The following is a 141,137-nucleotide window of genomic DNA, read 5'->3' on the forward strand; positions in this document are numbered from 1 at the left end:
GGGGAATTTCTGGAAGCAGCTGGGCCCACCCTGGTCTGTAAATACTCCTGTATTGTGCCCAGGCTGTAGAGGTTGCTGCTGATATCATGTTCGTGGTTCAACGTGAAACCCTCTTGTGAATCGCGGCACAAGACTGTCATTAAATCGCGATGTTGGTTAGCGAACCCACAGTCGTTACAGCATAGCAGGCCATTTGGCCCATCGTGCTGATGCCAGAGAAACTACCTGTGTATTTATGATGTTTTGTGCGTACTCAATAAAATTAAACATTGGTTCAGTAAGTGATATATTGTGTGTGTGTGTGTGTGTGTGTGTGTGTGTGTATACATGCCTCTGCAAACGTGAATGGAAGGTGGCATTTCAGCCCCTTGAGCCTATTGCCCAGGAATAGGAGGCTCATTCAGGCCCTTGAGCCTCGAAGGGCTGAATGGCCTCCTCCTGTTGATGGCCCAATATGAATTTGTGGCAAACGTTGCCCCCTGCTGGTCAACAAAACTTCAACGTCCTGACAGAGGCTCAACAGCAGATTCGCAGATTCAGTTTCAAAAGCTCATGTTTGGGGGTGGGCAGGTTGAATGGGGGTGGGGGTGGGGGTGGGTTTGGAGACTTTGAAGGCGGAGGCGTTCGTACAATCACAGAATGACACAGCTCAAGAGGAGGCCAGTCAGCCCATCATGCATGTGCTGGCACTTTGAAAGAGCTGTCCAATTAGCCCCACACTCTTCCCCCCGACCCGACCAGCTCTTTCCCCCCCATAACCCTGACCATTTTTCCCCTTCCAGTATTTATCCAATTCCCCCTTATCGTAGAGAGAGAGAGAGAGAGAAAAGGAAGGACTGATGAAACAAAAGAAAGACTTGCGTTTATATAGCGCCTTTCACCACTAGCAGAAACCTCCAAGTGCCTCGCAGCCAATGAAGCACCTTTGCAAGTGGGGTCACTCTTGTAGGGAAAGGGATCACCATTTTGCTGCAGAGGAAGATCCCACAAGCAGCCGATGTCACACGATGACCCAGGTCATCTGTTCCTTTTCGTGGTGTTGGCTGAGGGATACGTTTCGGACGCAGGACACCGGGGAGAACTCTTCCCCCCAACCCCCACCCACCGCCACCAGCCCACTTTCCTTCCAATAGGGGCTGGGGGATCTTTTATTACCACCTGAGGCGGTGGACGCAGGCATCAGGTTTAATGTCTCATCCTGTAGGATGGAGAGAGAGAGAGAGAGAGAGAGGGATGTGATGAGAGAGTTGAGGCGAAGGTTGGTGTTGGGTTGAGAGAGGGCGATGGAGAGGCAAGTGATGTATCATAGAGTCATAGAGGTCTACAGCACAGAAAAAGGCCCTTCGGCCCATCCAGTCTGTGTCGGTCAAACACGTACCGAACGATTCCAATTCCATTTTCCAGCACTAGGCCCATACCCTTGTATGTCTTGGCATCGCAAATACTTATAGAGTGGGGTGTATAATGGAGGCCAGAGGAAAGTGGAAGAGAGACAGAGAGACAGAGAGACAGAGACAGAGAGTGAGACAGACAGAGTGAGACAGAGTGAGAGAAAGAGAGCGAGAGAGAGAGTCAGAGTCAGACAGAGCAACAGAATGTGAGATAGAGGGAAAGACAGAGAGATAGAGAGAGACAGAGAGAGAGAGACAGATAGGGAGGGAGAGAGACAGTGACAGAAAGGGATAGAGAGAGACTGGGAAATAGATAGAGCAGGAGAGAGACAGAGCGAGCGACAGATAGAGAGAAAGAGAGAAAGATAGACAGAGTGAGCAAGACAGAGAGAGACAGAGATACAGAGAAGGAGACAGAGACAGAGGGATAGAGAGAGAGATAGAGATAGAAAGAGAGAGAGACAGAGAGAGAGAGACCGAGAAAGAGATAGAGACAGAAAGACAGAGAGAGAGAGAGAGGGAGAGTGAGAGCACTTAAGCAACGCAGTGCAGTATCACCAGAATGACCTGGGACTGAGAGGGTTAAATTCCGATGACAGGTCCCACAGGCCGAGCTTGTAATCCCTCGACTATCGAAGATTAAGGAGTGTTCTGATCAAGGGGTTTAAGATGATGGTTTTGGAGGAGGTGGGAGAGCCCAAAATGAGGGAGCAGAAAATCAAAGTTGGAGCCAGGCGGTCAGGGGTGATGTCAGGAAGCACTTGACACAAAGTGGAGTGGAAATGGGGAACTTCCTCCTCCCGATAAGCCTGTCGAGGCTGAGATGGTGGGGAGGGCAATTGTAAATTTCCAACCTGAAATTGGGAGATTTTTCTGGGTAAGGTGGGGATTGAGGATTACAGAACCGAGGGCAGCAGATGGAGTTAAGATGCAGATCAGCCGTGATCTGGTTGAATCGAGGAATGCTCGAGGGGCAGAAAGGCATCCTCCTGTTCCTGTCTAACAGGCTTGAGAGGGGGTGAATGGCCTCCCAGATTACAAAGGTTCACCCTCAGTACTGACTATACGACAGTGCGGCTCAGTACTGACCCTCCGACAGTGCGGTGCTCCCTCAGTACTGACCCACCGACAGTGCAGCGCTCCCTCAGTACTGACCCTCCGACAGTGCAGCGCTCCCTCAGTACTGACCCTCCGACAGTGCAGCGCTCCCTCAGTACTGACCCTCCGACAGTGCAGCTCTCCCTCAGTACTGACCCTCCGATAGTGATTTCCATGAGCAGCCGCAATCTCTCTCCATTCTCCACTTCAGGCCACTTGCAAGCTTTACAGACATGGCACTTTTCTGGAGGAGGTGTTGGGTGGGGCATGGAGAATTTCCTCCCTCACTCCCACCCCCAACACCACATTTCCACCGCACCCACCCCCACCCCCCCGCCCCCCACATCCTCATGCACACCGATAAGGCAAGAAGCGTGGATTTTTGGCGGAAGCAATGCACAGTCGTTCAATCGCATTGTGATGCACGCTGTGGGCAAATAGCTGACGGGGAGTTGGTTGGGTTGGGTGTGGGGGATGGCATCGGAGAGGCATTGACCATGCCAGTGCCTTCGGGAAAGCACCAGGGGAGGCCCGAGGTTGGCTGAGGTTGTGGGGAAATTCTGGAAGCAGCTGGGCCCACCCTGGTCTCTAAATACTCGTGTATTGTGCAAAGGCTGTAGAGGGGGCCGCTGATATCATGTTCGTGGTTCAACGTGAAACCCTCTTGTGAATTGCGGTACGAGACTGTCTTTAAATCGCGGTGTCGGTTAGCGAACGGACAGTCGTTACAGCATAGAAGGCCATTTGGCCCATCGAGCCGATTCCAGAGAAACTACCTGCGTATTTTTGATGTTTTGTGTTTACTCAACAAAATTAAACATTGTTTCAGTCAGTGGTATATTGTGTGTGTTTGTGTACACATCTCTGCAAACAGGAACAGGAGGAGGCCATTCATCCCCTCTCTCGAGACTGTTACACAGGAACAGGAGGAGGACATTCAGCCCGCTCTCTCGAGACTCTTACACAGGAACAGTAGGAGGCTCATTCAGCCCATCTCGAACTTGTTACACAGGAACAGGAGGATGCCCATTCAGCAACTCTCAAGCCTCTTGCACAGGAACAGGACGAGGCCATTCAGGCCCTCAACCCTGTTACACAGGAACAAGAGGTGCCTCATTCAGTCCCTCTCGAGCCTGTTACAAAGGAACAGGAGGAGGCCATTCAGCCACTCACTAGCCTGTTCCACAGGAACAGGTGGAGGGCCATTCAGCCCCCCTGTCAAGGCTGTTGCACCGGAACAGGAGGAGGCCAGTCAGCCCCTCGAGCCTGTTGCACAGGAACAGGAGGAGTCTCATTCAGGCCCTTGAGCCTCGAAGGGTTGAATGGCCTCCTCTTGTGGATGGCCCAATATGAAATTGTGGCAAACGCTGCCACCTGCTGGTCAACAAAACCTAGATGACCTGGCAGAGTCTCAACAGCAGTCACGCAGGTTAGGTTTCAAATGCTCTTGTTGGGAGGTGGGCAGGTTGAACGTGGGTGCGGGGGTTAGAGCCTTTAAATGCGGAGGCGTTCGTACAATCACAGAATGACACAGCTCAAGAGGAGGCCATTCAGCCCATCATGCATGTGCTGGCTCTCTGAAAGAGCTGTCCAATTAGCCCCACATGCTGTCCCCACTGAACCCACCGGATCTTCCCGACCCATAACCCTGCACATTTTTCCCCTTCCAGTATTTATCCAATTCCCCCCCTTATCGAATGTGAATCTGCTTCCCCCACCCTTTCGGGCAGCGACTTCCAGATCATAACAACTCACCACGTCCAAAACAAAATTATATTCCCCTCGTCTCCCCCACAGGCGATTGGGGGAAGGAGGGGTCAGCATTGGTTGGAAGGTGGCGAGCGGCCAGGGTGGAGGAGGAGGGGGAGGGAGAGAGAGAGAGAGAGAGAGAGAGAGACAGGGCTCAGAGGGGGTGGATGGATGGAGTGTGATTTGGAAACAGAGCGATTGAGAGGTAGAGAGAGAGCCAAGGAAAGACTGACCGTAGCGAAAGAAAGATGTGCGTTTATATAGCGCTTGTCACCATCAGTAGACACCAACAAATGCCTCGCAGCCAATGAAGCACCTCTGCAGGTGGGGTCACTCTTTTAGGGGAAAGAGATCACCATATTGCTGCAGAGGAAGATCCCATGAGCAGCCGATGTCACACGATGACCCACGTCATCTGTTCCTTTTCGTGCAAATGCTGCCACCTGCTGGTCAACAAAACCTCGACGACCTGACAGTGGCTCAACAGCAGTCAGGCAGGTTCAGTGTCATAGACTCATGTTGCCGGGTGAGCAGGTTGAACGGGGGTGGAGGAGGGGGTGCGGAGCCTTTGAAGGCGGAGGCATTCGTACAATCACAGAATGACGCATCTCAAGAGGAGGCCATTCAGCCCATTATACATGTGCTGGCTCTTTGAAAGAGCTGTCCAGTTAGCCCCACACTCTTCACCCACCGACCCCACCAGCACTTCCACTCCCCCATAACCCTGCACGTTTTTGCCCTTCCAGTATTTATCCAATTCCCCCCTTATCGAAGAGAACGAGAGAGAGAGAGAGAGAGAGACAAGGGAATACAGACCGTAGCGAAAGAAAGACGTGCCTTTATATAGCGCTTGTCACCATCAGTAGACACCAACAAATGCCTCGCAGCCAATGAAGCACCTCTGCAGGTGGGGTCACTCTTTTAGGGGAAAGAGATCACCATTTTGCTGCAGAGGAAGATCCCATGAGCAGCCGATGTCACACGATGACCCACGTCATCTGTTCCTTTTCGTGGTGTTGGCTGAGGGATACGTTTCGGGCCCAGGACACCGGGGAGAACTCTTCCCCACAACCCCCACCCACCCCCACCAGCCTGCTTTCATTCCAATAGGGGCTGGGGGATCTTTTATGTCCACCTGAGGGGGTGGACGCAGGCCTCAGGTTTAATGTCTCATCCTGAAGGATGGAGAGAGAGAGAGAGAGAGAGAGAGAGAGGGATGTGATGAGAGAGTTGAGGCAAAGATTGGTGTTGTGTTGAGAGAGGGCGATGGAGAGGCAAGTGATGTATCATAGAGTCATAGAGGTCTAGACCACGGAAAAAGGCCCTTCGGCCCATCCAGTCTGTGTCGGTCAAACAAGTACCGAACTATTCTAATCCCATTTTCCAAAACTAGGCCCATACCCTTGTATGTCATGGCATCGCAAATACTTATAGAGTGGGGTGTATAATGGAGGCCAGAGGAAAGGGAGAGAGAGAGAGATAGAGAGACGGAGAGTGAGACAGACAGAGTGAGAGAAAGAAAGCGAGAGAGAGAGAAAGGGAGAGTTAGGCAAACAGAGAAAGAGAATGGGAGAAAGAGAGAGAGTGAGACAGACAAAGAGACAGAAAGTGAGAGAGAGAGATAGAGAGAGGGACCGAGAAAGACAGAGAGAAAGCGACACAGGAAAAGAGAGACATAAAGAGAGAGATGCAGAGATAGAGAGAGAGATAGAAGGACAGAGAGACATAGAGAGATAGAGAGAGAGAGAGTCAGAGATTCAGAGAGAGCAACAGAAAGAGAGAGAGTGCGATAGAGAGTGAGACAGAGAGAGAGCGAGGGATAGAGAGAGAGAGACAGAGAGAGTGAGAGACACATAGAAACAGAGACAATTACAGAGAGACAGAGGGAGAGAGAGACAGAGAGAGGAAGCCCTTCAGGATTGCAGCGCAGAATCACTAGAACGACCTGGGTCTGAGAGGGTTAAATTCCAATGACGGGTCCGACAGTCCGAGATTGTATTCCCTCGAGTATCAAAGATTAAGGGCTGTTCTGATTGAGGGGCTTAAGATGATGGGTTTGGAGGGGGCGGTAGAGCCCAGAATGAAGGGGCAGAACATCAAAGTTGGAGCCAGGTGGCCAGGGGAGATGTCAGGAAGCACTTGACACAACGTGGAGTGGAAATGGAGAACTCCATCCTCCTGATGAGCCTATCGAGGCTGAGATGGGGGTGGGGGAGTGCAATTGTAAATTTCCAACCGGAGATTGGGAGATTTTTCTGGTTAAGGGCGGGATTGAGGAGTACAGAACCGAGGGCAGCAGATGAAGTTAAGATGCAGATCAGCTGTGATCTAGTTGAATCGAGGAAGGCTCGAGGGGCAGAATGGCCTCCTCCTGTTCCTGTCTAACAGGCATGAGAGGGGCTGAATGGCCTACCAGGTTACAAAGGTACTCCCTCAGAACTGACTATCCGACAGTGCTGCACTCTCTCAGTACTGACCCTCCAACAGTGATTTCCATGAGCAGCCGCAATCTCTCTCCATTCTCCCCTTAAGGCCACTTGCGAGCTTTACATACCAGGAACATTTCTGGTGGGGGTGTTGGGTGGGGCATTGAGAGATTCCTCCCTCACTCCCACCCCCAAGCCCCCACATCCTCATGCACACTGATAAGGGAAGAAGCGTGGATTTAAGGTGAAAGCAACGCACAGTCGTTCGATCGCATTGTGATGCACGCTGTGGGCAAATAGCTGAGCGGGTGTTGGTGGGGTTGGGGTTGGGGGGATGGCACTGGAGAAACTTTGGCCATGCCAGTGCCTTCGGAAAGCACCAGTAGAGGCCCGAGGTGGGGATACGTTCTGGGGAAATTCTGAAAGCAGCTGGGCCCACCCTGGTCTGTAAATACTCGTGAATTGTGTCCAGGCTGTAGAGGGTGCCACTGATATCATGTTCGTGGTTCAACGTGAAACCCTCTTGTGAATCGCAGCACGAAACTGTCTTTAAATCACGGTGTCGGTTAGCGAACCAACAGTCGTTAGAGAATAACAGGCCATTCGGCCCATTGAGCTTATGCCAGAGAAACTACCTGCTTATTTATGATGTTTTGTGTGTACTCAATAAAATTAAACCTTGTTTCAATCAGTGGTATATTGTGTGTGTGTATGTTTACATGTTTCTGCAAACAAGAACAGGAGGAGGCTATTCAGCCCCTCTCTCGAGACTGTTACACAGGAACAGGATGCGGCCCATTCAGCCTCTGTCTCGAGCCTTTTAAACAGGAACAAGAGGAGGCTTATTCAAGCCCTTGTGCCTCGAAGGGCTGAATGGCCTCCTCCTGTGGATGGCCCAATATGAAATTGTGGCAAATGCTGCCACCTGCTGGTCAACTAAACCTCGACGACCTGACAGTGGCTCAACAGCAGTCAGGCAGGTTCAGTGTCATAGACTCATGTTGCCGGGTGAGCAGGTTGAACGGGGGTGGAGGAGGGGGTGCGGAGCCTTTGAAGGCGGAGGCATTCGTACAATCACAGAATGACGCATCTCAAGAGGAGGCCATTCAGCCCATTATACATGTGCTGGCTCTTTGAAAGAGCTGTCCAGTTACCCCCACACTCTTCACCCACCGACCCCACCAGCACTTCCACTCCCCCATAACCCTGCACGTTTTTGCCCTTCCAGTATTTATCCAATTCCCCCCTTATCGAAGAGAACGAGAGAGAGAGAGAGAGAGAGACAAGGGAATACAGACCGTAGCGAAAGAAAGACGTGCCTTTATATAGCGCCTTTCCCGACCAGCAGAAACCTCCAAGAGCCTCGCAGCAAATGAAGCACCTTTGCAGGTGGGGTCACTCTTGTAGGGAAAGGGATCGCTAATTTGCGCAGAGGAAGATCCCATGAGCAGCCGATGTCACACGATGACCCACGTCATCTGTTCCTTTTCGTGGTGTTGGCTGAGGGATATGTTTCGGGCCCAGGACACCAGGGAGAACTCTTCCCCCCAACCCCCACCCACCCCCACCAGCCCACTTTCCTTCCAATATGGGCTGGGGGATCTTTTATGTCCACCTGAGGGGGTGGACGCAGGCCTCAGGTTTAATGCCTCATCCTGGAGGATGGAGAGAGAGAGAGAGAGAGAGAGAGAGGGATGTGATGAGAGAGTTGAGGCAAAGGTTTGTGTTGGGTTGAGAGAGGGTGATGGAGAGGCAAGTGATGTGTCCCAGAGTCATAGAGGTCCACAGCACAGAAAAAGGCCCTTCGGCCCATCCAGTCTGTGTCAGTCAAACAAGTACCGAACTATTCTAATCCCATTTTCCAGCACTAGGCCCATACCCTTGTATGTCATGGCGTCGCAAATACTTATAGAGTGGGGTGTATAATGGAGGCCAGAGGAAAGGGAGAGAGAGAGATAGAGAGACAGAGAGACAGAGACAGAGACAGGCAGAGTGAGAGGAAGCGAGTGATATAGATAGAAAGGTAGAGTGAGGCAAACAGAGAAAGAGAGTGAGTGAAAGAGAGAGAGTGAGACAGACAAAGGGACAGAAAGTGAGAGAGAGAGATAGAGAGAGGGACCGAGAAAGTCAAAGAGCAGAGACACAGGAAAAGAGAGACAAAGAGAGAGAGACGCAGAGATAGAGAGAGGGATAGAAGGACAGAGAGACACAGAAAGAGAGGCAGAGAGAGAGAGAGTCAGAGAGAGCAACAGAAAGAGAGATAGAGGGAGAGACAGATATATGTATATATATATATAGAGAGAGAGAGAGACACAGAAGAGACACAGACAGAGAGAGAGAGAGAGATAGAGAGAGATAGAGAGTGAAAGATAGAGGGAGATAAACAGAGAGAGTTAGAGATACACAGAGAGACCGAGAGGGAGAGACTCAGATAGACAGAGAGAGAGAGAGAGAGAGCGACAGAGAAATAGACAGGGAGAGAGATAGAAAGAGACAGAGAGAGAGAGACAGAGTGAGAGAGAAAGAGAGAGAGAGCACTTCAGGATTGCAGCGCAGAATCACTAGAACGACCTGGGTCTGAGAGGGTTAAATTCCGATGACGGGTCCCATAGTCCGAGCTTGTATTCCCTCGAGTATCGAAGATGAAGGGGTGTTCTGATCGAGGCGTTTAAGATGATGGGTTTGGAGGGGGTGGGAGAGCCCAGAATGAGGGGGCAGAACATCAAAGTTGGAGCCAGGCGGTCAGGGGGGATGTCAGGAAGCACTTGACACAAAGTGCAGTGGAAATAGGGAACTCCATCCTCCCGATAAGCCTGTCGAGGCTGAGATGGGGGGTGGGGAGTGCAATTGTAAATTTCCAAATGGAGATTGGGAGATTTTTCTGGTTAAGGGGGGAATTGAGGATTACAGAACCGAGGGCAGCAGATGGAGTTAAGATGCAGATCAGCTGTGATCTAGTTGAATCGAGGAAGGCTCGAGGGGCAGAATGGCTTCCTCCTGTCCCTGTCTAACATGCATGAGAGGCGCTGAATGGCCTCTCAGTTTACAAAGGTACTCCCTCAGAACTGACTATCCGACAGTGCTGCACTCTCTCAGTACTGACCCTCCAACAGTGAGTTCCATGAGCAGCCCCAATCTCTCTCCATTCTCCCCTTAAGGCCACTTGCGAGCTTTACATACCAGGAACTTTTCTGGCGGGGGTGTTGAGTGGGGCATTGAGAGATTCCTCCCTCACTCCCACCCCCAAGCCCCCACATCCTCATGCACACTGATGAGGGAAGAAGCGTGGATTTAAGGTGAAAGCAACGCACAGTCGTTCGATCGCATTGTGATGCACGCTGTGGGCAAATAGCTGAGCGGGTGTTGGTGGGGTTGGGGGTGCGGGGATGGCACTGGAGAAGCTTTGGCAATGCCAGTGCCTTCGGGAGAGCACCAGGAGAGGCCCGAGGTGGGGATACGTTCTGGGGAAATTCTGAAAGCTGCTGGGCCCACCCTGGTCTGTAAATACTCATGTATTGTGTCCAGGCTGTAGAGGGTGCCGCTGATATCATGTTCGTGGTTCAACGTGAAACCCTCTTGTGAATCGCGGCACGAAACTGTCTTTAAATCGCGGTGTCGGTTAGCGAACCAACAGTCGTTAGAGAATAACAGGCCATTCGGCCCATCGAGCTGATGCCAGAGAAACTACCTGCTTATTTATGATGCTTTGTGTGTACTCAATAAAATTAAACATTGTTTCAGTCAGGGGTATATAGTGTGTGTGTGTGTTTACATGTCTCTGCAAACAAGAACAGGAGGAGGCCATTCAGCCCCTCTCTCGATACTGTTACACAGGAACAGGATGAGGCCCATTCAGCCTCTGTCTCGAGCCTTTTAAACAGGAACAAGAGGAGGCTTATTCAAGCCCTTGAGCCTCGAAGGGCTGAATGGCCTCCTCCTGTGGATGGCCCAATATGAAATTGTGGCAAATGCTGCCACCTGCTGGTCAACAAAACCTCGACGACCTGACAGAGGCTCAACAGCAGTCAGGCAGGTTCAGTTTCATAAACTCATGTTGGGGGTTGGGCAGGTTGAACGGGGGTGGAGGAGGGGGTGCGGGGCCTTTGAAGGCGGAGGCATTCGTACAATCACAGAATGACGCATCTCGAGAGGTGGCCATTCAGCCCATTATACATGTGCTGGCTCTTTGAAAGAGCTGTCCAGTTAGCCCCACACTCTTCATCCACCGACCCCACCAGCACTTCCACTCCCCCATAACCCTGCACGTTTTTGCCCTTCCGGTATTTATCCAATTCCCCCCTTATCGAAGAGAACGAGAGAGAGAGAGAGAGAGAGACAAGGGAATACAGACCGTAGCGAAAGAAAGACGTGCCTTTATATAGCGCCTTCCCGACCAGCAGAAACCTCCAAGAGCCTCGCAGCAAATGAAGCACCTTTGCAGGTGGGGTCACTCTTACAGGGAAAGGGATCGCCATTTTGCGCAGAGGAAGATCCCACGAGCAGCCGATGTCACTCGATGACCCAGGTCATCTGTTCCTTTTCGTGGTGTTGGCTGAGGGATACGTTTCGGGCCCAGGACACCGGGGAGAACTCTTCCCCCCAACCCCCACCCCAACCTCCGCCTGCCCGCTTTCCTTCCAATAGGGGCCAGGAGATCTTTTATTTCCACCTGAGACACTGGAAAAGAGAGATAAAAAGAAAGAGATGCAGAAATAGAGAGAGAGATAGAAGGACAGACAGTCAGAGAGAGAGAGAAAGAGTGAGAGCAACATCAGTTGTATTATTTCTCAACGCAATCTGGAGGAACAGCACCTTATCTACAGACTAGGTATTTTACAGCCTTTCAGGCTGAATACTGAGTTCAACAATTTTAGGTAACGAACTCTCTCCTACATCCCCACCCCCTCTTTTCCAATTATTTATAAATATTTTTCTATTCCCACCTATTCCCATTATTTTTAAATGTGTTTCCATCCATTGGTCTATCTGCTTTCTAAACCTTAATGTCCTCATTAGCACATTTCTTCGCCCATTTCACCACCATCAACACCTCTTTCTCCTTTTGTTTGTGACATCTTTTGTCTCCCCCACCTTTCACTGAGCCTCGATCCAGCTCTAATTGTCCCCTCCCCCCTGCCCCTTAAACCAGTTTATATTTCACCCCTCTTCTGCTTTCCCTTAGTTCTGTTCAAGAGTCACAGGGACTCGAAAGGTGAACTGTGACCCTCCCCGCAGATGCTGCCAGACCTGCTGAGTTTTTCCAGGTATTTTTTGGGAGTTTTGGTTGTGGATTTCCAGCCTTCGCTGGAACACTGATACATTCGAGGTGAAATTGACACACCGCCTTGTAACCAACAGCAACCAGGGAAAGGGGCAAAAGACTCAACTTCTGCTCTGCCTGTGAACCCCTTGAAGGACAAAATTCTTGCTTTAAAAAGAAACATTTTGTAAACGATTACGAGACTATCTTTCTCTGCCCAGAGGAATCTTAAGAGCAGCGTCCCCAGCAGAGCCATGCTGTATACCAAGTCCGGGACTGTGTGCAGTCACACACCGGCCGAGGAATCGCACCCAGGTATGAAGTTTTATTTAACAACGTGAGTTCCCCGAGTGTCCGCGCAGGGTATTTACCCCACATCCCACCCCCCCGCTTCCCAGAAGTTGGTGTTTGGGGAGAAGGGGAGTGAGCAGGAGTTCTCGAGAGCCAGTGGGATGCAGAGACAGAAATTGAGAGAGAGAGAGAGAGAGAGACAGGCACAGAGTTGGACTGGGGCGGAGGGGGCAGAGACGGATTCAGAGGGAGAGGGAGCTTCGGTTCGATGGGTCTTTGGTACTAACATATTCATTTCAACACAAGAGCAAGTTTCAGTGGGAAACAATTCGTCTAACGGAACAGACAGGGAGATGGAAGAGGAATCCAACATATTGGCATCCCCCCTTGAAGAGGGAGCCCCGACCACCTCCCCAACCCAAAAATTCCCTTAAAAAGGGTGCACACAATGCGCCGGTGAACGGACTGGAGGCGACCGATTGCAGATTAAGTCGAAGAGGGAGAGGAAAGGGAGAGAAAGAATGAAAAGAGAGGCTGAGAGAGAGAGAGAGAAAGAGAGAAAGAGAGAGACAGAGAGAGAGACACACAGAGAGAGAGAGACACAGAGAGAAAAAAAGAGAGAGAGACCGAGAGAAAGAGAGAGACTGAGAGACAGAGAGAGAGACAGAGAGAGAAATTGAGAGAGACAGAGAGAAAGAAAGACAGACAGACAGAGAAAGAGAGAGAGCTAGAGAACCAGTACGAGAGAGAGTGCGAGACAGCAGTGAGACACAGAAAGAGAGACACAGACACACACAAAAAAGGTGTTAGAGACGGAGAGAGAATGGGCGACAGAAGCACATATGAGTGAGAGAGAGAGGCAATGGGCAAACTCATTAATTTTCGCTTGAGTTTAGTGGGCTGGGAAGGGTCGGGAGTATTTGTCACTAAGAGCCATTTCAGTCTGATGTGATGTTTGTGTGTCTGTGTCTCTCTTTCTGTGTCTCACTGCTGTCGGGCTCTCTCGTTCTGTTTCTCTAGCTCTCTCTCTGTCTCTCGCTGTCTGTCTTTCTTTCTCTCTGTCTCTCTCTCTATCTTTCTCTCTCTCTTTCTCCCAGTCTCTCTCTCTCTTTGTTTCTCTCTGTCTCTCTCTGTCTCTCTATCTCTCTGTCTCTCTCTCTCTCTTTCTCTCTCTCTCTTTCTGTCTGTCTGTCATAATTTTGTTAAACTAAGGCTGGGATCATTGGATGGAGTGTAATTCTCTCTCTTTCTCTCTCTGCCTCAGGTCCTGCAGTGAAAAAGAGGAAGAGGAGAGAAAGCTTCAAGGATCTGTACAGTGTGGGCAATAAACTGGGCAGCGGCGGCTTCGGAACTGTTTACTCGGCTGTGAGGATCTCCGATGGAGCTCCGGTGAGAGAGGAGGGAAAAGGGAGGGCATTAATGAAATAAGCACATCGATATATAGACACACACACACATTCAGACACAAAAACACACACACACACACACTCAGACACACACAAACACACACTCAGACACACACAAACACACACACACACACACTCAGAGACACACACACAAACACAGACACACACACTCTGACACACACAAACACACACGCAGACACACAAACACATGCACACACACACAAACACACACTCAGACACACACAAACACACACTCAGACACACAAACACATGCACACACACTCAGAGACACACACACACAAAAACATTCACACAGATACTCAATCACACAAACATGCACACAAACAGATACATAGACAGACTCACTCATTCACACAGAGGTCCTCACAGTCATGCACAGCCAAACACGCACACACACAAACACACACTCAGACACACACACACAGGCATACACAGAGACACACTGCCATCTAGAAGCTTCCGTTTTTAGTGCAATAAATTATAAAATGTGAGCACAACATTACAACATTCCGGGGATCAAGGGGGGAGTGAAGATCCAAAATAATTCCCAGGAATCAATGTTTACACCTGCAGGTGTTGCTCATGTTTCTATAGGGGGGAGGGAGACAAGGTGTGTGTTAACTCAGCATGAAACTTTACTTAAAATATATCAATATCGCTGTAGTGTTTAAAGTCAGCTGGTTTGAATGAATTGGGATCCTGTTTCTGTCACAGGTGGCGGTTAAACACGTGCCCAGGAAGAAAGTGGTGAATTGGGGTCATCTGGTGAGTTTAAAATTTATTAAATAAGACTTGTGAACGTGTCTCTGTCTGAGTGTGTGCGAGTGTGCATCTGAGAGTGTGCAAAGTGTGCGGGTGAGTGTGCGAGTGTGTGAAAGTGTGAGAATGTGTGCAAGTGTGTCTGAGTGTGAGAATATGTGAGTGTGTGCAACTGTGTCTGAGTGTGAGAATATGTGAGTGTGTCTGAGTGTGTGTGCGAGTAACTCTAACTGTGACAGTGTGCAAGTGTTTCTGAGTGTGTACAAGTAACTCTGTGTGAGTTTTTCTGAGTGTGTGCAAACAAATCTGAATGTGAGTGTGTGTACGAGTGCTTCTGAGTGTGTGTGAGTAAGTATGAAGGTGAGAGTGTGCAAGTGTGTCTGAATGTGTGCAAGTGACTCTGAATGTGCGAGTCTGTCTGAGTGTGTGTGAATAACTCTGAATGTGAGATTGTGTACCAGTGCGTCTGAGTGTGTGTGTAAGTCTGAATGTGAGAGTGTGCAAGTGTACCTGAGTGTGAGGAAGTAACTCTGAATGTGCAAGTGTGTCTGAGTGTATGTGCGAGTAACTCTGAATGTGAGTGTGTGTACGAGTGCGTCTGAGTGTGTACAAGCAACTCTGAATGTGCGAGTGTGTCAGAGTGTGTTTGCAAGTTACTCTGAATGGGAGAGTGTGTACGAGTGTGTCTGAGTGCAAGTGTGAGTAAGTCAAAATGTGAGAGTGTGCGTGTGTACCTGAGTGTGAGCAAGTAACTCTGAAAGTGCGAGTGGGAGTAATTGTGTGCATGTAACTCTGAATGTGCGAGTGTGTCTGAGTGTGTGTCCGAGAAACTCGGAATGTGTTTGTCAGGGCAAGTGTGTCTGAGTGTGTACAAATAACTCTGAATGTGCGAGTGTGTGTGCGAGTGTGTCTGAGTGCGTGCAAGTGTGTGTCTGAGTGTGTGTATATTGGAGGGCGGGAGTGAGAATGAGTGTGAGTGTGTTTGTGTAGAGGAGCTGGTTCTTGTTTGCAATTCAGTGAAAAATGACGAAGGCTTTCTTTTCAATCTTCATTCTGTGATATATTTATTACAACCCTAGATCTCATTGCCTTTGAGATAATGGTTAATCTGCTGTCCCTCCGTGACTTCAGTTTAGAGGTAAAAATCCAGGAAACTGACACATCGCAACAGAAAATTGTTAAAGGTGAGCTTGCCACCAGTGGTCGCCCCACAAGGGAGTTTGTTTTAGATAGAACATCATTCTCAACTTGTGTTCCCCCCAAACCAGCCTCTTCCCACCCCCTGCCCACCCCCAACTCCATCTCCCCACAAACCAGCCTCTTCCCACCCCCTACCCACCCCCAACTCCATCTCCCCCCCACCCCCAACTCAATCACCCAAAACCAGCCTCTTCCCAGACCGTACACACCCCCAACTCCATCTCCCCCAAACCAGCCTCTTCACACCCCCAACTCCATCTTCCACAAACCAGCCTCTTCCCACCCCCAACTCCATCTCCCCTAAACCAGCCTCTTCCCACACCCAACTCCATCTCCCCCAAACCAGCCTCTTCAGCCCCCCAACTCCATCTCCCCCAAACCAGACTCTTCCCACCCCCTACCCTCCCCCAACTCCATCGCTCCCCAAACCAGCCACTTCCCACCCCCTACCCTCCCCCAACTCCATCTCCCCCAAACCAGCCTCTTTCCACCCCCTACCCACCACCAACTCCATCTCCCCCCAAACCAGCCTCTTCCCACCCCCAACTCCATCTCCCCTAAACCAGCCTCTTCACACCCCCAACTGCATCTCCCCTAAACCAGCCTCTTCACACCCCCAACTCCATCTCCCCCCAAACCAGCGTCTTCCCAAACCCAACTCCATATCCCCCAAACCAGCCTCTTCACCCCCCCAACTCCATCTCCCCCAAACCAGCCTCTTCCCACCCCCTACCCTCCCCCAACTCCATCTCCCCCCAAACCAGCCACTTCCCACCCCCAACTCTATCTCCCCCCAAACCAGCCTCTTCCCACCCCCAACTCTATCTCCCCCCAAACCAGCCTCTTCACACCCCCAACTCCATCTCCCCAAACCAGCCACCTCCCACCCCCAACTCCTTGTCACCCACTCTTTGTGAACTTGTTGCCTGCTGTCCATGTTCTGAATTCTGCCATCCTTGTGCCCTCTGTTTGCAGAATGACCGCCGCGTGCCCCTGGAGATCATCCTGATGTGGAAGGTGTCTTTGCCGGAGCACCGAGGTGTGATTCGCCTGCTGGACTGGTTCTCCAGGCCGGACGACATCCTGCTGGTGATGGAGCGCCCGCCCAGAGCCAAGGACCTCTTCGATCTCATCGGCGAGCAGGGCCCGCTGGGCGAGGAGCGCTCCTGCTCCTTCTTCCGCCAGGCGGTGGAGGCACTGCGGCACTGCCATGCCTGTGGGGTCGCGCACCGGGACGTCAAGAGTGAGAACCTTCTGGTCGACCTGCGCACCGGCGAGCTCAAGCTCATCGACTTCGGCTCGGCAGCCCTGCTGCGTGACACCGCCTACACCGATGTCAGTGGTGAGTGCCCTATCTCAGCCCGGCCACTCCCTGGGGGCATCCCGGAAGCAGCTGGGGGCACAGCTGCTCCCCCTTTCTCTTTCTACCACCAGGGAACCCAGATTGTTGCGCGGGCACCAATTCCCTCCCACAGTGCGGCTCAGAACTGACTCCCCGGCAGTGTGACTCTCCCTCAGCACTGTCCCTCCAAAACAGTGTGGAACTCCCTCAGCATTGACCGATGAAAAGTGCGGCGCTGCCTCAATTATGACCCTCCAAAAGTGCGGCGCTCCCTCAGCACTGACCCTCCGACAGTGTGGCGCTCCCGCAATACTGACCCTCCGACAGTGCGGCGCGCCCTCGGCACTGACCATCCGACAATGCGGAGCTCCCTCAGCACTGACCCTCCGACAGTGCGGCGCTCCCTCAGCACTGACCGTTCGACAGTGCGGCGCTCCCTCAGTACTGACCCTCCAACAGTGCGGCGCTCCCTCAGTACTGACCCTCCGACTGTGCGGTGCTCCCTCAGTAATGACCCACCGACAGTGCGGCACTTCCTCGGCACTGACCCTCCGACAGTGCAGTGCTCCCTCGGTACTAGCACTGGGCTGGGGGTATAAGGCAGGGGGCGAGCATCAGGTGTGGGTAATTTGGGTGCATCGGGGCATTAAACCCCAAAGCAATACTGGGTGGGGTAAATAGTCTCACAGTGAATGTTGTCTCGTTTTAATCTTGTCCCTCTCTCTCTCTCTATTTCCCTCTCTTTCTGATGGAAATTCTCAGGCACCAGAGTGTTCAACCCACCAGAGTACATCAGCGAAGGGCGCTACCATGCCCTCTCCGCTACAGCCTGGTCGCTCGGGGTCTTGCTCTGCGACATGGTCTGTGGTGATATCCCCTTCAAGGAAGATGTGGAAATCCTGGCTGGCGAGATCCAGCTGCCCTGCAGCATCTCCAAGGGTAAGTGGCAGATGGGGTGGAGAGAGGGGATTTATTTTTTAAAAAACATCCTTCACTGTCTCCTTTCCTAAGATCTCAAGATACAGCGTCAGGAGGAGGCCATTCAGCCCCTCGATCCTGCTCCCCCATTCAATACAATGGCATCTGATCTGATTGCTCCACAACTCCACTTCCCTGTCCGTCCCCCTCATAACCCTCGACTCCCCTCGACGATCAGAAATCTGTCTCACTCGGCCTTGAATATATTCACTGACCCGGCCCCCACTGCTCTCAGGGGGAGTTGGGGGAGAGAATTCCACAAACTGACCACCCTCTGAGACAAGAAATTCGTCCTCATCTCCGTCTTCAATGGGAGACCCCTCATTCTGAAACTGTGCCCCCTCCCCTCGTTCTAGATTCCCCCCGTTGAGGGGGGGAAACATCCACTCAGCATCCATCCTGTCAAACCCACTCCCCTCAGAATCTGACATGTTTCAATAAGATCACCTCTCATTCTTCTAAACTCCAATGTGAAGAGGCCCCAACCTGCTCAACCTTTCCCCATCAGACAAACCCCCTTCGTCCCAGGAATCAGCCGAGTGAACTTCTCTGAACGGCTTCCAATTCGAGTCTGTCCCTCCTTAAGTAAGGAGACCAGAACTGTCCACAGTGCCCAGGAGAGGCCTCACCAACGCCCTGTCCAGTTGTAGCAAGACTTCCCCACTTTTATACTCCATCCACCCCTCGCGATAAAGGACAACTTTCCATTTGGCTTCCTAATCACTCGCTGCATCTGCGTACCAACTTTTTGAGATTCATGTACCAGGACACCCAGATCCCTCTGCTCCACCGCCTTCTGCAGTCTCTCTCTCTCTTTCTCACATTCATTTCTTCCCCGCGATGCAATTTTTAAGGGACTATCTTGTGCTTCCCCCTGCAGAGTGCGAGGAGCTGATACGATGGTGCCTCTCCATGCAACCCTCCGAACGGCCCACCCTCGACCAGATACTGTGCCACCCGTGGGTGCAGCGGGACATCACCAGACCGAAAGCCGTGGGCCTCTGGAGCCCGGGGGAAGACTCCGAGTGTAGCACCAGCCAGGAGAGACAATAGGGAGCAAACAGACCGGGCACGAACACACTCTGTTACTCGTCACCGTGAGAATGGAGGAGGAACTTTCAGGACTGATGGGGACCTCGTCCGATCGCTCTGTCAGCAGTGGCTGGCTGGTCAGTGAACATTTTCCCCAGGGCCGGAGAGAACTCGAACTGCACATCCTGTGTTCGTCGCCCTTGTTCATCCTGAAAGACGGTGCCTCCGACAGTACGGTTCTCCCTCTGCACTGACCCTACGACAGTGCGGCCCTCCCTCAGCACTGACCCTCCAACAGTGTGGTTCTCCCTCAGCACTGACCCTTCGACAGTGATTTCCATGAGCAGCCACGATATCTCTCCATTCTCACCTTAAAGACACCTGCGAGCTTTACAGATCTGGCACTTTTCTAGAGGGGGTGTTGGGTGTGGCGTTGAGAGATTCCTCCCTCACTCCCCTCCCAACACCCACCCCACATTCTCGTGCACACTGAGAAGGGAAGAAGCATGGATTTAAGGGGAAAGTAACGCACAGTCGTTCGATTGCTTTGTGATGCATGATGTGGGCGAATAGCTGAGGGGTCGTTGGTGGTGTTGAGAGTGGGGGGTTGGCACCTGAGAGGCGTTGACCATGCCAGTGCCTTTGGGAGAGCGCCAGGGGAGGCCCGAGTTTCGGTGAGGTTCTGGGGAAATTCTGGAAGCAGCTGGGCCCACCCTGCTCTGTAAATACTCGTGTATTGTGTCCAGGCTGTGGAGGATGCCGCTGATATCATGTTCGTGGTTCAACGTGAAACCCTCTTGTAAATCGCGGCACGAGACTGCCTTTAAATCGCGCTGTCGAAACGACCTCCGTATTTATGATGTTTTGTGTGTACTCAATAAAATTAAACATTGTTTCAGTCAGTGGTATATTTTGTGTGTACATGTCTCTGCAAACAGGAACAGGAAGAGGCCATTCAGACCCTCCCTCGAGCCTGTTACACACGAACAGGAGGAGGCCATTCAGTCCCTCTCGAGTATGTTACACAGGAACAAGAGGAGGCAATTCATCCCCTCTCTCAAACTTACACAGGAATAGGAGAAGGCCATTCAGCCCCTCTCGAGTCAGTAACACAGGAAGAAGAGAAGGCTCATTCAGCCCCTCTGAAGCCTGTTACAGAGGAACTGGAGGAGGCCTTTTCAGGCCCTTGACCCTCGAAGGGGCTGAATGGCCTCCTGTGGATGGCCCAGTATGAAATTATGGCAAACGCTGCTCCCTGCTGGTCAACAAAACAGCAACGACCTGACAGGCTCAACAGCAGTCAGGCAGGTTCGTTTTCAAAAGCCCATGTTGGGGAGGTGGGCAGGTTGAACGCGGGATGGGGGAGGGAGAGGTGGAGGCGTTCGTACACAGAACCACACAGCTTAAGAGGAGGCCATTCAGCCGTTCATGCATGTGCTGGCTTTTTGAAAGAGCTGTCCAATGAGCCCCACTCTCTTCCCCCTCGACCACACTGGCTCTTTCTCTCCCCCATAACCCTCCACGTTTTGCCCATTCCAGTATTTATCCAATTCCCCCCTTATCGAAGGGAGAGAGAGAGATAGAGACAAGGAAAGACTGACCGTAGCGAAAGAAAGAAGTGCGTTTATATAGTGCCTTTCACCACCAGCAGACACCTCCAAGTGCCTTGCAGCCAATGAAGCACCTTTGCAGGTGATGTCACTCTTGTAGGGAAAGAGATGGCCATTTTGCGCAGACGAAGATCCCACGAGCAGCCGATGTCACACGATGACCCAGGTCATCTGTTCCTTTTCGTGCTGTTGGCTGAGGGATACGTTTTGGGCCCAGGACACCGGGGAGAACTCTTCACCCCAACCCCACCCACCCCCACCAACCCGCTTTCCTTCCAATAGGGGCTGGGGGATCTTTTATGTCCAACTGAGGGGATGGACGCAGGACTCAGGTTTAATGTCTCATCCTGAAGGATGGAGAGAGAGAGAGAGAGAGGGATGTGATGAGAGAGTTGAGGCAAAGGTTTATGTTGGGATGAGAGAGGGCGATGGAGAGGCAAGTGATGTGTCATAGAGTCATAGAGGTCCACAGCACAGTAAAAGGCCCTTCGGCCCATCCAGTCTGTGTCAGGCAAACAAGTATCGAACTATTCTAATCCCATTTTCCAAAAATAGGCCCATACCCTTGTATGTCATGGCATCGCAAATACTTATAGAGTGGGGTGTATAATGGAGGCCAGAGGAAAGGGAGAGTGAGAGATAGAGAGACACACAGACAGAGACAGAGACAGGCAGAGTGAGAGGAAGAGAGTGAGAGAGATAGAAAGGTAGAGTGAGGCACACAGAGAAAGAGAGTGAGAGAAAGAGAGAGAGTGAGACAGACAAAGGGACAGAAAGTGAGAGAGAGAGATAGAGAGAGGGACCGAGAAAGTCAAAGAGCAGAGACACAGGAAAAGAGAGACAAAGAGATAGAGACGCAGAGATAGAGAGAGGGATAGAAGGACAGAGAGAGAGAAAGAGAGAGAGAGAGACACAGAGAGAGACACAGACAGAGAGAGAGCGAGATAGTGAGAGAGAGAGATAGAGAGAGATACAGAGTGAAAGATAGAGGGAGATAAACAGAGAGAGATAGAGATACACAGAGAGACCGAGAGGGAGAGACTCAGAGAGACAGAGATGGAGAGAGAGCGACAGAGAACTAGACAGGGAGAGAGATAGAAATAGACAGAGAGAGGGAGACAGAGAGAGAGAGCACTTCAGGATTGCAGCGCAGAATCACCAGAACGACCTGGGTCTGAGAGGGTTAAATTCCGATAACGGGTCCCATAGTCCGAGCTTGTATTCCCTCGAGTATCGAAGATTAAGGGGTGTTCTGATCGAGGCATTTAAGATGATGGCTTTGGAGGGGGTGGGAGAGCCCAGAATGAGGGGGCAGAACATCAAAGTTGGAGCCAGGCGGTCAGGGTGGATGTCAGGAAGCACTTGACACAAAGTAGAGTGGAAATGGGGAACTCCATCCTCCCGATAAGGCTGTCGAGGCTGAGATGGGGGGGTGCTGGAGTGCAATTGTAAATTTCCAACCTGAGATTGGGAGATTTTTCTGGTTAAGGGGGGGATTGAGGATTACAGAACCGAGGGCAGCAGATGGAGTTAAGATGCAGATCAGCTGTGATCTAGTTGAATCGAGGAAGGCTCGAGGGGCAGATTGGCCTCCTCCTGTTCCTGTCTAACATGCATGAGAGGGGCTGAATGGCCTCCCAGGTTACAAAGGTACTCCCTCAGAACTGACTATCCGACAGTGCTGCACTCTCTCAGTACTGACCCTCCAACAGTGATTTCCATGAGCAGCCGCAATCTCTCTCCATTCTCCCCTTAAGGCCACTTGCGAGCTTTACATACCAGGAACTTTTCTGGCGGGGGTGTTGGGTGGGGCATTGAGAGATTCCTCCCTCACTCCCACCCCCAAGGTCCCACATCCTGATGCACACTGATATGGGAATAAGCGTGGATTTAAGGTGAAAGCAACGCACAGTCGTTCGATCGCATTGTGATGCACGCTGTGGGCAAATAGCTGAGCGGGTGTTGGTGGGGTTGGATGTGGGGGGATGGCACTGGAGAAGCTTTGGCCATGCCAGTGCCTTCGGGAGAGCACCAGGAGAGGCCCGAGGTGGGGATACGTTCTGGGGAAATTCTGAAAGCAGCTGGGCCCACCCTGGTCTGTAAATACTCATGTATTGTGTCCAGGCTGTAGAGGGTGCCGCTGATATCATGTTCGTGGTTCAACGTGAAACCCTCTTGTGAATCGCGGCATGAAACTGTCTTTAAATCGCGGTGTCGGTTAGCGAACCAACAGTCGTTAGAGAATAACAGGCCATTCGGCCCATCGAGCTTATGCCAGAGACACTACCTGCTTATTTATGATGTTTTGTGTGTACTCAATAAAATTAAACATTGTTTCAGTCAGTGGTATATTGTGTGTGTGTGTGTTTACATGTCTCTGCAAACAGGAACAAGAGGAGGCTATTCAGCCACTCTCCCGAGACTGTTACACAGGAACAGGATGAGGCCCATTCAGCCTCTGTCTCGAGCCTTTTAAACAGGAACAAGAGGAGGCTTATTCAAGCCCTTGTGCCTCGAAGGGCTGAATGGCCTCCTCCTGAGGATGGCCCAATATGAAATTGTGGCAAATGCTGCCACCTGCTGGTCAACAAAACCTCGACGACCTGACAGAGGCTCAACAGCAGTCAGGCAGGTTCATTTTCATAAACTCATGTTGGGGGGTGGGCAAGTTGAACGGGGGTGGAGGAGGGGGTGCGGAGCCTTTGAAGGCGGAGGCATTCGTACAATCACAGAATGACGCATCTCAAGAGGAGGCCATTCAGCCCATTATACATGTGCTGGCTCTTTGAAAGAGCTGTCCAGTTAGCCCCACACTCTTCACTCACCGACCCCACCAGCACTTCCACTCCCCCATAACCCTGCACGTTTTTGCCCTTCCGGTATTTATCCAATTCCCCCCTTATCGAAGAGAACGAGAGAGAGAGAGACAAGGGAATACAGACCGTAGCGAAAGAAAGAAGTGCCTTTATATAGCGCCTTTCCCGACCAGCAGAAACCTCCAAGAGCCTCGCAGCCAATGAAGTACCTTTGCAGGTGGGGTTACTCTTAAAGGGAAAGGGATCGCAATTTTGCGCAGAGGAAGATCCCACGAGCAGCTGATGTCACACAATGACCCAGGTCATCTGTGCCTTTTCGTGGTGTTGGCTGAGGGATAGGTTTCGGGCCCAGGACACCAGGGAGAATTCTTCCCCCCAACCCCCACCCCAACCCCCGCCAGCCCGCTTTACTTCCAATAGGGGCCAGGAGATCTTTTATGTCCACCTGAGACACTGGAAAAGTGAGATAAAAAGAAAGAGATGCAGAAATAGAGAGAGAGATAGAAGGACAGAGAGAGAGAGAAAGAGTGAGAGCAACATCAATTGTTTTATTTCTCAACGCAAACTGGAGGAACAGCACCTTATCTACCGACTAGGTATTTTACAGCCTTTCAGACTGAATATTGAGTTCAACAATTTAAATCACAAACTCTCTCTTCCATCCCCACCCCCTCTTTTCCAATTATTTATAAATATTTTTCTATTCCCGCCTATTCCAATTTTTTTTTAAATGTGTTTCCATCCATTGGTCTATCTGCTTTCTACCCTTAATGTCCCCATTAGCACATTTCTTCGCCAATTTCACCACCATCGACACCTCTTTCTCCTTTTGTCTGTGACATCTTTTGTCTCCCCCCACCTATCACTGACCCTCGATCCAGCTCTAATTGTCCCCTCCCCCTGCCCCTTAAACCAGTTTATATTGCAACCCTCTTCTGCTTTCCCTTAGTTCTGTTCAAGAGTCACAGGGACTCGAAAGGTGAACTGTGACCCTCCCCGCAGATGCTGCCAGACCTGCTGAGTTTTTCCACGTATTTTTGGGGGGTTTTGGTTGTGGATTTCCAGCCTTCGCTGGAACACTGATACATTCGAGGTGAAATTGACACACCGCCTTGTAACCAACAGCAACCAGGGAAAGGGGCAAAAGACTCAACTTCTGCTCTGCCTGTGAACCCCTTGAAGGACAAAATTCTTGCTTTAAAAAGAAACATTTTGTAAACGATTACGAGACTATCTTTCTCTGCCCAGAGGAATCTTAAGAGCAGCGTCCCCCGCAGAGCCATGCTGTATACCAAGTCCGGGACTGTGTGCAGTCAGACACGGGCCGAGGAATCGCACCCAGGTATGAAGTTTTTTTTAACAACGTGAGTTCCCCGAGTGTCCGCGCACGGTATTTACTCCAACTCCCACACACCCCTCTACCGACTCCCGGGTTCCCCAGAAGTTGGTGTTTGGGGAGAAGGGGAGTGAGCAGGAGTTCTCGAGAGCCAGTGGGATGCAGAGACAGAAACTGAGAGAGAGAGAGAGACAGGCACAGAGTTGGACTGTGGCGGAGGGGGCAGAGACGGATGCAGAGGGAGAGGGAGGTTCGGTTCGATGGTTCTTTGGTAATAACATATTCATTTCAACACAAGAGCAAGTTTCAGTGGGAACCAATTCGTCTAAAGGAACAGACAGGAAGATGGAAGAGGAATCCAACATATTGGGAACCCCCCTTGAAGAGGGAGTCCCGACCACCTCCCCAACCCAAAAATTCCCTTAAAAAGGGTGCACATAATGCGCCGGTGAACGGACTGGAGGCGGCCGATTGCAGATTAAGTCGAAGAGGGAGAGGGAAAGGGAGAGCAAGAATGAAGAGAGAGAGAGAGAAAGAGAGAGAGACACACACAGAGAGAGAAAGACACGGAGAGAGAGAGACACAGAGAGAACGAAGGAGAGAGAGAGACTGAGAGAAAGAGAGAGAGACTGAAAGAAAGAGAGAGACAGAGAGAAGGAGAGACAGAGAGAGCAAGAGAAACAGAACGAGAGAGCGAGACAGCAGTGAGACTCAGAAAGAGAGACACAGACACACACAAAAATATGTTAGAGAGAGACGGAGAAAGAATGGGTGACAGAAACACATGTGAGTGAGAGAGAGGCAATGGGCAAACTCATTAATTCTCGCTTGAGTTTAGTGGGCTTGGAAGAGTCGGGAGTATTTGTCACTAAGAACCATTTCAGTCTGATGTGATGTTTGTGTGTCTGTGTCTCTCTTTCTGTGTCTCACTGCTGTCTCGCTCTCTCACTCGTTCTGTTTCTCTAGCTCTCTCTCTGTCTCTCTCTGTCTCTCTTTCTTTCTCTCAGTCTCTCTCTTTCTTTCTCTCTGTCTTTGTCTCAGTCTCTCTCTCTCTTTCTTTCTCTCTGTCTCTGACTCTCTTTCTCTCTGTCTCTCTCTCTCTTTCTCTCTCTCTCTCATTCTCTCTGTCATAATTTTGTTAAACTAAGGCGAGGATCATTGGATGGAGTGTAATTCTCTCTCTTTCTCTCTCTGCCTCAGGTCCTGCAGTGAAAAAGAGGAAGAAGAGAGAAAGCTTCAAGGATCTGTACAGTGTGGGCAATAAACTGGGCAGCGGTGGCTTCTGAACTGTTTACTCGGCTGTGAGGATCTCCGATGGAGCTCCGGTGAGAGAGGAGGGAAAAGGGAGGGCATTAATGAAATAAGCACATCGATATATAGACACACACACACTCAGACACAAACACACTCACACAGAGACACACACACACACAGAGACACACTCAGACACACTCAGACACACACAAACACACTCAGAGACACACAAACACACACACACACTCAGACACAAACAAACACGCACACACACACTCAGAGACACACACACACAAATACATTCACACAGACACTCACAAAAACATGCACACAAACAGACACATAGACACATTCACTCACTCACACAGAGATCCTCACAGTCATGCACAGCCAAACACGCACACACACAAACACACACTCAGACACACACACACAGGCATACACAGAGACACACTGCTATCTAGAAGCTTCCGTTTTTAGTGCAATAAATTATAAAACGCGAGCACAACATTACAACATTCCGGGGGTCGCGGGGGAGTGAAGATCCAAAATAATTCCCAGGAATCAATGTTTACACCTGCAGGTGTTGCTCATGTTTCTATAGGGGGGAGGGAGACAAGGTGTGTGTTAACTCAGTATGAAACTTTACTTAAAATATATCAATATCGTTGTAGTGTTTAAAGTCAGCTGTTTTGAATGAATTGGGATCCTGTTTCTGTCACAGGTGGCGGTTAAACACGTGCCCAGGAAGAAAGTGGCTGATTGGGGTCGTCTGGTGAGTTTAAAATTTATTAAATAAGACTTGTGAACGTGTCTCTGTCTGAGTGTGTGCGAGTGTGCATCTGAGAGTGTGCAAAGTGTGCGTGTGAGTGTGCGAGTGTGTGTAAGTGTGAGAATGTGTGCAAGTGTGACTGAGTCTGAGAATATGTGAGAATATGTGAGAGTGTGTGTGAGTGTGTGTGTGCGAGTAACTCTGAATGTGACAGTGTGCGAGTGTGTCTGGGTGTGTGTGAATAACTCTGAGTGTGTGTGCGAGTGTGTGTGAGTGTGTACAAGAAACTCTGAATTTGCGAGTGAGTCTGAGTGTGTGTGAATAACTCTGAGTGTGTGTGCGAGTGTGTCTGAGTGTGTACAAGAAACTCTGAATGTGTGAGTTTTTCTGAGTGTGTGCAAACATCTCTGAATGTGAGAGTGTGTACGAGTGCTTCTGATTGTGTGTGAGTAAGTATGAATGTGAGAGTATGCAAGTGTGGCTGAGTGTGTGCAAGTGACTCTGAATGTGCGAGTGTGTCTGAGTGTGTGTATGAGTAACTCCTGTGAATGTGAATGTGTGTGCGAGTGTGTCTAAGTGTGTGTGTAAGTCTGAATGTGAGAGTGTGCAAGTGTACCTGAGTGTGAGCAAGTTTCTCTGAATGTGCGAATGTGTCTGAGTGTGTGCGAGTAACTCTGAATGTGAGTGTGTGCGAGTGTGTCTGAGTGTGTACAAGTAACTCTGAAAGTGCGAGTGTGTCAGAGTGTGTTTGCGAATAACTCTGAATGTGAGTGTGTGTGCGAGTGTGTCTGAGTGTGTACAAGTATCTCTGAATGTGCAAGTGTGTCAGAATGTGTTTGCGAGTTACACTGAATGGGAGAGTGTGTAAGAGTCTGTCTGAGTGTGTGTGTGAATAAGTCTGAAAGTGAGAGTGTGCGTGTGTACCTGAGTGTGAGCAAGTAACTCTGAATGTGCGAGTGTGTCTGAGTGTGTGTAAGTGTGTGTCTGAGCATGAGAGAGTGTGTCTGAGTGTGTGTATATTGGAGGGTGGGTGTGAGAGTGAGTGTGAGTGTGTTTGTGTAGAGGAGCTGGTTCTTGTTTGCAATTCAATGAAAAATGACGAAGGCTTTCATTTCAATCTTCATTCTGTGATATATTTATTACAACCCTAGATCTCATTGCCTTTGAGATAATGGTTATTTTGCTGTCCCTCCGTGACATCAGTTTAGAGGGAAAAACCCAGGAAACTGACACATCGCAACAGAAAATTGTTAAGGTGAGCTCGCCACCAGGTGTCGCCCCACAAGGGAATTTTTTTTTAGATAGAACTTCATTCTCAACTTGTGTTCCCCCCAAACCAGCCTCTTCCCAACACCTACCCTCCCCCAACACCATCTCCCGCAAACCAGCCTCTTCCCAGACCCTATACACCCCCAATTATATCTCCCCCAAACCAGCCTCTTCCCATCTCCTACCCATCCCCAACTCCATCTCCCCCAAACCAGCCTCTTCACACCCCCAACTCCATCTCACCCAAACGAGCCTCTTCCCACCCCCAACTCCATCTCCCCTAAACCAGCCTCTTCCAACCCCCAACTCCATCACCCCCAAACCAGCCTCTTCACACCCCCAACTCCATCTCCCCTAAACCAGCCTCTTCCCACGCCCTACCCACCCCCAACTCCATCACCCCCAAACCAGCCTCTTCCCACCCCCTACTCAACCCCAAGTCCATCGCCCCCAAACCAGCCTCTTCCCAACCCCTACCCATCCCCAAGTCCACCACCCCCCAAACCAGCCTCTTCCCATGCCCAACTCCATCTCCCCTCAAACCAGCGTCTTCACACCCCCAACTACATCTCCCCAAACCAGCCACCTCCCACCCCCAACTCCTTGTCACCCACTCTTTGTGAACTTGTTGCCTGCTGTCCATGTTCTGAATTCTGCCATCCTTGTACCCTCTGTTTGCAGAATGACCGCCGCGTGCCCCTGGAGATCATCCTGATGAGGAAGGTGTCTTTGCCGGAGCACCGAGGTGTGATTCGCCTGCTGGACTGGTTCTCCAGGCCGGACGACATCCTGCTGGTGATGGTGCGCCCGCCCAGAGCCAAGGACCTCTTCGACCTTATCACTGAGCAGGGCCCGCTGGGCGAGGAGCGCTCCTGCTCCTTCTTCCGCCAGGCGGTGGAGGTACTGCGGCACTGCCATGCCTGTGGGGTCACGCACCGGGACGTCAAGAGCGAGAACCTTCTGGTCGACGTGCGTACCGGCGAGCTCAAGCTCATCGACTTCGGCTCGGCAGCCCTGCTGCGTGACACCGCCTACACCGATGTCAGTGGTGAGTGCCCTATCTCAGCCCGGCCACTCCCTGGGGGCATCCCGGAAGCAGCTGGGGGCACAGCTGCTCCCCCTTTCTCTTTCTGCCACCAGGGATCCCAGATTGTTGCGCGGGCGCCAATTCCCTCCCCCAGTGCGGCTCAGAACTGACCCTCCGACAGTGTGACTATCCCTCAGCACTGACCCTCCGACAGTGCGGAGCTCCCTCGGTACTGACCCTCCGACAGTGCGACTCTCCCTCAGCACTGACCCTCCAACATTGCGGAGCTCCCTCAGCACTGTCCCTCCAACAGTGTGGAACACCCTCAGCATTGACCGATGAAAAGTGCGGCGATCCCTCAATTCTGACCCTCCAACAGAGCGGTGCTCCCTCAATACTGATCCTCCGACAGTGCGGAGCTCCCTCGGCACTGACCATCCGACAGTGGGGAGCTCCCTCCGCACTGACCGTTCAACAGTGCGGCACTCCCTCAGTACTGACCCTCCGACTGTGCGGCGCACCCTCAGTAGTGATCCACCGACAGTGCGGCGCTCCCTCGGCACTGACCCTCCGACAATGCAGTGCTCCCTCGGTACTAGCACTGGGCTGGGGTTATAAGGCATGGGGCGGGCATCAGGCGTGGGTAATTTGGGGGCATTGGGGCATTAAACCCCAAAGCAATGCTGGGTGGGGTAAATAGTCTCACAGTGAATGTTGTCTGGTTTTAATCTTGTCCCTCTCTCTCTCTCTATTTCCCTCTCTTTCTGATGGAAATGCTCAGGCACCAGAGTGTTCAACCCACCAGAGTACATCAGCGAAGGGCGCTACCATGCCCTCTCCACTACCACCTGGTCCCTCGGGGTCTTGCTCTGCGACATGGTCTGTGGTGATATCCCCTTCAAGGAAGATGTGGAAATCCTGGCTGGCGAGATCCAGCTGCCCTGCAGCATCTCCAAGGGTAAGTGGCAGACGGGGTGGAGAGAGGGGATTTATTTTTTAAAAAACATCCTTCACTGTCTCCTTTCCTAAGATCTCAAGAAACAGCGGCAGGTGGAGGCCATTCAGCCCCTCGATCCTGCTCCCCCATTCAATACAATGGCATCTGATCCGATTGCTCCACAACTCCACTTCCCTTTCCGTCCCCCTCATAATCCTCGACTCCCCTCGTCGATCAGAAATCTGTCTCACTCGGCCTTGAATATATTCAGTGACCCGGCCCTCACTGCTCTCAGGGGGAGGGGGGGAGAGAATTCCACACACTGACCACCCTCTGACCACCCTCTGAGACAAGAAATTCCTCCTCATCTCCGTCTTCAATGGGAGACCCCTCATTCTGAAACTGTGCCCCCCTCCCCTCATTCTACATTCCCCCCCTTGAGGGGGGGGAAACATCCACTCAGCATCCACCCTGTCAAACCCCCTCCCCTCAGAATCTGACATGTTTCAATAAAATCACCGCTCATTCTTCTAAACTCCAATGGGTAGAGGCCCCAACCTGCTCAACCTTTCCCCATCAGACAAACCCCCTTCGTCCCAGGAATCAGCCGAGTGAACCTTCTCTGAACGGCTTCCAATGCGAGTCTGTCCCTCCTTAAGTAAGGAGACCAGAACTGTCCACAGAGACCCAGGAGCGGCCTCACCATTTGTAGCAAGACTTCCCCACTTTTATACTCCATCCCCCCCCTCGCGATAAAGGACAACTTTCCATTTGGCTTCCTAATCACTCGCTGCATCTGCGTACCAACTTTTTGAGATTCATGTACCAGGACACCCAGATCCCTCTGCTCCACCGCCTTCTGCAGTCTCTCTCTCTCTTTCTCACATTCATTTCTTCCCTGCAATGCAATTTTTAAGGGACTATCTTGTGCTTCCCCCTGCAGAGTGCGAGGAGCTGATACGATGGTGCCTCTCCATGCAACCCTCCGAACGGCCCACCCTCGACCAGATACTGTGCCACCCGTGGGTGCAGCGGGACATCACCAGACTGAAAGCCGTGGGCCTCTGGAGCCCGGGGGAAGACTCCGAGTGTAGCACCAGCCAGGAGAGACAGTAGGGAGCAGACAGACCGGACATGAACACACTCTGTCACTCGTCACCGTGTGGATGGAGGAGGAACTTTCAGGACTGATGGGGACCTCGTCTCATTGCTCTGTCAGCAGTGGCTGGCTGGTCAGTGAACATTGTCCCCAGGGCCGGAGAGAACTCGAACTGCACACCCTGAGTTCGTCGCCCTTGTTCATCCTGATTGACGGCGCCTCCGACAGAACGGCTCTCCCTCAGCACTGACCCACCGACCGTGCGGCTCTCCCTCAGCACTGACCGTCCTACAGTGTGGCGCTCCCTCAGCACTGACCCTCCGACAGTGCGGCGCTCCCTCAGCACTGACCCTCCAACAGTGTGGTTCTCCCTCAGCACAGACCCTCCGACAGCGCGGCTCTCCCTCAGCACTGACCCTTCAACAGTGATTTCCATGAGCAGCCACGATATCTCTCCATTCTTGCCTTAAAGACACCTGCGAGCTTTACAGATCTGGCACGTTTCTAGAGGGGGTGTTGGGTGTGGCATTGAGAGATTCCTCCCTCACTCCCCTCCCAACCCCCACCCCACATTCTAATGCACACTGAGAAGGGAAGAAGCATGGATTTAAGGGGAAAGTAACGCACAGTCGTTCGATTGTTTTGTGATGCATGATGTGGGCCAATAGCTGAGGGGTAGTTGGTAGGGTTGAGTGTGGGGGATGGCACCTGAGAGGCGTTGGCCATGCCAGTGCCTTTGGGAGAGTGCCAGGGGAGGCCCAAGGTTGGGTGAGGTTCTGGGGAAATTCTGGAAGCAGCTGGGCCCACCCTGGTCTGTAAATACTCGTGTATTGTGTCCAGGCTGTAGAGGGTGCCGCTGATATCGTGTTCGTGGTTCAACGTGAAACTCTCTTGTGAATCGCGGCATGAGACTGTCTTTAAATTGCGGTGTCGAAAGGACCTGCGTATTTATGATGTTTTGTGTGTACTCAATAAAATTAAACATTGTTTCAGTCAGTGGTATATTGTGTGTGTACATGTCTCTGCAAACAGGAACAGTAGGAGGCCAGTCAGACCCTCCCTCGAGCCTGATACACAGGAACAGGAGGAGGCCATTCAGTCCCTCTCGAGTATGTTACACAGGAACAAGAGGAGGCAATTCATCCCCTATCTCGAAATTACACAGGAACAGGAGAAGGTAATTCTGCCCCTCTCGAGTCAGTAACACCGGAAGAAGAGGAAGCTCATTCAGCCACTCTGAAGCCTGTTACAGAGGAACAGGAGGAGGCCTCTTCAGGCCCTTGACCCTCGAAGGGGCTGAATGGCCTCCTGTGGATGACCCAGTATGAAATTATGGCAAACGCTGCTCCCTGCTGGTCAACAAAACAGCGACGACCTGACAGAAGCTCAACAGCAGTCAGGCAGGTTCGGTTTCAAAAGCTCATGTTGGGGATGTGGGCAGGTTGAACGGGGTTGGGGGAGGGAGAGGTGGAGGCGTTCGTACAGAGAACCACACAGCTTAAGAGGAGGCCATTCAGCCGTTCATGCATGGTGCTGGCTTTTTGAAAGAGCTGTCCAATTAGTCCCACACTCTTCATCCCCGACGCCAACGGCTCTTTCACTCCCCCATAACCCTGCACGTTTTTCCCTTTCCAGTATTTATCCAATTCCCCCCTTATCGAAGGCAGAGAGAGAGACAAGTAAAGACTGACCGCAGCGAAAGAAAGACGTGCGTTTATATAGCGCCTTTCAACACCAGCAGACACCTCCAAGTGCCTCGCAGCCAATGAAGCACCTTTGCAGGTGGGGTCACTCTTATAGGGAAAGAGATCGGCATTTTGCTGCAGAGGAAGATCCCACGAGCAGCCGATGTCACACGATGACCCAGGTCATCTGTTCCTTTTCGTGGTGTTGGCTGAGGGATACGTTTCGGGCCCAGGACACCGGGGAGAACTCTTCCCCCCAACCCCCACCCACCCCCAACAGCCCACTTTCCTTCCAATAGGGGCTGGGGGATCTTTTATTACCACCTGAGGGGGTGGACGCAGGACTCAGGTTTAATGTCTCATCCTGAAGGATGGAGAGAGAGAGAGAGAGAGAGAGGGATGTGATGAAAGAGTTGAGGCAAAGGTTTGTGTTGGGTTGAGAGAGGGCAATGGAGAGGCAAATGATGTGTCACAGAGACATAGAGGTCTACAGCACAGAAAAAGGCCCTTCGGCCCATCCAGTCTGTGTCGGTCAAACAAGTACCGAACTATTCTAATCCCATTTTCCAGCACTAGGCCCATACAATTGTATGTCATGGCATCGCTAATACTTATAGAGTGGGGTGTATAATGGAGGCCAGAGGAAAGGGAGAGAGAGAGATAGAGAGACAGAGACAGAGAGTGAGACAGACAGTGTGAGACAGGGCGAGTGAAATAGAGCAGGAGAGAGAGAAATGTAAAGTGACCCAAACAGAGAAAGAGAGATGAGAGAGACAGAGAGAGAAAGAACGAGACTGAGACAGACAGAGAGAGACAGAAAGGGAGAGAGAGATAGAGAGAGGAACCGAGAAAGAGACAGAGAGAAAGAGACACAGGAAAAGAAAGACAAAAAGAAACAGATGCAGAGATAGAGAGAGAGAGATAGATGGAAAGAGAGACAGAGAGAGAGAGAGTCAGAGACAGCAACAGAATGAGTGATAGAGGGAAAGACAGAGAGATAGAGAGAGAGAGAGATAGGGAGGGAGAGAGACAGAGACAGAGAGAAAGGCACTGAGAGAGAGCAAAAGATAGAGAGAGAGATAGACAGAGAGAGACAGAGATACAGAGAGAGACAGACACAGAGAGATAGAGAGAGACCAAGATACAGAGAGAGAGAGAGAGAAAGCGAGAGAGAGAGAGCACTTCAGAATTGCAGTGCAGAATCACCAGAACGACCTGGGTCTGAGAGGGTTAAATTCCGATGACGGGTCACACAGTCCAAGATAGTATTTCCTTGAGTATCGAAGAATGAGGGGTTTAAAATTATGTGTTTGGAGAGGGCGGGAGAGCCCAGAATGAGGGGGCAGAACATTAAAGTTGGAGCCAGGCGGCCAGGGGTGATGTCAGGAAGCACTTGACACAAAGTGGAGTGGAAATGGGGAACTCCTTCCCCACGATAAGCCTGTCGAGGCTGAGATGGGGGGAGGTCAATTTTAAATTTCCAACCTGAGATTGGGAGATTTTTCTGGGTAAGGGGGGGATTGAGGATTACAGAACCGAGGGCAGCAGATGGAGTTAAGATGCGGATCAGCCGTGATCTGGTTGAATCGAGGAAGGCTCGAGGGGCAGAATAGCCTCCTCCTGTTCCTGTCTAACAGGCTTGAGACAGGCTGAATGGCCTCCCAGATTACAAAGGTTCACCCTCAGCAGTGACCCTCTGACAGTGCGGCGCTCCCTCAGTACTGACCCTCCAACAGAGATTTCCATGAGCAGCCGTAATCTCTCTCCATTCTCCCCTTAAGGCCACTTGTGAGCTTTACAAACCTGGCACTTTTCTGGAGGGTGTGTTGGGTGGGGCATTGAGAGATTCCTCCCTCACTCCCACCGCCACACCCCCACTCCCCCCACATCCTCATGCACACTGGTAGGGCAAGATGCGTGCATTTATAGTGAAAGCAACGCACAGTCGTTCAATGGCACTGTGATGCACGCTGTGGGCAAATAGCTGAGGGGTAGTTGCTGGGGTTGGGGTTTGGGGGGATGGCACCGGAGAGGCGTTGACCATGCTAGTGCCTTCCGAAGCGCGACAGGGGAGTACCGAGGTTGGCTGAGGTTCTGGGGAAATTCTGGAAGCAGCTGGGCCCACCCTGGTCTGTAAATACTCGTGTATTGTGTCCAGGCTGTAGAGGGTGCCGCTGATATCATGTTCGTGGTTCAACGTGAAACCCGCTTGTTAATCGTGGCGCGAGACTGTCTTTAAATCGCGTTGTTGGTTAGCGAACCGACAGTCGTTACAGCATAGCTGGCCATTCGGCCCATCGAGCTGATGCCAGAGAAACTACCTGCATATTTATGATATTTTGTGTGTACTCAATAAAATTAACCATTGGTTCAGTCAGTGGTATATTGTGTGTGTGTGTGTGTGTTCACGTCTCTGCAAACATGAACAGGAGGAGGCATTTCAGGCCCTTGAGCCTATTGCACAGGAATAGGAGGCTCAATCACGCCCTTATCCCCCCTTATTGAAGCGCGAGAGAGAGAGAGAGACAAGGAAAGACTGACTGTAGTGAAAGAAAGATGTGCATTTATATAGCGCCTTTCACCACCAGCAGACACCTACAAATACCTTGCAGCCAAAGAAGCACCTGTGCAGGTGCGGTCACTCTTATAGGGAAAGGAATCACTATTTTGCGCAGAGGAAGATCCCACAAGCAGACGATGTCACAAGATGACCCAGGTCATCTGTTCCTTTTCGTGGTGAGAGAGATAGAGAGACAGAGACAGAGAGTGAGACAAGCAGAGTGAGAGGAAGAGAGCGAGACAGAGAGAGAGAGAACGGGAGAGTTCGGCAAACAGAGAAAGAGAGTGAAAGAGAGAGAGTGAGACAGAGAAAGAGACAGAAAGTGAGAGAGAGAGATAGAGGGACGGAGAAAGACAGAGAGAAAGAGACACAGGAAAAGAGAGACATAAAGAGAGAGACGCAGAGATTGAGAGAGAGAGATAGAAGGACAGAGAGACACAGAGAGAGATAGAGACGCAGAGAGAGAGAGAGAGAGTCAGAGAGTCAGAGAGAGCAACAGAGAAATAGACAGAGAGAAAGCGACAGAGAAATAGACAGAGAGAGACAGAGAGAGGGACAGAGAGTGAGAGAGTTATAGAGATCGACGGACAGAGAGACAGAGAGAGAAACAGAGAGACAGAGACAGAGAGTGAGAGAGAGAGATAGGGAGAGAGAGATGGAGGGAAAGAGAGAGATAGAGAGAGAGAGAGAAAGAGAGAGACAGAGAGAGAGAGACAGAGAGAGAGAGAACATTTCAGGATTGCAGCGCAGAATCACCAAAACGACCTGGGTCTCAGAGGGTTAAATTCCGATGATGGGCTCGAGGGGCAGAATGGCCTCCTCCTGTTCCTGTCTAACAGGCATGAGAGGGGTTGAATGCCCTCCCAGACAACAAAGGTTCTCCCTCAGAACTGACCCTCCGACAGTGCAGCGCTCCCTCAGTACTGACCCTCCAACAGTGATTTCCATGAGCAGCTGCAATCTCTCTCCATTCTCCCCTTAAGGCCACTTACGATGCTTTACAAAGCAGGCAATTTTCTGAAGGGGGTGTTGGGTGGGGCATTGAGAGATTCCTACAAAACTCCCAACCTGCACGCCCCCACACCCCCCACCCCCCCCCCCCCCCCACATCCTCATGCACACTGATAATGGAAGAAGCGTGGATTTAAGGTGAAAGCAACACAAAATCGCTCGATCACATTGTGATGCACGCTGTGGGCAAATAGCGGAGGGGGAGTTGGTGAGGTTGGGGGTGGGGGGATGGCACCGGAGAGGCGTTGGCCATGCCAGTGCCTTCGGGAGAGCGCCAGGGGAAGCCCGAGGTTGGGTGAGGTTCTGGGGAAATTCTGGAAGCAGCTGGGCGCACCCTGGTCTGTAAATACTCGTGTATTGTGTCCAGGCTGTAGAGGGTGCCGTTGATATCATGTTCGTGGTTCAACGTAAAACTCTGTTGTGAATCGCGGCACGATACTGTCTTTAAATCGCGGTGTCGGTTAGCGAACCGACAGTCGTAACAGCATAGCTGGCCATTCGGCCCATCGAGCTGATGCCAGAGAATCTGCCTGCGTATTTATGATGTTTTGTGTGTACTCAATAAAATTAAACATTGTTTCAGTCAGTGGTATATTGTGTGTGTGTGTGTGTGTGTGTGTGTTTGTGTACACCTCTCTGCAAACAGTAACAGGAGGAGGCAATACAGCCCCTCTCTCAAGACTGTTACACAGGAACAGGAGGAGGCTCATTCAGGCCCTTGAGCCTCGATGGGCTGAATGGCCTCCTCCTGTACATGGCCCAATCAGAAATTGTGGGAAACGCTGCCACCTGCTGGTCAACAAAACATCAACGACCTGACAGAGGCTTAACAGCAGTCAGGCAGGTTTAGTTTCAAAAGCTCATGTTGGGGAGTGGGCAGGTTGAACGGGGTTGGGGAGAGCGAGATAGAGAGAAAGAGAGAGTGAGGTGAAACAGAGAAAGAGTGAGAGAAAGAGAGAGAGTAAGACAGACAAACAGACAGAAAGTGAGAGTTAGATAGAGAAAGGGACCGAGAAAGAGAGAGAGATAGAGACACAGGAAAAGAGAAACAAAAAGAGAGAGACACAGAGATAGAGACAGAGAGAGAAGGACAGAGAGACTCAGAGAGAGAGACACAGAGAGAGAGAGGGTCAGAGAATCAGAGACAGTAACAGAAAGAGAGATAGGGGGAGAGAAAGAGAGATTGCTATAGAGAGAGACAAAGAGAGAGAGAGAGAGAAGGACCGAGAGAGACACAGGGAGGGAAGGATAAAGAGAGAGAGATAGTGAAAGAGAGACAGAGAGAGATATAGAGAGTGAAAGATAGAGAGATAGACAGAGAGAGAGAGACAGAGAGAGAGAGCCCTTCAGGATTGCAGTGCAGAATCACCAGAACGACCTGGGTCTGAGAGGATGAAATTCCGATGACAGGTCCCACAGGCCGAGCTTGTATTCCCTCGAGTATCGAAGTTTAAGGGGTGTCTGATCGAGAGGTTTAAGATGATGGGTTTGGAGGGTTGCGGTAGAGTCCAGAATGAGGGAGCAGAACATCAAAGTTGGAGCCAGGCAGTCAGGGGTGATGTCAGGAAGCACTTGACAAAAAGTGGAGTGGAAATGGGGAACTCCCTCCCCCCGATAAGCCTGTCGAGGCTGAGATGGGGGGGAGCGCAATTGTAAATTTCCAACCTGAGATTGGGAGATTTTGCTGGTTAAGGGGGAGATTGAGGATTACAGAACCAAGGGCAGCAGATGGAGTTAAGATGCAAATCAGCTGTGATCGAGTTGAATCGAAGAAGGCTCGAGGGGCAGAATGGCATCCTCCTGTTCCTGTCTAACAGGCTTGAGAGGGGCTGAATGGCATCCCAGACTACAAAGGTTCTCCCTCAGTACTGACCCTCCGTCAGTGCGGCTCAGTACTGACCCTCTGACAGTGATTTCCATGAGCAGCCACAAATTCTCTCCATTCTCACCTTAAGGCCACTTGCGAGGTTTACAGATCTGGAACTTTTCTGGAGAGGGTGTTGGGTGGGGCATTGAGAGATTCCACACTCACTCCCACCCCCACGCCCCCCACATCCACATGCACACTGATAAGGGAAAAAGTGTGGATTTAAGGTGAAAGCAAAGCACAGTCGTTTGATCGCATTGTGATGCACGCTGTGGGCAAATAGCTGAGGGGGAGTTGGTGGTGTTGGGGGTGGGGGATGGCAGCGGAGAGGCGTTGGCCAGGCCAGTGCCTTTGGGAGAGCGCCAGGGGAGTCCCGAGGTTGGGTGAGGTTCTGGGGAAATTCTGGAAGCAGCTGGGCCCACCCTGGTCTGTAAATACTTGTGTATTGTGTCCAGGCTGTAGAGGGTGCCGCTGATATCATGTTCGTGGTTCAACGTGAAACCCTCTTGTGAATCGCAGCATGAGACTGACTTTAAATCACGCTGTTGGTTAGCGAACCGACAGTCGTTACAGCATAGCTGGCCATTCGGCCCATCGAGCTGATGCCAGAGAAACTACCTTCGTATTTATCATGTTTTGTGTGTACTCAATAAAATTAAACATTGTTTCAGTCAGTGGTATATTGTGTGTTTGTATGTGTACACGTCTCTGCAAACAGGAACAGGAAGAGGCCATTCAGCCCCTCTCTCAAGACTGTTACACAGGAACAAGAGGAGGCTCATTCAGGCCCTTGAGCCTCGAAGGGCTGAATGGCCTCCTCCTGTGGATGGCCAATCTGAAATTGTGGCAAACGCTGCCACCTTGCTGGTCAACAAAACCTCGACGACCTAACAGAAGCTCAACAGCAGTCGGGCAGGTTCAGTTTCAAAAGCTCATGTTGGGGATGGGGAGGTTGAACGGGGTTCGGGAGAGTGAGATAGAGAGAAAGAGAGAGTGAGGCAAACAGAGAAAGAGAGTGAGAGACAGAGAGAGAGAGTAAGACAGACAGACAGAAAGTGAGAGAGAGATAGAGAGAGGGACCGAGAAAGAGAGAGAGATAGAGACACAGGAAAAGAGTGACAAAAAGAGAGAGACACAGAGATAGAGAGAGAGATAGAAGAGAGACACACAGAGAGAGAGAGAGTCAGAGAGTCAGAGAGAGCAACAGAATGCGAGATGTGGGAGAGACAGAGAGATTGCTATAGAGAGAGACAGACAGAGAGAGGGACCGAGAGAGACACAGAGAGGGAGAGATAAAGAGAGAAAGATAGTGAGAGAGAGATAGAGAGATAAAGACAGTGAAAGATAGAGAGATAGACAGAGAGAGAGAGACAGAGAGAGAGAGCCCTTCAGGATTGGAAGCGGAAACACCAGAACGACCTGGGTCTGAGGGGGTTAAATTCCGATGACGGGTCCCACAGGCCGGGCTTGTATTCCCTCGAGTATCGAAGATTAAGGGGTGTTCTGATCGAGGGGTTTAAGATGACGGGTTTGGAGGGGGCGGGAGAGCCCAGAATGAAAGGGCAGAACATCAAAGTTGGAGCCAGGCGGTCAGAGGTGATGTCAGGGAGCACTTGGCACAAAGTGGAGTGGAAATGGAGAACTCCCTCCCCTCGATAAGCCTGTCGAGTCTGAGATGGGGGATGGGCAATTGTAAATTTCCAACCTGAGATTGGGAGATTTTTCTTGGTAAGGCGGGGATTGAGGATTACAGAACCGAGGGCAACAGATGGAGTTAAGATGCAGATCAGCTGTGATCTAGTTGAATCGAGGAAGGCTCGAGGGGCAGAATGGCCTCCTCCTGTTCCCGTCTAACAGGCTTGAGATGGGCTGAATGGCCTCCTAGGCTACAAAACTTCTCTCTCAGCACTGACCCTCCGACAGTGCAGCGCTCCCTCAGTACTGACCCTCCAACAGTGATTTCCATGAGCAGCCGCAATCTCTCTTCATTCTCCCCTTAAGGCCACTTGCGAGCTTTACAGACCAGGCACTTTTCTGGAGGGGCTGTTGCCTGGGGCATTGAGAGATTCCTCTCTCACTCCCACACCCACCCCCACACCCCAGCGTGCCGCTGATATCATGTTCGTGGTTCAACGTGAAACTCTCTTGTGAATCACGGCACGAGACTGTCTTTAAATCGCGGTGTCGAAACTAGCTGCGTATTTGTGATGTTTTGTGTGTACTCAATAAAATTAAACATTGTTTCAGTCAGTGGTATATTGTGTGTGTACATGTCTCTGCAAGCAGGTACAGCAAGAGGCCATTCAGAACCTCCCTCGAGACTGTTACACAGGAACAGGAGGAGGCCATTCAGTCCCTCTCGAAAATATTACACAGAAACAAGAGGAGGCCATTCATCCCCTCTCTCAAACTTACACAGGAACAGGAGAAGGCCATTCAGCCCCTCTCGAGTCAGTAACACAGGAAGAAGAGGAAGCTCATTCAGCCACTCTGAAGCCTGTTACAGAGGAACAGGAGGAGGCCTTTTCAGGCCCTTGACCCTTGAAGGGGCTGAATGGCCTCCTGTGGATGGCCCAGTATGAAATTATGGCAAACGCTGCTCCCTGCTGGTCAACAAAACAGCGACGACCTGACAGAGTCTCAACAGCAGTCGGGCAGGTTCGGTTTCAAAAGCTCATGTTGTGGAGGTGGGCAGGTTGAACGGGGATGGGGGAGGGAGAGGTGGAGGCGTTCGTACACAGAACCACACAGCTTAAGAGGAGGCCATTCAGCCGTTCATGCATGTGCTGGCTTTTAGAAAGAGCAGTCAAATTAACCCCACACTCTTCCCCGCGAGCCCACCGGCTCTTTCTCTCCCCCATAACCCTACACGTTTTTCCCCTACCAGTATTTATCCCATTCCCCCCTTATCGAAGGGAGTGATAGAGACAAGGAAAGACTGACCGTAGCGAAAGAAAGACGTGCGTTTATATAGCGCCTTTCACCACCAGCAGACACCTCCAAGTGCCTCGCAGCCAATGAAGCACCTTTGCAGGTGGGGTCACTCTTGTAGGGAAAGAGATGGCCATTTTGCGCAGAGGAAGATCCCATGAGCAGCCGATGTCACACGATGACCCAGGTCATCTGTTCCTTTTCGTGGTGTTGGCTGAGGGATACGTTTCGGGCCCAGGACACCGGGGAGAACTCTTCCCCCCAACACCCACCCACCCCCACCAGCCCGCTTTCCTTCCAATAGGGGCTGGGGGATATTTTATGTCCAACTGAGGGGATGGACGCAGGTTTAATGTCTCATCCTGAAGGATGGAGAGAGAGAGAGAGAGAGAGGGATGTGATGAGAGAGTTGAGGCAAAGGTTTGTGTTGGGTTGAGAGAGGGTTTATGCAGAGGCAAGTGATGTGTCACAGAGTCATAGAGTTCTACAGCAAAGAAAAAGGCCCTTCGGCCCATCCAGTCTGTGTCGGTCAAACAATTACCGAACTATTCTAATCCCATTTTCCAGCACTAGGCCCATACCCTTGTATGTCATGGCATCGCAAATACTTATAGAGTGGGGAGTATAATGGAAGACAGAGGAAAGGGAGAGTGAGAGATAGAGAGACAGAGACAGAGAGTGAGACAGGTTGTGTGAGACAGGGTGAGGGAAATAGAGCAAGAGAGAGAGAAATGTAAAGTGAGCCAAACAGAGAAAGCGAGATAAGAGAGACAGAGAGAGAAAGAAAGAGAATGAGACAGACAGATAGAGACAGAAAGGGAGAGAGAGATAGAGAGAGGAATCGAGAAAGAGACAGTGAGAAAGAGACACAGGAAAAGAAAGTCAAAAAGAAAGAGACGCAGAGATAGAGAGAGAGATAGAAGGACAGAGAGACAGAGAGAGAGAGTGCGAGAGAGAGAGGGAGAGTCAGAGTCAGAGAGAGCAACAGAATGAGAGATAGAGGGAAAGACAGAGAGATAGAGAGAGACAGAGAGAGAGAGAGAAAGGGACAGAGAGAGAGCGACAGATAGAGAGAGAAAGAGATAGACAGAGAGAGACAGAGATACAGAGAGAGAGACAGAGAGACACAGAGAGTGAGAGAGAGATAGAGCGAGAGAGACAGAGAGAGAGAGCCCTTCAGGATTGCAGCGCAGAATCACCAGAATGACCTGGGTCTGAGAGGGTTAAATTCCGATGACAGGTCCCACAGGTTTAGCTTGTATTCCCTCGAGTATCGAAGATTAAGTGGTCTTCTGATTGAGGGGTTTAAAATGATGGGTTTGGAAAGGGTGGGAGAGCCCAGAATGAGGGGGCAGAAAATCAAAGTTGGAGCCAAGCGGTCAGGGGTGATGTCAGGAAGCACTTGACACAAAGTGGAGTGGAAATGGCGAACTCCCTCCCCCGGATAAGCATGTCGAGGCTGAGATGGGGGTGAGGGCGATTTTAAATTTCCAACCTGAGATTGGGAGATTTTTCTGGGAAAGAGGGGATTGAGGATTACAGAACCGAGGGCAGCAGATGGAGTTAAGATGCAGATCAGCCGTGATCTGGTTGAATCGAGGAAGGCTCGAGGGGCAGAATGGCCTCCTCCTGTTCCTGTCTAACAGGCTTGAGATGGGCTGAATGGCCTCCCAGATTACAAATGTTCACCCTCAGTACTGACTATACGACAGTGCAGCTCAGTACTGACCCTCCGAGAGTGCAGCGCTCCCTCAGTACTGACCCACCGACAGTGCAGCGCTCCCTCAGTACTGACCCTCCGACAGTGCAGCGCTCCCTCAGTACTGACCCTCCGACAGTGCAGCGCTCCCTCAGTACTGACCCTCCGACAGTGCAGCGCTCCCTCAGTACTGACCCTCCGATAGTGATTTCCATGAGCAGCCGCAATCTCTCTCCATTCTCCACTTGAGGCCACTTGCGAGCTTTACAGACCTGGCACTTTTCTGGAGGAGGTGTTGGGTGGGGCATGGAGAATTTCCTCCCTCACTCCCACCCCCAACACCCCATCCCCACCACCACCACCTCCCCCCCCCCCACCACCCCCCCCCCCCCCCCCCCCCCCCCACCACATCCTCATGCACACCGATAAGGCAAGAAGTGTGGATTTTTGGTGAAAGCAATGCACAGTCGTTCAATCGCATTGTGGTGCATGCTGTGGGCAAATAGCTGAGGGGGAGTTGTTGGGGTTGGGGGTGGGGGATGGCACCGGAGAGGCGTTGGCCATGACAGTGCCTTCGGGAGAGCGCTAGGGGAGGCCCGAGGTTTGGTCAGATTCTGGGGAAATTCTGGAAGCAGCTGGGCCCACCCTGGTCTGTAAATACTCGTGTATTGTGTCCAGGCTGTAGAGGGTGCCGCTGATATCATGTTCGTGGTTCAACGTGAAACCCTTTTGTGAATCGCGGTACGAGACTGTCTTTAAATCGCAGTGTCGGTTAGCGAACGGACAGTCGTTACAGCATAGCAGGCCATTTGGCCCATCGAGCTGATTCCAGAGAAACTACCTGCGTATTTTTGATGTTTTGTGTTTACTCAACAAAATTAAACATTGTTTCAGTCAGTGGTATATTGTGTGTGTTTGTGTACACATCTCTGCAAACAGGAACAGGAGGAGGCCATTCATCCCCTCTCTCGAGACTGTTACACAGGAACAGGAGGAGGACATTCAGCCCGCTCTCTCGAGACTCTTACTCAGGATCAGTAGGAGGCTCATTCAGCCCATCTCGAACTTGTTACACAGGAACAGGAGGATGCCCATTCAGCAACTCTCAAGCCTCTTGCACAGGAACAGGACGAGGCCATTCAGGCCCTCAACCCTGTTACACAGGAACAAGAGGTGCCTCATTCAGTCCCTCTCGAGCCTGTTACAAAGGAACAGGAGGAGGCCATTCAGCCACTCACTAGCCTGTTACACAGGAACAGGTGGAGGGCCATTCAGCCCCCCTGTCAAGACTGTTGCACCAGAACAGGAGGAGGCCAGTCAGCCCCTCGAGCCTGTTGCACAGGAACAGGAGGAGTCTCATTCAGGCCCTTGAGCCTCGAAGGGTTGAATGGCCTCCTCCTGTGGATGGCCCAATATGAAATTGTGGCAAACGCTGCCACCTGCTGGTCAACAAAACCTAGATGACTTGGCAGAGTCTCAACAGCAGTCAGGCAGGTTAGGTTTCAAATGCTCTTGTTGGGAGGTGGGCAGGTTGAACGTGGGTGCGGGGGTTAGAGCCTTTAAATGCGGAGGCGTTCGTACAATCACAGAATGAAACAGCTCAAGAGGAGGCCATTCAGCCCATCATGCATGTGCTGGCTCTCTGAAAGAGCTGTCCAATTAGCCCCACATTCTTTCCCCACTGAACCCACCGGCTCTTCCTGACCCATAACCCTGCACTTTTTTCCCCTTCCAGTATTTATCCAATTCCCCCCCTTATCGAATGTGAATCTGCTTCCCCCGCCCTTTCGGGCAGCGACTTCCAGATCATAACCACGTCCAAAACAAAATTATATTCCCCTCGTCTCCCCCACAGCCGATTGGGGGAAGGAGGGGGTCAGCATTGGTTGGAAGGTGGCGAGGGGCCAGGTTGGAGGAGGAGGGGGAGGGAGAGAGAGAGAGAGAGAGAGAGACGGGGCTCAGAGGGGGTGGATGGATGGAGTGTGATTTGGAAACAGAGCGATTGAGAGGTAGAGAGAGAGCCAAGGAAAGACTGACCGTAGCGAAAGAAAGATGTGCGTTTATATAGCGCCTGTCACCATCAGTAGACACCAACAAGTGCCTCGCAGCCAATGAAGCACCTTTGCAGGTGGGGTCACTCTTTTAGGGGAGAGGGATCGTCATTTTGCTGCAGAGGAAGATCCCATGAGCAGCCGATGTCACACGATGACCCAGGTCATCTGTTCCTTTTCGTGGCGTTGGCTGAGGGATACGTTTCGGGCCCAGGACACCGGGGAGAACTCTTCCCCACAACCCCCACCCACCCCCACCAGCCTGCTTTCATTCCAATAGGGGCTGGTGGATCTTTTATGTCCACCTGAGGGGGTGGACGCAGGCCTCAGGTTTAATGTCTCATCCTTGTGTTGAGAGAGGGCTTTGGAGAGGCAAGTGATGTATCATAGAGTCATAGAGGTCTAGACTACGGAAAAAGGCCCTTCGGCCCATCCAGTCTGTGTCGGTCAAACAAGTACCGAACTATTCTAATCCCATTTTCCAGCACTAGGCCCATACCCTTGTATGTCATGGCATCGCAAATACTTATAGAGTGGGGTGTATAATGGAGGCCAGAGGAAAGGGAGAGAGAGATAGAGAGACAGAGAGTGAGACAGGCAGAGTGAGAGAAAGAAAGCGAGAGAGAGAGAAAGGGAGAGCTAGGCAAACAGAGAAAGACAATGAGAGAAAGAGAGAGAGTGAGACAGACAAAGAGACAGAAAGTGAGAGAGAGAGATAGAGAGAGGGACCGAGAAAGACAGAGAGAAAGCGACACAGGAAAAGAGAGACATAAAGAGAGAGATGCAGAGATAGAGAGAGAGATAGAAGGACAGAGAGACATAGAGAGATAGAGAGAGAGAGAGTCAGAGATTCAGAGAGAGCAACAGAAAGAGAGAGAGTGCGATAGAGAGTGAGACAGAGAGAGAGCGAGGGACAGAGAGAGAGAGACAGAGAGAGTGAGAGACACATAGAAACAGAGACAATTACAGAGAGACAGAGGGAGAGAGAGACAGAGAGAGGAAGCCCTTCAGGATTGCAGCGCAGAATCACCAGAACGACCTGGGTCTGAGAGGGTTAAATTCCAATGACGTGTCCCACAGGCCGAGCTTGTATTCCCACGAGTATCAAAGGTTAAGGGCTGTTCTGATTGAGGGGTTTAAGATGATGGGTTTGGAGGGGGCGGTAGAGCCCAGAATGAAGGGGCAGAACATCAAAGTTGGAGCCAGGCGGCCAGGGGAGATGTCAGGTAGCACTTGACACAAAGTGGAGTGGAAATGGGGAACTCCATCCTCCTGATGAGCCTGTCGAGTCTGAGATGGGGGCGGGGGAGTGCAATTGTAAATTTCCAACCGGAGATTGGGAGATTTTTCTGGTTAAGGGGGGGATTGAGGAGTACAGAACAGAGGGCAGCAGATGGAGTTAAGATGCAGATCAGCTGTGATCTAGTTGAATCGAGGAAGGCTCAAGGGGCAGAATGGCCTCCTCCTGTTCCTGTCTAACAGGCATGAGAGGGGCTGAATGGCCTCCCAAGTTACAAAGGTACTCCCTCAGAACTGACTATCCGACAGTGCTTCACTCCCTCAGTACTGACCCTCCAAAAGTGATTTCCATGAGCAGCCGCAATTTCTCTCCATTCTCCCCTTAAGGCCACTTGCGAGCTTTACATACCAGGAACATTTCTGGAGGGGGTGTTGGGTGGGGCATTGAGAGATTCCTCCCTCACTCCCACCCCTAAGCCCCCACATCCTCATGCACACGGATAAGGGAAGAAGCGTGGATTTAAGGTGAAAGCAACGCACAGTCGTCCGATCGCATTGTGATGCACGCTGTGGGCAAATAGCTGAGCGGGTGTTGGTGGGGTTGGGGGTGGGGGGATGGCACTGGAGAAACTTTGGCCATGCCAGTGCCTTCGGAAAGCACCAGGAGAGGCCCGAGGTGGGGATACGTTCTGGTGAAATTCTGAAAGCTGCTGGGACCACCCTGGTCTGTAAATACTTGTGTATTGTGTCCAGGCTGTAGAGGGTGCCACTGATATCATGTTCGTGGTTCAACGTGAAACCCTCTTGTGAATCGCGGCACGAAACTGTCTTTAAATCGCGGTGTCGGTTAGCGAACCAACAGTTGTTAGAGAATAACAGGCCATTCGGCCCATTGAGCTGATGCCAGAGAAACTACCTACTTATTTATGATGTTTTGTGTGTACTCAATAAAATTAAACATTGTTTCAATCAGTGGTATATTGTGTGTGTGTGTGTACCTGTCTCTGCAAACAAGAACAGGAGGAGGCTATTCAGCCCCCGTCTCTAGACTGTTACACAGGAACAGGATGAGGCCCATTCAGCCTCTGTCTCGAGCCTTTTAAACAGGAACAAGAGGTGGCTTATTCAAGCCCTTGTGCCTCGAAGGGCTGAATGGCCTCCTCCTGTGGATGGCCCAATATGAAATTGTGGCAAATTCTGCCACCTGCTGGTCAACAAAACCTCGACGACCTGACAGAGGCTCAACAGCAGTCAGGCAGGTTCAGTTTCATAAACTCATGTTGGGGGGTGGGCAGGTTGAACGGGGGTGGAGGAGGGGGTGCGGAGCCTTTGAAGGCGGAGGCATTCGTACAATCACAGAATGACGCATCTCAAGAGGAGGCCATTCAGCCCATTATACATGTGCTGGCTCTTTGAAAGAGCTGTCCAGTTAGCCCCACTCTTCACCCACCGACCCCACCAGCACTTCCACTCCCCCATAACCCTGCACATTTTTGCCCTTCCGGTATTTATCCAATTCCCCCCTTATCGAAGAGAACGAGAGAGAGAGAGACAAGAGAATACAGACCGTAGCGAAAGAAAGACGTGCCTTTATATAGCGCCTTTCCTGACCAGCAGAAACTTCCAAGAGCCTTGCAGCAAATGAAGCACCTTTGCAGGTGGGGTCACTCTTACAGGGAAAGGGATCGCCATTTTGCGCAGAGGAAGATCCCACGAGCAGCTGATGTCACACAATGACCCAGGTCATCTGTTCCTTTTCGTGGTGTTGGCTGAGGGATAAGTTTCGGGCCCAGGACACCGGGGAGAACTCTTTCCCCCAACTCCCACCCCAACCTCCGCCAGCCCGCTTTCCTTCCAATAGGGGCCAGGAGATCTTTTATGTCCACCTGAGACACTGGAAAAGAGAGATAAAAAGAAAGAGATGCAGAAATAGAGAGTGAGATAGAAGGACAGACAGTCAGAGAGAGAGAGAGAGAAAGAGTGAGAGCAACATCAATTGTTTTATTTCTCAACGCAATCTGGAGGAACAGCACCTTATCTACAGACTAGGTATTTTACAGCCTTTCAGGCTGAATACTGAGTTCAACAATTTTAGGTCACAAACTCTCTCCTCCATCCCCACCCCCTCTTTTCCAATAATTTAGAAATATTTTTCTATTCCCACCTATTCCAATTATTTTTAAATGTGTTTCCATCCATTGGTCTATCTGCTTTCTACCCTTAATGTCTCCATTAGCACATTTCTTCGCCAATTTCACCACCATCAGCACCTCTTTATCCTTTTGTCTGTGACATCTTTTGTCTGCCCCCACCTTTCACTGACCCTCGATCCAGCTCTAAATGTCCCCTCCCCCCTGCCCCTTAAACCAGTTTATATTTCACCCCTCTTCTGCTTTCCCTTCGTTCTGGTCAAGAGTCACAGGGACTCGAAAGGTGAACTGTGCCCCTCCCCGCAGATGCTGCCAGACCTGCTGAGTTGTTCCAGGTATTTTTTGGGGGGTTTTGGTTGTGGATTTCCAGCCTTCGCTGGAACACTGATACATTCGAGGTGAAATTGACACACCGCCTTGTAACCAACAGCAACCACGGAAAGGGGCAAAAGACTCAACTTCTGCTCTGCCTGTGAACCCCTTGAAGGACAAAATTCTTCCTTTAAAAAGAAACATTTTGTAAACGATTACGAGACTATCTTTCTCTGCCCAGAGGAATCTTAAGAGCAGCGTCCCCCGCAGAGCCATGCTGTATACCAAGTCAGGGACTGTGCGCAGTCAGACACCGGCCGAGGAATCGCACCCAGGTATAAAGTTTTTTTTAACAACGTGAGTTCCCCGAGTGTCCGCGCAATGTCTTTACCTCACCTCCGACCCCCAACCCCACCCCCGCTTCCCAGAAGTTGGTGTTTGGGGAGAAGGGGAGTGAGCAGGAGTTCTCGAGAGCCAGTGGGATGCAGAGACAGAAACTGAGAGAGAGAGAGAGACAGGCACAGAGTTGGACTGGGGCGGAGGGGGCAGAGACGGATGCAGAGGGAGAGGGAGGTTCGGTTTGATGGGTCTTTGGTAATAACATATTCATTTCAACACAAGAGCAAGTTTCAGTGGGAACCAATTCGTCTAACGGAACAGACAGGGAGATGGAAGAGGAATCCAACATATTGGGATCCCCCCTTGAAGAGGGAGTCCCGACCACCTCCCCAACCCAAAAATTCCCTTAAAAAGGGTGCACACAATGCGCCGGTGAACGGACTGGAGGCGGCCGATTGCAGATTAAGTCGAAGAGGGAGAGGGAAAGGGAGAGAAAGAATGAAAGAGAGACAGAGAGAGAGAGAAAGAGAGAGAGAGAGAGACACACACAAAGAGAGAGAGACGGAGAGAGAGACACAGAGAGAAAGAAAGAGAGAGAGACTGAGAGAGAGACTGAGAGAGAAAGAGAGAGAGACAGAGAGAAGGAAAGAGACAGAGAGAGAGAGCTAGAGAAACAGAACGAGAGAGAGAGCGAGACAGCAGTGAGACACAGAAAGAGAGACACAGACACACACAAAAATATGTTAGAGAGATGCGGAGAGAGAGTGGGTGACAGAAACACATGTGAGTGAGAGAGAGAGGCAATGGGCAAACTCATTAATTCTCGCTTGAGTTTAGTGGGTTGGGAAGGTTCGGGAGTATTTGTCACTAAGAACCATTACGGTCTGATGTGATGTTTGTGTGTCTGTGTCTCTCTTTCTGTGTCTCACTGCTGTCTCGCTCTCTCTCTCTCGTTCTGTTTCTCTAGCTCTCTCTCTCTGTCTCTCTCTGTCTCTCTTTCTTTCTCTCTGTCTCTCTTTCTCTCTGTCTCTCTCTTTCTCTCTGTCTTTCTCTCAGTCTCTCTCTCTCTTTCTTTCTCTCTGTCTCTCTGTCTCTCTCTGTCTCTCTTTCTCTCTGTCTCTCTCTGTCTCTCTTTCTCTCTGTGTCTCTCTCTCTCTTTCTCTCTCTCTCTCATTCTCTCTGTCATAATTTTGTTAAACTAAGGCTGGGATCATTGGATGGAGTGTAATTCTCTCTCTCTCTCTCTCTGCCTCAGGTCCTGCAGTGAAAAAGAGGAAGAAGAGAGAAAGCTTCAAGGATCTGTACAGTGTGGGCAATAAACTGGGCAGCGGCGGCTTCGGAACTGTTTACTCGGCTGTGAGGATCTCCGATGGAGTTCCGGTGAGAGAGGAGGGGAAAGGGAGGGCATTAATGAAATAAGCACATCGATATATAGACACACACACATTCAGACACAAAAACACACACACACAAACACACACACACAGAGACACACTCAGACACACACAAACACACTCAGAGACACACAAACACAGACACACATCCAGACACAAACAAACACGCACACAAACCCAGACACATACAGAGACAAACTCAGACACGCACAAACACACACTCAGACACACACAAACACAAACACTCACTCAGACAAACAAACACACGCACACACACTCAGACACAAACAAACACGCACACACACCCAGACACATACAGAGACACACTCAGACACACACAAACACACAGTCAGATACACACAGAGACAAACTCAGACACACAAACACACGCACACACACTCAGAGACACACACACACAAATACATTCACACAGACACTCACAAAAACATGCACACAAACAGACACATTCAATCACTCACACAGAGATCCTCACAGTCATGCACAGCCAAACACGCACACACACAAACACACACTCAGACACACACACACAGGCATACACAGAGACACACTGCCATCTAGAAGCTTCCGTTTTTAGTGCAATAAATTATAAAACGCGAGCACAACATTACAACATTCCGGGGGTCGCGGGGTCAGTGAAGATCCAAAATAATTCCCAGGAATCAATGTTTACACCTGCAGGTGTTGCTGATGTTTCTATAGGGGGGAGGGAGACAAGGTATGTTAACTCAGTATGAAACTTTTCTTAAAATATATCAATATCGTTGTAGTGTTTAAAGGCAGCTGGTTTGAATGAATTGGGATCCTGTTTCTGTCACAGGTGGCGGTTAAACACGTGCCCAGGAAGAAAGTGGCGGATTGGGGTCGTCTGGTGAGTTTAAAATTTATTAAATAAGACTTGTGAACGTGTCTCTGTCTGAGTGTGTGCGAGTGCGCATCTGAGAGTGTGCAAAGTGTGCGTGTGAGTGTGCGAGTGTGTGGAAGTGTGAGAATGTGTGCAAGTGTGTCTGAGTGTGAGAATATGTGAGAGTGTGTGTGAGTGTGTCTGTGTGTGAGTAACTCTGAATGTGACAGTGTGCGAGTGTGTCTGAGTGTGTGTGAATAACTCTGAGTGTGTGTGCGATTGTGTCTGAGTGTGTCCAAGAAACTCTGAATGTGCGAGTTTTTCTAAGTGTGTGCAAACAACTCTGAATGTGAGAATGTGTACGAGTGCTTCTGAGTGAGTGTGAGTATGTATGAATGTGAGAGTGTGCAAGTGTGTCTGAGTGTGTGCAATTGACTCTGAATGTGCGAGTGTGTCTGAGTGTGTGTACGAGTAACTCCTCTGAATGTGAGTGCGTGTGCGAGTGTGTCTGAGTGTGTGTGTAAGTCTGAATGTGAGAGTGTGCGAGTGTACCTGAGTGTGAGCAAGTTTCTCTGAATGTGCGAATGTGTCTGAGTGTGTGCGAGTAACTCTGAATGTGAGTGTGTGTGCGAGTGTGTCTGAGTGTGTACAAGTAACTCTGAATGTGTGAGTGTGTCAGAGTGTGTTTGCGAATAACTCTGAATGTGAATGTGTGTGCGAGTGTGTCTGAGTGTGTACAAGTATCTCTGAATGTGCGAGTGTGACAGAGAGTGTTTGCGAGTTACTCTGAATGGGAGAGTGTGTAAGAGTCTGTCTGAGTGTGTGTGTGAATAAGTCTGAAAGTGAGAGTGTGCGTGTGTACCTGAGTGTGAGCAAGTAACTCTGAATGTGCGAGTGTGTCTGAGTGTGTGTAAGTGTGCGTCTGAGCGTGAGAGAGTGTGTCTGAGTGTGTGTATATTGGAGGGTGGTTGTGAGAGTGAGTGTGAGTGCGTTTGTGCAGAGGAGCTGGTTCTTGTTTGCAATTCAATGAAAAATGACAAAGGCTTTCATTTCAATCTTCATTCTGTGATATATTTATTACAACCCTAGATCTCATTGCCTTTGAGATAATGGTTATTTTGCTGTCCCTCCGTGACATCGGTTTAGAGGGAAAAACCCAGGAAACTGACACATCGCAACAGACAATTGTTAAGGTGAGCTCGCCACCAGGGGTCGCCCCACAAGTGAGTTTTTTTTTAGATAGAACTTCATTCTCAACTTGTGTTCCCCCCAAACCAGCCTCTTCCAAACCCCTACACTCCCCCAACTCCATCTCCCCCAAACCAGCCTCTTCCCAAACCCTATCCACCGCCAATTCCATCTCCCCCAAACCAGCCTCTTCCAACCGCCCACCCACCCCCAACTCCATCTCCCCCATACCAGCCTCTTCCCAGACCCGATACACCCCCAATTCCATCTCCCCCAAACCAGCCTCTTCCCACCCCCTACCCATCCCCAACTCCATCTCTCCAAACCAGCCTCTTCCCACCCCCAACTCCATCTCCCCCAAACCAGCCTCTTCACACCCCCAACTCCAGCTCCCCCAAACCAGCCTCTTCCCAGCCCCTACCAACCCCCGACTCCATCTCCCCAAACCAGCATCTTCCCACCCCCTAACCACCCCCAACTCCATCTCCCCCCAAACCAGCCTCTTCCCACCCCCAACTCCATCTCCCCAAACCAGCCACCTCCCACCCCCAACTCCTTGTCACCCACTCTTTGTGAACTTGTTGCCTGCTGTCCGTGTTCTGAATTCTGCCATCCTTGTGCCCTCTGTTTGCAGAATGACCGCCGTATGCCCCTGGAGATCATCCTGATGAGGAAGGTGTCTTTGCCGGAGCACCGAGGTGTGATTCGCCTGCTGGACTGGTTCTCCAGGCCGGACGACATCCTGCTGGTGATGGAGCGCCCGCCCAGAGCCAAGGATCTCTTCGACCTCATCGCCGAGCAGGGCTGGCTGTGCGAGGAGTGCTCCTGCTCCATCTTCCGCCAGGCGGTGGAGGCACTGCGGCACTGCTTTGCCTGTGGGGTCGCGCACCAGGATGTCAAGAGTGAGAACCTTCTGGTCGACCTACGCACCGACGAGCTCAAGCTCATCGACTTCGGCTCGGCAGCCCTGCTGCGTGACACCGCCTACACCGATGTCAGTGGTGAGTGCCCTATCTCAGCCCGGCCACTCCCTGGGGGCATCCCGGAAGCAGCTGGGGGCACAGCGGCACCCCATTTCTCTTTCTGCCACCAGGGATCCCAGATTGTTGCGCGGGCGCCAATTCCCTCCGACAGTGCGGCTCAGAACTGACCCTCCGACAATGCGAATCTCCATCAGCACTGACCATCCGACAGTGTGACTCTCCCTCAGCGTGACCGTTCGACTGTGCGGCGCTCCCTCGGCACTGACCCTCCAACAGTGCGACGCTCCCACAGTACTGACCATTCGACTGTGCGGCGCTCCCTCAGTACTGACCGTTCGACTGTGCGGCGCTCCCTCAGTACTGACCGTTCGACTGTGCGGCGCTCCCTCAGTACTGACCCTCCGACAGTGCGACACTCCCTCAGTACTGACCGTTCGACAGTGCAGCACTCCCTCAGCACTGTCCAGCCAACAGTACAGTGCTCCCTCGGCACTGACCCTCCGACAGTGCAGTGCTCTCTCAGTACTAGCACTGGGTTGGGGGTATAAAGCAGGGGGCGATAATCAGGCGTGGGTAATTTGGGGGCATTGGGGCGTTAAACTCCAAAGCAATGCTGGGTTGGTTAAATATTGTTACAGTGAATGTTGTCTGGTTTTAATCTTGTCCCTCTCTCTCTCTCTATTTCCTTCTTTTTCTGATGGAAATGCTCAGGCACCAGATTGTTCAACCCACCAGAGTTCTTCAGACAAGGGCGCTACCATGCCCTCTCCGCTACCGCCTGGTCCCTCGGGGTCTTGCTCTACGTCATGGTCTGTGGTCATATCCCCTTCAAGGAAGATGTGGAAATCCTGGCTGGCGACATCCAGCTGCCCTGCAGCATCTCCAAGGGTAAGTGGCAGACGGGGTGGAGAGAGGGGATTTATTTTTTAAAAAACATCCTTCACTGTCTCCTTTCCTAAGATCTCAAGAAAAGGCGGCAGGAGGAGACCATTCAGCCCCTCGATCCTGCTCCCCCATTCAATAAAATGGCATCTGATCCGATTGCTCCACAATTCCACTTCCCTGGCCGTCCCCCTCATAACCCTCGACTCCCCTCGACGATCAGAAATCTGTCTCACGGGGGCCTTGAATATATTCTGTGACCCCGGCCCCCACTGCTCTCAGGGGGAGGGGGGTGAGAGAATTCCACAGACTGACCACCCTCTGAGACAAGAAATTCCTCCTCATCTCCGTCTTCAATGGCTGACCCCTCATTCTGAAAATGTGCCCCCTCCCCTCATTCTAGACTTCCCCCCTTGAGAGGGTGAAATATCCCCTCAGCATCCACCCTGTCAAACCCCCTCCCCTCAGAATCTGACATGTTTCAATAAGATCACCTCTCATTCTTCTAAACTTCAATGGGTAGAGGCCCCAACCTGCTCAACCTTTCCCCATCAGAGAAACCCCCTTCGTCCCAGGAATCAGTCTAGTGAACCTTCTCTTTACGGCTTCCAATGCGAGTCTGTCCCTCCTTAAGTAAGGAGACCAGAACTGTCCACAGTGTCCCAGGAGCGGCCTCACCAACGCCCTGTCCAGTTGTAGCAAGACTTCCCCACTTTTATTCTCCATTCGCCCCCCCCCCCCCGCAATAAAGGAAAACTTTCCATTTGGCTTCCTAATCACTCGCTGCATCTGCGTACCAATTTGTTGAGATTCATGTACCAGGACACCCAGATCCCTCTGCTCCACCGCCTTCTGCAGTCTCTCTCTCTCTTTCTCACATTCATTTCTTCCCCGCTATGCAATTTTTAACAGACTATCTTGCGCTTCCCCCTGCAGGGAGCGAGGAGCTGATACGATGGTGCCTCTCCATGCAACCCTCCGAACGGCCCACCCTCGACCAGATACTGTGCCACCTGTGGGTGCAGAATGTCATCACCAGACCGAAAACCGTGGGCCCCTGGAGCCCGGAGGAAGACTCCGAGTGAAGCACCAGCCAAGAGAGACAGTAGGGAGCAGACAGACCAGACATGAACACACTCTGTTGCTTGTCACTGTATGGAAGGAGGAGGAACTTTAAGGACTGATGGGGACCTCGCCTGATCGCTCTGTCAGCAGTGGCTGGCTGGTCAGTGAACATTGGCCCCAGGGCCGGAGCGAACTCGAACTGCACAGCCTGTGTTCGTCTCCCTGTTTCATCATTAAAGACTGCGCCTCCGAAAGTTCGGCTCTCCCTCAGCACTGACCCTCCTACAGTGTGGTGCTCCCTCAGCACTGACCCTCCTACAGTGTGGTGCTCCCTCAGCACAGACCCTCATACAGCGCGGCTCAGCCCTGACCCTCCGACAATGCAGAGCTCCTTCAGTATTGACCCTCCAACAGTGATTTCCATGAGCAGGCACATTCTCTCTCCATTCTTGCCTTAAAGCCACCTGCGAGCTTTACAGACCTGGCACTTTTCTAGAGGGGGTGTTGGGATGGGGCATGGAGAGATTCCTCCCTCACTCCCCTCCCAACCCTCACCCCACATCCTCATGCACACTGATAACGGAAGAAGCGTGGATTTAAGGGGAAAGTAAAGCACAGTTTTTCGATTGCTTTGTGATGCACAATGTGGGCGAATAGCTGAGGGGTAGTTGGTGGGGTTGGGTGTGGGGGATGGCACCTGAGAGGCGTTGACCATGCCAGTGCCTTTGGGAGAGCACCAGGGGAGGCCCGAGGTTGGGTGAGGTTCTGGGGAAATTCTGGAAGCAGCTGGGCCCACCCTGGTCTGTAAATAACGTGTATTGTGTCCAGGCTGTAGAGGGTGCCGCTGATATCATGTTCGTGGTTCAACGTGAAACACTCTTGTGAATGGTGCACGAGACTGCCTTTTAATTATGGTGTCGAAACTAGCTGCGTATTTGTGATGTTTTGTGTGTACTCAATAAAATTAAACATTGTTTCAGTCAGTGGTATATTTTGTGTGTACATGTCTCTGCAAACAGGAACAGGAAGAGGCCATTCAGACCCGCCCTCGAGCCTGTTACACAGGAACAGGAGGAGGCCATTCAGTCCTTCTTGAGTTTGTTACACAGGAACAAGAGGAGGCCATTCATCCGCTCTCTCGAACTTACACAGGAACAGGAGAAGTCCATTCAGCCCCTCTCGAGTCAGTAACACAGGAAGAAGAGGAGGCTCATTCAGCCCCTCTGAAGCCTGTTACAGAGGAACAGGAGGAGGCCTCTTCAGGCCCTTGACCCTCGAAGGGGCTGAATGGCCTCCTGTGGATGACCCAGTATGAAATTATGGCAAACGCTGCTCCCTGCTGGTCAACAAAACAGCGACGACCTGACAGAAGCTCAACAGCAGTCGGGCAGGTTCGGTTTCAAAAGCTCATGTTGGGGAGGTGGGCAGATTGAACGCGAGTGGGGGAGGGAGAGGTGGAGGTGTTCATACACAGAACCACACAGCTTAAGAGGAGGCCATTCAGCCGTTCATACATGTGCTGGCTTTTTGAAAGAGCTGTCCAATTAGCCCCACACTCTTCCTCCCCGACGCCAATGGCTCTTTCTCTCCCCCATAACCCTGCACGTTTTTCCCCTTCCAGTATTTATCCAATTCCCCCCTTATCGAAGGCAGAGAGAGAGACAAGTAAAGACTGACCGCAGCGAAAGAAAGACGTGCGTTTATATAGCGCCTTTCAACACCAGCAGACACCTCCAAGTGCCTTGCAGCCAATGAAGCACCTTTGCAGGTGGGGTCACTCTTATAGGGAAAGAGATCGGCATTTTGCTGCAGAGGAAGATCCCACGAGCAGCCGATGTTACACAATGACCCAGGTCATCTGTTCCTTTTCGTGGTGTTGGCTGAGGGATATGTTTCGGGCCCAGGACACCGGGGAGAACTCTTCCCCCCAACCCCCACCCACCCCCACCAGCCCGCTTTCCTTCCAATAGGGGCTGGGGGATCTTTTATGTCCACCTGAGGGGGTGGACGCAGGACTCAGGTTTAATGTCTCATCCTGAAGGATGGAGAGAGAGAGAGAGAGAGAGAGAGAGAGAGGGATGTGATGAAAGAGTTGAGGCAAAGGTTTGTGTTGGGTTGAGAGAGGGCAATGGAGAGGAAAATGATGTGTCACAGAGTCATAGAGGTCTACAGCACAGAAAAAGGCCCTTCGGCCCATACAGTCTGTGTCGGTCAAACAAGTACCGAACTATTGTAATCCCATTTTCCAGCACTAGGACAATACCCTTGTATGTCATGGCGTCGCAAATACTTATAGAGTGGGGTGTATAATGGAGGCCAGAGGAAAGGGAGAGTGAGAGATAGAGAGACAGAGAGACAGAGACAGAGACAGGCAGAGTGAGAGGAAGTGAGTGAGAGAGATAGAAAGGTAGAGTGAGGCAAACAGAGAAAGAGAGTGAGAGAAAGAGAGAGAGTGAGACAGACAAAGGGACAGAAAGTGAGCGGGAGAGATAGAGAGAGGGACCGAGAAAGTCAAAGAGCAGAGACACAGGAAAAGAGAGACAAAGAGAGAGAGACACAGAGAGAGAGGCAGAGAGAGAGAGCGTCAGAGAGAGCAACAGAAAGAGAGATAGAGGGAGAGACAGATGTATGTATATATATATATAGAGAGAGAGAGACACAGACAGAGGGAGAGAGAGAGATAGTGAGAGAGTGATAGAGAGTGAAAGATAGAAGGAGATAAACAGAGAGAGATAGAGATACACAGAGAGACCGAGAGGGAGAGACTCAGATAGACAGAGAGAGAGAGAGAGAGAGCGACAGAGAAATACACAGGGAGAGAGATAGAAGAGACAGAGAGAGAGAGAGACAGAGAGAGAGAGAAAGAGAGAGAGAGCACTTCAGGATTGCAGCGCAGAATCACTAGAACGACCTGGGTCTGAGAGGGTTAAATTCCGATGACGGGTCCCATAGTCCGAGCTTGTATTCCCTAGAGTATCGAAGATGAAGGGGTGTTCTGATCGAGGCGTTTAAGATGATGGGTTTGGAGGGGGTGGGAGAGCCCAGAATGAGGGGGCAGAACATCAAAGTTGGAGCCAGGTGGTCAGGGGGGATGTCAGGAAGCACTTGACACAAAGTGCAGTGGAAATGGGGAACTCCATCCTCCCGATAAGCTTGTCGAGGCTGAGATGGGGGGTGGGGAGTGCAATTGTAAATTTCCATCCGGAGATTGGGAGATTTTTCTGGTTAAGGGGGGGATTGAGGATTACAGAACCGAGGGCAGCAGATGGAGTTAAGATGCAGATCAGCTGTGATCTAGTTGAATCGAGGAAGGCTCGAGGGGCAGAATGGCCTCCTCCTGTTCCTGTCTAACATGCATGAGAGGGGCTGAATGGCCTCCCAGGTTACAAAGGTACTCCCTCAGAACTGACTATCCGACAGTGCTGCACTCCCTCAGTACTGACCCTCCAGCAGTGATTTCCATGAGCAGCCGCAATCTCTCTCCATTCTCCCCTTAAGGCCACTTGCGAGCTTTACATACCAGGAACTTTTCTGGCGGGGGTGTTGGGTGGGGCATTGAGAGATTCCTCCCTCACTCCCACCCCCAAGCCCCCACATCATCATGCACACTGATAAGGGAAGAAGCGTGGATTTAAGGTGAAAGCAACACACAGTCGTTCGATCGCATTGTGATGCACGCTGTGGGCAAATAGCTGAGCGGGTGTTGGTGGGGTTGGGGGTGGGGGGATGGCACTGGAGAGGCGTTGGCTATGCCAGTGCCTTCAGGAGTGCGCCAGGGGAGGCCCGAGATTTGGTGAGGTTCTGGGGAAATTCTGGAAGAAGCTAGGCCTACCCTGGTCTGTAAATACTCGTGTATTGTGCCCAGGCTGTAGAGGGTGCTGCTGATATCATGTTCGTGGTTCAACGTGAAACCCTCTTGTGAATCACGGCATGAGACTGTCTTTAAATCACAGTGTCGGTTAGCGAACCGACAGTCATTAGAGCATAACAGGCCTTTCGGCCCATCGAGCTGATGCCAGAGAAACTACCTGCATATTTATGATGTTTTGTGTGTACTCAATAAAATTAAAATTTGTTTCAATCAGTGGTATATTGTGTGTGTGTGTACATGTCTCTGCAAACAGGAACAGGAGGAGGCCATTCAGCCCACTCTCTGAAGCCTGTTACACAGAAACAGCAGGAGGCCATTCAGCCCCATCTCCCGAGACTTCCACAGGAACAGCAGGAGGCCCATTCAGCCTCTGTCTCGAGCCTTTTAAACAGGAACAAGAGGAGGCCTTTTCAAGCCCTTGAGCCTCGAAGGGCTGAATGGCCTTCTCCTGTGGATGGCCCAATATATAATTGTGGCAACCGCTGCCACCTGCTGGTCAACAAAACCTCGACGACCTGACAGTGGCTCAACAGCAGTAAGGCAGGTTCAGCTACATAAACTCATGTTGGGGGGTGGGCAGGTTGAACGGGGGTGGAGGAGGGGGGTGCGGAGCCTTTGACGGCGGAGGCATTCGCACAATCACAGAATGACGCATCTCAAGAGGAGGCCATTCAGCCCATTATACATGTGCTGGCTCTTTGAAAGAGCTGTCCAGTTAGCCCCACACTCTTCACTCACCGACCCCACCAGCACTTCCACTCCCCCATAACCCTGCACGTTTTTGCCCTTCCGGTATTTATCCAATTCCCCCTTATCGAAGAGAACGAGAGAGAGAGAGACAAGGGAATACAGACCGTAGCGAAAGAAAGACGTGCCTTTATATAGCGCCTTTCCCAACCAGCAGAAACCTCCAAGAGCCTCGCAGCAAATGAAGCACCTTTGCAGGTGGGGTCAATCTTGCAGGGAAAGGGATCGCCATTTTGCGCAGAGGAAGATCCCACGATCAGCTGATGTCACTCGATCACCCAGGTCATCTGTTCCTTTTCGTGGTGTTGGCTGAGGGATACGTTTCGGGCCCAGGACACCGGGGAGAACTCTTCCCCCCAACCCCCACCCCAACCTCCGCCAGCCCGCTTTCCTTCCAATAGGGGCCAGGAGATCTTTTATGTCCACCTGAGACAATGGAAAAGAGAGATAAAAAGAAAGAGACGCAGAGATAGAGAGAGAGATAGAAGGACAGAGAGTCAGAGGGAGAGAAAGAGTGAGAGCAACATCAATTGTTTTATTTCTCAACGCAAACTGGAGGAACAGCACCTTATCTACCGACTAGGTATTTTACAGCCTTTCAGACTGAATATTGAGTTCAACAATTTTAGATCACAAACTCTCTCCTCCATCCCCACCCCCTCTTTTCCAATAATTTATAAATATTTTTCTATTCCCACCTATTCCCAATATTTTTAAATGTGTTTCCATCCATTGGTCTACCTGTCCATTCTACGTGTTGCTTTCTATCCTTAATGTCCCCATTAGCACATTTCTTAGCCAATTTCACCACCATCAGCACCTCTTTCTCATTTTGTCTGTGACATCTTTTGTCTCCCCCCATCTATCACTGACCCTCGATCCAGCTCTAATTGTCCCCTCCCCCTGCCCCTTAAACCAGTTTATGTTGCAACCCTCTTCTGCTTTCCCTTAGTCACAGGGACTCGAAAGGTGAACTGTGCCCCTCCCCGCAGATGCTGCCAGACCTGCTGAGTTTTTCCACGTATTTTTGGGGGGTTTTGGTTGTGGATTTCCAGCCTTCGCTGGAACACTGATACATTCGAGGTGAAATTGACACACCGCCTTGTAACCAACAGCAACCAGGGAAAGGGGCAAAAGACTCAACTTCTGCTCTGCCTGTGAACCCCTTGATGGACAAAATTCTTCCTTTAAAAAGAAACATTTTGTAAACGATTACGAGACTATCTTTCTCTGCCCAGAGGAATCTTAAGAGCAGCGTCCCCCGCAGAGCCATGCTGTATACCAAGTCAGGGACTGTGTGCAGTCAGACACCGGCCGAGGAATCGCACCCAGGTATGAAGTTTTTTTTAACAACGTGAGTTCCCCGAGTGTCCGCGCAATTTCTTTACCCCACCTCCCAACCCCCCGCTCCCCAGAAGTTGGTGTTTGGGGAGAAGGGGAGTGAGCAGGAATTCTTGAGAGCCAGTGGGATGCAGAGACAGAAACTGAGAGAGAGAGAGAGACAGGCACAGAGTTGGACTGGGGCGGAGGGGGCAGAGACGGATGCAGAGGGAGATGGTGGTTCGGTTCGGTGGGTCTTTGGTACTAACATATTCATATCAACACAAGAGCAAGTTTCAGTGGGAACCAATTCGTCTAACGGAACAGACAGGGAGATGGAAGAGGAATCCAACATATTGGGATCCCCCCTTGAAGAGGGAGTCCCGACCACCTCCCCAACCCAAAAATTCCCTTAAAAAGGGTGCACACAATGCGCCGGTGAACGGACTGGAGGCGGCCGATTGCAGAGTAAGTCGAAGAGGGAGAGGGAAAGAAAGAGAAAAAATGAAAAGAGAGACAGAGAGAGAGAGAAAGAGAGAGAGGGAGAAAGAGGGAGAGAGAGACTGAGAGAAAGAGAGAGAGACTGAAAGAAAGAGAGAGAGAAAGAGAGAGACAGAGAGAAGGAAAGAGAGACACAGAGAGAGCTAGAGAAACAGAACGAGAGAGCGAGACAGCAGTGAGACACAGAAAGAGAGACACAGACACACACAAAAATATGTTAGACAGAGACGGAGAGAGAATGGGTGACAGAAACACATGTGAGTGAGAGAGAGAGGCAATGGGCAAACTCATTAATTCTCGCTTGAGTTTAGTGGGCTGGGCAGGGTCAGGAGTATTTGTCACTAAGAACCATTTCAGTCTGATGTGATGTTTGTGTGTCTGTGTCTCTCTTTCTGTGTCTCACTGCTGTCTCGCTCTCTCACTCGTTCTGTTTCTCTAGCTCTCTCTCTGTCTCTCTCTGTCTCTCTTTCTTTCTCTGTCTCTCTTTCTTTCTCTCTGTCTCTCTCTCTCTTTCTCTCTGTCTTTCTGTCAGTCTCTCTCTCTATTTCTTTCTCTCTGTCTCTCTGTCTCTCTCTATCTCTCGTTCTCTCTCTCTCTCATTCTCTCTGTCTGTCATAATTTTGTTAAACTAAGGCTAGGATCATTGGATGGAGTGTAATTCTCTCTCTTTCTTTCTCTGCTTCAGGTCCTGCAGTGAAAAGGAGGAAGAAGAGAGAAAGCTTCAAGGATCTGTACAGTGTGGGCAATAAACTGGGCAGCGGCGGCTTCGGAACTGTTTACTCGGCTGTGAGGATCTCCGATGGAGCTCCGGTGAGAGAGGAGGGAAAAGGGAGGGCATTAATGAAATAAGCACATCGATATATAGACACACACACACTCAGACACAAACACACACACACACACACACTCACAGAGACACACTCAGACACACACAAACACACTCAGAGACACATAAACACACACACACATTCAGACACAAACACGCACACACACCCAGACACATACAGAGACACACACAGACATGCACAAACACACACTCGGACACACACAAACACAAACACACACTCAGACAAACAAACACACGCACACACACTCAGAGTCAAACACACAAATACATTCACACAGACACTCACAAAAACATGCACACAAACAGACACATAGACACATTCACTCACTCACACAGAGATCCTCACAGTCATGCACAGCCAAACACGCACACACACAAACACACACTCAGACACACACACACAGGCGTACGCAGAGACACACTGCCATCTAGAAGCTTCCGTTTTTAGTGCAATAAATTATGAAATGCGAGCACAACATTACAACATTCCGGGGGTCGCGGGGGGAGTGAAGATCCAAAATAATTCCCAGGAATCAATGTTTACACCTGCAGGTGTTGCTGATGTTTCTATAGGGGGGAGGGAGACAAGGTGTGTGTTAACTCAGTAGGTAACTTTACTTAAAATATATCAATATCGTTGTAGTGTTTAAAGTCAGCTGGTTTGAATGAATTGGGATCCTGTTTCTATCACAGGTGGCAGTAAAACACGTGCCCAGGAAGAAAGTGGCGGATTGGGGTCGTCTGGTGAGTTTAAAATTTATTAAATAAAACTTGTGAACGTGTCTCTGTCTGAGTGTGTGCGAGTGCGCATCTGAGAGTGTGCAAAGTGTGCATGTGAGTGTGCGAGTGTGTGGAAGTGTGAGAATGTGTGCAAGTGTGTCTGAGTGTGAGAATATGTGAGAGTGTGTGTGAGTGTGTGTGTGAGTAACTCTGAATGTGACAGTGTGCGAGTGTGTCTGAGTGTGTGTGAATATCTCTGAGTGTGTGTGCGAGTGTGTGTGAGTGTATACAAGAAACTCTGAATTTGCGAGTGTGTCTGAGTGTGTGTGAATAACTCTGAGTGTGTGTGCGAGTGTGTCTGAGTTTGTACAAGAAACTCTGAATGTGCGAGTTTTTCTGAGTGTGTGCGAACAACTCTGAATGTGAGAGTGTGTACGAGTGCTTCTGAATGTGTGTGAGTAAGTATGAATGTGAGAGCGTGCAAGTGTGTCTGAGTGTGTGCAAGTGACTCTGAATGTGCGAGTGTGTCTGAGTGTGTGTATGAGTAACTCCTCTGAATGTGAGTGTGTGTGCGAGTGTGTCTGAGAGTGTGTGTAAGTCTGAATGTGAGAGTGTGCGAGTGTACCTGAGTGTGAGCAAGTTTCTCTGAATGTGCGAATGTGTCTGAGTGTGTGCGAGTTAACTCTGAATGTGAGTGCGTGTGCGAGTGTGTCTGAGTGTGTACAAGTATCTCTGAATGTGCGAGTGTGTCAGAGTGTCTTTGCGAGTTACTCTGAATGGGAGAGTGTGTAAGAGTCTGTCTGAGTGTGTGTGTGAATAAGTCTGAAAGTGAGAGTGTGCGTGTGTACCTGAGTGTGAGCAAGTAACTCTGAATGTGCGAGTGTGTCTGAGTGTGTGTAAGTGTGTGTCTGAGCGTGAGAGAGTGTTTCTGAGTGTGTGTATATTGGAGGGTGGGTGTGAGAGTGAGTGTGAGTGCGTTTGTGCAGAGGAGCTGGTTCTTGTTTGCAATTCAATGAAAAATGACGAAGGCTTTCTTTTCAATCTTCATTCTGTGATTTATTTATTACAACCCTAGATCTCATTGCCTTTGAGATAATGGTTATTTTGGTGTCCCTCCGTGACATCAGTTTAGAGGGAAAAACCCAGGAAACTGACACATCGCAACAGAAAATTGTTAAGGTGAGCTCGCCACCAGGGGTCGCCCCACAAGTGAGTTTTTTTTTAGATAGAACTTCATTCTCAACTTGTGTTCCCCCCAAACCAGCCTCTTCCAAACCCCTACAATCCCCCAATTTCATCTCCCCCAAACCAGCCTCTTCCCAAACCCTACCCACCGCCAATTCCATCTCCCCCAAACCAGCCTCTTCCAACCGCCCACACACCCCCAACTCCATCTCCCCCAAACCAGCCTCTTCCCAGACCCTATACACCCCCAATTCCATCTCCCCCAAACCAGCCTCTTCCCACCCCCTACCCATCCCCAACTCCATCTCTCCAAACCAGCCTCTTCCCACCCCCAACTCCATCTCCCCCAAACCAGCCTCTTCACACCCCCAACTCCAGCTCCCCCAAACCAGCCTCTTCCCAGCCCCTACCAACCCCCGACTCCATCTCCCCAAACCAGCATCTTCCCACCCCCTACCCACCCCCAACTCCATCTCCCCCCAAACCAGCCTCTTCCCACCCCCAACTCCATCTCCCCAAACCAGCCACCTCCCACCCCCAACTCCTTGTCACCCACTCTTTGTGAACTTGTTGCCTGCTGTCCATGTTCTGAATTCTGCCATCCTTGTGCCCTCTGTTTGCAGAATGACCGCCGTGTGCCCCTGGAGATCATCCTGATGAGGAAGGTGTCTTTGCCGGAGCACCGAGGTGCGATTCGCCTGCTGGACTGGTTCTCCAGGCCGGACGACTTCCTGCTGGTGATGGAGCGCCCGCCCAGAGCCAAGGATCTCTTCGACCTCATCGCCGAGCAGGGCTGGCTGTGCAAGGAGTGCTCCTGCTCCTTCTTCCGCCAGGCGGTGGAGGCACTGCGGCACTGCCATGCCTGTGGGGTCGCGCACCGGGACGTCAAGAGTGAGAACCTTCTGGTCGACCTGCGCACCGGCGAGCTCAAGCTCATCGACTTCGGCTCGGCAGCCCTGCTGCGTGACACCACCTACACCGATGTCAGTGGTGAGTGCCCTATCTCAGCCCGGCCACTCCCTGGGGGCATCCCGGAAGCAGCTGGGGGGCACAGCAGCACCCCATTTCTCTTTCGGCCACCAGGGATCCCAGATTGTTGTGCGGGCCCCAATTCCCTCCGACAGTGCGGCTCAGAACTGACCCTCCGACAGTGCGAATCTCCATCAGCACTGACCATCCGACAGTGCGAATCTCTATCAGCACTGAAAATCCGACAGTGTGACTCTCCCTCAGCATGACCGTTCGACTGTGCGGCGCTCCCTCGGCACTGACCCTCCAACAGTGCGACGCTCCCTCATTACTGACCATTCGACTGTGCGGCGCTCCCTCAGTACTGACCGTTCGACTGTGCGGCGCTCCCTCAGTACTGACCGTTCGACTGTGCGGCGCTCCCTCAGTACTGACCCTCCGACAGTGCGACACTCCCTCAGTACTGACCGTTCGACAGTGCAGCACTCCCTCAGCACTGTCCATCCAACAGTGCAGTGCACCCTCGGCACTGACCCTCCGACAGTGCAGTGCTCTCTCAGTACTAGCACTGGGCTGGGGGTATAAAGCAGGGGGCGAGCATCAGGCGTGGGTAATTTGGGGGCATCGGGGCGTTAAACTCCAAAGCAATGCTGGGTTGGTTAAATATTGTTACAGTGAATGTTGTCTGGTTTTAATCTTGTCCCTCTCTCTCTCTCTATTTCCTTCTTTTTCTGATGGAAATGCTCAGGCACCAGATTGTTCAACCCACCAGAGTTCTTCAGCAAAGGGCGCTACCATGCCCTCTCCACTACCGCCTGGTCCCTCGGGGTCTTGCTCTACGTCATGGTCTGTGGTGATATCCCCTTCAAGGAAGATGTGGAAATCCTGGCTGGCGACATCCAGCTGCCCTGCAGCATCTCCAAGGGTAAGTGGCAGACGGGGTGGAGAGAGGGGATTTATTTTTTAAAAAACATCCTTCACTGTCTCCTTTCCTAAGATCTCAAGAAACAGCGGCAGGAGGACACCATTCAGCCCCTCGATCCTGCTCCACCATTCAATAAAATGGCATCTGATCCGATTGCTCCACAATTCCACTTCCCTGTCCGTCCCCCTCATAACCCTCGACTCCCCTCGACGATCAGAAATCTGTCTCACTGGGCCTTGAATATATTCAGTGACCCGGCCCCCACTGCTCTCAGGGGGAGGGGGGGGGAGAGAATTCCACAGACTGACCACCCTCTGAGAAAGAAATTCCTCCTCATCTCCGTCTTCAATGGCTGACCCCTCATTCTGAAAATGTGCCCCCTCCCCTCATTCTAGATTGCCCCCCTTGAGAGGGTGAAATATCCCCTCAGCATCCACCCTGTCAAACCCCCTCCCCTCAGAATCTGACATGTTTCAATAAGATCACCGCTCATTCTTCTAAACTTCAATGGGTAGAGGCCCCAACCTGCTCAACCTTTCCCCATCAGACAAACCCCCTTCGTCCCAGGAATCAGCCTAGTGAACCTTCTCTTTACGGCTTCCAATGCGAGTCTGTCCCTCCTTAAGTAAGGAGACCAGAACTGTCCACAGAGCCCCAGGAGCGGCCTCACCAATGCCCTGTCCAGTTGTAACAAGACTTCCCCACTTTTATACTCCATCGCCCCCCCTCGAAATAAAGGACAACTTTCCATTTGGCTTCCTAATCACTCACTGCATCTGCGTACCAACTTGTTGAGATTCATGTACCAGGACACCCAGATCCCTCTGCTCCACCGCCTTCTGCAGTCTCTCTCTCTCTTTCTCACATTCAATTCTTCCCCGCGATGCAAGTTTTAAGGGACTATCTTGCGCTTCCCCCTGCAGAGTGCGAGGAGCTGATACGATGGTGCCTCTCCATGCAACCCTCCGAATGGCCCACCCTCGACCAGATACTGTGCCACCCGTGGGTGCATAATGTCATCACCAGACCGAAAGCCGTGGGCCTCTGGAGCCCGGAGGAAGACTCCGAGTGTAGCACCAGCCAAGAGAGACAGTAGGGAGCAGACAGACAGGACATGAACACACTCTGTTACTCGTCACCGTGTGGAAGGAGGAGGAACTTTAAGGACTGATGGGGACCTCGCCTGATCGCTCTGTCAGCAGTGGCTGGCTGGTCAGTGAACATTGGCCCCAGGGCCGGAGCGAACTCGAACTGCACATCCTGTGTTCGTCTCCCTTTTTCATCATTAAAGACGGCGCCTTCGACAGTGCAGCTCTCCCTCAGCACTGACCCTCCTACAGTGTGGTGCTCCCTCAGCACAGACCCTCATACAGCGCGGCTCAGCCCTGACCCTCCGACAATGCAGAGCTCCCTCAGTATTGACCCTCCAACAGTGATTTCCATGAGCAGCCACATTCTCTCTCCATTCTTGCCTTAAAGCCACCTGCGAGCTGTACAGAACTGGCAATTTTCTAGAGGGGGTGTTGGGATGGGGCATGGAGAGATTCCTCCCTCACTCCCCTCCCAACCCTCACCCCACATCCTCATATACACTGATAAGGGAAGAAACGTGGATTTAAGGGGAAAGTAATGCACAGTCGTTCGATTGCTTTGTGATGCACGATGTTGGTCAATAGCTGAGGGGTAGTTGGTGGGGTTGGGTGTGGGAGGGTTGGCACCTGAGAGGCGTTGACCATGCCAGTGCCTTTGGGAGAACGCCAGGGGAGGCCCGAGTTTCAGTGAGGTTCTGGGGAAATTCTGGAAGCAGCTGGGCCCACCCTGGTCTGTAAATACTCGTGTATTGTGTCCAGGCTGTAGAGGGTGCCGCTGATATCATGTTCGTGGTTCAACGTGAAACTCTCTTGTGAATGGCGGCACGAGACTGTCCTTAAATCGTGGTGTCGAAACTAGCTGCTTATTTGTGATGTTTTGTGTGTACTCAATAAAATTAAACATTGTTTCAGTCAGTGGTATATTGTGTGTGTACATGTCTCTGCAAGCAGGTACAGCAAGAGGCCATTCAGAACCTCCCTCAAGCCTGTTACACAGGAACAGGAGGAGGCCATTCATCCCTTCTCTCAAACTTACACAGGAACAGGAGTGGGCCATTCAGCCCCTCTTGAGTCAGTAACACAGGAAGAAGAGGAGGCTCATTCAGCCACTCTGAAGCCTGTTACAGAGGAACAGGAGGAGGCCTTTTCAGGCCCTTGTCCCTCAAAGGTGCTGAATGGCCTCCTGTGGATGGCCCAATATGAAATTATGGCAAACGCCGCTCCCTGCTGGTCAACAAAACAGTGACGACCTGATAGGGTCTCAACAGCAGTCGGGCAGGTTCGGTTTCAAAAGTTCATGTTGGGGATGTGGGCAGGTTGAACGGGGGTGGGGGAGGGAGAGGTGGAGGCGTTCATACACAGAACCACACAGCTTAAGAGGAGGCCATTCAGCCGTTCATGCATGTGCTGGCTTTTAGAAAGAGCAGTCCAGTTAACCCCACACTCTTCCCCGCGAGCCCACCGGCTCTTTCTCTCCCCCATAACCCTACACGTTTTTCCCCTTCCAGTATTTATCAAATTCCCCCCGTTATTGAAGGGAGAGAGAGAGAGAGAGACTAGGAAAGACTGACCATAACGAAAGAAAGACGTGCGTTTATATAGCACCTTTCACCACAAGCAGACACCTCCAAGTGCCTCGCAGCCAATGAAGCACCTTTGCAGGTGGGGTCACTCTTGTAGGGAAAGAGATGGCCATTTTGCGCAGAGGAAGATCCCACGAGCAGCCGATGTCACACGATGACCCAGGTCATCTGTTCCTTTTCGTGGTGTTGGCTGAGGGATACGTTTCGGGCCCAGGACACCGGGGAGAACTCTTTCCCCCCAACCCCCACCCACCCCCACCAGCCCGCTTTCCTTCCAATAGGGGCCAGGGGATCTTTTATGTCCAACTGAGGGGATGGACGCAGGTTTAATGTCTCATCCTGAAGGATGGAGAGAGAGAGAGAGAGAGAGAGAGAGAGGGATGTGATGAGAGAGTTGAGGCAAAGGTTTGTGTTGGGTTGAGAGAGGGTGATGGAGAGGCAAGTGATGTGTCATAGAGTCATAGAGTTCTACAGCACAGAAAAAGGCCCTTCGGCCCATCCAGTCTGTGTCGGTCAAACAAGTACCGAACTATTCTAATCCCATTTTCCAGCACTAGGCCCATACCCTTGTATGTCATGGCATCGCAAATACTTATAGAGTGGGGAGTATAATGGAGGCCAGAGGAAAGGGAGAATGAGAGATAGAGAGACAGAGACAGAGAGTGAGACAGATAGCGTGAGACAGGGTGAGAGAAATAGAGCAAGGGAGAGAGAAATGTAAAGTGAGCCAAACAGAGAAAGCGAGATGAGAGAGACAGAGAGAGAAAGAAAGAGACTGAGACAGACAGATAGAGACAGAAAGGGAGAGAGAGGAATCGAGAAAGAGACACAGGAAAAGAAAGTCAAAAAGAAAGAGACGCAGAGATAGAGAGAGAGATAGAAGGACAGAGAGACAGAGAGAGAGAGTGCGAGAGAGAGAGGGAGAGTCAGAGTCAGAGAGAGCAACAGAATGAGAGATAGAGGGAAAGACAGAGAGATAGAGAGAGACAGAGAGAGAGAGAGAAAGGGACAGAGAGAGAGCGACAGAGAGAGAGAGAGAAAGAGATAGACAGAGAGAGACAGAGATACAGAGAGAGAGACACAGAGAGTGAGAGAGAGATAGAGCGAGAGAGACAGAGAGAGAGAGCCCTTCAGGATTGCAGCGCAGAATCACCAGAATGACCTGGGTCTGAGAGGGTTAAATTCCGATGACAGGTCCCACAGGTTTAGCTTGTATTCCCTCGAGTATCGAAGATTAAGGGGTGTTCTGATCGAGGGGTTTAAGATGATGGCTTTGGAGGAGGTGGGAGAGCCCAGAATGAGGGGGCAGAACATCAAAGTTGGAGCCAGGCGGTCAGGGGTGATGTCAGGAAGCACTTGACACAAAGTAGAGTGGAAATGGGGAACTCCCTCCCCCCGCTAAGCATGTCGAGGCTGAGATGGGGGTGAGGGCGATTTTAAATTTCCAACCTGAGATTGGGAGGTTTTTCTGGGTAAGGGGGGGATTGAGGATTACAGAACCGAGGGCAGCAGATGGAGTTAAGATGCAGATCAGCCGTGATCTGGTTGAATCGAGGAAGGCTCGAGGGTCAGAATGGCCTCCTCCTGTTCCTGTCTAACAGGCTTGAGATGGGCTGAATGGCCTCCCAGATTACAAATGTTCACCCTCAGTACTGACCCACCGACAGTGCAGTGCTCCCTCAGTACTGACCCTCCGACAGTGCAGCGTTCCCTCAGTACTGACCCTCCGACAGTGCAGCTCTCCCTCAGTACTGACCCTCCGACAGTGCAGCTCTCCCTCAGTACTGACCCTCCGATAGTGATTTCCATGAGCAGCCGCAATCTCTCTCCTTTCTCCACTTGAGGCCACTTGCGAGCTTTACAGACCTGGCACTTTTCTGGAGGAGGTGTTGGGTGGGGCATGGAGAATTTCCTCCCTCACTCCCACCCCCAACACCCCATCCCCACCACCACCACCAACCCCACCCCCCACCCCCCCACATCCTCATGCACACCGATAAGGCAAGAAGCGTGGATTTTTGGCGAAAGCAATACACAGTCGTTCAATCGCATTGTGGTGCACGCTGTGGGCAAATAGCTGAGGGGGAGTTGGTGGGGTTGGGGGTGGGGGATGGCACCGGAGAGGCGTTGGCCATGACAGAGCCTTCGGGAGAGCACCAGGGGAGGCCCGAGGTTTGGTCAGATTCTGGGGAAATTCTGGAAGCAGCTGGGCCCACCCTGGTCTGTAAATACTCGTGTATTGTGTCCAGGCTGTAGAGGGAGCCGCTGATATCATGTTCATGGTTCAACGTGAAACCCTCTTGTTAATCGCGGTACGAGACTGTCTTTAAATCGCGGTGTCGGTTAGCGAACGGACAGTCGTTACAGCATAGCAGGCCATTCGGCCCATCGAGCTGATGCCAGAGAAACCACCTGCGTATTTTTGATGTTTTGTGTTTACTCAACAAAATTAAACATTGTTTCAGTCAGTGGTATATTGTGTGTGTTTGTGTACACATCTCTGCAAACAGGAACAGGAGGAGGCCATTTATCCCCTCTCTCGAGACTGTTACACAGGAACAGGAGGAGGACATTCAGCCCGCTCTCTCGAGACTCTTACACAGGAACAGTAGGAGGCTCATTCAGCCCATCTCGAACTTGTTACACAGGAACAGGAGGATGCCCATTCAGCAACTCTCAAGCCTCTTGCACAGGAACAGGACGAGGCCATTCAGGCCCTCAACCCTGTTACACAGGAACAGGAGGTGCCTCATTCAGTCCCTCTCGAGCCTGTTACAAAGGAACAGGAGGAGGCCATTCAGCCACTCACTAGCCTGTTACACAGGAACAGGTGGAGGGCCATTCAGCCCCCCTGTCAAGACTGTTGCACCGGAACAGGAGGAGGCCAGTCAGCCCCTCGAGCCTGTTGCACAGGAACAGGAGGAGTCTCATTCAGGCCCTTGAGCCTCGAAGGGTTGAATGGCCTCCTCCTGTGGATGGCCCAATATGAAATTGTGGCAAACGCTGCCACCTGCTGGTCAACAAAACCTAGATGACCTGGCAGAGTCTCAACAGCAGTCAGGCAGGTTAGGTTTCAAATGCTCTTGTTGGGAGGTGGGCAGGTTGAACGTGGGTGCGGGGGTTAGAGCCTTTAAATGCGGAGGCGTTCGTACAATCACAGAATGACACAGCTCAAGAGGAGGCCATTCAGCCCATCATGCATGTGCTGGCTCTCTGAAAGAGCTGTCCAATTAGCCCCACATTCTTTCCCCACTGAACCCACCGGCTCTTCCCGACCCATAAACCTGCACATTTTTCCCCTTCCAGTATTTATCCAATTCCCCCACTTATCGAATGTGAATCTGCTTCCCCCGCCCTTTCGGGCAGCGACTTCCAGATCATAACAACTCACCACGTCCAAAACAAAATTAAATTCCCCTCGTCTCCCCCACCGGCGATTGGGGGAAGGAGGGGGTCAGCATTGGTTGGAAGGTGGCGAGAGGCCAGGGTGGAGGAGGAGGGGGAGGGAGAGAGAGAGAGAGAGACGGGGCTCAGAGGGGGTGGATGGATGGAGTGTGATTTGGAAACAGAGCGAGTGAGAGGTAGAGAGAGAGCCAAGGAAAGACTGAATGTAGTGAAAGAAATACGTGCGTTTATATAGCGCCTGTCACCATCAGCAGACACCAACAAGTGCCTCACAGCCAATGAAGCACCTTTGCAGGTGGGGTCAATCTTTTAGGGGTAAGGGATCGCCATTTTGCTGCAGAGGAAGATCCCATGAGCAGCCGATGTCACACGATGACCCAGGTCATCTGTTCCTTTTCGTGGTGTTGGCTGAGGGATACGTTTCGGGCCCAGGACACCGGGGAGAACTCTTCCCCACAACCCCCACCAGCCTGCTTTCATTCCAATAGGAGCTGGGGGATCTTTTATGTCCACCTGAGGGGGTGGACGCAGGCCTCAGGTTTAATGTCTCATCCTGAAGGATGGAGAGAGAGAGAGAGAGAGAGAGAGAGAGGGATGTGATGAAAGAGTTGAGGCAAAGGTTTGTGTTGGGTTGAGAGAGGGCAATGGGGAGGCATGTGATGTATCATAGAGTCATAGAGGTCCACAGCACAGAAAAAGGCCCTTCGGCCCATCCAGTCTGTGTCGGTCAATCAAGTACCGACCTTTTCTAATTCCATTTTCCAGCACTAGGTCCATACCCTTGTATGTCATGGCATCGCAAATACTTATAGAGTGGGGTGTATAATGGAGGCCAGAGGAAAGGGAGAGAGAGAGATACAGAGACAGAGAGTGAGACAGGCAGAGTGAGAGAAAGAAACCGAGAGAGAAAGGGAGAGCTAGGCAAACAGAGAAAGAGAATGAGAGAAAGAGAGAGTTTGAGACAGACAAAGAGACAGAAAGTGAGAGAGAGAGATAGAGAGAAGGACCGAGAAAGAGAGAGAAAGCAACACAGGAAAAGAGAGACATAAAGAGAGAGATGCAGAGATAGAGAGAGAGATAGAAGGACAGAGAGACACAGAGAGATAGAGAGAGAGAGAGTCAGAGACTCAGAGAGAGCAACAGAAAGAAAGATAGAGGGAGATACAGAGAGAGCGATAGAGAGTGAGACAGAGAGAGCGCGAGGGACAGAGAGAGAGAGACAGAGAGAGTGAGAGACAATTACAGAGAGACAGAGAGAGAGAGAGACAGAGAGACAAAGCCCTTCAGGATTGCAGCGCAGAATCACCAGAACGACTTGGGTCTGAGAGGGTTAAATTCCGATGACGGGTCCCACAGTCCGAGATTGTATTCCCTCAAGTATCAAAGATTAAGGGGTGTTCTGATCGAGGGTTTAAGATGATGGGTTTGGAGGGGACGGTAGAGCCCAGAATGAGGGGGCAGAACATCAAAGTAGGAGCCAGGCGGCCAGGGGAGATGTCAGTAAGCACTTGACACAAAGTGGAGTGGAAATGGAGAACTCCCTCCCCTCGATAAGCCTGTCGAGGCTGAGATGGGGGTGAGGGCAATTGTAAATTTGCAACCAGAGATTGGGAGATTTTTCTGGGTAAGTGGGGGATTGAGGATTACAGAACCGAGGGCAGCAGATAGAGTTAAGATGCAGTTCAGCTATGATCTAGTTGAATCGAGGAAGGCTCGGGAGCAGAATGGCCTCCTCCTGTTCCTGTCTAACAGGCTTGAGAGGGGCTGAATGGCCTGCCAGACTACAAAGGTTCTCCCTCAGTACTGACCCTCCAACAGTGCGGCTCAGTACTGACCCTCCGACAGTGCGGCGCTCTCTCAGTACTGACCCTCCACAGTGATTTCCATGAGCAGCCACAATCTCTCCCCTTTCTCCCCTTAAGGCCACTTTCGAGCTTTACAGACCAGGCAATTTTCTGGAGGGGGTGTTGGGTGGGGCATTGAGAGATTCCTCCCTCACTCCCACCCCCACCCCCCAACATCCTCATGCACACTGATAAGAGAAGTGTGGATTTAAGGGGAAAGCAACTCACAGTCGTTCGATTGCATTGTGATGCACGCTGTGGGCAAATAGCTGAGGTGGAGTTGGTGGGTTTGGGGGTGGGGGATGGCAGCGGAGATGCGTTGACTATGCCAGTGCCTTCGGGAGAGCCCCAGGGGAGACCCGAGGTAGGATGAGTTCTGGGCAAATTCTGGAAGCAGCTGGGCCCACCCTGGTCTGTAAATACTCATGTATTGTGTCCAGGCTGTAGAGGGTGCCACTGATATCATGTTCGTGGTTCAACGTGAAACCCTCTTGTGAATCGCGGCACGATACTGAATTTAAATCGCAGTGTTGGTTAACGAACCGACAGTCGTTACAACATAGCTGGCCATTTGGTCCATCGAGCTGATGCCAGAGAAACTACCTGCGTATTTATGATATTTTGTTTGTACTCAATAAAATTAATCATTGTTTCACTCAGTGGTATATTGTGTGTGTGTGTGTACACCTCTCTGCAAACATGAACAGGAAGAGACCATACAGCCCCTCTCTCAAGACTGTTACACAGGAACAGGAGGAGGCTCAGTCAGGCCCTTGAGCCTCAAAGGGCTGAATGGCCTCCTCCTGTGGATGGCCCAGTCTGAAATTGTGGCAAACGCTGCCACCTGCTGGTCAACAAAAGTTCGACGACCTGACAGAGGCTCAACAGCAGTCAGGCAGGTTGAGTTTCAAAAGAAAAACAGAATTACCTGGAAAAACTCAGCAGGTCTGGCAGCATCGGCGGAGAAGAAAAGAGTTGACGTTTCGAGTCCTCATGACCCTTCGAAGGGTCATGAGGACTCGAAACGTCAACTCTTTTCTTCTCCGCCGATGCTGCCAGACCTGCTGAGTTTTTCCAGGTAATTCTGTTTTTCTTTTGGATTTCCAGCATCCGCAGTTTTTTTGTTTTTATCTCTGAGTTTCAAAAGCTCAGGTTGGGGAGTTGGCAGGTTGAACGAGGGTGGAGAGAGCGAGTTAGAGATAAAGGGAGAGTGAGGCAAACAGAGAAAGAGAGTGAGAGAAAGAGAGAGAAAGACAGACAAACAGACAGAAAGTGAGAGAGAGATAGAGAGAGGGACCGAGAAAGAGAGAGAGATAGAGACACAGGAAAAGAGAGACAAACAGAGAGAGACACAGAGATAGCGAGAGAGTTACAAGGACAGAGAGACACAGAGAGAGAGACACAGAGAGAGAGAGGGTCAGAGAGTCAGAGAGAGCAACAGAAAGAGAGATAGGGGGAGAGACAGAGAGAGAGAGAAGGTGGGACCGAGAGAGACACTGAGAGGGAGAGATAAAGAGAGGGAGATAGTGAGAGAGAGATAGAGAGAGATAGACAGTGAAGGAGAGAGAGATGGACAGAGAGAGAGAGACAGAGAGAGGAATCCCTTCAGGATTGCATCGCAGAATCATCAGAATGACCTGGGTCTGAGAGGGTTAAATTCCAATGAGGGGTCCCACAGGGCAAGATTGTATTCCCTCGAGTATCGAAGATTAAGGGGTGTTCTGATCGAGGGGTTTAAGATGATGGGTTGGAGGGGGCGGTAGAGCCCATAATGAGGGGGCAGAACATCAAAGTTGGAGCCAGGTGGTCAGGTGAGATGTCAGGAAGCAATTGAAACAAACTGGAGTGGAAATGGAGAACTCCCTCCCCTCGATAAGCCTGTCGAGGCTGAGATGAGGGGGAGGGCAATTGAAAATTTCCAACCTGAGATTGGGAGATTTTTCTGGGTAAGTGGGGGATTGAGGATTACAGAACTGAGGGCAGCGGATGGAGTTAAGATGCAGATCAGCTGTGATCTAGTTGAATCGAAGAAGGCTCGGGGGCAGTATGTCCTCCTCCTGTTCCTGTCTAACAGGGCTTGAGAGGGGCTGAATGGCCACCCAGACTACAAAGATTCTCCCTCAGTACTGACCCTCCGACTGTGCGGCTCAGTACTAACCCTCTGAAAGTGATTTACATGAGAAGAAGCAATTTCTATCCATTCTCCCCTTAAGGCCACTTGCGAGTTTTACAGACCTGGCACATTTCTGGAGGGAGTTTCTGGTGGGGCATTGAGAGATTCCTCACTCACTCCAACCTCCACGTTCCCCACATCCTCATGCACACTGATAAGGGAAGAAGCGTGGATTTAAGGAGAAAGCATTGCACAGTCATTCAATTGCTTTGCGATGCACGCTGTGGGCAAATAGCTGAGGGGGAGTTGGTGGGGGTGGGGTTGGGCTTGGCGCATGGCAGCAGAGAAGCGTTGGCCATGCTAGTGCCTTCGGAAGAGCGCCGGGGAGGCCCGAGGTTGGGTGAGGTTCTGGGGAAGTTCTGGAAGCAGCTGGGCCCACCCTGGTCTGTAAATACTCGTGTATTGTGTCCAGGCTGTAGAGGGTGCCGCTGATATCATGTTCGTGGTTCAACGTGAAACCCTCTTGTGAATCGAGGCACAAGACTGTCTTCAAATCACGGTGTCGCATAGCGAACCGTCAGTTGTTACAGCATAGCTGGCCATTCAGCCCATCGAGCTGATGCCAGAGAAACTACCTGTGTATTTACGAAGTTTTGTGTGTACTCAATAAAATTAAACATTGTTTCAGTCAGTGATATATTGTGTGTGTGTGTGTACACGTCTCTGGAAACAGGAACAGGAAGAGGCCATTCAGCTCCTCTCTCAAGACTGTTGCACAGGAACAGGAGGAGGCTCATTCAGGCCCTTGAGGATCGAAGGGCTGAAGGGCCTCCTCCTGTGGAGGGCCCAATCTGAAATTGTGGCAAGCGCTGCCACCTGCTGGTCAACAAAACCCCGACGACATGACACAGGCTCAACGGCAGTCAGACAGGTTCAGTTTCAAAAGCTCATGTTGGAGAGTGGGCAGGTGATCGGGGGTGAAGAGAGTGAGATAGAGAGAAAGGGAGAGTGAGGCAAACAGACAAAGAGTGAGAGAAAGAGATAGAGTAAGACAGACAAACAAACAGAAAGTGAGAGAGAGATAGAGAGAGGGACCGAGAAAGAGAGAGAGATAGAGACACAGGAAAAGAGAGACTAAAAGAGAGAGACACTGAGAGAGAGGGAGAGATAGAAGGACAGATAGACACAGAGAGAGAGACACAGAGACAGAGAGGGTCAGAGAGTCAGAGAGAGCAACAGAAAGAGAGATAGGGGGAGAGACAGAGAGATTGCTATAGAGAGAGACAGAGAGAGAGAGAAAGCAGGACCGAGAGAGACACTGAGAGGGAGAGATAAAGAGAGGGAGATAGTGAGAGAGAGATAGAGAGAGATAGACAGTGAAAGAGAAAGAGATGGACAGAGAGAGAGAGACAGAGAGAGAAATCCCTTCAGGATTGCAGCGCAGAATCACCAGAATGACCTGGGTCTGAGAGGGTTAAATTCCAATGAGGGGTCCCACAGGGCAAGATTGTATTCCCTCGAGTATCGAAGATTAAGGGGTGTTCTGATCGAGGGGTTTAAGATGATGGGTTTGGAGGGGACGGTAGAGCCCATTATGAGGGGGCAGAACATCAAAGTTGGAGCCAGGTGGTCAGGGGAGAGGTCAGGAAGCAATTGAAACAAACTGGAGTGGAAATGGAGAACTCCCTCCCCTCGAAAAGCCTGTCGAGGCGGAGATGGGGGTGAGGGCAAATGTCAATTTCCAACCTGAAATTGGGAGATTTTTCTGGGTAAAGGGGGGATTGAGGATTACAGAACCGAGGGCAGCAGATGGAGTTAAGATGCAGAACAGCTGTGATCTAGTTGAATCGAGGAAGGCTCGGGAGCAGAATGGCCTCCACCTGTTCCTGTCCAACAGGCTTGATATGTGCTGAATGGCCTCCCAGACTACAACCCTTCTCTCTCAGCACTGACCCTCCGACAGAGAAACTACCTGCATATTTATGATGTTTTGTGTGTACTCAATAAAATTAAACTTTGTTTCAATCAGTGGTATATTGTGTGTGTGTGTACATGTCTCTGCAAAAAGGAACAGGAGGAGGCTATTCAGCCCCTCTAACGAGACTGTTACACAGGAACAGGATGAGGCCCATTCAGCCCACTCTCTCAAGCCTGTTACACAGGAACAGCAGGAGGCCATTCAGCCCCATCTCCCGAGACTTCCACAGGAACAGGAGGAGGCCCATTCAGCCTCTGTCTCGAGCCATTTAAACAGGAACAAGAGGAGGCCTTTTCAAGCCCATAAGCCTCGAAGGGCTGAAAGGCCTTCTCCTGTGGATGGCCCAAAAAATAATTGTGGCAACCGCTGCCACCTGCTGGTCAACAAGACCTCTACGACCTGACAGTGGCTCAACAGCAGTAAGGCAGGTTCAGCTACATAAAGTCATGTTTGGGGGTGGGCAGGTTGAACGGGGGTGGAGGAGGGGGGTGCGGAGCCTTTGACGGCGGAGGCATTCGAACAATCACAGAATGACGCATCTCAAGAGGAGGCCATTCAGCCCATTATACATGTGCTGGCTCTTTGAAAGAGCTGTCCAGTTAGCCCCACACTCTTCACTCACCGACCCCACCGGCACTTCCACTCCCCCATAACCCTGCACGTTTTTGCCCTTCCAGTATTTATCCAATTCCGCCCTTATCGAAGAGAACGAGAGAGAGAGAGACAAGGGAATACAGACCGTAGCGAAAGAAAGACGTGCCTTTATATAGCGCCTTTGCCGACCAGCAGAAACCTCCAAGAGCCTCGCAGCAAATGAAGCACCTTTGCAGGTGGGGTCACTCTTGTAGGGAAAGGGATCGCCATTTTGCGCAGAGGAAGATCCCACGATCAGCTGATGTCACTCGATGACCCAGGTCATCTGTTCCTTTTCGTGGTGTTGGTTGAGGGATACGTTTCGGACCCAGGACACCGGGGAGAACTCTTCCCCCCAACCCCCACCCCAACCCCCGCCTGCCCGCTTTACTTCCAATAGGGGCCAGGAGATCTTTTATGTCCACCTGAGACACTGGAAAAGAGAGATAAAAAGAAAGAGACGCAGAGATAGAGAGAGAGATAGAAGGACAGAGAGTCAGAGAGAGAGAGAGAGAAAGAGTGAGAGCAACATCAATTGTTTTATTTCTCAACGCAAACTAGAGGAACAGCACCTTATCTACAGACTAGGTATTTTACAGCCTTTCAGACTGAATATTGAGTTCAACAATTTTAGATCACAAACTCTCTCCTCCATCCCCACCCCCTCTTTTCCAATAATTTATAAATATTTTTCTATTCCCACCTATTCCCAATATTTTTAAATGTGTTTCCATCCATTGGTCTACCTGTCCATTCTACGTGTTGCTTTCTACCCTTAATGTCCCCATTAGCACATTTCTTCGCCAATTTCACCAGCATCAACACCTCTTTCTCCTTTTGTCTGTGACATCTTTTGTCTCCCCCCACCTATCACTGACCCTCGATCCAGCTCTAACTGTCCCCTCCCCCTGCCCCTTAAACCAGTTTATGTTGCAACCATCTTCTGCTTTCCCTTAGTCACAGGGACTCGAAAGGTGAACTGTGCCCCTCCCCGTGGATGCTGCCAGACCTGCTGAGTTTTTCCAGGTATTTTTTGGGGGTTTTGGTTGTGGATTTCCAGCCTTCTCTGGAACACTGATACATTCGAGGTGAAATTGACACACCGCCTTGTAACCAACAGCAACTAGGGAAAGGGGGAAAAGACTCAACTTCTGCTCTGCCTGTGAACCCCTTGAAGGACAAAATTCGTCCTTTAAAAAGAAACATTTTGTAAACGATTACGAGACTATCTTTCTCTGCCCAGAGGAATCTTAAGAGCAGCGTCCCCCGCAGAGCCATGCTGTATACCAAGTCCGGGACTGTGTGCAGTCAGACACCGGCCGAGGAATCGCACCCAGGTATGAAGTTTTTTTTAACAACGTGAGTTCCCCGAGTGTCCGCGCAATGTCTTTACCCCACCTCCCAACCCCCCGCTCCCCAGAAGTTGGTCTTTGGGGAGAAGGGGAGTGAGCAGGAGTTGTCGAGAGCCAGTGGGATGCAGAGACAGAAACTGATAGAGAGAGAGAGAGAGGCACAGAGTTGGACTGTGGCGGAGGGGGCAGAGACGGATGGAGAGAGAGAGAGAGGTTCGGTTCGATGGGTCTTTGGTAATAACATATTCATTTCAACACAAGAGCAAGTTTCAGTGGGAACCAATTCGTCTAACGGAACAGACAGGGAGATGGAAGAGGAATCCAACATATTGGGATCCCCCCTTGAAGAGGGAGTCCCGACCACCTCCCCAACCTAAAAATTCCCTTAAAAAGGGTGCACACAATGCGCCGGTGAACGGACTGGAGGCGGCCGATTGCAGATTAAGTCGAAGAGGGAGAGGGAAAGGGAGAGAAAGAATGAAAAGAGAGACAGAGAGAGAGAGAAAGAGAGAGAGGGAGAAAGAGAGAGAGAGAGACTCAGAGAGAAAGAAAGGGAGAGAGAGACTGAGAGAAAGAGAGAGAGAGACTGAAAGAAAGAGAGAGAGAAAGAGAGAGACAGAGAGAAGGAAAGAGAGACACAGAGAGAGCTAGAGAAACAGACGAGAGAGCGAGACAGCAGTGAGACACAGAAAGAGAGACACAGACACACACAAAAATATGTTGGACAGAGACGGAGAGAGAATGGGTGACAGAAACACATGTGAGTGAGAGAGAGAGGCAATGGGCAAACTCATTAATTCTCGCTTGAGTTTAGTGGGCTGGGAAGGGTCAGGAGTATTTGTCACTAAGAACCATTTCAGTCTGATGTGATGTTGGTGTGTCTGTGTCTCTCTTTCTGTGTCTCACTGCTGTCTCGCTCTCTCACTCGTTCTGTTTCTCTAGCTCTCTCTCTGTCTCTCTGTCTCTCTTTCTTTCTCTCTGTCTCTCTTTCTTTCTCTCTGTCTCTCTCTTTCTTTCTCTCTGTCTTTCTCTCAGTCTCTCTCTCTCTTTCTTTCTCTCTGTCTCTCTGTCTCTCTCTGTCTCTCTTTCTCTCTGTCTCTCTCTCTCTCTCTCTCTTTCTCTCTCTCTCTTTCTCTCTCTCTCTCATTCTCTCTGTCTGTCATAATTTTGTTAAACTAAGGCTAGGATCATTGGATGGAGTGTAATTCTCTCTCTTTCTCTCTCTGCCTCAGGTCCTGCAGTGAAAAAGAGGAAGAAGAGAGAAAGCTTCAAGGATCTGTACAGTGTGGGCAATAAACTGGGCAGCGGCGGCTTCGGAACTGTTTACTCGGCTGTGAGGATCTCCGATGGAGCTCCAGTGAGAGAGGAGGGAAAAGGGAGGTCATTAATGAAATAAGCACATCGATATGTAGACACACATACACACTCAGACACAAACACACACGCACACAAAGAGACACACTCAGACACACACAAACACACTCAGAGACACATAAACACACACACACATTCAGACACAAACAAACACGCACACACACCCAGACACATACAGAGACACACACAGACATGCACAAACACACACTCGGACACACACAAACACAAACACACACTCAGACAAACAAACACACGCACACACACTCAGAGACAAACACACACAAATACATTCACACAGACACTCACAAAAACATGCACACAAACAGACACATAGACACATTCACTCACTCATACAGAGATCCTCACAGTCATGCACAGCCAAACACGCACACACACAAACACACACTCAGACACACACACACAGGCATACACAGAGACACACTGCCATCTAGAAGCTTCCGTTTTTAGTGCAATAAATTATAAAACGCGAGCACAACATTACAACATTCCGGGGGTCGCGGGGGGAGTGAAGATCCAAAATAATTCCCAGGAATCAATGTTTACACCTGCAGGTGTTGCTGATGTTTCTATAGGGGGGAGGGAGACAAGGTGTGTGTTAACTCAGTATGAAACTTTACTTAAAATATATCAATATCGTTGTAGTGTTTAAAGTCAGCTGATTTGAATGAATTGGGATCCTGTTTCTGTCACAGGTGGCGGTTAAACACGTGCCCAGGAAGAAAGTGGTGAATTGGGGTCATCTGGTGAGTTTAAAATTTATTAAATAAGACTTGTGAACGTGTCTCTGTCTGAGTGTGTGCGAGTGCGCATCTGAGAGTGTGCAAAGTGTGCGTGTGAGTGTGCGAGTGTGTGGAAGTGTGAGAATGTGTGCAAGTGTGTCTGAGTGTGAGAATATGTGAGAGTGTGTGTGAGTGTGTGTGTGAGTAACTCTGAATGTGACAGTGTGCGAGTGTGTCTGAGTGTGTGTGAATATCTCTGAGTGTGTGTGCGAGTGTGTGTGAGTGTATACAAGAAACTCTGAATTTGCGAGTGTGTCTGAGTGTGTGTGAATAACTCTGAGTGTGTGTGTGAGTGTGTCTGAGTTTGTACAAGAAACTCTGAATGTGCGAGTTTTTCTGAGTGTGTGCGAACAACTCTGAATGTGAGAGTGTGTACGAGTGCTTCTGAGTGTGTGTGAGTAAGTATGAATGTGAGAGCGTGCAAGTGTGTCTGAGTGTGTGCAAGTGACTCTGAATGTGCGAGTGTGTCTGAGTGTGTGTATGAGTAACTCTTCTGAATGTGAGTGTGTGTGCGAGTGTGTCTGAGAGTGTGTGTAAGTCTGAATGTGAGAGTGTGCGAGTGTACCTGAGTGTGAGCAAGTTTCTCTGAATGTGCGAATGTGTCTGAGTGTGTGCGAGTTAATTCTGAATGTGAGTGCGTGTGCGAGTGTGTCTGAGTGTGTACAAGTATCTCTGAATGTGCGAGTGTGTCAGAGTGTCTTTGCGAGTTACTCTGAATGGGAGAGTGTGTAAGAGTCTGTCTGAGTGTGTGTGTGAATAAGTCTGAAAGTGAGAGTGTGCGTGTGTACCTGAGTGTGAGCAAGTAACTCTGAATGTGCGAGTGTGTCTGAGTGTGTGTAAGTGTGTGTCTGAGCGTGAGAGAGTGTTTCTGAGTGTGTGTATATTGGAGGGTGGGTGTGAGAGTGAGTGTGAGTGTGTTTGTGCAGAGGAGCTGGTTCTTGTTTGCAATTCAATGAAAAATGACGAAGGCTTTCTTTTCAATCTTCATTCTGTGATATATTTATTACAACCCTAGATCTCATTGCCTTTGAGATAATGGTTATTTTGCTGTCCCTCCGTGACATCAGTTTAGAGGGAAAAACCCAGGAAACTGACACATCGCAACAGAAAATTGTTAAGGTGAGCTCGCCACCAGGGGTCGCCCCACAAGTGAGTTTTTTTTTAGATAGAACTTCATTCTCAACTTGTGTTCCCCCCAAACTAGCCTCTTCCAAACACCTACACTCCCCCAATTCCATCTCCCCCAAACCAGCCTCTTCCCAAACCCTACCCACCGCCAATTCCATCTCCCCCAAACCAGCCTCTTCCAACTGCCCACCCACCCCCAACTCCATCTCCCCCAAACCAGCCTCTTCCCAGACCTTATACACCCCCAATTCCATCTCCCCCAAACCAGCCTCTTCCCACCCCCTACCCATCCCCAACCCATCTCTCCAAACCAGCCTCTTCCCACCCCCAACTCCATCTCCCCCAAACCAGCCTCTTCCCACCCCCAACTCCATCTCCCCTAAACCAGCCTATTCCAACCCCCAACTCCATCTCCCCCAAACCAGCCTTTTCACACCCCAACTCCAGCTCCCCCAAACCAGCCTCTTCCCAGCCCCTACCAACCCCCGACTCCATCTCCCCAAACCAGCATCTTCCCACCCCCTACCCACCCCCAACTCCATCTCCCCCACAAACCAGTCTCTTCCCACCCCCAACTCCATCTCCCCAAACCAGCCACCTCCCACCCCCAACTCCTTGTCACCCACTCTTTGTGAACTTGTTGCCTGCTGTCCATGTTCTGAATTCTGCCATCCTTGTGCCCTCTGTTTGCAGAATGACCGCCACGTTCCCCTGGAGATCATCCTGATGTGGAAGGTGTCTTTGCCGGAGCACCGAGGTGTGATTCGCCTGCTGGACTGGTTCTCCAGGCCGGACGACTTCCTGCTGGTGATGGAGCGCCCGCCCAGAGCCAAGGATCTCTTCGACCTCATCGCCGAGCAGGGCTGGCTGTGCGAGGAGTGCTCCTGCTCCTTCTTCCGCCAGGCGGTGGAGGCACTGCGGCACTGCCATGCCTGTGGGGTCGCGCACCGGGACGTCAAGAGTGAGAACCTTCTGGTCGACCTGCGCACCGGCAAGCTCAAGCTCATCGACTTCGACTCGGCAGCCCTGCTGCGTGACACCGCCTACACCGATGTCAGTGGTGAGTGCCCTATCTCAGCCCGGCCACTCCCTGGGGGCATCCCGGAAGCAGCTGGGGGCACAGCGGCACCCCATTTCTCTTTCTGCCACCAGGGATCCCAGATTGTTGCGCAGGCGCCAATTCCCTCCGACAGTGCGGCTCAGAACTGACCCTCCGACAGTGCGGCTCTCCCTCAGCACTGACCCTCCTACAGTGTGGTGCTCCCTCAGCACAGACCCTCATACAGCGCGGCTCAGCCCTGACCCTCCGACAATGCAGAGCTCCTTCAGTATTGACCCTCCAACAGTGATTTCCATGAGCAGCCGCAATCTCTCTCCATTCTTGCCTTAAGGCCACCTGCGAGCTGTACAGACCTGGCACTTTTCTAGAGGGGGTGTTGGGATAGGGCATGGAGAGATTCCTCCCTCACTCCCCTCCCAACCCTCACCCCACATCCTCATGCACACTGATAAGGGAAGAAGCGTGGATTTAAGGGGAAAGTAATGCACAGTCGTTCGATTGCTTTGTGATGCACGATGTGGGCCAATAGCTGAGGGGTAGTTGGTGGGGTTGGGTGTGGGGAGGTTGGCACCTGAGAGGCGTTGACCATGCCAGTGCCTTTGGGAGAGCGCCAGGGGAGGCCCGAGTTTCAGTGAGGTTCTGGGGAAATTCTGGAAGCAGCTGGGCCCACCCTGGTCTGTAAATACTCGTGTATTGTGTCCAGGCTGTAGAGGGTGCCGCTGATATCATGTTCGTGGTTCAACGTGAAAGTCTCTTGTGAATCGCGGAACGAGACTGTCTTTAAATCGCGGTGTCGAAACTAGCTGCTTATTTATGATGTTTTGTGTGTACTCAATAAAATTAAACATTGTTTCAGTCAGTGGTATATTGTGTGTGTACATGTCTCTGCAAGCAGGTACAGCAAGAGGCCATTCAGAACCTCCCTCGAGCCTGTTACACAGGAACAGGAGGAGGCCATTCAGTCCCTCTCGAAAATGTTACACAGGAACAAGAGGAGGCCATTCATCCCCTCTCGAGTCAGTAACACAGGAAGAAGAGGAGGCTCATTCAGCCACTCTGAAGCCTGTTACAGAGGAACAGGAGGAGACCTTTTGAGGCCCTTGACCCTCGAAGGAGCTGAATGGCCTCCTGTGGATGGCCCAATATGAAATTATGGCAAACGCCGCTCCCTGCTGGTCAACAAAACAGTGACGACCTGATAGAGTCTCAACAGCATTCGGGCAGGTTCGGTTTCAAAAGCCCATGTTGTGGAGGTGGGCAGGTTGAACGGGGGTGGGGGAGGGAGAAGTGGAGGCGTTCGTACACAGAACCACACAGCTTAAGAGGAGGCCATTCAGCCGTTCATGCATGTGCTGGCTTTTAGAAAGAGCTGTCCAATTAACCCCACACTCTTTCCCCCCGACCCCACCAGCTCTTTCTCTCCCCCATAACCCTACACAATTTTCCCCTTCCAGTATTTATCCAATTCCCCCCGTTATTGAAGGGAGAGAGAGAGAGAGACTAGGAAAGACTGACCGCAGCGAAAGAAAGAAGTGCGTTTAAATAGCACCTTTCACCACCAGCAGACACCTCCAAGTGCCTCGCAGCAAATGAAGCACCTTTGCAGGTGGGGTCACTCTTGTAGGGAAAGAGACCGCCATTTTGCGCAGAGGAAGATCCCACGAGCAGCCGATGTCACACGATGACCCAGGTCATCTGTGCCTTTTCGTGGTGTTGGCTGAGGGATACGTTTCGGGCCCAGGACACCGGGGAGAACTCTTCCCCCCAACCCCCACCCACCCCCACCAACCCGCTTTACTTCCAATAGGGGCTGGGGGATCTTTTATGTCCACCTGAGGGGGTGGACGCAGGACTCAGGTTTAATGTCTCATCCTGAAGGATGGAGAGAGAGAGAGAGAGAGAGAGGGATGTGATGAGAGAGTTGAGGCAAAGGTTGGTGTTGGGTTGAGAGAGGGCGATGGAGAGGCAAGTGATGTGTCATAGAGTCATAGAGGTCTACAGCACAGAAAAAGGCCCTTCGGTCCATCCCATCTTTGTCGGTCAAACAAGTACCAAACTATTCCAATCCCATTTTCCAGCACTAGGCCCATAACCTTGTATGCCATGGCATCGCAAGTACTTATAGAGTGGGGTGTATAATGGAGCCCAGAGGAAAGAGAGAGAGATAGAGGGACAGAGAGACTGATACAGAGAGTGAGACAGGCAGAGTGAGAGAAAGAGAGCAAGATAGAGAGAAAAGAAGAGTGAGGCAAACAGAGAAAGAGAGTGAGAGAAAGAGAGAGAGTGACAGACAAAGTGACAGAAAGTGAGAGAGAGAGATAGAGGGACCGAGAAAGACAGAGAGAAAGAGACACAGGTAAAGAGAGACAAAAAGAGACAGAGAGAGAGATAGAAGGACAGAGAAACACAGAGAGAGAGACGCAGAGAGAGAGAGAGAGAGAGTCAGAGAGAGCAACAGAAAGACATATAGAGGGAGAGACAGAGAGAGAGATATAGAGAGAGACAGAGAGAGAGGAAGAGGGACAGAGAGAGATACAGAGAGAGTGAGAGATAGAGGGAGAGAGAGATAGTGACAGAGAGATAGACTTTGAAAGATAAAGAGAGATAGACAGAGTGAGAAAGAGAGATAGACAGAGAGAGAGAGATAAACAGAGAGAGACAGAGAGAGAGAGCAACAGAGAAATAGACAGAGAGAGACAGAGAGATAGACAGAGAGAGAGAGATAAACAGAGAGAGACGGAGAGAGAGAGCAACAGAGAAATAGAGAGAGAGACAGAGAGAGAGTCAGAGAGACAGAGAGAGAAACAGAGAAACAAAGAAAGACAGAGAGATTGAGAGAGAGATAGATAGATAGATAGAGAGAGAGATAGAGATAGGGAGAGAAAGTGAGAGAGACAAAGAGAGAGAGAGAGAGACAGAGAGAGAGAGAGCCGTTCAGGATTGCAGCGCAGAATCAACAGAACGACTTGGGTTGAGGGGGTTAAATTCCGATGACGGTTCCCACAGGCCGAGCTTGTATTCCCTCGAGTATCGAAGATTAAGGGGTATTCTGACCGAGGGGTTTAAGATGATGGATTGGAGGGGGCGGGAGAGCCCAGAATGAGGGGGCAGAACATCAAAGTTGGAGCCAGGCGGTCAGGGGAGATGTCAGGAAGCACTTGACACAAAGTGGAGTGGAAATGGGGAACTCCCTCCCCCCGATAAGCCTGTCGAGGCTGAGATGGGGGGGAGGCAATTGTAAATTTTCAACCTGAGATTGGGAGGTTTTTCTGGGTAAGGGGGGTATTGAGGATTACAGAACCAAACGCAGCAAATGGAGTTAAGATGCAGATCAGCTGTTATCTGGTTGAATTGATGAAGGCTCGAGGGGCAGAATGGCCTCCTCCTGTTCCTGTCTAACAGGCTTGAGAGGGGCTGAACGGCCTACCAGACTACAAAGGTTCTCCCTCACTACTGACTATCCGACAGTCCGGCAAACTCTCAGTATTGACCCTGGAACAATGCTGCGCGCCCTCAGGACTGACCCTCCGACAGTGATTTCCATGAACAGCCACAATCTCTCTCCATTCTCCCCTTAAGGCCACTTGCGAGCTTTACAGACCGGGCACTTTTCTGGAGGGGGTGTTGGGTGGGGCATTGAGAGATTCCTCCCTCACTCCCACTCCCACACTGCCCACATCCTCATGCACACTGATAAGGGAAGAAGCGTGGATTTAAGGAGAAAGCAACGCACAGTCTTTCGATCGCTTTGCGATGCACGCTGTGGGCAAATAGCTGAGGAGGAGTTGGTGGGGTTGGGGGGTGGGGGGATGGCAGCGGAGAGGCGTTGACCATGCCAGTGCCTTCGGGAGAGCACCGGGGAGGCCCGAGGTTGGGTGAGGTTGTGGGGAAATTCTGGAAGCAGCTGGGCCCACCCTGGTCTGTAAATACTCGTGTATTGTGTCCAGGCTGTAGAGGGTGCAGCTGCTATCATGTTCGTGGTTCAACGTGAAACTCTCTTGTGAATCGCGACACGAAACTGTCTTTAAATCGCGGTGTCGGTTAGTGAACCGACAGTCGTTACAGCATAGCTGGCCATTCGGCCCATCGAGCTGATGCCAGAGGAACTACCTGCGTATTTATGATGTTTTGTGTGTACTCAATAAAATTAAACATTGTTTCAGTCAGTGGTATATTGTGTGTTTGTATGTGCACATGTCTCTGCAAACAGGAACAGAAGGAGGCCATTCAGCCCCTCTCTCGAGACTTACACATGAACAGGCGAAGGCCATTCAGCCCCTCTCGAGTCAGTAACACAGGAAGAAAAGGAAGCTCATTCAGCCCCTCTGAAGCCTGTTACAGACGAACAGGTGGAGGGTCATTCAGACCCTTGAACCTTGAAGGGCTGAATGGCCTCCTTCTGTGGATGGCCCAATATGAAATTGTGGCAAATGCTGCCACCTGCTGGTCAACAAAACCTCGACGACCTGACAGAGGCTCAACAGCAGTCAGGCAGGTTCAGTTTCAAAAGCTCATGTTGGGGGGTGGGCAGGTTGAACAGGGGTCGGGGAGGGGGAGGCGGAGCCTTTGAAGTCGGAGGCGTTCGTACAATCACAGAATGACACAGCTCAAGAGGAGGCCATTCAGCCCATCATGCATGTGCAGGCTCTTTGAAAGAGCTGTCCAATTAGCCCAACACTCTTCACCCACTGACCCCACCGGCTCTTCACCACACCCATAACAATGCACGTTTTTCCCCTTCTAGTATTTATCCCATTCCCCCCTTATCGAAGGGAGAGAGAGAGAGACAAGGAAAGACTGACCATAGCGAAAGAAAGACGTGCGTTTATATAGCGCCTTTCACCACCAGCAGACACCTCCAAGTGCCTCGCAGCCAATGAAGCAACTTTGCAGGTGGGGTCACTCTTGTAGGGAAAGCGATCGGCATTTTGCTGCAGAGGAAGATCCCATGAGCAGCCGATGTCACACGATGACCCAGGTCATCTGTTCCTTTTCGTGGTGTTGAATGGCTTCCCAGACTACAAAGGTTCTCCCTCAGCACTGACCCTCCGACAGTGATTTCGATGAGCAGCCGCAATCTCTCTCCATTCTCCCCTTAAGGCCACATGCGAGCTTTACAGACCTGGCACTTTTCTGGAGGGGGTGTTGGGTGGGTCATTGAGAGATTCCTCCCTCACTCCCACCCCCACCTACTCCACCCCTCCACCCCCGCATACTCATGCACACTGATAAGGGAAGAGGCGTGGATTTAAGGCCTCCAACTTTGATGTTCTGCCCCCTCATTCTGGGCTCTCCCACCCCCTCCAAACCCATCATCTTAAACCCCTCGATCAGAACACCCCTTAATCTTCGATACTCGAGGGAATACAAGCTCGGCCTGTGGGACACGTCATCGGAATTTAACCCTCTCAGACCCAGGTCATTCTGGTGATTCCGCGCTGCAATCCTGAAGTGCTCTCTCTCTATCTCTCTCTCTCTCTCTGTCTCTAGCTCTGTCTCTCTCCCTGTCTCTCTCTCTCTCTCTTTCTCTCCGTCTCTCTCTCTGGTGTCTCTCTCTTTGTCTCTCTCTGTGTCTCTCTCTGTCTCTTTCTATCTATCTCTCTCTCAGTCTATTTCTCTGTCGCTTCCTTTATATCGTTGTCTCTCTGGCTCTCTCTCTCTCTCTGTCTATCTCTTTCTCACTCTGTCTATCTCTCTCCATCTTTCATTATCTCTCTCTCTCTATCTCTCTCTCTCTCTCTCTGTATCTCTCTCTATCCCTCTTTCTCTCTCTCTATCTTTCTCTACATCCCTCTCTCTGTCTCTCCATCTATCTGTCTTTCTGTTGCTCTGTCTGACTCTCTGACTCTCTCTCTCTCTGTCTCTCTCTCTCTCTGTGTCTCTCTGTCCTTCTATCTCTCTCTATATCTCTGCAACTCTCTCTCTTTCTCCCTTTTCCTGTGTCTCATTCTCTATGACTTTCTCTGTCCCTCTATCTATCTCCCTCTCTCACATTCTGTCTGTTTCTCTTTCTCACTCTCTCTCTTTCTCTCACTCTCTTTCTCTGTTTGCCTCACTCTCCCTTTCTCTCTCTCGCTCTCTTTCTCTCACTCTGTCTGTCTCACTCTGCCTGTCTCTGTCTCTCTGTCTCTCTATCTCTCTCTCCCTTTCCTCTGGCTTCCATTATACTCCCCACTCTATAAGTATTTGCGATGCCATGACATACAAGGGTATGGGCCTAGTGCTGGAAAATAGGATTAGAATAGTTCGGTACTTGTTTGACTGACACAGACTGGATGGGCCGAAGGGCCTTTTTCTGTGCTGTAGAACTCTATGACTCTATGATACATCACTTGCCTCTCCATCGCCCTCTCTCAACCCAACACCAACCTTTGCCTCAACTCTCTCATCACATCCCTCTCTCTCTCTCTCTCTCTCCATCCTTCAGGATGAGACATTAAACCTGAGGCCTGCGTCCACCCCCTCGGGTGGACATAAAAGATCTCCTGGCCCCTATTGGAAGGAAAGCGGGCTGGCGGGGGTTGGGGTGGGGGTTGGGAGGGAAGAGTTCTCCCCGGTGTCCTGGGCCCGAAACGTATCCCTCAGCCAACACCACGAAAAGGAACAGATGACCTGGGTCATCGTGTGACATCGGCTGCTTGTGGGATCTTCCTCTGCAGCAAAATGGCGATCCCTTTTTCTATACGAGTGACCCCACCTACAAAGGTACATCATTGGCTGCGAGGCACTTGGAGGTGTCCGCTGGTGGTGAAAGGCGCTATATAAACGCACGTCTTTCTTTCACCACGGTCAGTATTTCCTTGTCTCTCTCGCTCTCTCTCTCTTCGATAAGGTGGGAATTGGATAAATACTGGAAGGGAAAAACATGCAGGGTTATGGGGGGGGGCGGGGGGGAAGAGCCGGTGGGGTTGGTGGGGGAAGAGTGTGGGGCTAATTGGACAGCTCTTCCAAAGAGCCAGCACATGCATGATGGGCTGAATAGCCTCCTCTTGAACTGTGTCATTCTGTGATTGTACGAATGCCTACGCCTTCAAAGGCTCCGCCCCCCCCATGCATCTCTGTTCAACCTGCCCACCCCCCAACATGAGCTTATGAAACAGAACCTGCCTGACTGCTGTTGAGACTCTGTCACGTCGTCGAGGTTTTGTTGACCAACAGGTGGCAGCGTTTGCCTCAATTTCATATTGGGCCATCCACAGGAGGAGGCCATTCAGCCCTTCGAGGCTCAAGGGCCTGAATGAGACTCCTCTTCTTCCTGTGTAACAGTCTCGAGAGAGGGGCTGAATGGCCTCCTCCTGTTCCTGGGTAACAGTCTCGAGAGAGGGGATGAATGGCCTCCTCCTGCTCTTGTTTGCAGAGACATGTAAACACACACACACACAATATACCACTGACTGAAACAATGTTTAATTTTATTGAGTACACACAAAACATCATAAATATGCAGGTAGTTTTTCTGGCATCAGCTCGATGGGCCGAATGGCCAGCTATGCTGTAACGACTGTCGGTTCGCTAACCGACACCGCGATTTAAAGACAGTCTCGTGCCACGATTCACAAGAGGGTTTCACGTTGAACCACGAACATGATATCAGTGGCACCCTCTACAGCCTGGACACAATACACGAGTATTTACAGACCAGGGTGGGCCCAGCTGCTTCCAGAATTTCCCCACAACCTCACCCAACCTCGGATCTCCCCTGGCGCTCTCCCGAAGGCACTGGGATGGCCAACCCCTCTTTGGTGCCATCCCCAACCCCATCAACTCCCCCTCAGCTATTTGCCCACAGTGTGCATCACAATGCGATCGAACGACTGTGTGTTGCTTTCGCCTTAAATCCACGCTTCTTCCCTTATCAGTGTGCATGAGGATGTGGGGGGGGTGGGGGTGGGAGTGAGGGAGGAATCTCTCAATGCCCCACCCAACACCCCCTCCAGAAAAGTTCCTGGTCTGTAAAGCTCGCAAGTGGCCTTAAGGGGAGAATGGAGAGAGATTGCGGCTGCTCATGGAACTCACTGTTGGAGGGTCAGTACTGAGGGAGTGCAGCACTGTCGGTTGGTCAGTACTGAGGGAGAACCTTTGTAGTCTGGTAGGCCATTCAGCCCCTCTCAAGCCTGTTATGCATGAACAGGAGGAGGCCATTCTGCCCCTCGCGTCTTCCTAGATTCAACCAGATCACGGCTGATCTGCATCTTAACTCAATCTGCTGCCCTTGGTTCTGTAATCCTCAATCCCCCCTTTACCCAGAAAAATCTCCCAATCTCTCTCTGTTTCTCTCTGTCTCTCTATCTCTGTCTCTGTCTATCTCTATCTCTATCTCTCTGTATCCATCTGTCTCTCTGTCTCTCTCACTGTCTCTGTCTCTGTCGTCTCTCTCTCTCTCTCTTTCTCTCTCTGTCATCTCTCTCTCTGTCTATTTCTCTTTCGCTCTCTCTCTCTGTCTCTCCTACTCTCCCTCTCTCTGTCTATCTCTCTCTCACTCTGTCTATCTCTCTATCTTTCACTGTCTGTCTCTCGCTATCTCCCTCTCACTATCTTTCTCTCTATCTCTCTCTCTGTGTCTCTCTCTGTCCCTCTTTCTCTCTCTCTCTGTCTCTCCCTCTATCTCTGTCTCTCTGACTCTCTGTCTCTCCGTCTCTCTCTCTCTGTGTCTCTCTGTCCTTCTATCTCTCTCACCTTTGTAGTCTGAGAGGCCATTCAGCCCCTCTCAAGCCTGTTAGACGGGAACAGGAGGAGGCCATTCTGCCCCTTGAGCCTTCCTCGAGTCAACTAGATCACGGCTGATCTGCATCTTAACTCCATCTGCTGCCCTCAGTTCTGTAATCCTCAATCCCCCCCTTACCCAGAAAAATCTCCCAATCTCAGGTTGGAAATTTACAATTGCCCTCCCCCAATCTCAGCCTCAACAGGCTTATCGGGGGGAGGGAGTTCTCCATTTCCACTCCACTTTGTGTCAAGTGCTTCTTGACATCTCCCCTGGCCACCTGGCTCCAACTTTGATGTTCTGCCCCCTCATTCTGGGCTCTCCCACCCCCTCCAAACCCATCATCTTAAACCCCTCGATCAGAACACCCCTTAATCTTCGATACTCGAGGGAATACAAGCTCGGCCTGTGGGACACGTCATCAGAATTTAACCCTCTCAGACCAAGTCGTTCTGGTGATTCTGCGCTGCAATCCTGAAGTGCTTCTCTCTCTGTCTCTCTCTCTCTCACTCTGTGTCTCTCCCTCTCTGTCTCTCTCTCCAGCTCTCTCTCTCTGTATCTCTCTCTCTCTGTCTCTGTCTCTCTCTGTGTCTCTGTCTCTCTCTGTCTATCTCTATCTATCTGTCGCTCTCTGTCCCTTTCTCTCTGTCTCTGTCCCTCTCCCTCCCTAACTCTCTCTCTGTCTCACTGTTTTTGCCTCTATCTCTCATTCTGTTACTCTCTCTGACTCTGACTCTCTCCCTCTCGCGCTCTCTCTGTCTCTCTCTCTCTGTGTCTCTCTGTACTTCTATCTCTGTGTCTCTTTCTTTTTGTCTTTCTTTTCCTGTGTCTCTTTCTCTCTGTCTCTGTCTCGATTCCTCTCTCTATATATCTCTATCACTTTCTGTCTGTCTCTGTCCGTCTCACTCTCTCTTTCTCTGTTTGGCTCACACTCCTTTTCTCTCTCTCGCTCTCTTTGTCTCACTCTGTCTCACTCTGCCTGTCTCACTCTCTGTCTCTGTCTCTGTCTCTGTCCCTCTCTCTCTCTCTCTCTCTCTCCCTTTCCTCTGGCCTCCATTATACACCCCACTCTATAAGTATTTGCGATGCCATGACATACAAGGGTATGGGCCTAGTGCTGGAAAATGGGATAGAATAGTTTGGTACTTGTTTGACCAAAACAGACTGGATGGGTCGAAGGGCATTTTTCTGTGCTCAAGGGCCTGAATGAGCTTCCTCCTGTTCCTGTGTAACAGGCTCAAGAGGGGCTGAATGTCCTCCTCCTGTTCCTGTGTAACAGGCTCAAGAGGGGCTGAATGTCCTCCTCCAGTTCCTGTGTAACAGGCTCGAGAGGGGCTGAATGTCCTCCTCCTGTCCCTGTTTGCAGAGACGTGTACACAGACACACACACACAATATACCACTGACTGAAACAATGTTTAATTTTATTGAGTCCACACAAAACATCATAAATACGCAGGTAGTTTCTCTGGCATCAGCTCGATGGGCCGAATGGCCTGCTATGCTGTAACGACTGTCGGTTCGCTAACCGACACCGCGATTTAAAGACAATCTCGTGCCGCGATTCACAAGAGGGTTTCACGTTGAACCACGAACATGATATCAGCGGCACCATCTACAGCCTGGGCACAATACACAAGTATTTACAGACCAGGGTGGGCCCAGCTGCTTCCAGAATTTCCCCAGAACCTCACCCAAGCTCGGGCCTCCCCGGCGCTCTCCCGAAGGCACTGGCATGGCCAAAGCTCTCCGGTGCCATCCCCGCACCCGCAACACCACCAACTCCCCCTCAGCTATTTGCACACAGCGTGCCTCACAATGCGATCGAACGACTGTGCATTGCTTTCGCCTTAAGTCCACGCTTCTTCCCTTATCAGTGTGCTTGAGAATGTGGGTGGGTGGGGGTGGTGAGTGGGGTTGGGAGTGAGGGAGGAATCTCTCAATGCCCCACCCAACACCCCCTCCAGAAAAGTGCCAGGTCTGTAAAGCTCGCAAGTGGCCTTAAGGGGAGAATGGAGAGAAATTGCAGCTACTCATGGAAATCATCATTTTAAATAGGATATTTCACTACACTTTAAACAGCCACCAATCAGAACACAGTCACAATATCTTATAAATATATATACATTTAAATAGACACAATTGTGATTGGCTGACTGAACAACAGCTGATCGACCGGGGTGGGGTGGGTGCTGGTCAGTTCCTTAAACACCTCACTCCTGCCACCCCTGTGAATACACGAACGATCATAATGGTGTTAGATCCCCATCGCTTTGCACCCCCTCTCTCGCTGCACTGTTGGAGGGTCAGTGCTGAGGGAGCGCAGCACTGTCGGACGGTCAGTACTGAGGGAACGCTGCACTGTCGGAGGGTCAATACTGAGGGAGCACCACACTGTAGGAGGGTCAGTGCTGAGGGAGAGCTGCACTGTCGGAAGCACTGTCTTTCGGGATGAATGAGGGAGACAAACAAGGGGTGTGCAGTTCTAGTTCTCTCCAGCACTGGGGCCAATGTTCACTGACCAGCCAGCCACTGCTGACAGAGCGATCAGACGAGGTCCCCATCAGTCCTGAAAGTTCCTCCTCCATCCACACGTTGACGAGTAACAGAATGTGTTCATGTCCGCTCTGTCTGCTCCCTACTGTCTCTCCTGGCTGGTGTTACACTTGGAGTCTCCCCCGGGCTCCAGAGGCCCACAGCTTTCGGTCTGGTGATGTCCCGCTGCACCCATGGGTGGCACAGTATCTGGTCGAGGGTGGGCCGTTCAGAGGGTTGCATGGAGAGGCACCATCGTATCAGCTCCTCGCACTCTGCAGGGGGAAGCACAAGATAGTCCCTTAAAAATTGCATCGTGGGGAAGAAATGAATGTGAGAAAGAGAGAGAGAGACTGCAGAAGGCGGTGGAGCAGAGGGATCGGGGTGTCCTGGTACATGAATCTCAACAAGTTGGTACGCAGATGCAGCGAGTGATTAGGAAGCCAAATGGAAAGTTGTCCTTTATTGCGAGGGGGGATGGAGTATAAAAGTGGGGAAGTCTTGCTACAACTGGACAGGGCATTGGTGAGGCCTCTCTTGGGGCTCTGTGGACAGTTCTGGTCTCCTTACTTAAGGAGGGACAGACTCGCATTGGAAGCCGTTCAGAGAAGGTTCACTAGGCTGATTCCTGGGACGAAGGGGGTTTGTCTGATGGGGAAAGGTTGAGCAGGTTGGGTCTCTACCCATTGGAGTTTAGAAGAATGAGAGGTGATCTTATTGAAACATGTCAGATTCTGAGGGGAGGGGGTTTGACAGGGTGGATGCTGAGGGGATGTTTCCCCCCCTCGTGGGGGGGAAATCTAGAGTGAGGGGAGGGGGCACAGTTTCAGAATGAGGGGTCTCCCATTGAAGACGGAGATGAGGAGGAATTTCTTGCCTCAGAGGGTGGTCAGTCTATGGAATTCTCTCCCCCCCTCCCCCTGAGAGCAGTGGGGGCCGGGTCACTGAATATATTCAAGGCCGAGTGAGACAGATTTCTGATCGATGAGGGGAGTCGAGGGTTATGAGGGGGACGGACAGGGAAGTGGAGTTGTGGAATAATCGGATCAGATGCGATCATATTGAATGGGGTAGCAGGATCGAGGGGCCAAATGGCCTCCTCCTGCTCCTAATTCTTGAGATCTTAGGAAAGGAGAAAGTGAAGGATGTTTTTTAAATAAAAATCCCCTCTCTCCACCCCGTCTGCACTTACCCTTGGAGATGCTGCAGGGCAGCTGGATCTCGCCAGCCAGGATTTCCACATCTCGCTCGAAGGGAATATCACCACAGACCATGTCGTAGAGCAAGACCCCGAGGGACCAGACAGTAGCGGAGAGGGCATGGTAGCGCCCTTCGCTGATGTACTCTGGCGGGCTGTACACTCTGGTGCCTGAACATTTCCATCAGAAAGAGAGGGAAATAGAGACAGAGAGAGGGACAAGATTAAAACCAGACAACATTCACTGTGACAATATTTAATCAACCCAGCATTGCTTTGGGGTTTAATGCCCCAATGCCCCCAAAATACCCACGCCTGAACCTTGCCCCCCTGCCTTATACCCCCTGCCCAGAGCCAGTGCCGAGGGAGCACCGCACTGTCAGAGGGTCAGTGCTGAGGGAGTGCCACGCTGTCGGAGGGTCAGTGCTCAGGGAGAGTCGCACTGGCGGAGGGTCAGTGCTGAGGGAGCTCCGCACTGTCACATGGTCAGTGCCGAGGGAGCGCCGCGCTGTCAGAGGGCCAGTGCCGAGGGAGCGCCGCACTGTCGGAGGGTCAGTGCTCAGGGAGAGTCGCACTGTCGGAGGGTCAGTGCTGAGGGAGCTCCGCACTGTCACATGGTCAGTGCTGAGGGAGCGGTGCACAGTCGGATGGTCAGTGCTGAGCGAGAGTCGCACTGTCGGAGGGTCAGTTCTGAGCCGCACTGTGGGAGGGAATTGGTGCCCACGCAACAATCTGGGATCCCTGGTGGCAGAAAGAGAATGGGGGAGCCGCTGTGACCCCAGCTGCTTCCGGGATGCCCCCAGGGAGTAGCTGGGCTGAGATAGGGCACTCACCATCGAAATCGGTGTAGGCGGTGTCGCGCAGCAGGGCTGCCGAGCCGAAGTCGATGAGCTTGAGCTCGCCGGTGCGCAGGTCGACCAGAAGGTTCTCGTCCTTGACGTCCCGGTGCGTGACCCCACAGGCATGGCAGTGCCGCAGTGCCTCCACCGCCTGGCGGAAGAAGGAACAGGAGCGCTCCTCGCACAGCCGGCCCTGCTCGGTGATGAGGTCAAAGAGATCCTTGGCTCTAGGTGGGCGCTCCATCACCAGCAGGAAGCCGTCCGGCCTGGAGAACCAGTCCAGCAGGCGAATCACACCTCGGTGCTCCGGCAAAGACACCTTCCTCATCAGGATGATCTCCATCGGCACAGGGTGGTCATTCTGCAAACAGAGGGCACAAGGATGGCAGAATTCAGAACATGGACAGCAGGCAACAAGTTCACAAAGAGTGGGTGACAAGGAGTTGGGGGTGGGAAGAGGCTGGTTTGGGGGGAGATGGAGTTGGGGGTGGGTAGGGGGTGGGAAGAGGCTGGTTTGGGGGGAGTTGGAGTTGCGGGTGGGTAGGGGGTGGGAAGAGGCTGGTTTGGGGGGAGATCGAGTTGGGGGTGGGTAGGGGGTGGGAAGAGGCTGGTTTGGGGGGAGATGGAGTTGGGGGTGGGTAGGGGGTGGGAAGAGGCTGGTTTGGGGAAATGGATTTGGGATGGGTAGAGGGTGGGAAGAGGCTGGTTTGGGGGTGATGGAGTAGGTGGTGAGTAGAGGTTGGTTTGTGGGAAGATGGAGTTGGGGGTGGGAAGAGGCTGGTTTGGGGGGAGTTGGAGTTGGGGGTGGGTAGGGGTGGGAAGAGGCTGGTTTAGTGGGAGATGGAGCAGGGGGTGGTCAGGGGGTGGGAAGAGGCTTGTTTGGGGACTTGTCGTTGGGGGTGGGTAGGGTGTGGGAAGAGGCTGGTTTTGGGGGAGATGGAGTTGGGGGAGGGTAGGGGGTGGGAAGAGGCTGGTTTGGGGGAGATGGAATTGGGGGTGGGTAGAGGCTGGTTTGGGGGAGATGGAGTTGGGGGTGGGTAGGGGTGGGAAGAGGCTGGTTTGGGGGGAGATGGAGTTGGGGGAGGGTAGGGGATGGGAAGAGACTGGCTTGGGGGAGATGGATTTGGGGGTGGGTAGGGGGTGGGAAGAGGCTGGTTTGGGGGGAGATGGAGTTGGGGGAGATGGGATTGGGGGTGAGAAGAGGCTGGTTTGGGGGAGATGGAGTTGGGGGTGAGAAGAGGCTGGTTTGGGGGAGATGGAGTTGGGGGTGGGAAGAGGCTGGTTTGGGGGGAGATGGAATTGGGGGTGGGAAGAGGCTGGTTTGTGGGGAGATGGAGATGGGGTGGGCAGGGGGTAGGAAGAGGCTTGTTTCGGGGAGATGGAGTTGGGGGTGGGTAGGGAGTGGGAAGAGGCTGGTTTGGGGGGAACACAAGTTGAGAATGACGTTCTATCTAAAAAAACTCCCTTGTGGGGCGACCCCTGGTGGTGAGTTCACCTTTAACAATTTTCTGTTGCGATGTGTCAGTTTCCTGGGTTTTTCCCTCTAAACTGATGTCACGGAGGGAAAGCAAAGTAAACATTACCTCAAAGGCAATGAGATCTAGGGTTGTAATAAATATATCACAGAACGAAGATTGAAAAGAAATCCTTCGTCATTTTTCACTGAATTGCAAACAAGAACCAGCTCCTCTGCACAAACACACTCACACTCACACTCACTCTCACACCCACCCTCCAATATTCACACACTCAGACACACTCTCTCACGCTCAGACACACACTTGCACACACTCAGACACACTCGCACACACACTCACATTCAGAGTTACTTGTACACACTCAGAAACACTCGCACACACACACATTCAGAGTTACTTGTAGACACGCAGACACACTCGCACACACACACATTCAGAGTTACTCGCACACACACTCAGACACACTCACACATTCAGAGTTACTTGCTCACACTCAGGTACACTCGCACACTCTCACATTCAGTTACTCACACACAGACACACTTGCACACATTCTCACACTTGCACACACACACACACTTGCACACTCAGACGCACACTTACACACATTCAGACGCACACTCAGACGCACACTTTGCACGCACTCAGACGCACACTCGCACACACTCAGACAGAGACAGGTTTACAAGTCTTATTTAATAAATTTTAAACTCACCAGACGACCCCAATCCGCCACTTTCTTCCTGGGCACGTGTTTAACCGCCACCTGTCACAGAAACAGGATCCCAATTCATTCAAACCATAAGACCATAAGACATAGGAGCAGAAATTAGGCCATTCGGCCCATCGAATCTGCTCCGCCATTCAATCATGGCTGATAAGTTTCTCAACCCCATTCTCCCGCCTTCTCCCCGTAACCTTTGATCCCCCTTACCGATCAAGAACCTATCTATCTCGGTCTTAAATACACTCAATGACCTGGCCTCCACAGCCTTCTGTGGGAATGAATTCCATAGATTCACCACTCTCTGGCTAAAGTCGTTTCTCCTCAAAACCAGCTGACTTTAAACACTACATCGATATTGATATATTTTAAGTAAAGTTTCATGCTGAGTTAACACACACCTTGTCTCCCTCCCCCATATAGACACATCAGCAACACCTGCAGGTGTAAACATTGATTCCTGGGAATTATTTTGGATCTTCACTCCCCCCGCGACCGCCGGAATGTTGTAATGTTGTGCTCGTGTTTTATAATTTATTGCACTAAAAACGGAAGCTTCTAGATGGCAGTGTGTCTCTGTGTATGCCTGTGTGTGTGTGTCTGAGTGTGTGTGTGTGTGTGTGTGTGTGTGTGTGCGTGTTTGGCTGTGCATGACTGTGAGGATCTCTGTGTGAGTGTGTGTCTATGTGTCTGTGTGCATGTTTGTGTGATTGAGTGTCTGTGTGAATGTTTTTGCGTGTGTGTGTCTGAGTGTGTGTGCGTGTGTGTGTCTGTGTGTGTGTCTGTGTGTGTCTGAGTGTGTGTTTGTGTGTGTCTGAGTGTGTGTTTGTGTGTGTCTGAGGGTTTGTGTGTCTGAGTGTGTCTCTGTGTGTGTTTGTGTGTCTGAGTGTGTGTGCGTCTGTTTGTGTGTCTGTGTGTGTGTCTGTGTGTGTCTGTGTGTCTGGGTGTGTGTCTGGTTGTGTGCTTCTGTGTGTCTGAGTGTGTGTTTCTGTGTGTCTGAGTGTGTCTCTGTGTGTCTGGGTGTGTGTGTGTGTGTTTGTGTCTGAGTGTGTGTGTGTCTATATATCAAAGTGCTTATTTAATTAATGCCCTCCCTTTCCCCTCCTCTCTCACCGGAGCTCCATCGGAGATCCTCACAGCCGAGTAAACAGTTCCGAAGCCGCCGCTGCCCAGTTTATTGCCCACACTGTACAGATCCTTGAAGCTTTCTCTCTTCTTCCTATTCTTCACCGCAGGAGCTGAGGCAGGGAGAGAAAGAGAGAGAATTACACTCCATCCAATGATCCCAGCCTTAGTTTAACAAAATTATGACAGAAAATCAAACATCACATCAGACTGAATGGTTCTTAGTGACAAATACTCCCGACCCTTCAGTCTACTAAACTCAAGCGAGAATTAATGAGTTTGCCCATTGCCTCTCTCGCTAACTCACATGTGTTTCTGTCACCCCTTCTCTCTCCGTCTCTCTCTAACATCTTTTTGTGTGTCTGTGTCTCTCTTTCTGTCTCTCACTGCTGTATCGCTCTCTCTCTCGTTCTGTTTCTCTAGCTCTCTCTCTCTGTCTCTTTCTCTGTCTCATTCTCTCTCTCTCTTTCTTTCTTTCTGTCTGTCTCTTTCTCTCTGTCTGTCTCTTTCTCTCTGTCTCTGCATCTCTCTCCCTGCATCTCTCTGTCTCTGCATCTCTCTCTCTCTGCATCTCTCTCTCTCTGCATCTCTCTCTCTCTACGTCTCTCTCTCTCTGCGTCTCTCTCTCTCTGCGTCTCTCTCTCTCATCCTTTTTCTCCCTTTCCCTCTCCCTCTCCGACTTACTTTGCAATCACCGAACCGAACCTGTCTCTCCCTCTCCATCCGTCTCTGCCCCCTCCGCCCCAGTCCATCTCTGTGCCTGTCTCTCTCTCTCTCTCAGTTTCTGTCTCTGCATCCCACTGGCTCTCGAGAACTCCTGCTCACTCCCCTTCTCCCCAAACACCAACTTCTGGGGAGCGGGGGAGGGGGGTGGGGGGGGGGGTGTGTGTGTGTGGGAGGTGGGGTAAAGACGCTGCGCGGACACTCGGGGAACTCACGTTGTTAAAAAAAACTTCATACCTAGGTGCGATTCCTCGGCCGGTGTCTGACTGCACACAGTCCCGGACTTGGTATACAGCATGGCTCTGCGGGGGACGCTGCTGTTAGGATTCCTCTGGGCAGAGAAAGATAGTCTCGTAATCGTTCACAAAATAATTTTTTTTTAAAAATTAAGAAGTATTTTGTCCTTCAAGGGGTTCACAGGCAGAGCAGAAGTTGAGTCTTTTGCCCCTTTCCGTGGTTGCTGTTGGTTACAAGGCGGTGTGTCAATTTCACCTCGAATGTATCAGTGTTCCAGCCAATCAGAGCCCCGTGCGTGTGTCCTTTGAAACAATCCTCGGGCCAATCACAGCGCCCGCCCGTGTGGCAAAATTCGAAGAAATTACTCAGGGCAGTTTAGGGATATTTTGAGTGAGAGGTCGGAATGACACCAGGAATAAAATTAAAATATAAAAGCCAAAAACTGCGGAGGCTGGAAACCCACAACCAAAACCCCCCAAAAAAATACCTGGAAAAACTCAGCAGGTCTGGCAGCATCTGCGGGGAGGGGCACAGTTCACCTTTCGAGTCCCTGTGACTCTTGACCAGAACTAAGGGAAAGTAGAAGAGAGGTGAAATATAAACTGGTTAAAGGGGCAGGGGGGAGGGGACAATTAGAGATGGATCGAGGGTCAGTGAAAGGTGGGGGAACCAAAAGATGTCGCAGACAAAAGGATAAAGAGATGTTGATGGTGGTGAAATTGGCGAAGAAATGTGCTAATGGGGACATTAAGGGTAGAAAACAGCAACGTGGAAGGGACAGATAGACCAATGGATGGAAACACATTTAAAAATAATGGGAATAGGTGGGAATAGAAAAATATTTATAAATTATTGGAAAAGAGGGGGTGGGGATGGAGGAGAGAGGTTTTTTTTGGAAAAATATACTTTATTCGTAAAATATCTGGAAGAACATTCCAAACCATTTCAAAATCACCATCACAAAAGTACAATCAGGTTCAACTTTTATAACATGTATCACGAGGTGTATCAATACAATCAATGAATATCACAATCATTTGCAGACATTCATTCTGAGCTGTACAGCCCGAGGGTCTCTACACAGTTCCCAGTCCCTCGGTGCACTGTGGCTGAAAGGTCTTAGACAGTGACCCTTCCCCATTGTGCCTTTGTAGCAGCTACCCCAAGCTTTAGTGCATCCCTCAGCACGTAGTCCTGGATCTTGGAATGTGCCAGTCTGCAACACCCAGTCAGGGACAACTCTTTGCACTGGAAGATCAACAAGTTTCGGGGAGACCAAAGAGCATCTTTCACTGAGTTGATGATCCTCCAGCTGCAGCTGATGTTTGTCTCGGTGTGTGTCCCTGGGAACAGCCCATAGAGCACAGAGTCCTGTGTCACAGAACTGCTCAGGATGAACCTCGACAGAAACCATAATGGGAGCTATGTACAGGCCTCCGAACAGTAGTCAGGATGTGGGGCATGAGATACACTAGGAGATAGAAAAGGCATGTCAGAAAGGCAAGGTTACAGTGATCATGGGCGATTTCATTATGCAGGTAGACTGGGAAAATCAGGTTGGTAGTGGATCCCAAGAAAAGGAATTTGTGGAATGTCTACGAGATGGCTTTTTGGAGCAGCTTGTGGTGGAGCCCACTAGGGAACAGGCAATTCTAGATTTAGTGATGTGTATTGAGGCAGAGTTGATAAGGGAGCTTAAGGTGAAGGAACCCTTAGGAGGAAGTGACCATAATATGATAGAATTTACCCTGCAATTTGAGAGGAAAAAGTTGGAATCAGATGTAACAGTATTACAGTTGAATAAAGGCAACTACAGAAGCATGAGGGAGGAGCTGGCCAGAATTGACTGGGAGATGAGCCTAGCAGGAAAGACAGTGGAACAGCAATGGCAGGAGTTTCTGGGAGTAATTTGGGAGACACAGCAAAAATTCATCCGGAGGAAGAAGAAGCATACTAAAGGGAGGACGAGGCAACCATGGCTGACAAGGGAAGTCAAGGACAGCATAAAAGCTAAAGAGAAAGTATACAATGCGGCGAAGAGCAGTGGGAAACCAGGGGATTGGGAAGCCTACAAAGACCAACAGAGGACAACTAAAAAAGAAATAAGGAGGGAGAAGATTAAATATGAGGGTAAACTAGCCAGTACTATAAAGGAAGATTGCAAAAGTTTTTTTTTAGATATATAAAGGGTAAGAGAGAGGCAAAAGTGGACATTGGGCCGCTGGAAAATGACGCTGGAGAAGTAGTAGTGGGGAACAGAGAAATGGCGGAGGAACTGAATAGGTACTTTGATTCAGTCTTCACAGTGGAAGACACGAGTAATATCCCCAAAGTTCAAGAGAGTCGGGGGGCAGAGGTGAGTATGGTGGCCATTACCAAGGAGAAGGTGCTAGGAAAACTGAAAGGTCTGAAGGATAAATCCCCTGGACCAGATGGATTACACCCCAGAGTTCTGAAGGAGATAGCTGAAGAGATAGTGGAGACGTTAGTGGTGATCTTTCAGGAATCACTGGAGTCAGGGAGTGTCCCAGAGAAATGGAAAATCACTAATGTAACCCCCCTGTTTAAGAAGGGAGTGAGGCAAAAGATGGGAAATTACAGGCCAATTAGCCTGACCTCAGTCGTTGGTAAGATTTTAGAGTCCATTATTAAGGATGAGGTTTCAGAATACTTGGAAGTGCATGGTAAAATCAGGCAAAGTCAGCATGGTTTCATCAAGGGGAGGTCATGCCTGACAAATCTGTTAGAATTCTTTGAGGAGGTAACGAGTAGGTTAGACAAAGGAGAGCCAATGGATGTTATCTACTTGGACTTCCAGAAGGCCTTTGACAAGGTGCCGCACAGGAGGCTGCTCAGTAAGATAAGAGCCCATGGTGTTAGAGGCAAGGTACTAGCATGGATAGAAGATTGGCTGTCTGGCAGGAGGCAGAGAGTGGGGATAAGGGGGTCCTTCTCAGGATGGTGGCCAGTGACTAGTGGAGTTCCACAGGGGTCAGTGTTGGGACACAACTTTTCACATTATACATTAATGATCTAGATGAAGGAACTGAGGGCATCCTGGCTAAGTTTGCTGATGATACAAAGATAGGTGGAGGGACAGGTAGTATTGAGGAGGCGGGGAGGCTGCAGAAGGATTTGGACAGGTTAGGAGAATGAGCAAAGAAGTGGCAGATGGAATACAACATGGGGAAGTGTGAGGTCTTGCACTTTGGTAGGAAGAATAGAGGCATAGACTATTTTCTAAATGGGGAGAGAATTCAGAAATCTGGAGCGCAAAGGGATTTGGGAGTCTTAGTCCAGGATTCTCTTAAGGTTAACTTGCAGGTTGAGTTGGTAGTTAGGAAGGCAAATGCAATGTTGGCATTTATTTTGAGAGGACTAGAATATAAAAGCAGGGATGTGCTGCTGAGGCTTTATAAGGCTCTGGTCAGACCACATTTAGAATATTGTGAGCAATTTTGGGCCCTGTATCTCAGGAAGGATGTGCTGGCCCTGGAGAGGGTGCAGAGGAGGTTCACGAGAATGATCCCAGGAATGAAAGGCTTAACATATGAGGAAGGTTTGAGGACTCTGGCTCTATACTCGCTGGAGTTTAGAAGGATGAGGGGGGATCTGATTGAAACTTACAGAATACTGAAAGGCCTGGATAGAGTGGACGCGGGGAAAATGTTTACACACAGCTTGATGCAGCAGCACACACAAAGGTGGCCATCAGTATGAGGGCAATGTTGGGCACGTTTGTCCCCCCTTTATCAAGAGGCTTGTACGTCACATCCCTGCAGACACGATCCATTTCGACCTCCAGATAAAGCGAAAGATGGCTCGGGTGATCGCCATCGAGCAGGAGTCTGGAATGGGCCAGACCTGCGCCACGTACAGCAACAGCGAGAGTGCCTCACACATGATGACCAGGTTCTTGCCCGCAATGGAGAGGGAGCGTCGCTCCCACATGCCCCGTTTCCTTTTCACCATTGACTCTCACTCCTTCCAGTTTCTAACGCGTGCCGTTGTCCCTCCGAACCATATCCCCAGCACCTTCAGGCCGTCAGCCCTGACAGTGAATGGGACAAAGGATCAGTCAGCCCAGTTCCCAAAGAATATGGCCTCACTCTTCCCATGATGGAGGAGAGAGTTTGTGATCTCAAGTTGTTGAACTCAATATTCAGTCTGAAAGGATGTAAGGTGCCGAGTCGATAGATAAGGTGCTGTTCCATCCATTGTTTTACCTCTACCTTTTAGCCTGTTTCAATCCGTTCCCCCCACCCCACCCCCCACTAGGGCTATCTGTCCCTTCCACGTGCTGCTTTCTACCCTTAATGTCCCCATTAGCACATTTCTTCGCCAATTTCACCACCATCAACATCTCTTTATCCTTTTGTCTGTGACATCTTTTGGCTCCCCCCACCTTTCACTGACCCTCAATCCAGCTCTAATTGTCCCCTCCCCCCTGCCCCTTAAACCAGTTTATATTTCACCCCTCTTCTGCTTTCCCTTAGTTCTGGTCAAGAGTCACAGGGACTCGAAAGGTGAACTGTGTCCCTCCCCGCAGATGCTGCCAGACCGGCTGAGTTTTTCCAGGTATTTTTGTTTATGTTTTGGATTTCCAGCATCGGCAGGTTTTTGCTTTTATCAGCCTTGAATATATTCAGTGACCCGGCCCCCACTGCTCTCTGGGGGAGGGGAGTGGAGAGAATTCCACAGACTGACCACCCTCTAAGACAAGAAATTCTTCCTCATCTCCGTCTTCAATAGGAGACCCCTCATTCTGAAACTGTGCCCCCCCCCCATTCTAGATTCCCCCCAATGAGGGGGGGAAACATCCTCTCAGCATCCACCCTGTCAAACCCCCTCCCCTCAGAATCTGACATGTTTCAATAAGATCACCTCTCATTCTTCTAAACTCCAATGGGAAGAGGCCCAACCTGCTCAAACTTTCCCCATCAGACAAACCCCCTTCGTCCCAGGAATCAGCCGAGTGAACGTTCTCTGAATGGCTTCCAATGCGAGTCTGTCCCTCCTTAAGTACGGAGACCAGAACTGTCCACAGAGCCCCAGGAGCGGCCTCACCAACGCCCTGTCCAGTTGTAGCAAGACTTCCCCACTTTTATACTCCATCCCCCCCCTCGCAATAAAGGACAACTTTCCATTTGCCTCCCTAATCTCTCGCTGCATCTGCAGACTAACTTTCTGTGATTCTTATGTCCAGAAAGGAAGTACACACTTATTTTGTTGCACTCTAGAGCACACACTTTGGAATCACAGGTTTGTTTTGTTCATTCATGGGATGTGGACATCACTGACTAGGCCAGCATTTATTGCCCATCCCCAATTGCCCTTGTTCAGGGGGTATTGAAAAGTCAACCATGTTGCTGTGGGTCTGGAGTCATAAGTAGATCAATCCAGGTAAGGAGGGCAGATTTCCTTCCCTAAAGGGCATTAGTGACCCAGACTCATGGTCATCATCAGACTTTTAACTCCAGATTTTTATTGAATTTAGAATTTCACCATCTGCTATGGTGGGATTTGAACCCAAGTCCCCAGAGAATTACCCTGGGTCTCTGGTCCACTGACAGTACCACTAAGCCATCATGTCTCCCGCAGGTACAAGCCCGATTCCAGATATATGAGCACCAAAATCAAGGCTGACACACCTGGTCAGTGCTGAGGGAGCGCCGCACTGTCGGAAGGTCAATATTGAGGGAGCGCCACACTGTCAGAGGTTCAGGGCTGAGGGAGCGCTGCACTGCCGGAGGGTGAGTACTGAGGGAGTGCTGCGCTGTCGGAGGGTCAGTACTGAGGGAGAACCGCGCTGGCAGAGGGTCATTACTGAGGGAGTGCCTTGCTGTTGAGGGTCAGTACTGAGGGAGCGCCACACTGTCAGAGGGTCAGGGCTGAGGGAGCGCTGCACTGTCGGAGGGTCAGTGCTGAGGGAGTGCCGCGCTGTCAGAAAGTCAGGGCTGAGGGACCGCTGCACTGCTGGAGGGTCAGTACTGACGGAGCGCTATGCTATCGGAGGGTCAGTACTGAGGAAGCACTGCACTGTCGGACCATCGGTACTGAGGGAGCGCATCGCTGTCGGAGGGTCAGCACTGAGGGAGTGCCACACTGTCGGAGGGTCAGTGATGAGGGAGCGCCGCACTGTCGGAGGGTCAGTACTGAGGGAGCTCCACACTGTCGAAGGGTCTGTACTGAGGGAGCGCCGCACTGTCAGACGGTCAGCACTGAGGGAGTATCACACTGTCGGAGGGTCAGTGCTAAGGGAGCGCCGCACTGTTGGAGGGTCAGTACTGAGGGTGTGCCGCACTGTTGGAGAGTCACTAAACCGAGGGTGGATGCAAAAGATCTGGCAGCCAGTATCCCGGAGAGGAGCAGGGGGGCGAGAGTTGAGCCCATTGTCCTGGGGCAAGTAGTAATCCCTCACTCAACAATGCAAAAAAATGATCTGGGTGACTATCTGGTTGCTGTGAGTGTGTGTGGGGGGGAAATCTGAGACATCTCGATTGTCCTGAAACCTGCGAGCTAAGTGCAATTTCTACGGACGATTTCCACTTGTACCAATAGCCCGTGCTTATTTACACACGAGGGTAAAGAAAAGTTAGGGGAGCAGGCAACTCGTGCTTCAATATTTGGCCCAGCAATATCCCATCGAGAGGCTGTCAGAGGATTTTTACCTTCAAATATTTTTGGTCAGCTCTGGATGGTTTTATGTGGAAAAAACATAGTTGCTCATGGGATGCAGGCATCGCCAGCTCGGCCAACATTTATTTCCTGTCCCTCATTGACCCTGTTCAGTGGGCATGTTAAGAGTCATTGCTGTGGGTCTGGAGTCATGTGTAGGCCAGACCAGATAAGGATGGCAGATTTTTTCCTTCCCTAAAGGGCTTTAGTGAACCAGATGGGTTTTCAAGTGGAATTTCAAATTTCTCCATCGACCGTGGTGGGGTTTGAACCCTGAGTCTCTCTGGATTACCAGTCCAGTGACAATACCACTACGCCACCAGCTCCCCTAGGGGGGAAGGACTTTGCCCCGACTCTGGGAACTTGGCATAAACCACTTGCTCACAGACATGGGTACAGGATAAGGCATTTCCTGTATACGACAGGACCTGTATATTAGAGTGAATAGGGGTCTCACCGAGTAGGACAAGTTGCTGGAAGAGGGGGAGAACAGCGAGGGGTGGGGGGGGGGTGGGTTGCACTGGTGAAATTAGCTAACACGGCACTGATTCTCCGCTTATCCTTCCATCAACCCCCTCGCCCCCCCCCCCCCCCCCCCAAAAAAAAACAAAACAGGCAAAAAAAATTCTCAACAGCCCTGGAAACATCAGGGTCACTTGATCCAAAGTGACATCGCTCAGTTGGTAGGATGGCATCGCACATACCACCTCCCCCTTATCCAGGATAGGACCCCCTAACTAAAAAGCTGAGTTCCAGCTGGCAGATGGACTTGGGGGTGACCACCCAGACATCGAGGGTACCTATCCAGGAGTCATTGGATGGGAGGCAGAGTTGATACAAGGTAAACCTCCCAGCCCCCAGAAGTCGGGTATATCAATGGGTGCACACGGTGGGAAGTTGTTTTTGTGGGGGGTGGTTAGCGAGTAGGTGGTAGTTAGACGTGTCCGGTGGAGGACCAAGGGGTGTATACCGCTTCTGCCCGACTAACTGATGCACCATATTAAAACTGCTGCTCCTTGATAAACTCTCCTCCACCTCAATTACCAATCGTTGACAACCTATCTCGTTCCTCCCCAGACCTGCAAACTCACCACGCAAGAAAATTCTTCCCTCCCCTTTAGCCTGAACAAGGTGGAGCGCAGTCAACGGTTGTAAGGAAATGGGGGGGGGGGGGCAGTCAGATTGTGCACAGCAAGATCCCACACGCTGCAAGGTGATAAACGAGCCAGCTTATCCATTTTAATGAGGGATAGTGATGCGTTGGGGAGGGGGGGTGAAGAAACATGCAAATGGGAGGAATTCGACCAAACAGGAAGTGCTGGTACAGATAGAAAAGTAAATGATGTAGAGAGTTGGGTTTATACACATTCAACCTGAATCTTTATAGCACCTTTAACATTGTAAAATGTCCCCAGGGTGCTTCGCAGGAACGTTAATCAGACAGGATCTGACTCTGAGCCACATAAGGAGATATTATCAACAGGTGACCAAAAGTTTAGTCAAAGAGGTCAGACTTAGAGGAGGATAGCTAGAGACAGAGAGAGGAGGATAGCTAGAGACAGAGAGAGGAGGATAGCTAGAGACAGAGAGAGGAGGATAGCTAGAGACAGAGAGAGGAGGATAGCTAGAGACAGAGAGGAGGATAGCTAGAGACAGAGAGAGGAGGATAGCTAGAGACAGAGAGAGGAGGATAGCTAGAGACAGAGAGAGGAGGATAGCTAGAGACAGAGAGAGGAGGATAGCTAGAGACAGAGAGAGGAGGAGAGGCCCAGGGAGGGAAATCCAGGGCTCTGGGTTCACCAGGCAGCTGAAGGCACGGCTGCCAATGGCGGAGCGATGGGAACTGGGGGATGAGCGAGAGGCCAGAATTGGAGGAACGCAGAGATCTCGGAGGTTACAGAGATAGGGAGGGCTGTAGGAGGTTACAGATAGGGAGGGCTGTAGGAGGTTACAGAGATAGGGAGGGCTGTAGAAGGTTACAGAGATAGGGAGGGCTGTAGGAGGTTACAGAGATAGGGAGGGCTGTAGGAAGTTACAAAGATAGGGAGGGCTATAGGAAGTTACAGAGATAGGGAGCAGTGTAGGGGCTGGAGGAGGTTACAGAGATAGGGAGAGTTGTAGGAGCTGGACCAGGTTACAGAGATAGAGAGGGCTGTAGGAAGTTACAGAGATAGGGAGGGGTGTAGGGGCTGGAGGAGGTTACAGAGATAGGGAGGGTGTAGGGGCTGGAGGAGGTTACAGAGATAGGGAGGGTTGTAGGAGCTGGACCAGGTTACAGAGATAGGGAGTGTTGTAGGGGGCTGGAGGAGGTTACAGAGATAGGGAGGGTTGTAGGGGCTGGAGGAGGTTACAGAGATAGGGAGGGTTGTAAGGACTGGAGGAGGTTACAGAGATAGGGAGGGTTGTAAGGACTGGAGGTTACAGAGATAGGGAGGGTTGTAAGGACTGGAGGAGGTTACAGAGATAGGGAGGGTTGTAGGGGCTGGACCAGGTTACAGAGATAGGGAGGGTTGTCGGGGCTGGAGGAGGTTACAGAGATAGGGAAGGGTGTAGCGGCTGGAGGAGGTTACAGAGATAGGGAGGGTTGTCAGGGCTGGAGGAGGTTACAGAGATAGGGAGGGTTGTCAGGGCTGGAGGAGGTTACAGAGATAGGGAGGGCTGTCGGGGCTGGAGGAGGTTACAGAGATAGGGAGGGTTGTCGGGGCTGGAGGTGGTGTGGGGGGGGTGGGGTTTGGATTACAGAGAGCGCCCCCTGTGGGGGGGATTTGAAAATAAGGATGAAGATTTTGAAGTGGAGGCCTTGTGGGACCGGGAGCCAGCGCAGGGCAGGTGGGTGGGCTGCTGGCTGAATGGGTCTCCCTGCGAGTGAGGAGACGAGGGGGCAGCCGAGCTTTGGATGATGTCAGATTCCGCAGGCCGGAGCGCTGGGATGCAGCCACGAGCGCACTGGAACAGGCAAGGGCACAGGTAACTCCTGATGCTGGGGAGGGATGGGGGAAAGCCAGGGTCGGTGGGAGACTTCGGCAGAGATTGCTGGACACACAACGTGCAGGGAGATGGAAGTAAAGGAGCGTAGAAAGAGCTGGGCACGACGGGCTGAAGGGCCTCCTCCTGTTCCTGCACCAAAATCACAACAGCGAGAACCATTCGAGAGATTAAACTTTATTACGATGAAACAAACTGGGGTTGCGGGGGAGTGGTGGTCAAAGACTGGTTCCAACCATCAGCGAATATTCGTGTTCCTGCAGGCATCACTGTCCGCTGCGGGATCCTCCTGTGCCTTCTCCCGTGTGGTTAGGGCGCCCGAACAGGGTTCACAGCTACACCCCGACCCACACCCTTTCTCTTCCCCACCGCCCCCCCACCCCCTCCAGAGGAACGTACTGACTTTGATCCCGCGGCTGAGGGGAAGGGGTGAGCTTTCGCGGCTTGGCACAGGCTGGCTGTTGGACCACAGTGTGCGGCACAGGCCGATCCCCCGCTCTCTTGCCCACCTGGCCAGGGGGGAGCGTTCCTGAACCCCCCCACACACAGACTGGGTAGGACGGGGGCACTGACAAGTTCCACTAGCGGGGCCACGGCAGAGAGACAAACACTAGGAACATTGGAGAAACTGCAAGTTTCTAAATCACCCCCGGGAGGGGACTTCACCATTTCTTGGAAAACATTCCCGACTGTTCCCTTCCCGGAGGGTTTAAACCAGGCATGCAGAGGCTTACGGGCATTTCTAACCGCGCCCCACGCGGAATCAGGACACATCCACCTTGCGCACAGCAAAAGATCCCAGAAACAGCGGTGATAAATGACCCAGGTCATTTTCTACCAGAACTGATATCCCTTATGGGGCCGGGGTGGGGATAAATATCAGCCTCAGGGCACCACTGATAACACACCCGCAGCCACCCCCACTCCCCTAGAGGCCGTGGGATCTTTTACTTCCAACCAAGAGGGCGGATGGGGCCCTCGGGTTTAACGCCTCTTCCTGAACGACAGCCCCTCCGACAGTGCGGCGCTCCCTTAGCACCGACCCTCCACAGTGCGGCGCTCCCTCAGCACTGACCCTCCGACAGTGCGGCGCTCCCTCAGCACTGACCCTCCGACAGTGCGGTGCTTCCTCTGCACTGAGTGACAGGAGGGGTGCTGGTCGGTCCTGGGTTAGGCAGCGCTTGAGCTACCGCACCAGGCAGGAGATGCAGAGAGAGAGAGAGACAGACATATTCCGACGAGTGTCATCCAATCCAACATGCACTCTGCGATCTGTGAATAGGACGGTGCAGACTCCAACTCTCCAGTGAGCAGTAAAATCCAGCGGAGAAGGCAGCAGCGGGAGTCAAACCATCTCCATATCCAGTCCCCGCGGCTGCAGTTGAGACAGCAGGCGAGCGGGTCCTTTTGCCTATTGGTCACAGGTGACGTTGACAGGCATCAGCCCAGCGGTTGCACACACCGGGACGTGGAGGTCGGCCGACTGTACCAGCACGAGCCACACTTGCGGTATTCCTGCCGCCTGTAATCTTCGGCAGAGCCACCACGACAGTCAGATACCTGGGCCCTCGCCCCACCCCCCCACCCCCCAACGTCTTTGGGAGACTAGGGGATGCTGGGGAGTGGGGTGAGGGCGGGTGGTTGAGGGGAGGGGAGGGTTGGAATAAACAGACATTTGGCAACCAGCCAGACAACACACGGCGCCTGCCGGTTCTCCCGGAGATTCGCACAGTTCCCCCCCCCCCCCACCCCCCCACCACCTTCCTACCGCATCCCAGGTCGCAACTGGCTGGAGACGGCCCCCGGGGACACTGAGCACCACTGACAGGCCCAGCCACATCTGTAACCTCCCCCCCCCCCCGGCCAAACCCTGGTCCGGCTGCTCTGTAAACCCCCCCCAGGGTCCGGCTGCTCTGTAGAGTGGCCCCGAGGTGGGGGAAGAGGGAGGGGAGAGAGAGGCGCCCCGAGGTGGGGGAGGGGGACAGACAGAGGCCCCGAGGTTGGGGAGAGGGAGGGGAGAGAGAGGCGCTCCGAGGTGGGGGAGGGGGACAGACAGAGGCCCCGAGGTGGGGGAGGGGGACAGACAGAGGCCCCGAGGTGGGGGAGGGGGGACAGACAGAGGCCCCGAGGTGGGGGAGGGGGACAGACAGAGGCCCCGAGGTGGGGGAGGGGGGACAGACAGAGGCCCCGAGGTGGGGGAGGGGGACAGACAGAGGCCCCGAGGTGGGGGAGGGGGGACAGACAGAGGCCCCGAGGTGGGGGAGGGGGGACAGACAGAGGCCCCGAGGTGGGGGAGGGGGGACAGACAGAGGCCCCGAGGTGGGGGAGGGGGGACAGACAGAGGCCCCGAGGTGGGGGAGGGGGGACAGACAGAGGCCCCGAGGTGGGGGAGGGGGGACAGACAGAGGCCCCGAGGTGGGGGAGGGGGACAGACAGAGGCCCCGAGGTGGGGGAGGGGGGACAGACAGAGGCCCCGAGGTGGGGGAGGGGGGACAGACAGAGGCCCCGAGGTGGGGGAGGGGGGACAGACAGAGGCCCCGAGGTGGGGGAGGGGAGATTCCTCAGTTCCCCGCGCACCCCCCCCACCCCACTGACGTGCTTCCTCTGTCCTGGGGGCGAGGGGTCCCGGGAAGGGGGCCAGGAGTCGGAAGCTCGGAACGTGTCACGATGCGGATCTGCAACCACCAAAGGGTAAGCTCCTGGCACCCAATGCCCACCACCCACCCCACCCAAACCCCTGTCTCAACACCCGCACCCCCCAACCCGGAGACCCTGAGCCCCCTCGGGCACAATGTGAGGTACCTCAACGCCAGAGAGACATGAGAATGGGAATGGACAGGAAATAAACAAAAAAAAATTATATTGTCTAAGACTGAACGTCAGTATTATGGTGGGTGCAACATTATTACATCTCATCATTTTTGTTATTTAAGTTCCATACATGCATGTAATTCGAGAAACAAACAAAAGAGTCTGTGTGTGTGTCTAGCACTGGAAGGGGAATGGCTGGGGACAGGGGTTCGCAGAGTACTGAATGAAGTCCATGTGACAACAGGGCAGGACTGGAGAGCTGGGGCGGGTAGGGTGGAGGTGAGGGTAGAGGAAGCTGTCCATCAGCTGTTGTCTGGGGAAGGCTCTCTGTATGAGTCCCTGCCCATCTTCATACTGTCCAGGTATTCCTGCTGGGACACAGCCAGTACCGAGGCGAGAATTTCATCGTCTTCCCAGTCAGCCAGGCCTGCATGAGAGGGGGAAGGGGGAAGAGAGAAGGGGGTGAAAGAGAGAGAGATGGGGAGAGAGAGAGAGAGAGAGAGAGATGGAGAGAAAGAGAGAGAGAGAGATGGAGAGAAAGAGAGAGAGAGAGATGGAGAGAAAGAGAGAGAGAGAGATGGAGAGAAAGAGAGAGAGAGAGATGGGGGGAGAGAGAGAGAGAGAGATGGGGGGAGAGAGAGAGAGAGAGATGGGGGGAGAGAGAGAGAGAGAGATGGGGGGAGAGAGAGAGAGATGGGAGGAGAGAGAGAGAGAGATGGGGGGAGAGAGAGAGAGAGAGATGGGGGGAGAGAGAGAGAGAGATGGGGAGCGAGAGAGAGAGATGGGGGGAGAGAGAGAGAGAGATGGGGGGAGAGAGAGAGAGAGATGGGGGGAGAGAGAGAGAGAGAGAGATGGGGGGAGAGAGAGAGAGAGATGGGGGGAGAGAGAGAGAGAGAGATGGGGGGAGAGAGAGAGAGAGATGGGGGGAGAGAGAGAGAGAGAGATGGGGGGAGAGAGAGAGAGAGAGATGGGGGGAGAGAGAGAGAGATGGGGGGAGAGAGAGAGAGAGATGGGGGGAGAGAGAGAGAGATGGGGGAGAGAGAGAGAGATGGGGAGAGAGAGAGAGATGGGGAGAGAAAGAGAGAGATGGGGAGAGAAAGAGAGAGATGGGGAGAGAGAGAGAGATGGGGAGAGAGAGAGATGGGGAGAGAGAGAGATGGGGAGAGAGAGAGATGGGGAGAGAGAGAGAGATGGGGAGAGAGAGAGATGGGGAGAGAGAGAGAGAGAGAGATGGGGAGAGAGAGAGAGAGATGGGGAGAGAGAGAGAGATGGGGAGAGAGAGAGAGATGGGGAGAGAGAGAGAGATGGGGAGAAAGAGAGAGATGGGGAGAAAGAGAGAGATGGGGAGAAAGAGAGAGATGGGGAGAAAGAGAGAGATGGGGAGAAAGAGAGAGATGGGGAGAGAGACAGAGAGAGATGGGGAGAGAGACAGAGAGAGATGGGGAGAGAGACAGAGAGAGATGGGGAGAGAGACAGAGAGAGATGGGGAGAGAGGGAGAGAGATGGGGAGAGAGAGAGAGAGATGGGGAGAGAGAGAGAGATGGGGAGAAAGAGAGAGATGGGGAGAGAGAGAGAGATGGGGAGAGAGAGAGAGAGAGATGGGGAGAGAGACAGAGAGAGATGGGGAGAGAGACAGAGAGAGATGGGGAGAGAGACAGAGAGAGATGGGGAGAGAGACAGAGAGAGATGGGGAGAGAGACAGAGAGAGATGGGGAGAGAGACAGAGAGAGATGGGGAGAGAGACAGAGAGAGATGGGGAGAGAGACAGAGAGAGATGGGGAGAGAGACAGAGAGAGATGGGGAGGGAGAGAGAGAGAGATGGGGAGGGAGAGAGAGAGAGATGGGGAGAGAGAGAGAGATGGGGAGAGAGAGAGAGATGGGGAGAGAGAGAGATGGGGAGAGAGAGAGATGGGGAGAGAGAGAGAGAGATGGGGAGAGAGAGAGAGATGGGGAGAGAGAGAGAGATGGGGAGAGAGAGAGATGGGGAGAGAGAGAGAGAGATAGGGAGCGAGAGAGATTGGGAAAGAGAGATAGGGAGAGAGAGAGAGAGATTGGGAGAGAGAGAGAGAGATAGGGAGAGAAAGGGAGAGAGAGAGATAGGGAGAGAGAGAGATAGGGAGAGAGAGAGATTGGATGAGAGAGAGAGAGATTGTGAGAGAGAGAGAGAATGGGAGAGAGAGAGATGGGGAGAGAGAGAGAGATGGGGAGAGAGGGAGATGGGGGGAGAGAGGGAGGGAGATGGGGAGAGAGAGAGGGAGATGGGGAGAGAGGGAGAGAGATGGGGAGAGAGAGAGAGAAGGGGAGAGAGAGAGAGAAGGGGAGAGAGAGGGAGATGGGGAGAGAGAGAGAGAGAGAGATGGGGAGAGAGAGAGAGAGAGATGGGGAGAGAGAGAGAGAGATGGGGAGAGAGAGAGAGATGGGGAGAGAGAGAGAGATGGGGAGAGAGAGAGAGAGATGGGGAGAGAGAGAGAGATGGGGAGAGAGAGAGAGATGGGGAGAGAGAGAGAGATTGGGAGAGAGAGAGAGATTGGGAGAGAGAGAGAGATTGGGAGAGAGAGAGAGAGATTGGGAGAGAGAGAGAGAGATTGGGAGAGAGAGAGATGGGGAGAGAGAGAGAGAGATTGGGAGAGAGAGAGATGGGGAGAGAGAGAGAGATGGGGAGAGAGAGAGATGGGGAGAGAGAGAGATGGGGAGAGAGAGAGAGATGGGGAGAGAGAGAGGGAGATGGGGAGAGAGAGAGGGAGATGGGGGGAGAGAGAGAGGGAGATGGGGAGAGAGAGAGGGAGATGGGGAGAGAGAGAGAGAGATGGGGAGAGAGGGAGAGAGATGGGGAGAGAGGGAGAGAGATGGGGAGAGAGAGAGAGAGAGATGGGGAGAGAGAGAGAGAGAGATGGGGAGAGAGAGAGAGAGAGATGGGGAGAGAGAGAGAGAGATGGGGAGAGAGAGAGAGAGAGATGGGGAGAGAGAGAGAGAGATGGGGAGAGAGAGAGAGATGGGGAGAGAGAGAGAGATGGGGAGAGAGAGAGAGATGGGGAGAGAGAGAGAGAGATGGGGAGAGAGAGAGATGGGGAGAGAGAGAGATGGGGAGAGAGAGAGAGATGGGGAGAGAGAGAGAGATGGGGAGAAAGAGAGAGATGGGGAGAAAGAGAGAGATGGGGAGAAAGAGAGAGATGGGGAGACAGAGAGAGATGGGGAGAGAGACAGAGAGAGATGGGGAGAGAGACAGAGAGAGATGGGGAGAGAGACAGAGAGAGATGGGGAGAGAGACAGAGAGAGATGGGGAGAGAGACAGAGAGAGTTGGGGAGAGAGACAGAGAGAGATGGGGAGAGAGACAGAGAGAGATGGGGAGAGAGACAGAGAGAGATGGGGAGAGAGAGAGAGAGAGAGAGATGGGGAGAGAGAGAGAGATGGGGAGAGAGAGAGAGAGATGGGGGGAGAGAGAGAGAGAGAGAGAGATGGGGAGAGAGAGAGATGGGGAGAGAGAGAGAGAGATGGGGAGAGAGAGAGAGATGGGGAGAGAGAGAGAGATGGGGAGAGAGAGAGAGATGGGGAGAGAGAGAGAGATGGGGAGAGAGAGAGAGAGATGGGGAGAGAGAGAGAGAGATGGGGAGAGAGAGAGAGAGATGGGGAGAGAGAGAGAGATGGGGAGAGAGAGAGAGATGGGGAGAGAGATGGGGAGAGAGAGAGAGATGGGGAGAGAGAGAGGGAGATGGGGAGAGAGAGAGAGAGATGGGGAGAGAGAGAGAGAGATGGGGAGAGAGAGAGAGATGGGGAGAGAGAGAGAGATGGGGAGAGAGAGAGAGATGGGGAGAGAGAGAGAGATGGGGAGAGAGAGAGAGATGGGGAGAGAAAGAGATGGGGAGAGAAAGAGATGGGGAGAGAAAGAGATGGGGAGAGAAAGAGATGGGGAGAGAAAGAGATGGGGAGAGAAAGAGATGGGGAGAGAAAGAGATGGGGAGAGAAAGAGATGGGGAGAGAAAGAGATGGGGAGAGAAAGAGATGGGGAGAGAAAGAGATGGGGAGAGAAAGAGATGGGGAGAGAAAGAGATGGGGAGAGAAAGAGATGGGGAGAGAGATGCAGGGACGGCGAGGGATATTTGGAGGTGCGGAGAATGAGAGATGAAAGCCAGTGAAAAGAGCAGAATGTGAGACAGAAAGCATTGGGGTGGGGAGGTGGAGAGAGAGAGGCAAAAGTTGACATTAAAACCAGTGTTGATGACCCCAACTTCAAACAGAATCAATTTCGGATCCTCCTCCCGCGGTTCCACTTCATTCCGACCCCTACTCACCCCTCCCTTCCAAGTGGCATATCTGCACACCAGTAACACCACGTCTACAGGTTCCCCTTTATCCACGTTAGTTACTACTTCCTCAAACAACTCCAATAAATTAGTCAAACATGATTTCCCTTTCATAAAGCCATGGTGACTCTGTCTAATTGCATTAGGGGTTACTAAGTGCCCCGCTATAACCTCCTTATTAACTGTTTCTAACATTTTCCCCATGGCAGAGGTTTGGCTAACCTGTCGTCACCTGCTTGCTGTCTCTCTCCGCCCTTGAATAGAGGGGTCACATTCGCCATTTCCCAATCTGATGTGGACCTTACCATAATCAGGGGTATTTCAGAAAACTTAAACCGACTATCTTATAGGGCCCAGTGATCGAGTCCAACGCGGTCCTGACTCTTTCAGATGAAAATTCATTCATTCTTTCATGCGATGGGGTCATCGTTGGCAAATCCTTGAGCTAACTTCTCAGCGCCCTTTTTCCCTGGTGGTCCTCATCATTTCAAGTTGCTCCCTCCTTTCACCTCTTGATTCACAAGTATTAAGAACGTGAGAACGAGGAGCAGGAGTGGGCCATTCAGCCCCTCGAGCCTGCCCCGCTATTCGATACCAACGTGGCTGATCTCATTTCGGCCTCAACTCCAATTTCCCGCCCTCTCCCCATAACCTTTCAACCCGTTACTAATTAAAAATCTGCCCATCTCCTCCTCAAATTTATTCAGCGCCCCGGCATCCACTGCTCTCTGAGGTAGTGACTTCCACAGATTCACCAACCTTTGAGAAAAGTAATTCCTCCTCATCTCTGATTTAAATCTACCCCCCCTTAGCCTAAACACTATGGCCTCTCCTTATGGAAAGTCACACAAGGGGAAACATCCGCTCCACGTCTACTCTGTCTGCCCCCTTTATTACCTTATATACCTCAATTAGATCCCCTCTCATCCTTCTAAACTCTAGCGAGTATAGGCCTAAACTGCTCAATCTCTCCTCATAAGACAAGCCCCCCCATCTCTGGAATCAATCTAGTGAACCTCCTCTGAACCATCTCCAGTGCAACCACGTCTGTCCTCAAGTAAGGGGACCAAAACCATGCAGAGTACTCCAGGTGCGGTCTCACCAATGCCTTGTACAGTTGCAACAACAATTCCCTATTCTTGTACTCTATTCCTTTAGCAATAAATGCCAAAATTCCACTTGCTTTCCTGGGATGCTACTCGTGTCTTCGACAGTGAAGACAGATGCAAAGTTAGGTGTCGCCCTTTTAGGGCAGAGGCGAGGAGGGATATTTTTCTCTCGGGGGGGGGGTTGCGCGACTTTGGAAACCCTCTGCCCCCCCAAGGGTCATCGAGCCTTTTTAAGGCGGAGGTAGGTATGATTCTTGTTAGGCAGGGGAATCGAAGGTCGTCGGGGGAGGGGCGGGGGGGGGGTTAGATGGGAAACGTGGAAATCGAAACACAAGATAATCAGCCGTGATCTTATCGGATGGCGGGGCAGGCTCGAGGGGCCGAATGATCCAACTCCTGTTCCTATTTCTTACGTTCTGAATATCTGTTCAACGCTTCCACCATTCTGATATTTCCCATTACCAATTCCCCACTCTGTCTCTCTCGAGGTCCAATGGCCACTTTACTTACTCTTTTCCTTTTTAAATGCTTGTAAAATCTCTTGCTGTCTGCTTTTATATTTCTTGCTAGCTCTCTCTCGTACTCTAATTTCTCCCTCGTTATTAATTGTTTAAATCACTCTGTGCTGGTTTTTGCCCAAACTTCTGACCTACCACTAATCTTTGCAGAGTCATACATTTTTTCTTTCAATTTGACTTTCTTAGTTTACCACTGATGGCACATTCATCTCCGAGAGTTCTTTCTCATTGGAATGTGTCTTTGCTGAACATTTATCCAACATCTCCTTAAACGTCTGCTACTGACCTATTCCTTGACCTAATTTCCCAATTCACCTTAGCCAGCTCCGTCTTCATCCCCTTATAATTGCCTTTAAGTTTAAAACATTAGTCCTAGGCCCACTCTTCTCACCCTTGCACTCAAACTGAATGCGAAATTCAAACACATTATGATCAATGCTACCTAGAGGCTCCTTCACTGTGATGTCATTAAGTCTGTCTCATTGCGCGTTACCAGGTCTAGAAAAGCTCTTGAACGTGCTGCTCTGAGAAACAATCCTGGATATACTATATATAAGCTCACCTTCAAGGCTACCTTTGCCAATCTGATTCATCCAATCTATATGTAGATTAAAATCACCGACAATTCCAGCACCTTTCTCAGAAGCCCCCCTTATTTTTTGCTTATATCCCGGTCTATTGTATCGTTACTGTTAGGGAGTCTAAAAAATACTCCCACAATTAACTTCTTACTTCTACCTATTTCTTATCTCTACCCAAACTGGTTCTACATCTTGATATCCTTAGAACCAAGGTCATCTCTCTCCAATGTACGAATGTCTTTCCTTTGATTAACAGAGATACCCCACCACCTTTTCCTGGCTTCCTGGCCTTCTGCAATGTCATTATCCTTGAATATTCAGGCCCCAGCCTAGGTCAACCTTGCTGCTATGCTTCTGTAATGGCTATCAGACGTATTTATTTCTATCCGAGCTTTTAATCCATTCCGAATTTAGGGGAAGCGAAGGCAGAGCGATATTATCACTGGACTAGTATTCCAGGGTAAATCTCTGGGGGCCTGGGTTCGAATCCCACCATGGCAGACTGTGAAATTAGAATCCAATAAAAATCTGGTATTAAAAATCTGATGATGACCACGAAACCATTGCCGATGGTCGTAAAAGCCCATCGGGTTCACTGATGCCCTTTAGGGAAGGGAATCTGCCGACCTTACCTGGTCTGGCCTACACGTGACTCCAGACCCACAGCCATGTGGTTGACTCTGACATGCCCCTCTGAACAAGGGCAATTGGGGACGGGCAATAAATGCTGGCCTAGCCAGCGACGTCTGCATCCCATGAACGAATAATAAAGCAATGCTATGTGCAGCCAGAGACAGAGCTATTTTTGCAACCTCTGTTGCTGCACTAGGTTTGTAAGACGCGTTCCTTCCTTCCATGCTCTGATTGCCATTACCCTTATTGCCACCTCGCTCTCCCCAATTTATATCATCCCCCAACCCCACTATTTAGTTGAAAATCGTCTCCACCGCCCTAGTGATACGACTCACCAGAACAATGGTCCCAGTACGGTTCATGTGGACACCCATCCCAACAATTCCGCTCCCGCTTTCCCCAGGTCTGGTGCCAGTGCCCCAAGAATCGGAACCCATTTCTCCCTTGCCAGTCCTCGCGCCACATGCTAACTCTCCGATCTTATTTACCCTATGCCAATTTTGCTCGTGGCTCAGATCGGAAACCAGAGGTTGGTGCCTTGGAGGCTCTGCTTTCCAGTTCGGCCGCCTAGCTGCTCAGACTCCCTGTTCAGGACCTCTTCCCTAGTCCCACCCGTGCCGTTTGTAAACGACGTGGACCAAGACAACTGGATCCTTCCCGCACCCGCTGCAAGTTCCTCTCCAGCCCCCAGCAGACGTCCCGAACCCTGGCACCGGGCAGGCAACACAGCCGTCTGGACTCTCACTCTTGGCTGCGGAGAACTGTCTATCCCCCCTTACTATACTGAAGATCCTTGGTCCCTGGAGGTGTATTTGCCGTGGACCACACTGGCACCCACGAGCACCTACATTCTGCAGCCGCAACACATCGCCTGTTCTGCCATCTTTAATGAGTTTGACTCAATTGACTGTTTTCTTAGTCAAATTTTCAATGAATGCAACTAGTCCTGTTTGTGGTTATATCATATCAAAAAGCATTCTACTAACCCCAATTGAAAATCCCTAGTTTAGGTTATGATAAACAGGAAGTACCCACCAGCCGATTACCCCCTTCCCTCGATTTTTGTTTCGAACATGGCTCTGGCTGTCTACAGGTGGCTGCTAAGCCCCCTCCAGCCCAATTCTGGCCGTATCTCGGCCCCTTTCGCTGAACTCTCACCGCTTTTTAACAAAGCGGTGGCAACAAGGCACTTTTCCGTCGAGGACGGGGATGGTCCCTTCCTGCGCTGTGAGGCCTACTGCAGTCAATCAGCGCACCATCCAAATCCAGCACCAGGTTCCTTTATGGAATGCGGCCGGACCCGAGGAGGAGAGGTGGGAGCGACGGGGGAGATTAGAGACTTACACCTGTCTCTGGCACTCTTCTCCCCAAAGACTGACACCAGCGGGAATGAGTCTCGAAGTCCCCTCCGAAGCTGTTCACTCCTCGGAAACCTCGCCCTCCCGCGCCCCCCCGGACCCACAGAAGCCTTGCCGGCTAAACATCTGGACCTATTTGTTAATTCTCGGGTTCCCCCCCCACCTCCCGCGCCCTGCATCCCCCTAGTCCAAAAGGCGGGAGGGAGGTCCTGGGGCCACGAGAAGGTGGGTTAATGAGCTGGGGTCCGGCTGCGCTAGGTTCGGTTGCAATGCTACGCACGGTCGAATTGGTTTGGGGAGGAAGGAGGTTTGGACGGTACAGGAACAGCGCTTGCGGAGCGGCGCAATTGGCGGTCAGGGCACCAGACTTACCGAACGCGGTGGGCGACATCTGCTGCATGATCGCCCGGCAGTCAATGGCGGGACAGAACGAGACTGCCGGAGACATCGCTCGCTCGCCAATCATCTGATTACTTGTACCTGGAGCAGCGGGGGAGGGGGGGGGGGGGGCAAACAAACAGGAGACACAACAGTTAGAAGAGTTTGCATGCGTGCAAGAGGAACGAGCAGGCAGGGCAGGAACAAGACCCAATGGGTGTGGGGGGGGAGGGCATGTGGAAGGGCAGGCGGTTGGGGGGGGTGGGGGGTTGGAGAAGGGTGCGCACGAGAAACTTCAGGAGTCTTGAAGAGAGAAACGCCAGCGGTTGGTAAGAGAGACTGGCTTTGGGTTCCTGCGCTGGTGTGCGGGGTACAGGATGCAGCTCTCTCAATGCCAGTTTGGTGAACCTCCTGCAACACTACACGGCAGACATGAGGGCTCAGGGACCTGAACTGCAGCTGGTTTATGACTCCTTGGTGCGATCCCAGGCCCGTTGATCCCCGATTGCTGCGGACCAGGAGCTCCTGGACGGTGTGGGTTATCGCCACCATTGGGGCGGAGGGGGAGTATAATCGAGATCACAAAGCTGGAGGTGGGGGGTGGGGGGGGGGTGGCGCAAAGGGCACGGGGCCAGGGCAGGATTAATGTCGGGCTGCGAGGCTCTCCAGTCTGAGCTACCGGAGGCTGCTCGGAGGGGGAGGGAAACAGGGATGACATGACAACAGAAGCCGGGTGGCGATTTGGGGGAGGGGTGGGGGGCGGGGTCAGGGGCTGGGGCGGCAGTCTGGACCACTGACCTGGTGCGCAGGGCGAGGGGGGCTTCGCTAGGACAAGCGCCGCGGCACTGCCGGGCGACGGGGGCTTCACGGCGGCATCCGCGTGGAGGTCGGAATGTTCCGGCGACGAGGCCAGGCTCCGCTGCCTGGGCGAGCGCCCGCTCCACTCTTCCAACCCGCTGCTCGCTGCAGCTGTTGCAGAGCTACACGTGGCAGAGGCTTTGCGGGGCTGCAAGACACAAGAGCAGATCACAATTTTAGTCAACTCTGCACAGTTACACAGTGAACAATCCTTACACTGCTGAATAAACAGCGAGTCTGCACAGTTACACAGTGAATGATCCTTACACTGCTGAATAAACAGCGAGTCTGCACAGTTACACAGCGAACAATCCTTACACTGCTGAATAAACAGCGAGTCTGCAGAGTTACACAGCGAACAATCCTTACCCTGCTGAATAAACAGTAACTCCACACAGTGACACAGTGAACACTCCTTACCCTGCTGAATAAACAGCGAGTCGGCACAGTTACACAGCGAACAATCCTTACACTGCTGAATAAACAGCGAGTCTGCACAGTTACACAGCGAACAATCCTTACCCTGCTGAATAAACAGCGAGTCTGCACAGTTACACAGTGAACACTCCTTACCCTGCTGAATAAACAGCGAGTCTGCACAGTTACACAGTGAACATTCTTTACCCTGCTGAATAAACAGCGAGTCTGCAGTTACAGAGTGAACACTCCTTACCCTGCTGAATAAACAGTGACTCTGTACAGTTACACAGTGAACACTTCTTACCCTGCTGAATAAACAGCGAGTCCGCACAGTTATACAGTGAACACTCCTTACCCTGCTGAATAAACAGCAAGTCTGCACAGTTACACAGTGAACGATCCTTACCCTGCTGAATAAACAGCGAGTCTGCACAGTTACACAGTGAACGATCCTTACCCTGCTGAATAAACAGCGAGTCTGCACAGTTACACAGTGAACGCTCCTTACCCTGCTGAATAAACAGCGAGTCTGCACAGTGACACAGCGAACACTCCTTACCCTGCTGAATAAACAGCGACCCTGCACAGTTACACAGCAAACACTCCTTATCCTGCCGAATAAACAGCGAGTGTGCACAGTTACACAGTGAACGACCCATACGCTGCTGAATAAACAGCGAGTCTGCACAGTTACACAGTGAACGCTCCTTACCCGGCTGAATAAACAGCGAGTCTGCACAGTTACACAGCGAACACTCATTAACCTGCTGAATAAACAGCGACCCTGCACAGTTACACAGCGAACACTCCTTACCCGGCTGAATAAACAGCGAGTCTGCACAGTTACACAGTGAACATTCCTTACCCTGCTGAATAAACAGCGAGTCTGCACATTTACACAGTGAATGATCCTTAACCTGCTGAATACACAGTGACCCTGCACAGTTACACAGAGAACACTCCTTACCCTGCTGAATAAACAGCGAGTCTGCAGAGTTACACAGCGAACAATCCTTACCCTGCTGAATAAACAGTAACTCCACACAGTGACACAGTGAACACTCCTTACCCTGCTGAATAAACAGCGAGTCTGCACAGTTACACAGCGAACAATCCTTACCCTGCTGAATAAACAGCGAGTCTGCACAGTTACACAGTGAACACTCCTTACCCTGCTGAATAAACAGCGAGTCTGCACAGTTACACAGTGAACATTCTTTACCCTGCTGAATAAACAGCGAGTCCGCACAGTTATACAGTGAACACTCCTTACCCTGCTGAATAAACAGTAACTCCACACAGTGACACAGTGAACACTCCTTACCCTGCTGAATAAACAGCGAGTCGGCACAGTTACACAGTGAACACTCCTTACCCTGCTGAATAAACAGCGAGTCTGCACAGTTACACAGTGAACATTCTTTACCCTGCTGAATAAACAGCGAGTCTGCAGTTACAGAGTGAACACTCCTTACCCTGCTGAATAAACAGTGACTCTGTACAGTTACACAGTGAACACTTCTTACCCTGCTGAATAAACAGCGAGTCCGCACAGTTATACAGTGAACACTCCTTACCCTGCTGAATAAACAGCAAGTCTGCACAGTTACACAGTGAACGATCCTTACCCTGCTGAATAAACAGCGACCCTGCACAGTTACACAGCAAACACTCCTTACCCTGCTGAATAAACAGCGAGTCTGCATAGTTACACAGCGAAAGCTCCTTACCCTGCTGAATAAACAGAGAGTGTGCACAGTTACACAGTGAACGACCCATACGCTGCTGAATAAACAGCGAGTCTGCACAGTTACACAGTGAACGCTCCTTACCCGGCTGAATAAACAGCGAGTCTGCACATTTACACAGTGAATGATCCTTAACCTGCTGAATACACAGTGACCCTGCACAGTTACACAGAGAACACTCCTTACCCTGCTGAATAAACAGCGAGTCTGCAGAGTTACACAGCGAACAATCCTTACCCTGCTGAATAAACAGTAACTCCACACAGTGACACAGTGAACACTCCTTACCCTGCTGAATAAACAGCGACCCTGCACAGTTACACAGCAAACACTCCTTACCCTGCTGAATAAACAGCGAGTCTGCATAGTTACACAGCGAATGATCCTTACCCTGCTGAATAAACAGCGACCCTGCACAGTTACACAGCGAACACTCCTTACCCTGAATAAACAGCGACCCTGCACAGTTACACAGCGAACACTCCTTACCCTGCTGAATAAACAGCGAGTCTGCACAGTTACACAGTGAAAGCTCCTTACCCTGCTGAATAAACAGCGAGTGTACACAGTTACACAGTGAACGATCCATACGCTGCTGAATAAACAGCGAGTCTGCACAGTTACACAGTGAACGTTCCTTACCCGGCTGAATAAACAGCGAGTCTGCACAGTTACACAGTGAACATTCCTTACCCTGCTGAATAAACAGCGAGTCTGCACAGTTACACAGTGAACACTCCTTACCCTGCTGAATAAACAGCGAGTCTGCACATTTACACAGTGAATGATCCTTAACCTGCTGAATACACAGTGACCCTGCACAGTTACACAGAGAACACTCCTTACCCTGCTGAATAAACAGTAACTCTGCACAGTGACACAGCGCACACTCCTTACCCTGCTGAATAAACAGTGACTCTGTACAGTTACACCGTGAACGATCCTTACCCTGCTGAATAAACAGCAAGTCTGCACAGATACACCAGTGAATGACCCTTAACCTGCTGAATACACAGTGACCCTGCAGTTACACAGAGAACACTCATTACCCTGCTGAATAAACAGCGACCCTGCACAGTTACACAGCGAACACTCCTTACCCTGCTGAATAAACAGCGAGTCTGCACAGTTACACAGTGAAAGCTCCTTACCCTGCTGAATAAACAGAGAGTGTGCACAGTTACACAGTGAACGACCCATACGCTGCTGAATAAACAGCGAGTCTGCACAGTTACACAGTGAACGCTCCTTACCCGGCTGAATAAACAGCGAGTCTGCACATTTACACAGTGAATGATCCTTAACCTGCTGAATACACAGTGACCCTGCACAGTTACACAGAGAACACTCCTTACCCTGCTGAATAAACAGCGAGTCTGCAGAGTTACACAGCGAACAATCCTTACCCTGCTGAATAAACAGTAACTCCACACAGTGACACAGTGAACACTCCTTACCCTGCTGAATAAACAGCGAGTCTGCACAGTTACACAGCGAACAATCCTTACCCTGCTGAATAAACAGCGAGTCTGCACAGTTACACAGTGAACATTCTTTACCCTGCTGAATAAACAGCGAGTCTGCAGTTAGAGTGAACACTCCTTACCCTGCTGAATAAACAGTGACTCTGTACAGTTACACAGTGAACACTTCTTACCCTGCTGAATAAACAGCGAGTCCGCACAGTTATACAGTGAACACTCCTTACCCTGCTGAATAAACAGTAACTCCACACAGTGACACAGTGAACACTCCTTACCCTGCTGAATAAACAGCGAGTCGGCACAGTTACACAGCGAACAATCCTTACACTGCTGAATAAACAGCGAGTCTGCACAGTTACACAGCGAACAATCCTTACCCTGCTGAATAAACAGCGAGTCTGCACAGTTACACAGTGAACACTCCTTACCCTGCTGAATAAACAGCGAGTCTGCACAGTTACACAGTGAACATTCTTTACCCTGCTGAATAAACAGCGAGTCCGCACAGTTATACAGTGAACACTCCTTACCCTGCTGAATAAACAGTGACTCTGTACAGTTACACAGTGAACACTTCTTACCCTGCTGAATAAACAGCGAGTCCGCACAGTTATACAGTGAACACTCCTTACCCTGCTGAATAAACAGTAACTCCACACAGTGACACAGTGAACACTCCTTACCCTGCTGAATAAACAGCGAGTCGGCACAGTTACACAGCGAACAATCCTTACACTGCTGAATAAACAGCGAGTCTGCACAGTTACACAGCGAACAATCCTTACCCTGCTGAATAAACAGCGAGTCTGCACAGTTACACAGTGAACACTCCTTACCCTGCTGAATAAACAGCGAGTCTGCACAGTTACACAGTGAACATTCTTTACCCTGCTGAATAAACAGCGAGTCTGCAGTTACAGAGTGAACACTCCTTACCCTGCTGAATAAACAGTGACTCTGTACAGTTACACAGTGAACACTTCTTACCCTGCTGAATAAACAGCGAGTCCGCACAGTTATACAGTGAACACTCCTTACCCTGCTGAATAAACAGCAAGTCTGCACAGTTACACAGTGAACGATCCTTACCCTGCTGAATAAACAGCGAGTCTGCACAGTGACACAGCGAACACTCCTTACCCTGCTGAATAAACAGCGACCCTGCACAGTTACACAGCAAACACTCCTTACCCTGCTGAATAAACAGCGAGTCTGCATAGTTACACAGCGAATGATCCTTACCCTGCTGAATAAACAGCGACCCTGCACAGTTACACAGCGAACACTCCTTACCCTGCTGAATAAACAGCGACCCTGCACAGTTACACAGCGAACACTCCTTACCCTGCTGAATAAACAGCAAGTCTGCACAGTTACACAGTGAAAGCTCCTTACCCTGCTGAATAAACAGCGAGTGTGCACAGTTACACAGTGAACGATCCATACGCTGCTGAATAAACAGCGAGTCTGCACAGTTACACAGTGAACGCTCCTTACCCGGCTGAATAAACAGCGAGTCTGCACAGTTACACAGTGAACATTCCTTACCCTGCTGAATAAACAGCGAGTCTGCACATTTACACAGTGAATGATCCTTAACCTGCTGAATACACAGTGACCCTGCACAGTTACACAGAGAACACTCCTTACCCTGCTGAATAAACAGTAACTCTGCACAGTGACACAGCGCACACTCCTTACCCTGCTGATTAAACAGTGAGTCTGCAGTTACACAGTGAACGATCCTTACCCTGCTGAATAAACAGTGACTCTGTACAGTTACACCGTGAACGATCCTTACCCTGCTGAATAAACAGCAAGTCTGCACAGATACACCAGTGAATGACCCTTAACCTGCTGAATACACAGTGACCCTGCAGTTACACAGAGAACACTCATTACCCTGCTGAATAAACAGTAACTCTGCACAGTGACACAGCGCACACTCCTTACCCTGCTGAATAAACAGCGAGTCTGCACAGTGACACAGTGAACACTCCTTACACTGCTGAATAAACAGCGACCCTGCATAGTTACACAGCGAACACTCCTTACCCTGCTGAATAAACAGCGACCATGCACAGTTACACAGTGAACGATCCTTACCCTGCTGAATAAACAGCGAGTCCGCACAGTTACACAGTGAACACTCCTTACCCTGCTGAATAAACAGTAACTTGGCACAGTTACTCAGTGAATGATCCTTACCCTGCTGAATAAACAGCGAGTCCGCACAGTTACACAGCGAACACTCCTTACCCTGCTGAATAAACAGCGAGTCCGCACAGTTACACAGCGAACACTCCTTACCCTGCTGAATAAACAGCGAGTCTGCACAGTTACACAGTGAATGATCCTTACCCTGCTGAATAAACAGTGAGTCTGCACAGTTACACAGTGAACGATCCTTACCCTGCTGAATAAACAGCGAGTCTGCACAGTTACACAGTGAACATTCCTTACCGTGCTGAATAAACAGCGAGTCTGCACAGTTACACAGCGAACACTCCTTACCCTGTTGAATAAACAGCGAGTCTGCACAGTTACACAGTGAACGCTCCTTACCCTGCTGAATAAACAGCGAGTCTGCACAGTTACACAGTGAACACTCCTTACCGTGCTGAATAAACAGCGAGTCTGCACAGTTACACAGTGAACAATCCTTACCCTGCTGAATAAACAGCGAGTCTGCACAGTTACACAATGAACGCTCCTTACCCTGCTGAATAAACAGTAACTCTGCACAGTTACACAGTGAACGCTCCTTACCCTGCTGAACAAACAGCGAGTCTGCAGTTACACAGTGAACGACCTTACCGTGCTGAATAAACAGTGACTCTGTACAGTTACACAGTGAACGACCCTTACCCTGCTGAATAAACAGTAACTTGGCACAGTTACTCAGTGAATGATCCTTACCCTGCTGAATAAACAGTGAGTCTGCACAGTTACACAGTGAACATTCCTTACCCTGCTGAATAAACAGTGACTCTGTACAGTTACAGTGAACATTCCTTACCCTGCTGAATAAAGTGACTCTGTACAGTTACACCGTGAACGATCCTTACCCTGCTGAATAAACAGCAAGTCTGCACAGTTACACCAGTGAATGATCCTTAACCTGCTGAATACACAGCGACCCTGCACAGTTACACAGAGAACACTCATTACCCTGCCGAATAAACAGTAACTCTGCAGTGACACAGCGCACACTCCTTACCCTGCTGAATAAACAGCGAGTCTGCACAGTGACACAGCGCACACTCCTTACCCTGCTGAATAAACAGCGAGTCTGCACAGTGACACAGCGCACACTCCTTACCCTGCTGAATAAACAGCGGGTCTGCACAGTGACACAGCGCACACTCCTTACCCTGCTGAATAAACAGCGAGTCTGCACATTTACACAGTGAACGATCCTTACCCTGCTGAATAAACAGTGACTCTGCACAGTTACACCGTGAACGATCCTTACCCTGCTGAATAAACAGCAAGTCTGCACAGTTACACCAGTGAATGATCCTTAACCTGCTGAATACACAGCGACCCTGCACAGTTACACAGAGAACACTCATTACACTGCCGAATAAACAGTAACTCTGCAGTGACACAGCGCACACTCCTTACCCTGCTGAATAAACAGCGAGTCTGCACAGTGACACAGCGCACACTCCTTACCCTGCTGAATAAACAGCGAGTCTGCACAGTGACACAGCGCACACTCCTTACCCTGCTGAATAAACAGCGAGTCTGCACATTTACACAGTGAACGATCCTTACCCTGCTGAATAAATAGTGACTCTGCACAGTTACACTGTGAACGATCCTTACTCTGCTGAATAAACAGCAAGTCTGCACAGTTACACCAGTGAATGATCCTTAACCTGCTGAATACACAGCGACCCTGCACAGTTACACAGAGAACACTCATTACCCTGCCGAATAAACAGTAACTCTGCAGTGACACAGCGAACACTCCTTAACCTGCTGAATAAACAGCGAGTTTGCACAGTGACACAGTGAACACTCCTTACACTGCTGAATAAACAGTGAGTCTGCACAGTGACACAATGAACACTCCTTACCTTGCTGAATAAACAGCGAGTCTGCACAGTTACACAGAGAACACATCTTACACTGCTGAATAAACAGCGAGTCGGCACAGTTACACAGTGAACACTCCTTACCCTGATGAATAAACAGTAACTCTGCACAGTTACACAGTGAACGACCCTTACCCTGCTGAATAAACAGCGAGTCTGCACAGTTACACAGTGAACGATCCTTACCCTGCTGAATAAACAGCGAGTCTGCACAGTTACACAGTGAACGATCTTTACTCTGCTGAATAAACAGCGAGTCTGCACAGTTACACAGTGAACGACCCTTACCCTGCTGAATAAACAGCGAGTCTGCACAGTTACACAGTGAACGATCCTTAACCTGCTGAATAAACAGCGAGTCTGCACAGTTACACAGTGAACGATCCTTATCGTGCTGAATAAACAGCGAGTCTGCACAGTTACACAGTGAACGATCCTTACCCTGCTGAATAAACAGCGAGTCTGCACAGTTACACAGTGAACGCTCTTTACCCGGCTGAATAAACAGCAAGTCTGCACAGTTACACAGTGAATGATCCTAACCCTGCTGAATAAACAGCGAGTCTGCACAGTTACACAGTGAACGCTCTTTACCCTGCTGAATAAACAGCGAGCCTGCACAGTTACACAGTGAACGATCCTTGCCCTGCTGAATAAACAGTGACTCTGTACAGTTACACCGTGAACGATCCTTACCCTGCTGAATAAACAGCGAGTCTGCACAGTTACACAGTGAACGCTCTTTACCCGGCTGAATAAACAGCAAGTCTGCACAGTTACACAGTGAATGATCCTAACCCTGCTGAATAAACAGCGAGTCTGCACAGTTACACAGTGAACGCTCTTTACCCTGCTGAATAAACAGCGAGCCTGCACAGTTACACAGTGAACGATCCTTGCCCTGCTGAATAAACAGTGACTCTGTACAGTTACACCGTGAACGATCCTTACCCTGCTGAATAAACAGCAAGTCTGCACAGATACACCAGTGAATGACCCTTAACCTGCTGAATACACAGTGACCCTGCAGTTACACAGAGAACACTCATTACCCTGCTGAATAAACAGCGACCCTGCACAGTTACACAGCGAACACTCCTTACCCTGCTGAATAAACAGCGAGTCTGCACAGTTACACAGTGAAAGCTCCTTACCCTGCTGAATAAACAGCGAGTGTGCACAGTTACACAGTGAACGACCCATACGCTGCTGAATAAACAGCGAGTCTGCACAGTTACACAGTGAACGCTCCTTACCCGGCTGAATAAACAGCGAGTCTGCACATTTACACAGTGAATGATCCTTAACCTGCTGAATACACAGTGACCCTGCACAGTTACACAGAGAACACTCCTTACCCTGCTGAATAAACAGCGAGTCTGCAGAGTTACACAGCGAACAATCCTTACCCTGCTGAATAAACAGTAACTCCACACAGTGACACAGTGAACACTCCTTACCCTGCTGAATAAACAGCGAGTCTGCACAGTTACACAGCGAACAATCCTTACCCTGCTGAATAAACAGCGAGTCTGCACAGTTACACAGTGAACATTCTTTACCCTGCTGAATAAACAGCGAGTCTGCAGTTAGAGTGAACACTCCTTACCCTGCTGAATAAACAGTGACTCTGTACAGTTACACAGTGAACACTTCTTACCCTGCTGAATAAACAGCGAGTCCGCACAGTTATACAGTGAACACTCCTTACCCTGCTGAATAAACAGTAACTCCACACAGTGACACAGTGAACACTCCTTACCCTGCTGAATAAACAGCGAGTCGGCACAGTTACACAGCGAACAATCCTTACACTGCTGAATAAACAGCGAGTCTGCACAGTTACACAGCGAACAATCCTTACCCTGCTGAATAAACAGCGAGTCTGCACAGTTACACAGTGAACACTCCTTACCCTGCTGAATAAACAGCGAGTCTGCACAGTTACACAGTGAACATTCTTTACCCTGCTGAATAAACAGCGAGTCTGCAGTTACAGAGTGAACACTCCTTACCCTGCTGAATAAACAGTGACTCTGTACAGTTACACAGTGAACACTTCTTACCCTGCTGAATAAACAGCGAGTCCGCACAGTTATACAGTGAACACTCCTTACCCTGCTGAATAAACAGCAAGTCTGCACAGTTACACAGTGAACGATCCTTACCCTGCTGAATAAACAGCGAGTCTGCACAGTTACACAGTGAACGATCCTTACCCTGCTGAATAAACAGCGAGTCTGCACAGTTACACAGTGAACGCTCCTTACCCTGCTGAATAAACAGCGAGTCTGCACAGTGACACAGCGAACACTCCTTACCCTGCTGAATAAACAGCGACCCTGCACAGTTACACAGCAAACACTCCTTACCCTGCTGAATAAACAGCGAGTCTGCATAGTTACACAGCGAATGATCCTTACCCTGCTGAATAAACAGCGACCCTGCACAGTTACACAGCGAACACTCCTTACCCTGCTGAATAAACAGCGACCCTGCACAGTTACACAGCGAACACTCCTTACCCTGCTGAATAAACAGCAAGTCTGCACAGTTACACAGTGAAAGCTCCTTACCCTGCTGAATAAACAGCGAGTGTGCACAGTTACACAGTGAACGATCCATACGCTGCTGAATAAACAGCGAGTCTGCACAGTTACACAGTGAACGCTCCTTACCCGGCTGAATAAACAGCGAGTCTGCACAGTTACACAGTGAACATTCCTTACCCTGCTGAATAAACAGCGAGTCTGCACATTTACACAGTGAATGATCCTTAACCTGCTGAATACACAGTGACCCTGCACAGTTACACAGAGAACACTCCTTACCCTGCTGAATAAACAGTAACTCTGCACAGTGACACAGCGCACACTCCTTACCCTGCTGAATAAACAGTGAGTCTGCAGTTACACAGTGAACGATCCTTACCCTGCTGAATAAACAGTGACTCTGTACAGTTACATCGTGAACGATCCTTACCCTGCTGAATAAACAGCAAGTCTGCACAGATACACCAGTGAATGACCCTTAACCTGCTGAATACACAGTGACCCTGCAGTTACACAGAGAACACTCATTACCCTGCTGAATAAACAGTAACTCTGCACAGTGACACAGCGCACACTCCTTACCCTGCTGAATAAACAGCGAGTCTGCACAGTGACACAGTGAATGATCCTTACCCTGCTGAATAAACAGTGAGTCTGCACAGTTACACAGTGAATGATCCTTACCCTGCTGAATAAACAGCGAGTCTGCACAGTTACACAGTGAACATTCCTTACCGTGCTGAATAAACAGCGAGTCTGCACAGTTACACAGCGAACACTCCTTACCCTGTTGAATAAACAGCGAGTCTGCACAGTTACACAGTGAACGCTCCTTACCCTGCTGAATAAACAGCGAGTCTGCACAGTTACACAGTGAACACTCCTTACCGTGCTGAATAAACAGCGAGTCTGCACAGTTACACAGTGAACAATCCTTACCCTGCTGAATAAACAGCGAGTCTGCACAGTTACACAATGAACGCTCCTTACCCTGCTGAATAAACAGTAACTCTACACAGTTACACAGTGAACGCTCCTTACCCTGCTGAACAAACAGCGAGTCTGCAGTTACACAGTGAACGACCTTACCATGCTGAATAAACAGTGACTCTGTACAGTTACACAGTGAACGACCCTTACCCTGCTGAATAAACAGTAACTTGGCACAGTTACTCAGTGAATGATCCTTACCCTGCTGAATAAACAGTGAGTCTGCACAGTTACACAGTGAACATTCCTTACCCTGCTGAATAAACAGTGACTCTGTACAGTTACAGTGAACATTCCTTACCCTGCTGAATAAAGTGACTCTGTACAGTTACACCGTGAACAATCCTTACCCTGCTGAATAAACAGCAAGTCTGCACAGTTACACCAGTGAATGATCCTTAACCTGCTGAATACACAGCGACCCTGCAGAGTTACACAGAGAACACTCATTACCCTGCCGAATAAACAGTAACTCTGCAGTGACACAGCGCACACTCCTTACCCTGCTGAATAAACAGCGAGTCTGCACAGTGACACAGCGCACACTCCTTACCCTGCTGAATAAACAGCGAGTCTGCACAGTGACACAGCGCACACTCCTTACCCTGCTGAATAAACAGCGGGTCTGCACAGTGACACAGCGCACACTCCTTACCCTGCTGAATAAACAGCGAGTCTGCACATTTACACAGTGAACGATCCTTACCCTGCTGAATAAACAGTGACTCTGCACAGTTACACCGTGAACGATCCTTACCCTGCTGAATAAACAGCAAGTCTGCACAGTTACACCAGTGAATGATCCTTAACCTGCTGAATACACAGCGACCCTGCACAGTTACACAGAGAACACTCATTACACTGCCGAATAAACAGTAACTCTGCAGTGACACAGCGCACACTCCTTACCCTGCTGAATAAACAGCGAGTCTGCACAGTGACACAGCGCACACTCCTTACCCTGCTGAATAAACAGCGAGTCTGCACAGTGACACAACGCACACTCCTTACCCTGCTGAATAAACAGCGAGTCTGCACATTTACACAGTGAACGATCCTTACCCTGCTGAATAAATAGTGACTCTGCACAGTTACACTGTGAACAATCCTTACTCTGCTGAATAAACAGCAAGTCTGCACAGTTACACCAGTGAATGATCCTTAACCTGCTGAATACACAGCGACCCTGCACAGTTACACAGAGAACACTCATTACCCTGCCGAATAAACAGTAACTCTGCAGTGACACAGCGAACACTCCTTAACCTGCTGAATAAACAGCGAGTTTGCACAGTGACACAGTGAACACTCCTTACACTGCTGAATAAACAGCGAGTCTGCACAGTGACACAATGAACACTCCTTACCTTGCTGAATAAACAGCGAGTCTGCACAGTTACACAGAGAACACTCCTTACACTGCTGAATAAACAGCGAGTCGGCACAGTTACACAGTGAACACTCCTTACCCTGATGAATAAACAGTAACTCTGCACAGTTACACAGTGAACGACCCTTACCCTGCTGAATAAACAGCGAGTCTGCACAGTTACACAGTGAACGATCCTTACCCTGCTGAATAAACAGCGAGTCTGCACAGTTACACAGTGAACGATCTTTACTCTGCTGAATAAACAGCGAGTCTGCATAGTTACACAGTGAACGACCCTTACCCTGCTGAATAAACAGCGAGTCTGCACAGTTACACAGTGAACGATCCTTAACCTGCTGAATAAACAGCGAGTCTGCACAGTTACACAGTGAACGATCCTTATCGTGCTGAATAAACAGCGAGTCTGCACAGTTACACAGTGAACGATCCTTACCCTGCTGAATAAACAGCGAGTCTGCACAGTTACACAGTGAACGCTCTTTACCCGGCTGAATAAACAGCAAGTCTGCACAGTTACACAGTGAATGATCCTAACCCTGCTGAATAAACAGCGAGTCTGCACAGTTACACAGTGAACGCTCTTTACCCTGCTGAATAAACAGCGAGCCTGCACAGTTATACAGTGAACGATCCTTACCCTGCTGAATAAACAGTAACTTGGCACAGTTACTCAGTGAATGATCCTTACCCTGCTGAATAAACAGTAACTCTGCACAGTGACACAGCGCACACTCCTTACCCTGCTGAATAAACAGCGAGTCTGCACAGTTACACAGCGAACAATCCTTACACTGCTGAATAAACAGCGAGTCTGCAGTTACACAGTGAACACTCCTTACCCTGCTGAATAAACAGCGAGTCTGCACAGTTACATAGAGAACGACCCATACGCTGCTGAATAAACAGCGAGTCTGCACAGTTACACAGTGAACAATCTTTACCCTGCTGAATAAACAGCGAGTCTGCAGTTACACAGTGAACACTCCTTACACTGCTGAATAAACAGCGAGTCTGCACAATGACACAGTGAACACTCCTTACACTGCTGAATAAACAGCGAGTCTGCACAGTGACACAGTGAACACTCCTTACCCTGCTGAATAAACAGTGACTCTGTACAGTTACACAGTGAACGATCCTTACCCTGCTGAATAAACAGTAACACTGCAGAGTTACACAATGAACCATTATTACCCTGCTGAATAAACAGCGAGTCCGCACAGTTACACAGTGAACGCTCCTTACCCTGCTGAATAAACAGTGACTCTGCACAGTTACACAGTGAACGACCCTTACCCTGCCGAATAAACAGTAACTCTGCAGTGACACAGCGAACACTCCTTAACCTGCTGAATAAACAGCGAGTTTGCACAGTGACACAGTGAACACTCCTTACACTGCTGAATAAACAGCGAGTCTGCACAGTGACACAATGAACACTCCTTACCTTGCTGAATAAACAGCGAGTCTGCACAGTTACACAGAGAACACTCCTTACACTGCTGAATAAACAGCGAGTCGGCACAGTTACACAGTGAACACTCCTTACCCTGATGAATAAACAGTAACTCTGCACAGTTACACAGTGAACGACCCTTACCCTGCTGAATAAACAGCGAGTCTGCACAGTTACACAGTGAACGATCCTTACCCTGCTGAATAAACAGCGAGTCTGCACAGTTACACAGTGAACGATCTTTACTCTGCTGAATAAACAGCGAGTCTGCACAGTTACACAGTGAACGACCCTTACCCTGCTGAATAAACAGCGAGTCTGCACAGTTACACAGTGAACGATCCTTAACCTGCTGAATAAACAGCGAGTCTGCACAGTTACACAGTGAACGATCCTTATCGTGCTGAATAAACAGCGAGTCTGCACAGTTACACAGTGAACGATCCTTACCCTGCTGAATAAACAGCGAGTCTGCACAGTTACACAGTGAACGCTCTTTACCCGGCTGAATAAACAGCAAGTCTGCACAGTTACACAGTGAATGATCCTAACCCTGCTGAATAAACAGCGAGTCTGCACAGTTACACAGTGAACGCTCTTTACCCTGCTGAATAAACAGCGAGCCTGCACAGTTATACAGTGAACGATCCTTACCCTGCTGAATAAACAGTAACTTGGCACAGTTACTCAGTGAATGATCCTTACCCTGCTGAATAAACAGTAACTCTGCACAGTGACACAGAGCACACTCCTTACCCTGCTGAATAAACAGCGAGTCTGCACAGTTACACAGCGAACAATCCTTACACTGCTGAATAAACAGCGAGTCTGCAGTTACACAGTGAACACTCCTTACCCTGCTGAATAAACAGCGAGTCTGCACAGTTACATAGAGAACGACCCATACGCTGCTGAATAAACAGCGAGTCTGCACAGTTACACAGTGAACAATCTTTACCCTGCTGAATAAACAGCGAGTCTGCAGTTACACAGTGAACACTCCTTACACTGCTGAATAAACAGCGAGTCTGCACAATGACACAGTGAACACTCCTTACACTGCTGAATAAACAGCGAGTCTGCACAGTGACACAGTGAACACTCCTTACCCTGCTGAATAAACAGTGACTCTGTACAGTTACACAGTGAACGATCCTTACCCTGCTGAATAAACAGTAACACTGCAGAGTTACACAATGAACCATTATTACCCTGCTGAATAAACAGCGAGTCCGCACAGTTACACAGTGAACGCTCCTTACCCTGCTGAATAAACAGTGACTCTGCACAGTTACACAGTGAACGACCCTTACCCTGCTGAATAAACAGTGAGTCTGCACAGTTACACAGTGAACATTCCTTACCCTGCTGAATAAACAGCGAGTCTGCACAGTTACACAGTGAACGATCCTTACCCTGCTGAATAAAGTGACTCTGTACAGTTACACAGTGAACGATCCTTACCCTGCTGAATAAACAGCAAGTCTGCACAGTTACACCAGTGAATGATCCTTAACCTGCTGAATACACAGCGACCCTGCACAGTTACACAGTGAACACTCATTACACTGCCGAATAAACAGTAACTCTGCAGTGACACAGCGCACACTCCTTACCCTGCTGAATAAACAGCGAGTCTGCACAGTGACACAGCGCACACTCCTTACCCTGCTGAATAAACAGCGAGTCTGCACAGTGACACAGCGCACACTCCTTACCCTGCTGAATAAACAGCGAGTCTGCACATTTACACAGTGAACGATCCTTACCCTGCTGAATAAACAGTGACTCTGCACAGTTACACCGTGAACGATCCTTACCCTGCTGAATAAACAGCAAGTCTGCACAGTTACACCAGTGAATGATCCTTAACCTGCTGAATAAACAGCGACACTGCACAGTTACACAGAGAACACTCATTACCCTGCCGAATAAACAGTAACTCTGCAGTGACACAGTGCACACTCCTTACCCTGCTGAATAAACAGCGAGTCTGCACAGTGACACAGTGAACACTCCTTACACTGCTGAATAAACAACGAGTCTGCACAGTGACACAGTGAACACTCCTTACCCTGCTGAATAAACAGCGAGTCTGCACAGTTACACAGTGAACATTCTTTACCCTGCTGAATAAACAGCGAGTCTGTAGTTACACAGTGAACGCTCCTTACCCTGCTGAATAAACAGCGAGTCTGCACAGTTACACAGTGAACATTCTTTACCCTGCCGAATAAACAGCGAGTCCGCACAGTTACACAGAGAACACTCCTTACACTGCTGAATAAACAGCGAGTCTGCGCAGTTACACAGTGAACAATCCTTACCGTGCTGAATAAACAGCGAGTCTGCACAGTTACACAGTGAATGCTCCTTACCCTGCTGAATAAGCAGCGAGTCTGCACAGTTACACAGTGAACGTTCCTTACCCTGCTGAATAAACAGCGAGTCTGCACAGTTACACAGTGAACGACCCTTACC

At 50.9% G+C, this 141,137-nt stretch overlaps 6 protein-coding genes and 1 pseudogene across 7 annotated transcripts in view; 5 read left to right on the forward strand and 2 right to left on the reverse strand.

Annotated features, from left to right (window-relative positions):
• Nucleotides 1–4,629: 4,629 nt before the first annotated feature.
• LOC121272783 (serine/threonine-protein kinase pim-3-like) lies at nt 4,630–18,974 on the forward strand. The gene is made up of 7 exons (XM_041179557.1): nt 4,630–4,764; nt 12,146–12,239; nt 13,480–13,604; nt 14,357–14,407; nt 16,577–16,943; nt 17,706–17,882; nt 18,802–18,974. The coding sequence occupies exons 1-7, from the start codon at nt 4,630–4,632 to the stop codon at nt 18,972–18,974; spliced, it is 1,122 nt and encodes a 373-aa protein (XP_041035491.1).
• A 50-nt stretch (nt 18,975–19,024) lies between these two features.
• On the forward strand, nt 19,025–31,090 carry LOC121272784 (annotated as a pseudogene).
• Nucleotides 31,091–32,184: 1,094 nt separating this feature from the next.
• On the forward strand, nt 32,185–55,311 carry LOC121272785 (serine/threonine-protein kinase pim-3-like). The gene is made up of 7 exons (XM_041179558.1): nt 32,185–32,250; nt 48,820–48,913; nt 50,173–50,297; nt 51,150–51,200; nt 52,996–53,362; nt 54,056–54,232; nt 55,163–55,311. The coding sequence occupies exons 1-7, from the start codon at nt 32,185–32,187 to the stop codon at nt 55,309–55,311; spliced, it is 1,029 nt and encodes a 342-aa protein (XP_041035492.1).
• Nucleotides 55,312–59,616: 4,305 nt separating this feature from the next.
• On the forward strand, nt 59,617–67,472 carry LOC121272786 (serine/threonine-protein kinase pim-3-like). The gene is made up of 7 exons (XM_041179559.1): nt 59,617–59,697; nt 61,148–61,241; nt 62,416–62,540; nt 63,271–63,321; nt 65,106–65,472; nt 66,200–66,376; nt 67,300–67,472. Exons 1-7 carry the CDS (start codon nt 59,617–59,619, stop codon nt 67,470–67,472), a joined length of 1,068 nt encoding a protein of 355 aa, XP_041035493.1.
• Nucleotides 67,473–78,728: 11,256 nt separating this feature from the next.
• LOC121272787 (serine/threonine-protein kinase pim-3-like) lies at nt 78,729–95,326 on the forward strand. Its single transcript, XM_041179560.1, has 6 exons — nt 78,729–78,809; nt 80,267–80,360; nt 81,608–81,732; nt 82,463–82,513; nt 84,371–84,737; nt 95,013–95,326. The coding sequence occupies exons 1-6, from the start codon at nt 78,729–78,731 to the stop codon at nt 95,324–95,326; spliced, it is 1,032 nt and encodes a 343-aa protein (XP_041035494.1).
• On the reverse strand, nt 94,848–102,538 carry LOC121272799 (serine/threonine-protein kinase pim-3-like). The gene is made up of 6 exons (XM_041179580.1): nt 102,300–102,538; nt 101,328–101,452; nt 100,206–100,256; nt 98,007–98,373; nt 97,168–97,344; nt 94,848–96,250 (listed from the first exon to the last, which is right to left on the reverse strand). Exons 1-6 carry the CDS (start codon nt 102,358–102,360, stop codon nt 96,057–96,059), a joined length of 975 nt encoding a protein of 324 aa, XP_041035514.1. The 5' UTR covers nt 102,361–102,538; the 3' UTR covers nt 94,848–96,056.
• Nucleotides 102,539–114,805: 12,267 nt separating this feature from the next.
• The window catches only part of otud5a (OTU deubiquitinase 5a), a 103,937-nt gene continuing 77,605 nt past the window's right edge, over nt 114,806–141,137 (reverse strand). For both annotated transcript variants that reach the window (XM_041179577.1, XM_041179578.1), the window contains exons 7-9: nt 124,451–124,658; nt 123,647–123,754; nt 114,806–115,200 (exon numbers count right to left, since the gene is read on the reverse strand). In XM_041179577.1, the coding sequence (XP_041035511.1) occupies nt 115,076–115,200; nt 123,647–123,754; nt 124,451–124,658 (441 nt within the window). In that variant the 3' untranslated portion in view covers nt 114,806–115,075. The remainder of the gene's footprint in view (nt 115,201–123,646; nt 123,755–124,450; nt 124,659–141,137) is intronic.

Source organism: Carcharodon carcharias, chromosome 35 (genome assembly GCF_017639515.1).
Source record: "Carcharodon carcharias isolate sCarCar2 chromosome 35, sCarCar2.pri, whole genome shotgun sequence".
Classification (NCBI taxonomy): Eukaryota; Metazoa; Chordata; class Chondrichthyes; order Lamniformes; family Lamnidae; genus Carcharodon; species Carcharodon carcharias.

What these genes read in the sequence shown, in the direction of transcription:
- LOC121272783 (XM_041179557.1), top strand. Translation starts at nt 4,630, where the DNA reads ATGTCACACGATGACCCACGTCATCTGTTCCTTTTCGTGCAAATGCTG. An exon ending in TCATAGACTCATGTTGCCGG is followed by an intron (nt 4,765 to 12,145) that starts GTGAGCAGGTTG and finishes TTCTCTGCCCAG; the next exon opens with AGGAATCTTAAGAGCAGCGT. An exon ending in TGGTGAATTGGGGTCATCTG is followed by an intron (nt 14,408 to 16,576) that starts GTGAGTTTAAAA and finishes CTCTGTTTGCAG; the next exon opens with AATGACCGCCGCGTGCCCCT.
- LOC121272785 (XM_041179558.1), top strand. Translation starts at nt 32,185, where the DNA reads ATGTTACACAGGAACAAGAGGAGGCAATTCATCCCCTATCTCGAAATT. An exon ending in TGGCGGATTGGGGTCGTCTG is followed by an intron (nt 51,201 to 52,995) that starts GTGAGTTTAAAA and finishes CTCTGTTTGCAG; the next exon opens with AATGACCGCCGTATGCCCCT. An exon ending in GCCCTGCAGCATCTCCAAGG is followed by an intron (nt 54,233 to 55,162) that starts GTAAGTGGCAGA and finishes TTCCCCCTGCAG; the next exon opens with GGAGCGAGGAGCTGATACGA.
- LOC121272786 (XM_041179559.1), top strand. Translation starts at nt 59,617, where the DNA reads ATGGCCCAATATATAATTGTGGCAACCGCTGCCACCTGCTGGTCAACA. An exon ending in TGGCGGATTGGGGTCGTCTG is followed by an intron (nt 63,322 to 65,105) that starts GTGAGTTTAAAA and finishes CTCTGTTTGCAG; the next exon opens with AATGACCGCCGTGTGCCCCT. An exon ending in GCCCTGCAGCATCTCCAAGG is followed by an intron (nt 66,377 to 67,299) that starts GTAAGTGGCAGA and finishes TTCCCCCTGCAG; the next exon opens with AGTGCGAGGAGCTGATACGA.
- LOC121272787 (XM_041179560.1), top strand. Translation starts at nt 78,729, where the DNA reads ATGGCCCAAAAAATAATTGTGGCAACCGCTGCCACCTGCTGGTCAACA. An exon ending in CTGACAGTGGCTCAACAGCA is followed by an intron (nt 78,810 to 80,266) that starts GTAAGGCAGGTT and finishes TTCTCTGCCCAG; the next exon opens with AGGAATCTTAAGAGCAGCGT. An exon ending in CGCCTACACCGATGTCAGTG is followed by an intron (nt 84,738 to 95,012) that starts GTGAGTGCCCTA and finishes GCGATTCACAAG; the next exon opens with AGGGTTTCACGTTGAACCAC.
- LOC121272799 (XM_041179580.1), bottom strand. Translation starts at nt 102,360, where the DNA reads ATGCTGTATACCAAGTCCGGGACTGTGTGCAGTCAGACACCGGCCGAG. An exon ending in GGCCGAGGAATCGCACCTAG is followed by an intron (nt 101,453 to 102,299) that starts GTATGAAGTTTT and finishes TCCCTGCCTCAG; the next exon opens with CTCCTGCGGTGAAGAATAGG. An exon ending in GCCCTGCAGCATCTCCAAGG is followed by an intron (nt 96,251 to 97,167) that starts GTAAGTGCAGAC and finishes TTCCCCCTGCAG; the next exon opens with AGTGCGAGGAGCTGATACGA.